The sequence below is a fragment of the Panthera pardus genome, unplaced genomic scaffold, assembly GCF_024362965.1.
Source record: "Panthera pardus isolate Hobbes unplaced genomic scaffold, ASM2436296v1 HiC_scaffold_1, whole genome shotgun sequence".
In the NCBI taxonomy this organism is placed as follows: domain Eukaryota; kingdom Metazoa; phylum Chordata; class Mammalia; order Carnivora; family Felidae; genus Panthera; species Panthera pardus.
Window position 1 is genome coordinate 38717096 of NW_026526654.1, and position 144179 is coordinate 38861274.

A 144179-nucleotide genomic window follows, 5' to 3' on the forward strand; every position below is an offset into this window, starting at 1 on the left:
GTGCCCCAAAACCAGACACTTAAATCAATGGAACAGAATATACAACCCAGAAATGGACCCACAAATGTATGGCAACTAATCTTTGACAAAGCAGGAAAGAATATCCAATTCAAAAGAGACAATCTCTTCAGCAAATGGTGTTGGGAAAACTGGACAGCGAACCTGGACCACTTTCTTACACCATACACAAAAATAAACTCAAAATGGATGAAAGGCCTAAATGTAAGACAGGAAGCCATCAAAATCCTCGAGGAGAAAGCAGGCAAAAACCTCTTTGACCTCTGCTGCAGCAACTTCTTACTCAGCATGTCTCCAGTGGCAAGGGAAATAAAAAACAAAAGTGAACTATTGGGACTTCATCAAGATAAAAAGTTTCTGCACGGCAAATGAAACAATCAGCAAAACTAAAAGGCAACCAATGGAATGGGAAAAGATATTTTTGCAAATGACATATCAGATAAAGGGTTAATACCCAAAATCTATAAAGAACTTATCAAACTCAACACCCAAAAAACAAATAATCCAGTGAAGAAATGGGCAGAAGACATGAATAGACACTTCTCCAAAGAAGACATCCAGATGGCTAACAGACACATGAAAAGATAGTCAACATCACTCATCATCAGGAAAATACAAATCAAAACCACAATGAGATACCACCTCACACCTGTCACAGTGGCTGACATTAACAACTCAGGCAACAACAGATGTTGGCGAGGATGCAGAGAAAGAGGATCTCTTTTGCATTGTTTGTGGGAATGCAAACTGGTGCAGCCACTCTGGAAAACAGAATGGAGGTTCCTCAAAAAATTAAAAATAGAACTACCCTACAACCCAGAAATTGCACTACTAGGTATTTATCCAAGGGATATAGGTGTGCTGTTTTGAAGGGGCACATGCACCCCAATGTTTATAGTAGCACTATCTACAATAGCCAAAGTATGGAAAGAGCCCAAATGTCCATCAACAGATGAATGGATAAAGAAGATATGGAATATATATACAATGGAGTATTACTCAGCAATCAAAAAGAATGAAATCTTGCCATTTGCAACAACACGGATGGAACTAGAGGATATTATTCTAAGAGATATGGACAAAACATAAGAGACTCTTAAATACAGAGAACAAATTGAGGGTTGCTGGAGGGATTGTGGGTTGGGGGATGGACTAAATGGCTAAGGGGCATTAAGGAAGACACTTGTTGGGATGAACACTGGGTGTTATACATAGGGGATGACTCACTGTGATCTACTCCTGAAATCATTGTTGTACTATATGCTAACTAACTTGGATGTAAATTTAAAAATAAAAATTAATTAAAAAAATTAATGTGCCTCAGTTTATCTTTTAATAATATGAATGGCTATTTTATGGAAGAAGAATTTCATGGCTCTGATATAAATGAGAAAAACAATTCAACCTTATTGGTCATTTTTATTTTATTTTTTATTTTTATTTTTTTAATGCTTATTTATTTTTGAGAGAGAGAAAGACAGAATGTGAGCGGGGGGGGGGGGGGGGGGGGTGGGGAAGAGAGAGCAGGAGACACAGAATCCAAAGCAGGCTCCAGCTCTGAGCTGTCAGCACAGAACCCGATGCGGGGCTCGAACTCATGAACTATGAGATCATGACCTGAACTAAAGTTGGATGCCTAACCAACTGAGCCACCCAGGCGCCCTTTATTGGTCATTTAAATTTTTTTTTTTAACGTTTATTTATTTTTGAGACAGAGAGAGACAGAGCATGAATGGGGGAGGGTCAGAGAGAGAGGGAGACACAGAATCCGAAACAGGCTCCAGGCTCTGAGCGGTCAGCACAGAGCCCGACGCTGGGCTTGAACTCACGGACTGCGAGATCATGACCTGAGCTGAAGTCGGACGTTTAACGGACTGAGTCACCCAGGCGCCCCTATTGGTCATTTTTAAAATGCAAATTCAAATAACAAGAAGATACTGTTTTCAAATATCTAAATAGCAAAAGCATTTTTAAAATGTTAATTATCTTGGTAAGGGGACAAGAAAACATACATTTACTAGTGCAGTTTTCTGGAATTAATTTGTCAGGTTTACAGAGCCTTATTCTCTTGCTCAAGTAACAAGTAATTCTGATAATCCATCCAAAAGAAATGGTCAAAAATGTGGTCAAGGATTTATATAAAAATGCACTCATTATAATACTATCTATCATAGCAAAAACTGGCTAAGAATGAGAAAATGGCTAATTAAATTATGGTAGATGCATATTGGAATGCTTGTCATTATTTAAAAGTATAATCATAGTTGTACATCTTTTGACAAAGAAGGCAGTCATATATATTGTTTAATAAAAGTAAATATAGAGAAACAAAAATAAAATATAATTTTAACCATATATTCACTTAGAAAAATGATTGCTGGGGCGCCTGGGTGGCTCAGTTGGTTAAGCGTCCAACTTCAGCTCAGGTCATGATCTCACGGTCCGTGAGTTCGAGCCCCGCGTGGGGCTCTGGGCTGATGGCTCAGAGCCTGGAGCCTGCTTCCGATTCTGTGTCTCCCTCTCTCTCTGCCCCTCCCCCGTTCATGCTCTGTCTCTCTCTGTCTCAAAAATAAAATAGGGGCGCCTGGGTGGCGCAGTCGGTTAAGCGTCCGACTTCAGCCAGGTCACGATCTCGCGGTCTGTGAGTTCGAGCCCCGCGTCAGGCTCTGGGCTGATGGCTCGGAGCCTGGAGCCTGTTTCCGATTCTGTGTCTCCCTCTCTCTCTGCCCCTCCCCCGTTCATGCTCTGTCTCTCTCTGTCCCAAAAATAAAATAAAAAATAAATAAATAAATAAATAAAAAATAAATAAAATAAACGTTAAAAAAAAAAATTAAGAAAAAAAAAAAAGAAAAATGATTGCTAAGCGTTACCCCCAAATATTAATAGTTCTTATCTCTTGCTCAGTAAATTATACTTTAGGATGTGGGTTCAGCTCCTGTAAAAGGGCCCCAAACTGAGCATAAGCAGATTTTGCTGATATGGCTTTGCACTTCAGGGACCCTGACTCTTTCCATCTTGTTTGTCTAATATCCCTACTACTGTTCACATCTCCTTGATGTGAATGGAGAGTGTTGCCTTCATTCACATCCAGAAGGGCCCAGCCCTGCATTCACACTCCAGGTAGCTAGAAGGATGGAAGAGGAATCACAATGGCTACATTCTTCCTCTTTAAAGATTGAACTCCAAAACTTGGTATACCATATCCACTTATATCCAATAGGCCAGAGCTTAATCACATGGCTACATTTAAGTGTAAATGAGGCTGAAAAATGAAGCCAAAAATTGGGTGATTTTATGAAAAATTCTGAAAATTCTATTACTGTGTAGAAAGGAATAACAGAATATAAAGAGGCAATTTCTGCCCCAATCTACCCCTTTGGCCATGCAAAGACCCATGTGCTCTTTTCTTCACATACATAGAACACATTCACCCACTTCTCAAAAAAGACAATCCGAACATTTCATCTAGTTATTAAATGAATTTAAAGTTGAGGAATTCTGGGAGATGTGTAGTCCTCTCCTTCAGATCAAGATGTGGTTCCTCTTGGTCTGACAGCCTACAAAATAAAAGACAAGCTATTTGCCCCCTCCACCAACACACATAATATATAATGACTAGATACAATCAGGGCAATTGCATTAAAAATTTTCACTCAGGGACACCTAGTTGGCTCAGTCAGTTAAGCATCCAACTCTTGATTTCAGTTCCGATCGTGATCTCATGGTTGTGAGATTGTGCCACATGACTGGCTCTGTGCTAACAGAGTCACTTGCACATGTGTGCGCTCTCTCTCTCGCTCTCAAATTAAGTAAATAAACACTTAAAAATCCCATTGATACAATTGCTCTAAGAAAATAAAATCCTTACATATAAACTTAATAAAATATGTACACAATCCATATGCTGAAAATTAAAAAAATCAAAGTAGACTTAGAGACAGACCATGTTCATGGATTGAAAGACTCTATATAATAAATACGTCAATTCTCCCCCAAATTGACCTGTAAGTTTAGCATTCCTATCAAAATCCCAGCAAGAAGTTTTTGTCTATGTTGTGGACATAGACAAACTTATTCTAAAATTTACAAATTTAATTTACATGGAAAAGCATAAGTGTTCAAATAGCTCATACGTTCTTGAAAAATAATAAAATGGGAGGAATCACTCTACCCAATATTCTGGCTAAGATATAGCCATATAATCAAGAGTATACAGTATTGGCAGAATAGACATAGAGATCAAAGAACAGAATAAGTAACTTAGAAATAAATCCACACAAATATCCACAACTGATTTTTGACAAAAACACAAAAGCAATCCAATGGAAGAACAATAGTCTTTTAACAAATGGTGCTAGAGCAATTGGACATCCATAGACACAGAAGAAAGAAAAGAAAAGAAAGGAAAAGAAAAGAAAAGAAAAGAAGAGAAAAGAAAAGAAAAAAGGAGAGAAAGGGAAAAAGGGAGAAAGAGAGGAAAGGAGTAGGGAGAAAGGGAGGGAGGGAGGAAGGGAAGAAGAAAGAAAAGAACCTCAACCTAAATCTAATATCTTCTGCAAAAATTAACTCAAAATGAATCAGCAATTTAAATGTATAATATAAAACTATAAAACCTTAGAAAAAAACATATGATAAGGTCTTCAGGATCTAGGGCCAGGCAAAATTTTAAATTTACCACTAAGCCATGATCCCTACCAGGAAAAGTTGATGCTACATCTCTTCAAAATTAAATTTTGCTCTGTGAAAAGCCCTGTTAAGAGGCTGAAAAGACAAGCTACAAATTGAGATAAAATATCTGCAAAACATAAATCCAAAAAGAACCCATATCTAGAATATATAAGGAACTCTCAAAACTCAACAGTAAAAAAAACAAACAACCCAATGAAAAAATGGGCAAAAAACATGAACAAACATTTCACTGAAGAGAATATATATGAGAAATAAATACATGAAAAGAAGTTCAACATCATTAGCTACTAAAGAAGGGCAAATTAAAACAACAACAAGGTATCACTGCACACCTATCAGAATGTCTAAAATAAAAAATAATGACAACATCAAATGCTTTAAGACAATGTGAAGAAACTAGATAATTCACACATTGTTAGTGGGAATATGATATGACCACTTTGAAAAATGGTTTGGCATTTTTTTATAAAACTAAACTTGCGGGATGCCTAAGTGGCTCAGTTGGTTAAACGTCTTGACTTTGGCTCAGGTCATGATCCCACGGTTTGTGAGTTTGAGCCCCACATCGGGCTTTGCGCTGACAGCTTGGAGGCTGGAGCCTGCTTCAGGTTCTGTGTCTCCCTCTCTCTCTGTTCTTCCTCTGCTCGCACTCTGTCTCTCTCTCAAAAATAATAAATAAACATTTAAAAACAAAACAAAACTAAACTTGCAATACAACTACCCATACAACCTGGCAATTACACTCTTGGGCATTTATCCCAGAGAAATGAAAACTTATGCTTCACACAAAACCTATGCACAAATATTTATAGCAGCTTTATTTATAATAGCTGAAAACTGGAATCAGCTCAGATGTCTAACAAATGGTGAATGATTAAATCAATTGTGGTGCATCCACACCATGGAATACTACTCAGCAACAAAAAGGAACAGATCACTTACTCATAACTTGCAACAACTTGACTGAATCTCCAGAGCACTATGAGGAGTGAATGAAGACAAACCCAAGAAGTTACATACTGTATGATTTCACCTATATAACATCCTTAAAATGACAATAGAAATGAAGAGCAGATTAGAAATTTGCCAAAGGTTAGGGATGGTATTTTTAATATTTATGGCAACTTTGTAATAGTCAAAACTTGAAAACAACTCAAATGTCTATCAACAGGAGAAAAGACAAACAAATTGAGATGTGTCCGTATGAACAGAATATCACTCCACAATTAAAAAAAAATTACTTGATACAACATAGATGGTCCTCAAAAACATTAAGTGAAAAAAGTTAGAAATGTTTTCATATGAAATGAAAACCAGATTCCATTTACAGGAAATCCAAATAGAGATGTAAATAATCTATAGAAGACCTCAGAGTGAGCATGGGGTCGAGGGAGAGGAAATAGAAAGGGGCATGTGGGAACTTTCCAGAATGATTGGAATTACCTGTATCTTTTTGAGGCAGTGATTACATAGGTCTATATATTATTGTCACAACTCATTGAACTGTACACAGAATTTGTGCTTACTTTATCATGTCAATTATAAACCCATTTTTTAAAATGTAGGCGATGATGGGGTTTGATTGAGAGTGATCTCTATATGACTTCCCCCGATATTCCCATGGTCTATCTAGGGTTGCTGCCTCCCCAGGCCTCCAACTGCATTTCAGACAAGTCTCACAGCTCTTGGCTTATTTATTTACTCACTAAATGTTTCTTGAATCCCTACCATGTGCCTGGCACTATTGTAGGGATGCTCTTCCCTCCCCTACCACTTCAAGATTGGTGGAATTTGGAGACAGAACCAGCTCAGGAACACTGTCCTGGCTGTCCTGACCCACACCATCCTCCCAGGCCCAGAAGGAAAGACAGCAGACATCAAAAGAGCAGAAACAGGGGGCAGACGAGGGACAAGTTGCCACATTTCCTTTTTGTTGAGACTAGTGATGAATGAGACACATGCCATTACATGTACTACTACCATTGCATAGGCAATGGCTGACACACCCACTACCCCTGTGGATGCTTAAAAACATAATAGAGATTTTGCACAGGACTCCGGGGTTGAAGAAGCTCAAAGATGCCAGCTGCTGAGACAGACAGGAGGAAGTTTTCAAAAGCCTCTTTGCCTCTTCTGCTCTCTTCCTTTTGTTTCCCTTTCAGTGTTCTCTTTTGATTTTTCTTCCTTTCCAAAACAAGTTTGCTCCAGCCTCTCATTTCCCGACTTGCATTTAAAATATTTTAAATATGACTAAATAACATCATATTTAAAGTTGTAAATGTCCTTTCCTCTAAAAGCACTGATATATGAACACATCTTCCTAATAGGTAAAACCATATGGGTAGGGTCCTAACGTGAAAAGACAGCATAAAATACAAATTAAAAAAAAAATAAGAAAGACAAATCAAGGAAAGCATAGATGAGAACTGGGGACCTTCTGTCAAAGTTTAACATGAGAAGCTAAAAAGGGTAAAATTATTAATATCATTGCAAATAATAAGTCATGGACTGGAGCTGTAGCAAGAATGATACATTCTCACAGCATAGAATAATTCTAAATTTTAAAAACAAAGGTAATATTTAACAACAATAAAAAAGGTGCAAACGAAAAATATGTGCCTAATATTATCAGTGATTTCAAAAGGTAGATGTGAAATCAGATATAATTAAAGTTTCTGGGAATGTAACATGCCATGACGTTATTATAAGCAGTAGTTTCTTAATACTTGGCTTATTCACAAATTTGGGAGGTAAGCATTCCCACAGATTGTGGCACAGGGTTGTAATGACTTGCTTTGATGTTTACACAGCAACTGAATTGTGAATAGGACCTAGGCTTTTCAGCTCTTGGTGTAGTGGCCTGGCTCCAGACCAAAGAAACATACCTATAAGAGATACCTCTACATTTAAGAGTTCTCTAAATGATTTCATGAATCACCTCTAGCTAACAGCAGCTTAAATATCACTTCCCATTGTATCAAACCAGCAGCTCTTCTAAGCAATATATGCTTAGTCTTGTTGCTTACTTCTCATTTGACTCCAAGGAGATCATTTAATATTGAATTTTTAAAATAATTTTGTGTTGTTAGGATCCGTGCCATGAATTCAGAAAGGATAAATCAGCATATTATTTTTTAAAGAAAAGATCAGAAGCTTATGTTTTAATATGTAAAATACAATAAAGCCATTCTCAGATCATAATATCAGTATTGATTTATGGATTAGTTGTTGTAGATAATCATCCAAAGAGCTCAGAGACCCCCAAATCATTCTGTAGAAGGCAAACTGTCGGTTTCTTTAGAATCCACTCGTTCGTGCCCAGCAGGAGACCATGCCCTAAATAGGGACAGAAAGCTTGCCTTAATAAACTCAATATTTCATAGAAGCCAAAGATGAGATTATTTCATTTAGCAGGAAACCAGCGTTACAAGAATATAGAAAAGTAAAGTAGCACAGCCTGCAATGTTGAGGGTGGCACCGCTCATCTTACTAAACAGAATTCTGGACCATGTCACACAGGTCAGCCTGAAACAACAGTGGCATAATTTTGAAACTGATACACCGCAGAAGATGCTACTGCATGGGGAGTCTTACCCAGGTTAATTTCATCTGTCCCTATGGGTTCTTATCTTTCTCTCTTATCTGCAAATGCAATAAGGATTGACAGAAGTTGATTTACTAGCATTTGTGAGTAATCTGTATAATACCAATCAAGTAAATAAATCCACCAAAGTTGCTGATTTGGGTAATTTAGGAAGAGAGATAGGAGCTGTAATATCAGGGTATCACGAGTATAGATGTGAATTCAACGCTACTCCATTTTGCCTGAAGAGTAAATAATCTATTCCTTATGATTATTAAGAAATAACCTATTTTTAAGTGACATTCTGCTTTAAAAGCCCACGTTTTGTAAAATTGCAATATGAATTTAAAAATACGGGCACATAGGAATAGCCAGAAACAGAAAGTGTTTTTTCACATCTATAATTTCAGGAAAATGGACATACTTCAGTCTTTGTTAGTAAATTAGCATCAAGATTCTGCAAGGCAGAAGATAGTAGTAGAAAAACAATACTGCCAGGCAGAGGAGGGCAATGGTAACACATACAAGACGCTTTATAAAAACTCTCTCTAGGGGCGCCTGGGTGGCTCAGTCAGTTAGGCAACGGATGACCTATTCTTGATTTCGACTCAGGTCATGATCCCAGGGTCATGGGATCAAGCCCTACGTTAAAAAACAAAACAAAACAAAACACACACAAAAACCAAAAACCGTCTCCCAGAAGTCTTCCTGGATCAACTCTAACTTATGTTAATTTTTCTAGCATTCTCTCAACATTGATATATTTGTCTATAAAAGCTGTGGTTATAGCAAAATGTTTAAATCTATGCTTTATTTCTTTCTGATGGAAAAGGCAAGATTTTGACATAAGAGACATCAGAGCTTGAACCCTGGTTTCCCTATCATAAGCTGTGTGATACTGAATGACTGACTTTTCTGAGGTTCAGTTTTCCCATCTGTAAACAAGGATAATAATGCCTGTCTCAAGGCTCGTTGTATGGCTTATTTGTGATAACATGAAAATACTCTAGAGGTTGGTAGAAAATGAATACTCCATAAATGATAGTTCCCTCCTGTTTCCCCTCAGGGTAGGGATCAAGGTTTCCGTAACTTCTCTGATTCCTCTGCAACGTAAAGAATTCTATATATAATGGACACTCAGTAATTGCCCAATGATGACATCAAACCATCGCAGCAACACTGTGAATATGCAGGTTCTAATCAGCACTATCTCCATGTAAACTGGATTTCTTCAACATGAGAATAACTATAGACCTACAAAAAGAATTAATGATCAAATTAAAGATCAATAGATATTTACGTTAAAGTAAATCTTAATGGTTCTAGAGAAAAATCTTTGAACTGGTTATATAAGATCAAGAGCTTCTCCTCCTCTTTTATCTAAGTTAAATAATGCCCCAATATACAAGCACACAAGTAGACTAACAATAGAATTCAATATTGATTTGTGTGTTCAGAACACACAAAAAAACCAAATCTTATGGAGAGCTTTATGATATTAATAGTTTGCCTAATCACATCATTTGGAATACAACACTTTCTCTATTTTAAAATGAATATAAAAAAAATCAATATCCTCTCCCTGCACTATCTGCATGTTGCCACCACATGACACGCTCATAATTTTCTAAGAGTAATTTCAAATCAAAATTGCATCAAAGCGCCACCTACATTGGCTTCATTCGGACCTGCCGTGAGATTGTTGTTCCAGTATGGACTACATTTGCATACATTAAAATACAGCAGAAAAAGTAGCCACTGTGCATGCTAAATAGTTGTTTTTCCAAAACTTAAACATCTCAGGTGGCTCTCTTGTATTCCCCAAGCCCCTAAGGGCATTTTTCTACATTAAAAATTGCCTGCATCCAAGCAATTATTTGCAAGAACTCGAATCAACAATACTTTTGCTTATTTGTCATATCGTCTCTATTTTTCTATGTCTATTTTCAAGCTGCAGGCCCGCCATGAAAGCTGAATCTTTAGGAGTTCGTATTCTCCTGCTGTTTCCCTCTCACCTCAAGTCAGCCTCCCCTGTTGCAAGGGGCATGTGCTAATGATCCAAGTCACAAGTGAGTATATGAAAGAAAAAATGAAAAGGCTATAATCACTTGAATGAAATGAACAAGGGAGGTTTTCGGTCGACAGTTTACAAGGCTTTGAGTAGTAGTAGCCCATTACCATTTGCACCACCTTTTCTGCTCCTTACCTATGCCAGCCTCCTACCTGCAGCCTGCTTGATCCAGGACCATAAGCTTACAGATGCTGCTAGCATGAGATGTCACCAAAACCCACGTGTGGCAATTGTTATTCATTAAATACACAGTTCTATTTTAAACCACCCTTCTGACCTTCTGACTGCAGGCCGGTGTTTGCCTGAAGGAAGGTAGGTCATTGAGAGTCAATGCAAATGAAGGCAGTTCCCCGGCAGGGGAAAAAATTAACTTAGGCAACTTTGTGGGCATAGGTCTTTCTCAAAGCAACACCAATGGTGCTGTTTATGATGTAGCCCCATCACCCGGGTGCTGAGCCAAGGCCTCCAGACTGATTACTGAGAGTGAAGATTCTCCCAGTAGACTGCTCACATGGTGCCTTTCACTGACTCTGGGCTGCCATCATTGTAAATGAAAGTAACGAGGGTTGCAGTGAGAGACACAGGCTATACTGAACAATATGGAATTTCATCACTAGTCCCTCACCCATCTGGAGTAACATTCACTAGAAACTGTCAAAAACAAATCACTACCCCTAACTACCCTACCTGATGAGCACTTGAAAGTCATGGAAAATACAGAGTTGAATGTTTGCGTCTCTGGGAAACCTGGGTCTTAAGTTCCATAAAGAATATAACCTCCTTTTTCTAGTCTCTGTGGCTTCCACCTAAATAGACTGCTCTTGCTCCCAAACTCCAACTTGAAATCGGAGATTGAAAAAAAGGAGGGTCCTTCTGGAGGAAGGCAGACCACCGCTTGGATGTTGACCACTGGTTCTCAAAGTTGACTGCACACTTGGAATCACGTGGAGCGTTTTCAAAAATGCTGAGGCCTTGGGTTCCACCTTTAGATATCTGATTTACTTGGTATGAGCTGTTAGGACAAAGTCTTACTAGTTGATTCCGGTGTACAGAAACGTTCAAACACCACTGCCCTGGACCCGTGGTTCTCAAAATGTAAGGTGCATGTGAATCACCTGAGGGTCCTGTTAAAATGCAGATTTGAGTCATTGGGTCTTGGTAGGGGTCTGAAATTCCACTTTTCTGACAAGTTCCCAAATGTTGCCAGTGCTCTTGATCTGTAGACCAAGCTTTCAGTAGCAAGGCTTTACAACAAATTAGTAATGCAGGCAATGAGATAATAAGTCCCCTTTATCGATAACCAGAATCCTTACTTTTAATCACAGTCGTAACCAGTTTCAGCAAATGTATAATGGTGTATGCAAATAACATATATTTACATTTGCATGTAGTTGAAAAAGATACTGAATTATAATTGCCAGCCTCTAAATCTAGCACTGGAGTATCATCTGACGCCACATATGATTCTGTTCGACATCCAACCTAACATACAAAAATATTTTTACATCAAGCAGATGTTTTACGTTATAGGTCTACCGCACCAAAACTTTAGGCTGAATCTAAAAAAATGCTACTGTCACATATTCAAAGGTATTAGTTAGGTGGCAGCTTATCTATCATAGTGTCTTTTGGATTCATCCTATTGTGCTTACATCTATGACAAGTTCAATAAAATTACCAAACCCATTTTATTTTTAATCCTCATTACTTTATCCCCACATTACAAGATTACAAGCAGGTTTTTTAATGACGTCTGCCTATGGGACTCTAATAGCCTCTCCTACCTTAATACTAAAATATATCTAGGATATTTTACATCTATTAAAATGTATTAAGTAATTTTTAAAACATAAAAATTCACACCACTACTAAGATCTAAAAGTGGCAGTTTATCTTAGTAATTGGGGAGATTTTTCTGCTAACTAAAAGGTCAAAGGAGTTGGATTGAGAACAGTAGGTAGAGGGCTATCATGTTTCACCTGAATAATGATAGCTTACTATTCGCTATGCATTTGTTTTAAACCTTATATATCTGCTTATCTACATATCAATAGATACAGATACAGATAGATAAACACACGAAACTCTGAAAGGAATCCTACAAGATAGATACCTTTATTTTCCCCCATATATCTGAAAAGACTGAGATACAGAGAAGTTCAGTAACTTACACAAGATCAAAGAGTTAAAAGTATTGGAGCCAGAATTCAAATCCAGATTTTCAGGATCCAGATCTTTGCCTTTACCCATTCTATTATAATGCAAACCCCTTTGTCTGAAAGAAGATTGGAAGATACCCCAATCACTCTTCCACCCTTCACCCCTTGCTCAGTAAAGCAGATTCGGTAATTTCCAGAATGCCGAGAGGTTATCTCTCTAGATACAAGGGATGCTTTTGGAGATGATCAAACGCCTTACCTGCTTCTCCACCTCCAGTTTTTCTAATTCCCTTACAAAACTTCAGTTCCAAGTGGACAGGAATCAGAGAGCGTTCAGTTGGCCACAGGATTCCTAAAAATAGTGGAACCAGCAGGTCTAGATAGACTGGGAATGGGCAGAGGAGTGTCCCTTGTCCCTGAGAAGCAGAAGACAGGAATGGTTGCTCTGAGGGACTCCTAATCCAAGAGAAGAGAATAAAAAGAGGAGTATTTGTTCCTCAGGAGTTCTGGCAAATGATGGAAATAGTAGAAGCATCTGATAACCGAGGGGCTTCGTTTTCTCTGGAGCCTCTGCTGAAAGTAGAGCTTTCAGCAGCTAAAGTCTGGATTGATTTTTTATGGTCTGGATATACTGTGGAAGAGTGCAAAATTACCACAGAGAGATGCCAAGTTAATGGCTGCTGCCAGAAAGAATTCTAAGACATGCTTAGGAAGCTAAACCGATGGTTCAAAGCCCCATCCTGGTATGCAGGTGCTGAGAATGTCAGAGTCAAAGATCCATAGTATCCCACGGAAATCAGGAATCAGTCATTGCTGGGAATAACTCTTTGTAACCTAGATAGAGAAAGCATCCTCACTGTTAAAAGTTTATTTTAAGAGCTAGCGATAAAGATCATTCTAAATGGTAAAACACTAGACCCCCGATAATTAGAGACAAAAACGAGAGATGCTCACTATCACTGCTATCTTAACCAGTGTTCTGGAAATCTTAGCCAGTGCAAAAAGACAAGAATAAGAAACAACGTGTGCATACGTATTATAAAAGTAAGGAATGGGAAAGAGAAAATTGTCCTTTTTTGAAGATAAGATGACCAGAAAGAATCTTTATAAATCAATAGAATAGCTATTAAACCTATTAAAGTATTTCAGTGAATTAATATATTTCAATATATAATAATTTAAACCTCTGTAGACTGCAAACTACAATAAAATGACAAACTGGGGGAAACACAGAAAAAGTATTACAAGCCTTATTGCATGGAAAGCTTTTACAAACAACATAAACAAGAGCATGTCGATAGCATAGGCAAAGTCAACAAACATAAACAGTTCAATTGAGTACTTAAGAATCTCCTAAAAAGAGGGGCGCCTGGTGGCTCAGTCGATTAAGCAGCTGACTTCAGCTCAGGTCAAGATCTCAACATTCATGAGTTCAAGCCCTGTGTCAGGCTCTGGAGCTTGCTTTAGATTCTGTGTCTCCCTCTTTCTCTGCCCGCCCCCCCCCCCACGCCTTCGCTCTCTCTCTCTCTCTCTCTTTCTCAAAAATAAATAAACACTTAAAAAATTTAAAAAAAATCTCCTAAAAAGAAATTAAAATCTAAATTTTAAGATGGAAGACAGCAATACCAATTTGATAAAAGTATTTTAAAAGATAATAACATTTGCCAAAACCCATAGAACATACAACACTAAGAATAAACCCTAATGTAATGGAATTAGGGTGATAATGTGTGTCAGTATACAGTCATCCAGTTTAACAGCTGTACCACTATGGTGCAGTCTGTTGATGGGGAGGAAATTGTGCATGTGTGAGGACAAGAGGTACTATATGATGAAACTCTGCTTTCTGTTCAGTTTTGGTGTGAATCCAAAACTGCTCTAAAAACAGTTTATTAATTTCGAAAAAGAGAGAATGACCAAAACACTCTTGTACACGGCTATTTAAAAGTAATGTGGGGGGCACCTGGGTGGCTCAGACGGTGAAGTGTGCAACTCTTGATTTTGGTTCAGGTCATGATCTCGCAGTTTGTGAGACTGAGCCCCTGTATCAGGCTCTGCACTGACAGCGGGCGCCTGCCTGGGATTCTCTCTCTCCTTCTCTCTCTCTGCCCCTCCCCTCCACTCGCTTTCATTCTCTCTCTCAAAATAAATAAATAAACATTAAAAAAAATAAAAGTAATTTAGGGGCGCTTGGGTGGCTCAGTCAGTTGAGCGACCGACTCTTGATTTCAGCTCAGGTCATGATCTTGCTGTTTGTGGGATTGAGCCCACATCTGGTTCTGTGTTGACAGCTTGGAGCCTGCTTGGGATTCTGTCTCTCCCCGTCTCTCTCCCCCACCCCTACTCTCTCTGTTTCTCAAAATAAATAAATAAACATTTAAAAAAATTATTTAAAAAAATTTGGCATTAAGAATGTTAAAGATATTGACACACAAAGAGTCTATAATTTTGCTTCTAGAAATGAATTTAATTTATTAAGAATTAGCAAAGATTTATACATGCAGACGTTTGGTCCTACTTCATAAGGATAACAACACAAGCAGAACAGAACCTAAGTGTCAATAAGGATTCCAAATTAAAGGAAGCACACAGTCGCTGAGGCAAAAGCAGGCCTGGAGCATTTAACAATTATAAATGCTAAAGATAAAATGTCACATAAACAAAGGAAGATGTACATAGTATACTTACACGGTTTTACTGTTAACTCTGTAAAAATACAAATACATAAGTGCTTCTTCAAAGCTATATGGAAGCTTGATAATACATTAGCAATATTATCTGTGGGTGGTGAAATTTTGGGTAATTTTTATTTACTTTTTTCTTTTTCTATTTGCTGAATGTTCTTCAACAAGCATATCTTATATATAGAATTTAAATAAAATAAATATTATTTAAGAAAATAATTACTCAAGGCTAGCTCAATACTCAAAAACCAATCAGTATAATTACAGTCTTTTAAAAAAGCACCTATGGGGGTGCCTGCCTGGCTCAGTCAAACATCCAACTCTTGATTTGGCTCAGGTCAAGACCTCACAGTTCGTGAGTTCAAGCCCCACATCGGGCTCTGCGTTGACAGCATGGAGCCTGCTTGGGATTCTCTCTCACCCTCTCTCTGTGCCCCTGCCCTGTTTGTGCTCTCGCTCTCTCTCTCTCTCTCTCTCAATAACTAAACATTAAAAAATAACTATGTGCTAGTATCAATTCATGCAGAAAATGTATCTGCAGAAATTCAGGATCTCTTCATGATAAAAACTCTCAGCAAACTATGTATAAAAGGGAACTTCCTCATCTTGATAGGAGACATTTACAAAAAAACAAAGAAGCAAAACAAACAAACAAACAAACAAACAAAAACTGCAACAAACATCACATTCAGGGTGAAAGACTGAATACTTTCCCCTCAATTCAGGAGGAAGGCAACTTAAGATTTCTACCGTATTTGTTAACAAGAGGTAGTCTCATACCTCGCTCCTCCACCTGTGGTCCAGGGACCACTAGCATGGGCAGCAGCCGGGAGCATGGTAGGAGTGCAGAGTTTCAGGCCATGTCTGAGACCTCTGTGCCCGAGCCTGCCGTTTCACAAGGTCTCGGTGCATATGCACACCACAGGTGGAGAGCCCTTGCTTTGGAACTAGACAGCCTTGAGTTTCAGTCTCATCTCCCCTGCTATGTGGTTGTGGGCAAGTCAGTAGCCTTTCAAGGGTCTCTGATTCCTCATCTACAAAATATAAAAAATGATGCCTCCTTTGCCAAGTGCTCATAAACATAAAGACAAGGGACTTGGTAAAACCATGCTCCAAAATGTGCTAATGCTAAGAACTATTCTTCCAAGAAGCCTGAGACATATCTGCCCTTTTCTTTATAATAATCATAGCTTGCTAGTGAGTAACAAAGTAAGTGCAAAGGCGTAAAGGTACAGAGAGAAAGAGAACATTCCCAAAAAATTATAGAGGAAAAGCGAAAGCAAGACCTCAGGTCTCCCGCGTGCCAGACAATCACATACCCCGTTTCACTCTGCTGGGCCCTTATCACAAAGCTCGTATTCCTTCCCACCCTGAAACCGTTTCCTGAATTGCTGAGTTCTACATTCCCGGACACACTATCACAGCCATAGGTCACATTAGTCTATGCGTATGTAGACACAGTATTGCTGTCATTCCTAAAGGCCAAAGTGAGACCTAGGTAGGACATCTCCCTCCTCGATCTACTTTATTTGTCTTTACAAACTTTAAAAAGGAGATTCTTTATTTCAGTCTCATAGATAGCTATTGGTTTGCAAATTGCTCCCCCTCTGGGCCCCCCTATACAGAGGGCAAGGAGAGACTGAAAAATGAGGCAGACCATTCTAGACTGGTAGGTGGTCGTTTACATGAGCAAGCGAACTTACCTTTGGGGCTTGTCTTGGGCGGCTGCAAGATGACTAGATCTCCACACCCTCCTGCCAGAATCTTAAAAGTTTACATAGAGGCCTGAATGGGTCAGTCCCATTCAGAATGGGGTCATGTCACGTAAACAGTTCAGAAAGTCTCAACAACACCTTACTCTCTCGAGGCTGTCCTCAAAACAGCTCCTGGTGTGGAAACAGTGGGCGGGACATATATTCTAAGGATGGGGAGGAGGTGAGGAGCCTCCGATTGCCCCCTGTCCACCTCCAGGTCAACCTGTGGTCATGTCCTCTCGGTGACCTCCTCCAACAATAGCTCTGAAAAGAAATGTACAAATATTTCATCACAATGAAAAAGGCAAAGTGGCAAATGGGAAAGACCTGTCCTAGAACTCATTTCAGCTGTAAATAGAAATGAGAGGATCAAAAAAAAAAATGAATACCATCGTTCATATTGATCAACAGCTAAGAATTAATGAGGCTAAGGAGTTGGAACAGGACTTCTTACTCTTAATTCCAGTATTTCAGGAACCTTGCAGTCATCATGTGCTCTGTATATCTGATTTATGACCTTTCTGCTGCTATTTTAGCCAATGTCCCTTTTTTGTCCTTAATGAGGACATAGGATATTTGGTCACCAGTCATCTCTGCACAAAGTACTCACGTCCTTATTCAATAATACCTCACCTTTGTCCTCCACAGCTTTGCTAAATTTTTATCTCATGAATAAGCCATTTATCCTGTTGCCTTTCACTCAAATAAAACACTAAATGCATCCCTTTCTCTTTGTATTTGCCTTAAATCCCTTTCATCCTTTGTCGAGACTTTGCTCTGGGGTTTCTGAAAATGGTGTTTCTAGAAAGAGCCATAGAGCTCTCAGCTGCCACTCTGATCTCTTGTCGCTCTTCACAACATTGGGGGATGGCCCCCTGTAGGGCCTCCTACCAGATGCTGAGCACTGCCAACAGGTGCCAGGACCCTCACCACCGCTCAGTGCTCAGTGCTGCCCCACACCTATCCCCAACCCATGCCCTTCAGACACTATCTATAGTGACAGGGCACCACAGTGAGTTTTTATAGAACTGCATTTATTTCCATGGAAACAGTTGCTCTGTGTACTGAGATTACGTCTTTCTTACTTCCATTTTTTCAAATATTTTGTCTTTTTGTTGGAATAGTGTAATAACTTCTCCCCCACCTCCCTGCCACTAAACGGTCTTACTTTGCAAAACTAAAATGCTGACAATTCTCAGTCAGTTTCTTTATCTTTGTTACTATTTCCTTTTCACCGCTCTGTGAAATCTCAGCATCTAAGTGTAGCAGTTAAGAGCACACACCTTGACCTCGGTGGCCAGAGGTGGACAGGGTAAGATTCCCTACTCTGCTGTCAACTGAGGAAGTAACAAGAGACAGGTTGTCAAACCTCTCTAAGCTTTTGGTATATTCATATCACAGTGGAGATGACAGAACCTACTTTGTCAAAAAAGAAATAAATAAGATAATATATGCCAAGTGCATCACATAGTACTTGGCACAGAGTAATGAATCAATAAATAGTAATTCTGATTACTATTATACTTCCTTGAGAGTTATTTGGCCAAACATTTAAGACAAGCTGCCATCTGTTGTCAAGGTCCCACTTTGTTTTCAGGAGAGGAAGGCCAGCATCCGGTCAATTTCAAGATTTCATCTTTAATTGCAGGTCAGTCCTACAAGACAGGCTTTTCAGATTGAAGGAGGGCCAGTACATTCGTCATGTTTTTAATTTTCTATATTTTCTGATTCTTCGGCATTTTGGGGGCCCTGTGGACCAGGGGAGGGACTGTTCCTCCACGGGCGGCTAATTCCTAGAGCCCGCAAAACAATTTGCCTGGGAGTTTGCTTTCCATAGGCAAAACAAAACCCATTACCCCAATCGCCTCCTTAAACAAACTCTCAAATGCCATGCCAGTATTTCCCCTATCCTGTATCACCTCAGGGCCAGGTATCAGGCAATTAGAAACCACCCATTTAATCCAGAGCTCACTGAAATTATTCAAACTATTCAGTCCTAAACTGTTTACCCTGCCCTACCTCACCTTTCTTGCAGAAACTCAGTAAAGGCTGGTGGCCATGTTTCCCCATTGTCCCTTGTGCCTCCTGACCTACCTGGTATGGATTACTTCCCATAGGGCCTTCCCATATGGCCCTATGGCCCATGCCTATTTCTAGGGACCTATGAGTTAGTTCCTTGATGGCGGTTGCCTCCTGATCTGTTGGCATCACCATCACCTGATTAAAACGAATCTAGGGTACATTTTTTTTTTAATTTTTTTAACGTTTTTTATTTTTATTTTTGAGACAGAGAGAGACAGAGAGAGACAGAGCGTGAACAGGGGAGGGGCAGAGAGAGAGGGAGACACAGAATCCGAAACAGGCTCCAGGCTCTGGGCTGTCAGCACAGACAGAGCCCTACGCGGGGCTCGAACTCACCGACCGCGAGATCATGACCTGAGCCGAAGTCGGACGCTCAACCGACTGAGCCACCCAGGCGCCCCTCTAGGGTACATTTTAATGCAGTCAGCAAATCAAATCTGTCCCAGATGGCTTTTTTTTTTTTTTTTTGGCTGAATACCCCCTTAAGTTTCCATAAACCAAATGTCATCATCAGAGAACAAATGTATTCCTTAACGATAAACCCCTCCCCACTTCCACTCCAAATCTACTTGGTACCAGACACGAATGTCCAGAATTACTAGAGAATTGATTGGGCTTCCCAAAGATAACTTCCAGGGTTGAATATCATCTACCTGGAGAGTTGGGCGAAGTTTACACCCACTTTTGAACTGCTGCGAGAGGGTATCCACTCCAGAGAATTTTTGAAACCCTGGCCTCAATTATCTTACAATTATCCCTTTATTTTCCTGCAGTTAGTCAATAACAATGCAGAACAAACAGCATACAAAGAGTTAAGAGGAAGCCTGGCCAGTGCTTTAAATATAGGCCACAACGGAGCAAAAAATCATGTTTTGTTTTGTTTTGTTTCTGGGAGGAAACTCTTTTCTTATTAATTTATTTTGTGTGTTTTGGTGATGTTCAAGGTTCCTTTCAGTTTTTAAGTTATATGATTTGATGTCTATTACCATCATTTTATTTTCTCACTACTTATCATAGTTTGGTGAATTACCATTAGGAGGTATGAACTTACAGATGGCACTCAGCAAAATATGTGTATTTGTTATGGACAAGAAATAACTTTGTGAAGTTCAAAAACTTAGGGCTTCGTTTCTTCTATATCATTGGCTCCCCTAGAAGAGGTCTTCCTGACCAAAATAAAATTTCGTTGCAACCACCTAAGAAATTGTTTACCCTCCAGAGTCTCCCCAATGTCCTACAGCCATCGAGGATGGTAAAATGGAGAACAGAACTCTAGTCACTCTGAATTCTTCTCTTTCTTGATTCATTCTGGACATTGACCAGAATAACCTGCTAGGAGACCCCAATAAAAAGACTGCCTTTACAAACACCTTGCCTTTCCCTTCATTTATAATTGAGGTTGCACTTGTCAATAAAGCTTTCCAAAGGCCATTCACCACAATACTCTCAGACAAGTATTTACATTCTTTCCTCCTCCCCTAGCAAAAGCAAGACGACTTTTGTTACCTTAAAAAATGAATAGGAGTGGAAGCAGACCTTAGCTTTTCGATCCTGCTATGGTTTTAAAAGATACCTGCTCTAACAGAAATACATCGTGGACAATGAGAACTTGTCCCATTTTTTTCCTCCTACTGTAGCTCTTGTGATGTGGTCTAAAAGAATTTCTAAATTGGGGTTCTGAAGTCCTTTTGCTCCTGGCTTCCCCTGCTGTGGCTATTCTGTTGAGCGTTTCATGTTTTTGTTTGTTTGTTTGTTTGTTTGTTTGTTTGTAACAAAATGAGAAATTCCTGGACTTGGGCTCCGTCCCGTCCCCCCCCCCCCCGCCCCCCGCACATCCATTGTTCTTGGATTCCTGAGCTGATGTTGGCATTTTATGAAAATGATCCTTTGTGGACTTACGTTTTAGAAGGTAGTGTGAGGCAACTACACTAGCAAACGCGTTCCTGGTCCTCATCTTGGTGGTCACCATCACTGTTTCCCACCGCGTGCACAATCGCCAAATACCGAAAGTAGCTCTTTTCCATACTTGCAATATTTACTTTATTTTTCCTCAGAACTTATGCAAATAAAGATTAATTGCACCCAGACTACGTAGATCATTTTTTAATTAGCAGAGTTCACTGTGCTTAGAGAATATGATGATTAAAGAGGACAGCAAAATGGCCAATCCGTCATAAAATTTATAAGTTCCTCACCCCCAAAATTTCAACTTCAGATGCCTTTATTCATTGGAACAATTCAGCCTTGCAGTAAAAGACAAGAAGGCAACTAATGTGAGCTAAAGCCCCCATATTTGCATTAGCATCAGTCAATGGAAGAAAACAACATAACCTATTTTTAATTACATTCAAGGTGTTCATCCTATTAATCTGAAAATTAAACACGTGAAAATGAATTCCACAGATGAAATATTACTTTCTAGCGTATTCGAAAAGGAAATAAAATCACTCTGGATATAAAGCAACGTGCGATGGGTGAACCTTCTTACAAACTTGCATGGTGGTTTCCCGGGAAACCAAAACTCTGCAGATGTACAAACTAAAATGCAGATGTGTGCATTTGAAAGAACTATATCCAGCTTTCATTCCTAATGAAGCCAATTCATTTTCAGAGTTATACATAGAATACCATGTCCCTCTTAATTGGAATGAAAATCTGATCTCCTAACCGTGAAGGTTGATGTTATTCGGAAATTAACATTTATTCAATCAAATTTGATTTTTAAACCCAAATAATATATGATCTTCATAGACTGGCAACTAGTGAACCACTAGGTAACCTTGTTCTCTGGTATCTCACCAGGGGCCCTGCTGAATCATCGCCTTACAGGTTGTGCGCCAACTCTGGAACAGACACAAATGTATATTTCCTTTCCAAATGCCCCGCTTCTGCCAGGAAACTAACAGATGCACCAACAAATGTTGCAAGTCTGCCTATTAAACATGAAGCTCATTGAATTTCTATTGCATTTCTCCAGCACAAGTGCATTTGGAGCAAAGAAAGAAATTAAAATGAAGTCAGGTGTCATTCAAGAAAATTACAGTCCCACGGAGGATAGTTTTGAGTTGCAGCTTTGAGTTGCCATGCTGTGCCTTTCACAGCTGCCTACAGTTCTTGTCATTAATAATCAGTAAATAAGATCTGCAGGTGGGCCTGGAAGGCACCCCGAGCCAAGAAGATGGCAGTTAGGGCTTCTGTCTCTAAGATGGGTGGCCAGGCTCATTTGCACAACCCAGCTTATGTTTCCACACAAAAGTGCAACCCTACTTAGCATAGCTTCAGGGAAGCTGCCACAATATAGGGAATGCTAATTACTGTAACCAACTGGCAACGATGCATCCAAAATTAAATGGCCTGTGACTGAGCAGATGAACAATTTTTATGGCCCAAAGATCAGGGAACAGGGATAGTTTGTTAAATTAACTGACAGCCTCTTTGGTCTAAGTAGGTGAGTTGAAGTCATTTGAAAGCCATGTTTGCGTGCAGTTACATACCAGAGTCTCTCCTGCGTAAGTACAGTTCCCCCTGCAGTTTTATGTGGGAGTATGGCTACATTTAGTACATAAAATTCAAAAAGTTCCCCAGTTCAGTTCATAAATGACCAGGAGAAGCTATTCTGAATCCCTGTGGGATTGATTTTTCACACACAAAGATTCGATCTTTTAATATTCACCTGAAACTAATTCAAATAGTTGCGTAGAGAGTTTTTTAGTAAACCTACAGAACCCTGCATGAACAAAAGCTTTTAACTCCTAATTTCCAACATTGATCACACTTAGAAACCAAGCCATTTCACTAGCATATCACAAGTTGCTACTATTGTAAGTTCATTCCCATCTGTGAATGCAAATCTAAAAGTCTTCCTGAAAGACAAATAATACAGAGTTGAGAGCATAGCGTCTAAAATTTCCAAAGCATTGCTTTTAGCAAACATTTTTCATATCACAATATGAAAGCCAGAATTTCTCAGCTTCTGCACTATATTGGCATTCTGAACTGGATAATTCCTGGGGTTGGGGAAGGGTGTGGGGTGGGGGGGGTGGGACAAGAGACTGTACTGTGCATTGTAAGATGTTTATCAGCATCCCCACCCTCTACCGACTAGATGCCAGTAGCAACACTAACCACCCCCACATTGTGACAATCAAAAATATCTTCAGATGCTGACAAATAAACTCTGGAGAATAAAATCACCCTCCCCCCAGTGGAGAATTCCGGGCCAACAGTTCAACAAACATTTATGGCATGTCTATGATATTATACCAGACTGTGTATGAGGGGTGGGAGATGGGTAACAGGTTGAGAAATAACCTGTGTCAAAACATGACACAGTTAGGACCTGGAGGGGTGGAGTTTAACCAGGGAGACCGCCACATGAACAGAATATTTCCACAGTATATGATAGGGTGAAAATAGAAGTGTGGAGAGGTTGCTCTGGAAACATAGCAGAAAAGCAACGTAACTCTTAAGGGTTCAGATCAGATTTCCTAGAGAAGACTCTGAGCTGAGGCCTGAAGAACATTATAAAGTTGGCCAAATAAAGATAAAGCATTCCAGAGGGCACTCACTTTCTGAACAAAGACACAGAGGTGTGAAACAGTAGGGTATATGCAAGGTACTATATCCAATTCTAAGCAGTTCTATTCATTGATATTACAGTTTTAAAAGCACATAGGAAGGAAGAAAGGAAGGAAGGAAGGAAAGAAAACAGAAAGAAAGAAAAAGAATGCTGAGAGGTAAGAGTAGGGTAGATCATGTTTTTTGGTGTCATAAAAAGGTCCATTCTAATTATCAATTCAACAAATATGAATTCACTGTCAACTATGAATTTAAAGATATACACAAGATTCCTTGCCACCTAGATGCTCACCATCTGGTGAGATAGGAGAAGTACAGGTATGATTCAGATATGTTCTAAATGGCAGATTAGAACATAGCTCTCTGTGTGTGTGTGTGTGTGTGTGTGTGTGTGTGTGTGTGTGTCACTCTAGCCTCTAGAATCTAATCTTTGTATTGAATTTCACCAGGAAACATTAGAATTGCTAGATTTCTATGACAGCCTTATGGAGGAACATGAAGAAGCTGAAGACGTATAGCCTACAAGAAACTTAAATTTGGTTGGAAAGATAAAACTCATGAAAAGATAATAAATCATACAAATCATGAAAAATGATACAGATACAGATCTGTACAGAGATAGAGATTCTTATAATAGCAGAGGAGGCAGAAATAATGATCGACTTCCATGGTCAAGCAAAAACTTGAGAAAGGTGTGGGATTTATTCTGATCTTAAAATATGAGTTGTATTAAAAGAGCAGAGAGGGGAAAAACATTTCAGACGTTGGGGAAAATACGGCAAGTGCACTGAAACAGATCCTGTGCCTGGCACTATAAGAACGGTGAGAAGACTTAATCTGGGCAAGGCAATGACCTCCTGTCAGAAGGAAGAGTTGAAAGTATATAGCAGCAAGATGTGGAGGATGGGGGGGGTGGGAGGGGTGGGGGGGTGGGGGGTGGCTAGGGCGGGACTACAGTCAGGTGGTACTTGGCATTTAAGTCTATCCTTGGAAATGGATAGAATGTTGATAAGCGTTAAGAGAAAATACATACACAGTCATGAGGAAGTGGGAAAGTACAGTGTATATCCAATATGTGGAAAGCTCTATTATTGGCTTTGGATGGTCTCACATCGTGGATAAATGGGATGTCATACTTGTCGGAAGCTTTTTGTATTTCATGATAAACACCATTTCTTTTTTAGCATTACAAGAAGGTTTGTATTTTGTTAGGAAAGAAAATAAAAAGCCATTCTTTGACATGTATTACACCTCTGCAACCAAATGCCAAACCTCTAGGAAATGACTTCTGCCATTCTCCACTCCTTTTGGCTTCAATAAAATGACATCCACTTTTCTCAGCCCCACAGAATAGGCAGTAAATAATGCCTCCCAACCACAGATGCCTCTGCCCCACACCCCTTAGGGACTCTGTTGCCTGCAGCCAATAGACTTAGGTGCATTCCTGCCTAGAGCAGGTAATAATCCAGTCCTGCTAGTTAGCATCCTGCAACTTAACCCCTTCTGCTCCAGGGGTCGGTGTGGGATTCTCATCCTGCTTTCCTACACCTTCTCTAGAAGTACACAATTTTGATTATAAAAAGCATGAAATTGGTTATAAAGTCTGCCTTCCTGTGATCCTTTTGCCCCAGCACAAAGGCCAGCATTCACATTGTATAACTGATCAAACACACAAGAAAAGCCATTTCTTCCTAATTTCTAAAGTGTGGATGTACAGAAGAATCACAGGCAGACCCGCAGACTAGATGTTCTGATTCAGTAAGTACGGGGTTGGAAACAATTATCTGTTCTGGTATAGGAACACATTTTTAGAAACAGTTTTTAGAGGATCATGAAATACAGTTTTTAAAGGATATTCCAGATATTTTTCTGGAAATTAAGACTAGCTGTTCTTAGCCTTGACTTTCTATCCCTCTAAATAAATAAATAAATAAATAAATAAATAAATAAATTTATTAACAAGAAGCAACTTTGCCTCTGAAGGGTTTGGAGAATGACTCAAATATCAGGAGAAGTCAATACTTTGAAGTCACTTGAAGTGGCCTTCAAGGAAATCTACCACCCTAAGTCACAAGGCTCAGACTCAAATCTTCCCTTCCTACATAAGTCACATTTTGCACCAGATCCAAATGTCCAAAAAGACAATTGTCAAGGAATCTGCTTTTAATGAATATAAGGGAAACTCCCTCAAAATCCTTTGGAATGGGTTGAGTGCCATTCTTGGGCAAACTGAAGATCTGATGAGAGTTCCTACAAAACCTTCACCTTCCATGGTCCTCTTTCACTCAATTCCTGTACTCTTTGCCACAAAAACTATGGAATCACAAACATATAAGGGGGAATGCCTGAACTAAACTCAGGTGCAACTTGACCCAGCATGGCCCTGTTCAAACATCAGCCACGGTGAGCCAACAGAATCCGCCTTGTTTTTGGATTGGAAAGAATCAGAGAGATGGAGGAAGGAGAAAGCAAAAACTTCATCAAAATTAAAAAGCTTCTGCTCTTAAAAGATACTGTTAAGAAAATAAAAAGAGAAGCCAAAAACTGGGAAAAAATATTTGCAAAGTATAGGTCTGATCACAGACTTGTATCTAAAATATATGAGGAATCTTTAGAACTAAAAAGGAGGCAAGAATCCAATTTTTAAAACGGGCAAAAGATTTGAGCAGACACCTCATCGAAGAAGGTATATGATGGCAAGTAAGCACATGAGAAGATCCTTTAGGGAAATGCGAATTAACACAATGATAGATACCACTATACGCCTATTAGAATGACTAACCCTTTAAAGCCTAAGCAACCATACCAACCGTTGGAAAGGATGTGGACCAACTGGAATTTCCATACACTGCTGGTAGGAATGTAAAATGATGAATCAGCCCGACAACATCCTGGCAATTTCGTAAACATAAACACACTAACACATTAAAGTCTGTCAGTTTCAGGAGGCTTGCTGTGTAGACAACAATGACATATAAGACCTAAGAAACTCAAAATGGAGGTTCCTGGTCTCCTTTTGAAGCAAGAAAGATAATCTACTGGCATTTTTCCTCCCTGGGCAAGTGAAATACAGTAAGTCAACCAGCAGAAAGAGGCCTCCTAATGTGTGTCTCAGGTTTGGCCTGGAAGGTCTGATGCCCAGTGCTTCATGTTGCAGGTTTCGTGTCACTTCTCCTGGTGCTGAGCACGCCTGTCGCTGGCAGTAGCTTGCCAGCAGGGGCTGTTGGCTGCAGCTGTTTCCCAGCTGTTCCTAGCAGAGCTGCATTGCTTCAGGCTGAGCTTCTGAGTCTTGTCCAGCCACCTGGTCTAATCTTGTCCATCCATCCTCTATAAATCTAGTGATGACTGTTTAAGTTTTGATGCTATTGGGAATACCATAAAGCCTCACATTCCCCTTAAGAGTCAAATTCCTGTCTCGGGGCCTCAACTTGCCCTAGGATTAGGTCATGCAGCCCCAGAGGCATCTCTGGCCCCTGACTCTACTTCCTTGGTTGATTCCAGAGCTTTCTGAACCCTCGGATTCACTCTGGGGGGCCCTTCTGTTTATTCATTTTGCTCTTCAAAGGGCGTATGTCTTTTTATTCCTAAAACGACCACAGTCCTGATGAGAATGAATGCTAGAAGGATGAATGCTCATCCTCATCCACCAAGACCTCTCCCTAGCAGATCTGGCCATTCTTCGAAGCCCAGACCAAGTTATCCCTGCTCTAGGAAATCCTTCAGTATTCCAGTCTATATAGATCCACCTCTCTTATTCCTGGCACCATGGAGCATGCATAACACTCTGCCTTTTTTTCCATAATCCAATCCATTTTATACACTGTTGATGGTTTGGATTTCCTGAAGCACAACTCTGATCATACACTCCCTTGCTCAAAATGTCCTTTGGCTCCTAAGAGCTTACAAAGCAAAGTCCAATTCCTGGGGACCTTCACCAGTGGCCTCAAGCCCGTCTCACCGGCCCTTCTACTGCTACCCTTACACAGCTTATGCTCCGGCTAAACTGAATTCTGAGTTGTTTCTTAATCCTTTCCTATTTCCATAACTTACCTTAGGCTATCACTTAGAATACCCCCCCCCCCACACACACACTCCATATGTTCATATATGACAAGCTTAAATGGTGTTTTTCTATGTAATCTTTTTTTATGCCCACTTAAAATAATTTATCCCACCAACCAATTCCCATTGCCACATATTTTAATCTTCCTTAAGACTCTTACCATTTTATTCCTTTTTAGAAGTTTTTATGTATAACTGTTTCCCCTACTGCTGAACTACAAGTGCTACAAAGTAGAGTCCGTATTCCATTTATCTTTGTTCACAGTATCTTGAATATACTAAAAGATTAATAATTCTTTCCAAGACAAGCTCAGTTTTACCTTCCAAATAGAGACAGAGCTGGGCCAGAATTTGTGAGAAGACAGGATTTTTTTAAGCTTATTCATTTATTTTGAGAGAGACAGAGAGAGACAGAGAGAGAGAGAGCAGGGGAGGGGCAGACAGAGGAAGAGAGAGAGAATCCCAAGCAGGCTCTGCACTGAGAGCATGGAGCCTCATGTGGGGCTTGAACTCACAAACCATGAGATCATGACCTGAGCTGAAATCAAGAGTTGGACGCTTAACTGACTGAGCCACCCAGGCACCCCCAAGAAGAGAGGAATTTGTATCTTTGTCCCAATGTTTGTCCCTTCTGTGTCCAGGGCAAGCCACTTCACCTCAGTTTTCACAAATGTAAAACTGAAATAATAGCATCTTTCCAATTTTTCTAATTATTAATCCAAAGCTTAATAATAAACTTTCAAACTACATAATCCTACAGAAGGTTTACATTCCTCAAAGTCAGCATCTACAAATGTTTCTGGAGTACATATATTTTTATAGACTGTATCCAAAGGTTTTAGGCACAAAGAATCATTACAAAAATAGAGTAACTCAGTGATACCTCATCTAGTACCCATACAGTCAGAGAAGCTTGGGAACTTGCCCCAAAGACACATCGTGAGGATGTCTGACTCTCAGTCTTAGGCTGTTCCCATTGAGCATGCACAGTAGACACTCAGAAACCCTCGCTGAGTGAAATAGATTATGTGACATTTTGGCTTAGAGTTCAAAAGGCACTCTAGCTTGAGGTTCCCAAGTTCTCAAAACCTTTTTGGAGGCTACAGCAAATGTAGACTCTAAGAAGGTGGGAACTCTGTGTCTATTTTACTCTTTGCTAGGCCCAAACCTAGACTGGTGCCTGGCAGATAGTATGTGTTCCATATGCACTTGCTAAATGAACGAATGAACCACAGTTTTCTCAAAAGTAAAACAGTAACAATCTCACAGGGTTGTACTGTGAATTAAATGAGCAGAAGCACTTAAAGCTCTTACGACTGACTGAAATCCAGTAAGTGGAGTCCAGTAAGCAGCTGGCCATTATTACTATCCTGAAAACAAACCTCTTATCATTCCTTCAAATTGGAGCTAGTTTAGAGGAGAGGGCTCCAAAAGGATGGGTTCCCTGACTTGAACACCCTACCTTGGTTATTATGGTCTGCAGACTTAGAATTAGAAAGCACATTCTGCCAAATGTTGATTGTTCTGAGACGTGTCTTTGGTATTATCACCAAAGATCAAACTTGGAACTAAAGAGATAAACAGAGCTACAGAGCACAAGCTAGAGAACAGAATAGTAAACCAGACAGTGACCAGGGCTCACTGATGCCATATACTAACATTATATCTTGATTTTTTTGTAAACCAAAAAAAAAAACCCACCTTTTTCCTGCCAAATGCCTCAAGAAGGTAATGTAGAAGAAAACATATATATAAGACAGTAATAGTGCATCTAGGTTATATTCTTTTCATATTAGTGGCATGTTTTATCAAATGCCACATTTACACTCACAGCTAAAGATCAGTTATGAAATCAAATGTGCATGTTAATGTACTTTTTTCACAAAATTTACACACAGCAAATTAAAACATAGTTAATTAGCTATCAGGTCAAAGGAGGGTAACAATGTATAGCACAGAAGGATAACCAATATTCAAATAATATAATAAAACATAATTAACACTAATATGGACCTTGACATAATTTAATAATACAGCCTTGAGGATCCCAGAGGCATGGCAAGATCCTTCAGAGTCACAGAATCATCATTAAGAATTCCAATTATATTTGTGTAGTATTGATACCGGTTATCTGAGATCTCTGGTCGTTTGAATTCTGCATAACAGATATTTGCTTTATAGTTGCATATGAAGGCAGTATGTGGAGAGGAAGTATGTCGATACACATACGGCAGGAACACAGTGTGTATACATTTCCTTCCTGCCTTGCTTTCCTTTTCCAAAATATTACCTCCATTTGTTCTCTAAAAAGCACAGCATACTCTATTTTCACCAGTTTACAAAAGGGCTTGGGGCACCTGGGTGGCTCAGTTGGTTAAAGGCCCAACTCCTGATTTCAGCTCAGGAGATGAGACTGAGCCGCATGTTGTGCTCTGCGCTGAGCGTGAAGCCTGCTTGGGATTCTCTCTCTCCCCCTCTCTCTCTGCCCAGTATGCTCTCTCTCTCTCTCTCTCTCTCTCTCTCTCTCTCAAAATAAATAAACATTAAAAATGTAGTAAAAAAATAATGAAAAGGGCTTTAGTCAGTAATTGAATTTTTGATCCCATTTAGCACATGTTTTGACTCCTACAGACTTATACTTTTATTTAACGTTTATTTGTTTTTGAGAGAGAGAGAGAGAGAGAGAGAGCGCATGCAGGGGAGGGGCAGAGATAGCGGGAATGAAGGATCCCAAGCGGGCCCTGCACTGACAGCAGAGAGCCCAATGCAGAGCTTGAACTCAGGAACCATGAGATCATGACCTGAGCTGGTTGGACACCTACCCGACTGAGCCACCCAGGCGTCCTCCAGATTTATACTTTCATACTCATGAAAATTTATTTTTAGGTGAGCTTGGCTAGCTCAGTCGGTGGAGCATGTGAGTCTTAATCTCAGGGTTGTGAGTTCGAGCCCCACTTTGGATGTAGAGATTGCCTAAAAATGAAATCTTTGAAGTAAATAAAAATTTATTTTTACGTAATGATGTTATATCCCTTGTAGATCCACCCAAATAATGACTAACATAACAAAGTAATGACAGAGTTATTCAAGCATCATTGAATACAAATTTTATTTTCAACTGTATCCTGTTTTCATTCAACAAGACTGCATCTTCTGGTAACTACCTGTCCATTGTCCATCTATTGCATTGGTTTCTTATATTTATATAAACATTTTAAAACTGAGTTCTCTTATTTCCTCAATCTTTTAGCTATAGAATTTAAATCAAGAGACAAGAGCCCTTCATGGAAAAGTTTGCATATTGAAGTATCCCAAGATATATTCTTCTTTTCCAAATAAATCCTGCAAAGCCAGTCACAACAAAAAAACCTGACTTTAACCAGCTTTTCCTACAACCTAGTCATTTATGACAAATACAAACCTAACAGTTTAGAACGTGCTAATTCTTCTGGACAGTGAATATCCATTTAAAGATCCCAACACTGAATCTTAAACAAACTTCTCAAGTTCAGTAATTGCCTCCATCCCACCTCCCACCTTGCTGTCCAAGTAGAAATTCCGGAATATTCCTGATTTCCTTCCCCTACTGCATAGCCAAAGTCGTGCATGCATCCTGGTAACAGAAGGCTCTCTGTCACCCAGCCATTTCCTCTGCACACACAGTTCCCACTGTTCTGAGGGCCCGTGCTGTCTCCTCTGGCTACTGGACATTCCAACTATCCTTTCCCAGGAATGCAAAAGCTTACCTGATCCCTACCCTGAAAGAGACTTTCTCCTCAGGGTCTCCACGGCACTGTGCAAGATGTCACACCTGCCCCCAGAATAAGTGCTCTATAAGTGGTAGCTGTTATGGCTATATTATCTTACTATATTTTGATTGAGTTTTAAAGGTACTTTTAGTACCAGAGTGATTAAGCTCCTTGAAGGCAGACACCATGTCTCTCTCAGTTCAATATCCTTCAGGCCTAACACATATTTTCCAGAACATAGCGCATCCTTGACAAATTATTGTTGAATAAACAGCCATTGGAATACAAGTCAGAAAATCTATTTATGGCATTTAATACCTATGCGGTTTCGTTACCTCTCTGAACCTCAATTTTCTAACTATACAACAGGAAGAATGGCAAGCTATTTACCAGTATGTCCACCAGAAGGATCTGCAGGACTGAACCACCATTCTCACTGAGTTACCTTTAGCCGCTCTGCTAGGGTTATGTGTCTGAGAAATAAATTGCAATAAAAGACCCTTTCCTTTCGCTTCTCCGCAGTTTTTGTAAAGTCACAGCAACGAGGTTTAGACTATTCCTTGAAACCATATAACGTGTAACTTTATGCTTCGGTGAAGGAGTAAGAAGAACAGGCAACGGGGGCAAAGAAGCCTCTTTTGGAAGAGAACTAGATTCTTTTGCCCCAAGTCTTACCTTTATCAGCTGACTCAAAATTTGACTTTTAACATCATCTCAAAAAGAATATAGGGGCGGGGCGCCTGGGTGGCGCAGTCGGTTGAGCGTCCGACTTCAGCCAGGTCACGATCTCGCGGTCCGTGAGTTCGAGCCCCGCGTCAGGCTCTGGGCTGATGGCTCGGAGCCTGGAGCCTGTTTCCGATTCTGTGTCTCCCTCTCTCTCTGCCCCTCCCCCGTTCATGCTCTGTCTCTCTCTGTCCCAAAAATAAATAAAAAAACGTTGAAAAAAAAAAATTTAAAAAAAAAAAAAAAGAATATAGGGGCGCCTGGGTGGCTCAGTCGGTTAAACATTGACTTCGGCTCAGGTCATGATCTCACAGTTTGTGACTTTGAGCCCCGTGTCGGGCTCTGTGCTGTCAGCTCAGAGCCTGGAGCCTGCTTCGGATTCTGTGTCTCCTCCTCTCTGTGCCCTTCCCCCACTCGCACCCTCTCTCTGTCTCTCTCTCAAAAATAAATAAAACATTTTAAAAAATTTAAAAAAAAAGAATATAAATACTCTATCATAGAGGCACACTGATGATATTAAAAGGAGACATCCAACACTTGGCCCAAATATATACATTAAGATACTAGTTCTCAAACATTTTAATACTTGCCTCGGTAAGAAATCTACTTTACATCACCACCCAGAACAAATAATACTTTTACCATTACCACATGCAATGTAACGTGTATTTATGTTCCATTGTGTGCAACTGGAAGGTTCTTAAAGTGTTGGTTGCAATCAGGACAGATGGAGGTGAAGGAGAAGGCCTGGGGAAAGTGGAGAAAGTCGGGATAAATGAGGAGACTGCATCAGCTAGAAGGGGACAGTCACAAATCCCACATAAAAATTTTCAGTTACTTCACCTTGGCTGGAGGGACAGGGGGTGAAGGAGTTTTTTCCACTTTGGTTGCCCTGTTCTTCACCCACTAATTGATTTCATGGCCCGCCAATGGGGATGTGACCCATGGATGGGAAACAAACAGAAACAAACCCAAACTTGTACAAGACAGTACTACCTGTAGTGCCAGGAGTTCATAGGCTATGATAAATCCTATAATTATTTTGGTCAATGTGAAAGTAATTACACTGCCTTGTATTTTGGGCTAAAGGAATGAATCTGTTAAATGTAAATATTCAGCATACACCACACAATTTGTGACACTCGGCATTTTTTCAGTTTTTAATATACCGAAGAATCTAAAAATAAATAAAACACAAAAATTAAAGTGGCCCAGCCTCTTGACCTCTGAATGGTCCTTCTTATTCCCAACGACTTTAAACAAAGAAATGAGGTCACACTCTGCCAGTTATGCTCGCACATTTGTCATACCTGCTAGAGGAAGGTAGACAGTCTCCGAGGCCCGCAGGAGCAGAGGTTGGCTGCAGCTAATTAGTAATAATGGCATATTTATGAACAAATGGGTCACCAAAGGAGGAAAGTGGGGGAGACAACGAGGCACATAGACCCACTGGCAGCATATGTGTGTATACACACACACACACACACACACACACACACGCACGCACACACACACTCACTTCTCTCATTTTCTTTAAAGGTAGGCAAGTTGGGGGCAGACTGGGTTCTCTGGGAAGAAGACTCTGAAACAGCTGAATGTGCAAAAGGTTTGTTAGGAAGTGCCCTTGTGGTCGACACCTGTGGACAAGAAGCAAAGGAAGTAGGATTGGGCAAAGGAAGGATCCAGGCTGGGGTGCGGGCCCACCCACACCTGACAGATTTCACAGGGGGCTCTAGAGCTGAATGACCCAACAGAGCTGTCCTTCATTGGCCGGACCTTTACATCCCTACCTCCCTCGGCTGCCAGATGTGGGCCAGCCTAGGAAGGATATGACGTTGGTAGAGATGGTTCTCTGCAGCTGAGGCAGACCCTGAAGGACTGAGAACTGAAGGACGTTTGCTGACAATACCCTCAACTGCTGCAGCACCAAGATTCCCCTAAAGGGAGAACAGAGTGCTTTATGTCTGTGTCTGTCACACAGGTTGTCCCAAGGAAAAGCTAACCTGTGCCATGTGTACAGACACAGACACCACACACCGAGTCTCACACAGCGTGCCCAACGTTGTATAGGTGAGGATGGGCTAGGATGTGTAGCTGTTAAGAAAGAAACGCTCCAGAATCGTGGTGGCTTATAACAACAGACTTCCCAGCTCATGTTTCAAGTCTACTGGACTTGGCCTGAGGCTGTGCCCTCTGTTGTCTTCCCTGTGACCCAGGCATAGGGAACGACTGCCAGTACCCAGAGCGAGGGGGAGAGGAGTGAGGAAGGAAGCACGGGCTCTTAGAGCTTCGGGTTGAAAGAGATCTATGTCGCTTCTGCTCAAATTTCATTGGCCCAACTCTGGTGGAACTCTACAATCTAATCCTCACCCAGGAAGTGGAGCGGAAGCCGATTTTGGTGAACGGTTATACGATTTATCACAGTTACCTCCATCTCAGGGAACACTCGAGGAAGACTGAGAACGATGCCACACCACAAATCGCCGTTTCAGTTCGTGAAGTACAGAAATGGTTTGTGTTATCATTAAAAGTCTGTATCTGCAGAAAGAGAGGTAGAAGATTGGTGTGAGGCTCTTCAGGACAGCGGCCACGAGAGCTGTGGCTTTCAACACATTTCTATGAACTTGAATTGAATTTTGGTTTTCCTTTGAATTTAGTTCATTGTAAAGATAACCTGGGTGGCACATCTACTAAAATATGTGGCATAATGATGCATGCTTTGAAGGAATTTTCTTTAAGTGTTAAATCTTTTATAATTATAAAACTAATATTTTTCATAGATTAGAAAAAGCACAAGAAAAAATTATGAGAGTCTAAATAAGTATAAATAGGAAAACATATAAATCAATATAAGTAAGAAAAAAAAGTGACTTCGCCAGCTCAGGTTGCCCTAACAAAATACCACAGATGGGGTGGCTGAAGTGGCGGACATTTATTTTCTCACAGTTCAGAGACTGACAGTCCCAGATCAGAATGCCACAGGTGGTCGGGTTCTGAGGAGAGTTCTCCTCCTGGCTTGCAGACGGCCTTGGTCTTCATGTGTCCCTAAGTGGGGGAGGGGAGTGGAGAGAAAGAGAGAAATGAAAATTCAGAAAGAAATAAAAATAGGGAGATGGGAAAGAGAGAGAGAGAGAGAAAGAGAAGGAGAGATCTTTCTCTTCTTACAAGGCCACAGTCCAATGAGATTATGGTCCCATCTTCATGATCTCTGTTAGCCTTAATTACCTACTGAAGACCCTATTTCCAGATACAGTCACATTGAGAGTGTAGGCTTCATGATATAAATTCTGGGGAGACACAATTCAGCCCTTAGCAAAATACAAATAAATCATGTTCCTCAAAGTTATTGTAACAGGAAAGACTAGGTTATGATATAGTAACACAACTTAGTCACTTATAATAATAAACGTTCAGTTTTCTTTCAGGCTATTTGCCGATCAAGAGTCAAAGCTCGTTCCATGTTGCTTTCTGTATATGTTCCATCTTACATGCTAGATGGTCACCACGGCAGAGGGAAAGACAGCTCTCAGCAACCTCAAACAGACAATGAAATGCTCCAGCCAAGAAGTAACCACATTACCTCTACTTGTATCTTATTTGCTAAACTAGACCCAGGCTCCCACCACAGACAGGAGGGCAAGGCCTAGCAGACCAACCATGTGCCCTGAAGGTAGGGAGTTGGACATCATTTTAAATAGTGTTCACAGATACTGTTACAAGTTGAGTTGTGCACCCCCCCATTCATATTTTGAAGTCTTAAGCCCATTATGTCAGAATGTGACCTTCTTTGGAAAGAAGGTCATCACAGATATAACTAATTAAGCAAGATGAGGTGGTAATGAAGTAGGGCGGGCCCTTAATCCATGCTGCCAACCTTATAAAAAGGGGAAATTAGAACGCAGACATGCACACAGGGAGAAAGCCACATAAATATGAAGGTAGGCATCTTCGTGATGCTTCTACAAGCAAGGAACACCAAAGAATGCCAGAAAACCGCCAGAAGCTGGGGGCCAGGCATGGAACAGATCCGTCTTCATCGCCCTCGGAAGGCAGCAAGCCTGTGACACCTTGATCTCAGACTTCCAGCCAGTCTTTCAGCTTTTTAGCTTTAGCATTTGTCATTGTGCTTGAGCCATAGTAGGTGTTCAATAGGGGCTTGGAGAATACATTCATGAGGTACAAAATTGGTTGATATAGATTAGAAGTGATACAGAATTTGAAAGGCAAGAGGGTTATGAGGAGGCTCGGGCATGCAAGAAAAGCCTCATGAAAGAGACAAAAGTTGAGACTTGTCCTAGTGAGTGGTGTGGGGAGAAAAAGAAGTAAAAATCACAGATCAGAGAGGTGAAGATGGTGATATGGGGAAATAGAGCCATATCTTAAATAACACTTGTAATAAATGACTCAGCTGCTAAAACAATGACGGGGAGTGTTGAGTGTGTAAAGGAGGTGTTGATGCTTTACCTAAAGCAACTTGGCAAGGCTGCAGCCAGCCGCTGATGACTCCATGGCCAAGTGTAGGATGCCCTTGTAAGAGAGGTGTCCTCAGATGGAGTGCCATTATTTACAGGGCTTAAGTAAATAACATGAAAACAAGGGCCTGGCTTTAAGTTCTTACGGGAGGATCTTACCTTGGAAGTTCTGCTAACCCCTAAACAAAGGGCAAAAAGAAAAACAAGTGCTCTGCGGGCAATTTAAAGACAAAAGCAGTCAGGATCTCAGAACTGTGTTCCCGATTCTGCTACTGTGGCAAATCCCACTGCTTTTCCGTCTTCTGGTTCCTGTTAAAATCTGTTACAATATTCCCAGAGATAACATTTCCTTTATTTATTCTCTAGCATTCAACAAACATTTGTGAAGTACCACTTAGCCTTAGGTGGAACTAAAATATTCTTTTAAAAATTACCTAATTTAAAACAATCATCCAATTTGCAACATTTTAAAATATTTAAAACTATAACTTGCTGTGTCACAATGCCAGAGGCTAACTGACAATAAGCACATCTAGAAGAGAAATTACTGTAGAAATAGGCATTTTTATGGTAGAATAGAAGAGCTGGGCTCAGTGGTTCCATTTATAAAATGGCTCATTAATAGCACAGTGGCTGGCATGTCATTGGTAGTCAGTGAAGTGGTTGTTGAATGAATAAAAGTAGGCAGGCATTCACAGCTGTATACCCAACTTTTAGACCAGTGCCTGGCATATAAAAAAAAAATTAGGGGCGCCTGGGTGGCTCAGTCGGTTAAGCATCCGACTTTGGCTCAGGTCATGATCTCACAGCTTGTGGATTTGGGCCCCACATTGGAGTCTGTGCTGACGGCTCTGAGCCTGGAGCCTGCTTCTGATTCTGTTGTCTCCCTCTCTCTCTGACCCTCCCCCGCTCACACACACACACACACACACACACACTCTCTCTCTCTCTCTCTCAAAATTAAATAAACATTTTTAAAAAGCCATTTAAGATTTTTAAATATTGATGGAACAACAGATAACTAATTTTATTTATTTATTTATTTTTTTATTCATTCATTCATTTATTTATTCCTTTCGCAATCACTTATATTGTGATTTACATACAAACTTGATATGCAAATTAAGCATTAAAACCTCAACTGCTACTCAATAGGCAAAGATTTGGCTCCAAGCCAATGCTTGGAGCAACTTCCCAGTAGAATGAAAGCTCCCTGAGGCAGAACATTGCCTGAATTCGTTGTTCCTTAATGTTTTTAATAGAAGTACATTAAATGAATGCAGGCTAACTTTTAGTAGTCTTTCTTTAAAAAAACAAAAACAAAAACAAAAAACCTTGCAAGAAAAACCCAAGTTCTTTTGCTATAGTAGTAACAAGCATCTTTCATGCCACTATCTTAAGACATTTTAGTTCAGAATTTGCAGCCTGTGAGAAGGCAGTACCATTCTTGACGTCCATGCGGCTGGGCCAGCACCTATGCTTAAATTAATCCAACTTTTATGAGTTTCCTCAGTGTTAACCACAATCCAAGTGGGGGAGTATAAATTTAAAACAAACAACAACAAAAAAGATTGTCTTTCAGGAATGAAAAATAAATATAATCTGAAATCAATATTTATGAAGTTGTGATTAATTGACTGATGACCAAATGATTACAAAATGTCTGTCTGAAACATCTACTCAAATTTATTAGCTTTGACCAAAAAAAAATTAAAAAACAATCTGAACTGGGTCAATGAAAGAATAATGCATGCCTAATCAATTTTTAATAGCACTTAAGATTTTATATTTTTTTAAACTTGCTTTTAAATAATTTATCATAAAAATGAATCTGATTTAAACAAGGGGTAAAAGGTGTTCCATAGCTATTTGATGGTTTTCTTAGCAAAGAAATTCAATTATAACTGACTTTTTATTACTGAACTACTTTATTAATAATAATACATCTTGCACTTACACTAAGGCATGGGGCCAACAATCTCAGAGAATCCAAGTGAGATCTAGGATTTAGTTCCAAATCTACCATTTCCTGGTGGTTTATCTCTCTAGGTCTCAATATCTTCATCTCTGAAAGGAGAACCTGCTAAAAAAAAAAACAAACCCTAGATTCTTTCTAGTTGTAAAAATTTATAATTCTAAGAATTTAGGGGGCTTTAGCCCATCTCAGATGTTATATCTGATAGAATTCCTTGGGTCACAGGACTCTCCATAAGGCTACTAGGAAGTCCAGAAAGAGATTAAGCCAATTTACAATAAGCAAAGATTACAATGTACAATTGTACATTTTGTACAATTTACAAAGATTACAATGAGCCAAGTAATCTTTGTTTTTCTATTAGAGAAATAGCGTTAATTTAACAAAATTGGCCAAATAACATCTATTTAGAACATGATTTGTCAACAAAAGGAAATGCTGTTCATAGAGCAGAAGGAAAGGATAGTTCCTAGCCTTAAACTATTTGCATTATCAAAAGCAAAGCCTGGGAATTGGCATGCAATCAGTTTGGGCCTAGAGGGAGTCATAATCAACCTGTATTGCTAACAGTATTATTTAGATATGTATGTGTGTGTACCTATCCACCAAACATTAGTTAAAAAAAAAAAAGCAGGTATGTTATGGTATGATCCTATTTGTGGTTATACACATATACATGACTTAAAATGTTTGGATATGTTCTAGAATTTAACAGTGATTACCACACAGGATAGAAAAGTGAGGCGTTAGTACTGAAGAAATTTGGCTTATTATTTTATTTTATTATTATTTCAATGTTTATTTTTGAGAGAGAGAGAGTGAGCAGGGGAGGGGCAGAGAGAGAAAGAGAGAGAGAGAGAGAGAGAGAGAGAGAGAGAGACAGAGGATCTGAAGCGGGCTCTGCGCTGTCAGTACAGATCCCAATGTGGGGCTTGCACTCAGAAACCATGAAATCATGACCTGAGCTGAAGTCAGATGCTTAACTGAGCCACCCAGGGCACCACTGCTTATTATTTTATATATTTAAAAATGGCTTACTTTTCTTAAGATGAGCCTTATTATTTTTATAATTAGCAAAAAGCTAATTTTTTAAATTATAATTTAATTTTAAATTTTAAATTAAATGTATAATTAGCAAAAACCAAATTTTTAAAAAGTCTTCCATTTTGAAGTGAAAAACAAGTAAAGGCAATTTTTACAGCACCCTGTGTCTGTAGCGAAAGAAAATATTACCTTTTGTGGAACAGTCACCGAGTACCAGATACTAGATATCATACACAATCTCTGACCTCAAGAAACAGTCTATTGTGGGGGCAAACACATAACCAAATATAATACAGCGTGATCAACACAGAAATAACTATGTGGACAAAGCACTAAGCACCAAGAAGCCATGACAATGATAGCGAATGTGGAAAGAGATGTTGGGAAGAGTCTAGGTTTTGACATTTTACCTAAAAGGTAGGGTATGGTTTTTTAAACTCAGCTTTGTGACTGAGTATTAACACCAATCATTGAGGTGATTAACAAGAAATGAATTTGCCCCAATAACTAAAAAAACAACCACAAAAAAATGTCTTCAACATGTCTCCCTGCTGCAGTTTCTAGGGATGGATGTGAAAGGCAAAACATTCTCAGTCCTACATCCCACTCAAAGGGTGGGAATGAGAGGTCCTAACATACCATCTTAGCTATCAGTGAGGTGAGAACAGGAAGAACACAGCAGGCTGGGGACAAGGTGAAACTTGAATGACAGTGGGTATCCACCTGGAGCTGTCTCATTCTGAAGCCTAACATCTACACTCTTGGCCAGGAATGATGCATTAGGAAAACATGTGAATTCCAGACTCCATAAAAATATGACTTCAAAAAGCCAAAAAATAGCCAAACCAAGTGACTTTATGCCAGGCATTTTGAAAAAGTGGCCAATAACCAGGCAGTTTTCCCTAGTTCTCCAATTCCAAATGCATGATGGCCTCCAATTCCCAGGAAATGAAGTTATTGAGATGTTTCAAAGAATTTTCACTGTCACTTGTGAGCAGATTTTGAACTGGACTTAGGTTTCTTCAGGCTGGTCCAGTCTCATTGTTGTGTTTCTTTGAGACATGATAGTAAACATACATTGACCTCTTTTAATGCGCGCGCGCGCACACACACACACACACACACACACACACACACACACTTTACCAAGAAGGAAGCTAAGAAGCAGAAAGGTCAAATAAATTATCTGAAGCCAGTAGAGCCAGAAAGTTGTTGGGACAGTGATTTCTACCGTCCCATACAGATCCAGAAACCCTTTCCTTTGACCACCTGCTGCTTCTAATTATACTGTCTCTGTGTCGTTTTCCCAAAGATGGGTAGAAGTAGTTCCATTGGTTTTGTTTTTAATCTCTCTACTCACAATTGTATGTTTGCATAAATTAATCACATTGACCCTCACTTAAAGTAAGTTGCAATTAAATTCCAAATCCGTTACATTCAAGATTCATGAAGGAACTTTTAGAGTTTTTTCTTCTTCACTAGTAGGAAATGCTAACTTAGAACCTCACACATTCTCCTTCCGAGTCCTACAGCCCAATGTTACCTAGCTTATCCAAACCACGCACCTGAAATGAAGGCTTCACAGGCTTGTTCAAGTGCTTTCCAGAGGATGGACGGCTGGCACTGTTTGCAGCTTTCTCACTTGGACGTGTAAATCAGAGTTCGTGGCCCTGACCCTTTAGTCTCCGTTGGAAACCACAGAAAGGCCAATGAAAAGCAAGCCTTCAGGGAAACCTGCGATTAAATGTATCCAAATCGTCTCAGAAAGAGATCAAGAGACAATCACTATTTCTTGTTTTTAAGGAACATCGCACCATTTCAGAATGGAAAAAGATCTGAGAGCGGCAGAAAGGTTTTTTTTTTTTTTTTTGAAAATTAAAATGTATACATAACATTTTATCTCTTCCTGTTTTGACTGCGCCCTGCGTTTGCAGACTGTGTGGGGTTTTTTAGGCAGAAAACTCCCACCCACCCTCCGGGAAAGAGTAAGGCATTTAAAATCGCTTTCCCCATCTTCCTCTCTGCTCTGCACTGCTACTCTTTCATTTAAACTTTCAAGATCCTCCATCGATGCCCATAGTAAACCGCCTTCCTCCTCATTCTCAAGAATCTTGCAGCTTCCGAACCCGGGGCTTTTTTTTTTTTTTTTTTTTTTTGAATGAAAGGAAGAAAGGGAGGAAAGGAAGGAAGCTCCGGAGGGAGGGAGGGAGGAAGGAAGGAAAGGAAAAGCCGTGGCGGCCGCACGTTTCAAAAGCGCGTTTTCGTTTCCTCTCCCGGCGGGCTGTGGCCCTGCCAGGCTGCCGTAGCCGGCCTCGCGCGGCCCCAGTCGCGGCTAGGAGCCGCCGTCGGCGGGACTTCCGTGTTGGCGGGATTCTGAACGCTGCCATGGCTCAGACCGTGCAGAACGTTACATTGTCGCTCACTCTGCCCATCACGTGCCACATTTGCTTGGGGAAGGTAATGGGTGATTCTGGGCACTTCTCGAAACAGGGTCGGGTATGAAGTCGCCCGCCGGAGCCGAGGGCGGTCTCCGTGTGTGGCGGGGACGGGGAGATGGGTGCAGACGCTTACCCGCGTTCTCCTCAGGCGCTGGGAGGCCGCGTCCTGGGGGACGAAGGGAACGCGTCGTGGTTGCTGGGTTCATCCTCTGCGCCTTTTGGAGGGGGATGACAGCGGCCTGGGGTCTGAAGGAAGGGCGGCCAGGCGGCTCTGTTAGCTCCGCCGGCCTCACCCGGCCGGCCGACTCCGACGTCGAAGGAGGCCTCGTCAGTAAGGAATCGCAACAGTATTTTACGCCCCTTTGCCACCTGTGTGGCGTGTATGAAGCCCGTTAAAGCACGTTTCCAGGGAGTCTTGCCCAAAATTCCTTCGTCCCCTACACAAGTGGAATGTTCTTGTCCTTGGGCCTGCCCGCTGTGTTAATTGGAGAGTCTTTTCCATTTCCAACATCCTTTCCTTTGCTTAACCCTGCCTTTAGAATGTCCTTTGCTCTGGGTTCAGAATTTGAAAGGTAAATAGTACCCACCCCTGAGTGGTATTTAGAATGAGAGGCATGGTCTTTTGGAACCATTCAGCGATGAGATGGAATCCCCGCTCTTTGTGTTGCAAGAGGTGTCTAACGTGTTTGTGAAGCTAGATAAAGTAGTTCTGAATTAGAAACAGAATTTTGAAGAGTCTGATGCATTCGTCTCTTCTTTCATTTCCGTTTGTGCCTCCCACTTGGTTTTTAAAAGAGCGTTTCTTTAACGCATAGATCAAGAAAGAAGATCCTGTGTATGAGCAGTCAGACTTTTTTCCCACCCCGAATTGTTTTTACATTTGTGATGTGTCTGTTTACCCTCGAGTGCAGACTGAAACTACAGCCTCCTGCGTGGAATTGAGACCTAGAAACTTCATAGAGCAAACATTGGAGTGCCAGCCAGTATGATCATCTGCCTTAGGTGTTTGGGGTTCTGTGTGAATTTACTGAGTTCAAGCAGTAGTAGGAAGTCAGGCTTGGAAGCAACTGGTAACTCTTGGTATCAGTCAGAATGAAATGCCAAGGAAATAGCAAATGTGCTGTGAGCGCATACAGGGGATGGCTTGATCAATTCTGACTGGAGAGATCAAGGATGGTGGCGTAGAGGGTGGTATTTGAGCTGGTATTTGCTGCCACTGCCTACATACAGAGCTGGGAGGAGGGGGAGATGATGTTTATATTTGCTAGTCTACATTTGGTCTCTGACATGAAGTTGCCACAAGTACGGGTTAAGTTCTGAGTGCATTTACTCTCAACAGTAGCATTAAAAGCTGATAAAAATATCTTGGGAAATAATTTTCCTTTGGTCTTAGTTGTACACATTATATCTAGTTTCCATTAGTTAACAGGCTCTTTTGCAGTTGTGTTGACAATGTGTTCTGCCTGGTTGATTTTCCATACCTGTGCTTTTTGTGTTTAACAAAAAAGGATACCTAGTAGAATACAGTGATTTGCAGTTTACAGAATGCTCTTGTATGCATTTAATTACTTCATTTACTCATTTCACCAGTGCTGTGAAATAGATAGGGCTGGTTGCCCCATTTTTTTTTTTTGACATAAAAAAGCTAAGGCTTAGAGTCTCTGGCTTGAACCTCTGTTATCATTTGTGTCTTCAGTAAATTCTTCCTAAAAACTCACGTGAGCTCATCTGTGATAGCAGACACTCTTGTAGTGTGCCTCCTCCCCTCCATCCCTTTCTCTCTTTTTTTCCTGTATTGCTTAGCTGTGTTCTAAAATGAAATCTAATAAAAGATTAATGGTTTGTAAACAGGCATCTTCTTCTGTCTACTGTGGAAGCATAAATGTATTGAAGGCCTGAGTTCTGTGTTCAGACTATGAGTTTTAGCTTCTTCCATTTACTAGTTCTGTGACCTTACACAAGTTACTTAACCTGTCTCAGAACAGTTTCCTTATCTGTGAGATGGGAATGGTAATAGAAGCAACACTCTTTCTTGCATTCTGGGCACAATTAAATGAAGTAATTAAATTGTAGTGTTTAGCATAAGGTCTGGGGCATAATAATATTCAATAAATATTAAACTTTAGTGTGGGCACTGAGACAGGCCCTCAAATGAGGAAACCAGCCTTTCTAGTAACTGTTCTTCCCAGTTGCTTCCTGAGGAAGTGCACTCATTCTGTGAAGATTTGCTTTCCCAATGGAGTGGGACCTGTTTGTTCTACAAATTGCCGCAGTACATCCAGGTTTTAACTGGTTCCGTATAACTGCTGCCTTTTGTACAGTTAAAGGAAATCTGATCTGTTTGGGCCACTTAACCCTCACCACATAACGGTAATTGTGGAGTACGGGAGATAGCATAACCTGGGGTAGTACCATGTTTCCAATGCCGCGTCCACCTCCCTGACACACGCCTCTGGCCACCTCTGAGATCTGCGGTAAGGTCCTTTTTGACTAGCCCTCTCTCAGATAACCATTCTTTTGCTGCCCTCATTATTTGTCCAAAAATCTCACCATTAGCAAGATTCTTTTCTTTTGATTGTTCAACAGAATTAGGAGCCATTATCCCTGAGAAGTCACTGTTAAAAAAATAAAAAAAAAAAAGAAAAAAAAGTGCATATTACCTTAAAGGAAGAGTTGGGGGTGGGAGAGACCTTAAATCCGAATAGATAATATAGATGCTGACAGGGATGGGGAAGAATAGAGACATAAGAGTAGTGGAGATAGCCTAAGTATGCACACTGTCAATACTTTGTCTTTTGGATACAAATGTACTTAAAATTGGACAGTTTAGACATTTTGCATTTTCTGCCTTTCTCTGCCTTAGCCTTAAAGGCGGATTCTTTCTGCTTAATAATGTTTAGCAACCTTGCCAATATCTCAAGAGCTCTATGTGTTTGAAGAAGTTAGATACACATCCTGTGGGATGAGTTATGTGTAATATATTTTTTTGCCTATTCCTCCTTAATTTTTTCTTTTTGCCTAGAACTAGTGGGCCAGCAAGCAGAAATACAGGTTCAGGATATCAGTTAAGTGACATTTAGGTCCTGGTACCAGATTGCTACAGACCAGTTTATCTCTAGATAATTCCAGTCATTTTTCTCATCAATTAGGATTCCAGCTGCAAAATCAAATTATTGTTGCATGTTTTTGACTAAGTCTGCATTTTTCCGTGAGTAACATGTCTCCCAATGTAGACTATAGTTAGTTTAATGAAAGGTGAAGGAGGTTCTGAAGTGAAGTGACAAGCAACTAGACTTCTGGTGCTCTTCAACGTTAGTGTATCATATTCAGTTATTCATCACTTGAGTATAAGTCCAGTTTGAGACTTCAATATAAAAAAACTAGAGTATTTTGAAATTTAGAAAGGAGTTGAAATTGAGGTTCGAATATGTGGAATGGAATTGTGTTGGAATGAATGGACATAATAGCAAATTTTTAAATACAGACTATTTTTCATTTGGAAGGGAATCAAGCTTTGTGTAGCTCTACAGTATTAAGATTTGTACTTATGTAAGGGCAAGCCCTGTGGCTGAAATAATCCAAAACGAAATCAGCTTCCTTAGGATATGGGGTATCTGTCTCTTGCAGTGTCCAAAGTAGGGTGGACTGTTTCAAGCTAGGAATACTATAGGAAGAATCCCTTCTTTGAGGGAGGCCTTGCATTCCACCCATATTGTTGATTAAAAATGTTGACAAGGTAAGGCTAGGTAAGAAGCCTTATGCAACTAAACTAATTAATCAGTGTTCATCAGGGGCTGTTGATTGGCCAGCATGTTATCGACCTCAGTACATTGAGCCCACGTTTGATTCCTGATTGACTCTTCAGTTCCCAAGAGTGGATTGTACATAATTGTCACAAGTAATTTACTTTGACAAAAGCCATATGGACTACATTTTTTTCCTTTCCAAATTAAGTTTGAAGAATGCAGACACTTTCAAAAAATACAGTATTATGTTTTTATGTACTTAGGACATAATTTAAAAATTACTAAAAAAAAAGTATTGATGTATCCTAATAATTTTAAGATTGGTATGTAAGAGCTGACATATTTACTAAAGAAATATGATCCTTGAAAGCATTCTAGGTAGTGATGAAGGTGGGGGAGGCAAGATATATTATTTCTTCTTTTACCTAGAAAGAAATGGAGACCTAAACCAATAGGTATTAAGCAGCTTAGTTCTCAGGATCACATAGTTTTATTAAAGTTCTAGGATCTAAGTTTTGGCCCAGAGCCAAAGATTTCTTGAAACATAGCAAGAACAATCCAGAAATTTCATTTTGAAAAATTTCCAAAATCCCCAAATTGAGGCAGAGGAGTTATTATTACCCATCATTTTTATACCTCAGCCTTCTTTTTCAGTCTTTCTAGGTCTTCCCTAGTGAAACCCATAAAATTCTGACATAGGTGCAAGAAAGAATATTATTTGAAGAAAAATGAACTCGAGTCTCTAGCAAAGATGATAAAAGGCACAGGAACCGACTTGAAGTGTAATTGCCAGGCCAGTTAAGTTGCTTTTCCTTCCCATCACTTCTCTCAGTGGCCTTTTTCTACAGCCCCTATTGACCCCAAAGTCTTGATCCAAATTTCTTGCTTCTTTCAGGCATGTGCTCTCTATTTCTTACTCCCAGATTATTGTTCACTAACTCTGTACTAAGGAAGAAAAAACTATTTCTTAGTTGAAAGAGCACTCAATTTGCAGTTGGATCACATTGAATGATGGTTAAATACTGGTTCTGCCACTTATAACCTGTGTTATTTTTTCCTTGAGACTCAGTTTCCACAGCTGATAATGAATTAGATACTACCAACCCCATTAGGTTGTTAGGGAAATATGTGAATAGTTTACACCAGTGGTTCTGAAAGGGTTGGGAGTGGATTTCATCCTGCAGGGACATTTGGCAGTGCCTAGAGACGCCTCTGATTGTCTCCAGGGGTGTGCTACTTGCGTCTACTGGGTAGAGCCCAGGGATGTTGCTAGCTAAACATCCTACAATATAGGACAGATCCCTATATCAAAAAGTTCTTCAGTCCAGGGGCCCCTGGGTAGCTCAGTTGGTTGAGCGTCAGACTCTTGGTTTTGGCTTGGGTCATGATCTCATGGTTTGGCTTGTGGGTTTGAGCCCCTGGTCCGGCTGACAGTGTGGTGCCTGCTTGGCCTTCTCTCCCTCTCTCTCTGCCCCTCCCGCACTTGCATGCACACTCTCAAAATAAATAAACTTAAAAAAAAAAAAAAAGTTCTTCAGTCCAGAATGTCAGTAGTGCTGAATTTGGGAAACCTTGTCCTAAACCAGTGTATAATAACTCCTAGTAGGTGAGTCCAGGATGATATGGATATTAATGAATAACCCATTTTGACATGACTTCTCTCAGGTACATCTATTTTTTAAGAAAGGAGCTTTGGTGGTAGAGTGGTCTCTTAAAATTGAAACATCTTCAAATAAAAGAAATGACAACTGTGTAGTAGAATTGCAGATTTAGGGTTAATCTTTTCTGCATCTAGGATTGCCCTCTCAGGCCCATTTCAGTGATAAGAGCCCACTTTTCTTTTTTTTTTTTTTTTTAATTTTTTTAATGTTTATTTTAGAGAGAGAGAGACAGACAGAGTGCAAGTAGGGGAGAAGCAGAGAGACGGAGACACAAAATCTGAAGCAGGCTCCATGCTCTGAGCTGTCAGCACAGAGCCCGACGTGGGGCTCGAACTCACAAGCAGTGAGATCATGACCTGAGCTGAAGTCAGATGCTCAACCGACTGAGCCACCCGGGTGCCCCAAAGAGCCCACTTTTCATACCTTGCTTTCTCTTCCATTCCTCCTCCTCCTCACCACCCTCAGGGTGCATTCCTAGACTATCATTTCAACATCTTTACTCTAGATGAGTTTGGAATTGTACATGTCACTTGCCATTGTTGTCTTACATTTTTATTTCATAAGAATACTGTTTTACTGCCACAGATCTCATTTGAGAGTAAATTGGATGGAAAGTTTAATAATATAGGCAAATTATGACTATTTCTTTATCTCAGAAAGATTTTATTGAAGAAAATTATATGCATATTTTGATACTGTATATACCAGGATCTTGGTAGAGGAAGATGGGTGGACAGGAATTGTGGGAGGGCTAGATGCTTTGTAGTTTGTTCTTATAGGTTACAGTCAAATAAATAACAAGTAATTTGTTTTAGTAGTTCTTTCTTATTTATAGGTTTCTATTCTCCTAAGGTAAATTTAAACCATTGTTTATAAATAATCATCTGATAAGTACTTGGTCCAAAGAAGTGAATTAGTCAACGTTCCAAAACTCCAACCCAATGAGAGTGACAATACCAGGTATCAAACAGTGAAAATTATTCTCCTGTGGGTGGCATTGCCAGTGGCTCTTAGCAGACAGAGTCAAGTCGTCTGCCTGTGGTTGTTCTATATAATTTGGTGTATTAAATGGAAAGTTAAACTTTTGCTGTTTCACAGTTTGGCAGTGGCCATTGACCTTTTGCTTCTTGAGACACTTAAAGGAATGTTATCTCAGCCTTTCATTTTAATACATAAAAATTCACTTTTATTAATCTTAGAGTGTGCCAGGCATTATAGCAAGTGCTATAGGTGGATACAAAGATGAGCATGCTCCTCTCCTGCCCCCAAGGAGCATGAAATCTAACAGGGAGAACAGAATGTAAACAATTTTCTAAGTAAAGCACAATGCAGATAGAAGTGAACATTAAATCAATGCATAAGGAGTACCCTTAGGAAAATCAGACAAAGACCCGGTTAATTCTAAAAAGGATTAATGAAGGCCTTGCAGAAGAGGTAGCAGTTGATCTTCATCTTAAAAGCTGGAAGGGAGTCTGTTTTCATTGGGGAAGCTGGAGGCCAGCAGGATATATCAAGCTAAGAAATGAGAGCACAATAAACAGGGAGCCTCCAATGTGCCTATTAATTTGGTGAACATCAAGTAGATCTGTGTGCTTGAAGTGCAGGTTATATCAAGTATTGAAATAGAAGATCAGTATCGAAATAACGAAATGGCTACTTAAGAACCAGATTATGTTGTTCTTTGAATGCTATATTTAAAACTGTGAACAGGGAAAAATCATTGCTGTTTTGCAGGCGAGCAGTGAAAGCTACTGATCCTTATTTTAGAAAGGTAGCTCTGGCATCAGTATGAAAGGTGGACAGAACTGAATATTTGGAAGCCAGGAAGGTTGTGAGGAGGTAGGTCATTGCAGTAGATCCAAGGGTAAAGGAATGAGAACCTGAACTCATTGAGGTGAAGATGGAAAAGAAGGGATACATGATAGGTAAAAATAAAACAAAAAACACTTGGAGGTAGATTTGCCATATTTTGACATTCTGGGATGGACTTTTTTCACATTATAACTGAAAAAAAATTTTTTTTAATGTTTATTTTGAGGGAGAGAGAGAGAGTGCGAGCGGGGAGGGCAGAGAGGGAGACACAGAATCCGAAGCAGGCTCCAGGCTCTGAGCTGTCAGCACACAACTTGACGCGGGGCTCGAACCCACAAACCATGAGATTATGACCTGAGCCGAAGTCGGACACTTAACCAACTGAGCCACCCAGGCGCCCCTTCACATCATAACTTTTTGAAACCTGACTGTATCTTACAAGTGATGGCATATTACAGTTGTATTTTCCATTCTGTTTTCTTAGTGGCACATAAAATATTGGTGCATCTTAAAGTCTCTGGCTTCTTAGACTTGATACATGATACCGGAATTTGGTGAAAGATTGGATGGTGAGGATAAGTGAGTCAGAGATAGCTCTGAGTGCTTTAGCCCAAGTAATGAGGCAGTACTGCCATGAACTTAGATGAGGAATGCAGCAGGAGGAGCAAATGTGTGGAGGAGGCCAAGTTCGGTTTTGAACATGCTGTGGTTGAGGCAGCTACAAGATCCTTCCATGGTGTTAGCTCCTAAGCATACGGAAATAGTAATGTTATTACCTTTTCTTTTCTTTTCTTTTCTTTTCTTTTTTCTTTCTTTCTCTCTTTTTTTTAGGATTGTTTTGTGGTATTCTCTGTATTTACATCTTTACATTTCTAAATCTTAATGCCTGAATGAAAAGTATACTGAGTTAAACCACTGTTTTCAGAGGCAGAAGCTCATTGTCACTAAAGGGCTTGCCCAAGATCAAACAGCTCAAATGGCAGAGCTGGAGTTGGCCCCAGGTTTATCTCTCAAAGCCTAAGCTCTGCCACTTACTGAGGTCCAGTTACAGAGGGTTCTCAGGAGTTGTCATAGGAAAGATGTTAACATCATGTGATACATGAGATTAAGAGAGGAAATAGAACTATGCCAGATAAGATGGCCCAGGAAAAAACATTAGAGAAAGCAGCTCTACCACCTCCGGTATTTTGATTAGAAGCAACTTACCCTCTGATCCTCTTTTCATTTTGACTCCTCTCCAGCATTACTTCAGCCTTATCAAGACCAGTTCATTGGCTCTATCTATGAACATCGCTTTTTCACCGTCATCATTACCATTCATACACTCATGTCCCTTGTTAGCCGTGGACATTTATGGTCATCATTCCTTTGTCTCGCTCTTTCTCCTTGGCAAAAATCCAACTCTGAGTAAACTGTACTACTCATTTGCTTTCTGCCTGAAACTGAACAGGTAAAAATTGGTAAGAAAAATACACATCTATGTTCAATTGGTCTTAGTTTATAGTCAAAACCACAGATCTCAAATAGGAACTCAACAATGTTTGGCAATCCTGCCAAAATTACTAGTAAGTTTACTTTTTCACTTTTCAAAATAACTGCTTTTATCCTGTTTTCTCAAGTTGATATCCCTACCCAACTTCTCACTCTCAATTGGTAACCTCACCTCGTATTTGATGATGAAATATAGGCATTTGGAATAGTTAGATATGAGTTCTCTCATTTCCATCAGCAGATCTTCCAACCTTTGCATTTGTTCTCACACTCTCAGCCTTCCCTTTTGTTACAATGAAAGACAGATCCTCAATCCCATAAAAGCCAAACCTCTCCTTTGTGCTTTGGATTTCATTACCTCTTGACTTCTTAGGGACTTTGCTGCCTATGGCTCTGATCCCTGCTTTTCTTCCTTCATCATTAATATTCCCTCCTTACCATAACATTCCCATTGGCATTTCTTATCATGGTCTTATTTTTATGCTCACTCCTTTACAGCAAAACATGAAAGAATTGTCTATATTCTGTCATCACTTCACCTTCTCTGTCTCTCAGACTTCAATCAAATTTCTACCCCTATCATTCACTGAAACAGTGCTTGTCAGTAACACATCACAATGACTTCCATGTAATTAAATCCCATAGTCATTTCTCTGTCCATATCAAGCTCATTTTCTTCTTATTTGACATGCTTGGCTACTGTCTTCCTCTTGAAAAACTTTTCTTGGCTTCTGTAAGACTAGTTCCCTTTGCTGTTGCTCCTTTTTTTTCCTTCCTCTGCTTCCTGGAATGCCTTGTCTCCAGCTACTCTGCCCATGGAAGGGATCTCCTCCAGTCCTGTAGCTTTAATTTTTTATGCCAGTGATTCTCAGACTCTGCCTTGTCCATTTAAAAGTCACCCTGGCATCACAGATTTAATATAGCCAAAACAGAGTTCTTGATTTCCACCACTTATAAGACTCCTCTTCCTCCACTTTTCTCACCTTAGTTAATGATAGCACCAACCATTGTGATGTCCAAAACCTTTTTTTAGATTGGGGAGGTATTTAACCTTAGTTGTGGGAGCAGTTACAGAGAAAATACTGATTGCTTTTATGGAGTGCCTGGGTGGCGCAGTCGGTTGAGCATTTGACTCTTGATTTGGGCCTAGGTTATGATCCCAGGATTGTGGGATGGAGCCCCGCATCAGGCTGCGCACTGAGTGTGGCGTCTGCTTAAAATTCTCTTTCCCTTTCTCCCCACCCCCCCTCTTTTTCTCTCTCTCTCTCTCTGTCCCCCTCCCTCCCTGTACCCCTCTCCCCTGCTCATGTTCTATCTCTACAATAAAAAAAAAAAAAAATACTGATGGCCTTTAAATGAGCTTCTAATGAGGGAAGCCTGTAGTGAGTAGGAGACCATCTTGAATCTCCTTAAATGTGCAGTTTTATGTTTTGACCATTGGCTTCATCCATTTTAGATGAGTTCATGACTTAAAAAAAAAACATTAAATCGTTGCTTTAAAAGCCCAAGAAGATAAGTTTTCTTTCATTAGCTGAGTTTCTTAATTTAGGGGTATATGTACTTCTAGGAGTATTGCAGGAATGTGGTGTGTGTGTAGGTGTGTGTGTGTTGCAGGAAGCTACAGGATAGATAAGGCAATATCTTTTTGGTATGTAGTTTGAGAAATTTTTTCTTCTTAAAACATTTCATGACTTAAAGATGAAATTAAAACACCCAAAAATATATAATGGTCTGGACTCGGACGCATCACTTGACTTTTTAGGAAAAAACAGAACCTGCAAAGGAAGTTCCAACTTGTCTGCCTCTTGAGACTCTGACCAAGAATACGTCCTAGATAAACATTCACTCCTTGCTCTGTAGGTAGGCTCACTTTAGAAGAAGAGTTTGAGAAGCTGTCCTTTATGGTCTCATTCATTCACTCAGATCAGTCCTGTCTAATCATTTGAACTGAATGAATTAGAATTGGTTTCTCTAAAAGGAAGTCTAAATGCATGCTGAATTTATCTTCTCTTATTTAGTTTTCATATGTTAGTGTTCATAATCAAGGGAGCATCTAAACGTTTGGAAAGCCAGACAAAGACCAGAGAGTGAGTGAGTCCTTCCTTCCTTCCTTCCTTCCTTCCTTCCTTCCTTCCTTCCTTCCTTCCTTCCCTCCTTCCTTCCCTGAGCTGGGGAGGGGCAGGGAGAAAAGGAAAGAGAGAATCCCAAGTAGGCTTCATGCTGTCAGCGCAAAGCCCGATGGGGGGCTTGAATTCAAGAATCGTGAGATCGTGGCCTGAGCCGAAACCAAGAGTCTGACACTTAGCCAGCTGAGCCACCCAGGCACCCCAACCAGAGAGTTCTTCACAGTGAGACTGAAAAATGATTACCTGCCTATCTTGAACTGCCGTACACCTGTGATTTCTTTGAGGGCGGAGACCCCTTTCAAATGAAGGAATACTCATAGTGTCTTTCTGAGGCAGATATAGGACAGCACAAGCGTTTCCTCTGCAGAAAGTGTTTTGTGGTGGTTCTGTCTCTTCCTTATCTCTCTACTTCCTCTGCTTTCTCTTGATCTTCTGGTCTCTAGTGCAGGACTCTCAAATGGTATTTTTATGATTAGAACAGGAAAATATTGAAAATGCTGTAAAGTGTTTTGAGTCCCACAGTAACATTTCTTTGTAAATCAAGTGAAAGCCTAAGCATTTCGGTGTTATTTTGGTTTCTGTTTTAAAATTTTTGCTGGTTGAAGAATATTAAGTCTTTATTCCCTCTGGTAAGTTCCCTACCTAATTAATGTTAAATACTGTCTTAATAGCAGTTACTTAATCTAACACATTTTTTTGAGTACCTACTGTGTATTAGGCTGCCTTCTAGGCATCAGGGATTTAGGCATGAATGAGACGAAGGAAGTTCTTGCTCTCATGCAGCTTCCTTTCTAATGGAAGAGATAGACAATAAATACGTAAACAAACTAGTATCAGGTAGAAAACTGAAGTAATTTCTCTCTTCTATATTCTGTCTTATAAAACAACTCACACAGTCAAAACACATAGTTAATCCTGACTGAGCCACCTAATTGCTTCACACTTTGGTTACCTCATTTGTGATGTATATTTCCTGTGTTTACATCACAGGATTATTTAAAACAAAACAAAAACAGAGAAAGTGCATGTGAAAGCCCTTTGTAAAATATAAGACGACATAAATGTAAAGTATTAGTATTTGTGCTTGTTTAAATGGAGTCAGAGATTTGTGTGTTTAGTGTATGTCCGTATTTCCATCAGCACTGTTTGCTGTTTAAATTATAAACCAATGTTTTTTATAAATCCTAGATAATTTCCTTTTAAAACACCTACTCTACTGTATTCTAGAGAAGCAATTTTTTTGCTCTAAACTAAACCTATTGGGATTCTAGTTATGACTGTTGCCCTGTGCTAAAAGTAATGTTTTTGTTTTCAAAGGTACGCCAGCCTGTCATATGCATCAACAACCATGTATTTTGTTCAATTTGTATCGATTTGTGGTTGAAGAATAATAGCCAGTGTCCAGCTTGCAGAGTCCCCATCACTCCTGAAAATCCTTGCAAAGAGATTATCGGTAAGGGCCTATTTTATAAACATATAGAAACAGATTTGAAACAATCTCTAAATAGTGTATATTTGGAGGAAGACAAAAATAGACAGTTTTCACTGATGTCATTTTGCCATTATCGAAGTACTAGTAGGACTTGGAACTAAGAAATCTGAAGAAGAATCAGAGATTGTTCCAAGGTTAATTTCTTGGGTACCTGGGTAAAATCTGGTAGAGGAGTATTTTTCTGCTGTGAATTTTGTTGATGAAAATAATTTGAATGTATTTCCCCAGCTTCTCTTCACGTCCCTCTCCTGCCTTTATTCATTCTTATATAAGTGATACTTCATAAATTCTCTCAAGTAAAATAGTTCAGGCATCCTTGTATTTGGATAGAATGTCCTGAAAAACAACATCTGTAAAATGCCTTTGCTATCATGATACTAAGAAGTACAAAGAAAATAACCATAGCATAAGTAAAGAGCTCTCAGGAAGAATTCATTTTGAGTGTACTTGTATTGAGTTATGCGCATACAGTTAATGCTGTTATTCATAATCCATTGTAACTGGGTTATTAGATTCAGTAAAAAGACACATTAATCTTTTTATTTGTGTTACCAGTAACTAGGTATGTTTGAATACATTGGTTATAATAATATTTATATCCTATATGATTATATATGATGTATATAGGTAAACATTTGATAATTGTATGAAATTTAAATTGGTAATATGGATAATATATTACATAATTTTTGGTTAAATATAACCATTGGCTTTATATTATTTAACATTTGTCTTGTATTCAAATTTTGCAGTAGTACAAATGTGACAACAAAATATAGCCTTTGCTTTCATTGAATTTACTATAATAAGATACACAGGTAAGTAAACACACATGATAATTTTATTGAAGGTATTTCTTGTGGCATTATTTGATATTTATCTTTTCTCAAGATCAAGATAGAGAAAAGGCCTAAGTCGCAGCCCCAAGTATGAAGAAATTAAGCTGGAGAACCATATAAAACAATAAGAAAAAAGTTTATCTTTGTTTTCATACCGTTTAAATCACAAAGAAAGTTACTTTTTTTTTTTTTTTTTTTGTCCTGTAGGAGGGACAAGTGAAAGTGAACCTATGCTAAGCCATACAGTCAGGAAGCACCTTCGGAAAACTAGACTTGAGTTACTCCACAAAGAATATGAGGTAAATAATACTTACAATTTAAAATGAGGACAGCATTGAATTCAAGGTAAAACTGAGCTATCTCAGTCTCTGGACTTCTTAGAGTAAACATCCAATGAAATCTTATTTTATCTTATTATTTTTTAATGTTTATTTCTGAGAGAGAGAGAGACAGAGCACGAGCAGGGGAGGGGCAGAGAGAGAGGAAGACACAGAATCTGAAGCAGGCTCTAGGCTCCGAGCTGTCAGCACAGAGCCCAACGTGGACTAGAACCCACAAACTGTGAGATTATGACCTGAGCTGAAGTCAGACACTTAACTAACTGAGCCACCCAGGTGCCCGAAATCTTGTTTTAGATGCTAATTTAAATATATCTTATTTGAGGGGCGCCTGACTGCCTCAGTCAGTAAGGCATGCGACTCTTGATCTCAGGGTTGTAAGTTCAAGCCCCATGTTGGGTAGGGAGCCTACCAAAAAAAAATACCTTATTTGATGAACTTTTTTTCTTTTTTCCTTTTCTATTTCAAATAGAAGACAGCAACAAATACAAGCATTTCTTTTTTCCTTTCTTTAATTTCAAATTTGTCAACAGACATCATTTTATAAGTATTTGCTCCCTCAAGAAGTTGGGAAACAAAGGAAACTCACTTGTTAAAGTCAGTCTTCCAGCCCCCACAAGGCATTATGAATTCTCTGGTAAACAGTGACTATAACCTTCATTCCATTTGGTTTGTCTATTAACTCACTGATAATTTATGCTCATTAGTTTTGGTAAAGTAAATATACTTATGTCAGCTACCAGCAAAGAGATTTTGGTGTGAAATATGCTATTTTCTATTTTTTTTTTTTTTTTTTTTTTTGCATGTTAACCAGTGATTTTTTTTAAATAAAAATTGCATGTATTTAAGGGGCACAACATGATGTTTTGATATACATATCCATTGTGAATGATTGCATTAGTCAAGTTAATAAACATAGCCATCTCATCATGTGCTTTTTTATTTTTGTGCTGTGAACATCTGAAATATGCCCTGCTAGCAAATTTCTAGTATTCAGTACTACAATATTCTGATATTCAGCCTACAGTATTAACTGTAGTTCTCATGCTGTACATTAGATCTCTAGACTTACTCATCCTACAACTTTGTATATATTGACCCATCTTGTTTTTCCCACCTCCCCATGTGCCCTACCTCCCTACCCTAGATAACCACTGTTTAACTGTCTGCTTGTATGTATTCAGCATTTTTAGATACCACATATAAGTAGGATCATGCGGTAGTTTTATTTCTTATGAAGGTGATTTGACATGGGAATGGAAATTTTCCAAATTAGTTTCATGCTTATGGCATTTATATGTTCTTGAATAGTAACCATTAAGCCCAGTTGTTATTTTATGTTGACTAAGGAGGGGATATTATTAATCTCTTATTTTGACACAAAATATTTTTTTTTAATTATTATTTTTTTTAATGTTTATTAAAAAAATTTTTTTTTAACATTTATTTATTTTTGAGAGACAAAGCACGAGCAGGAGAGGGGCAGAGAGAGAGAGGGAGACACAGAATCTGAAGCAGGCTCTAGGCTCTGCGCTGTCAGCACAGAGCCCGATGCAGGGCTCAAACCCGTGAATCGTGAGATCATGAGCTGAGCCGAAGTTGGATGCTTAACCGACTGAGCCACCCAGGCGCCCCTTGACACAAAATATTTTGAAGTATATGCATGGAAACTGCTTCAGTTGCCTCAAAAACTTTTGAAATAAAGTGGGACATAAATAAATGATTGTATAAATGTTGATTCATATATGTTTTCCTATTCTTATTTGTTTATTCATTAATATATTAATTCCAACAAATAAAGTGATTTTCTTATAATGCAATAGTACTATCTATATTAATTCTAAAATGTATTCTTAAATACTTAATATTTATCATACTTAGGTCCTAATCAGATTAATCCTTTAAGAGTTCTGGCTTATTGAGCTACTTGCCAGTTTATTTTCTAACAACAGAATTTCTAACAGTCTTAGTTTAAGATGAAATATCTATTATAGATTAATAAATGGTATCACAAAAAAGAGTTCTAGATCAAATGTTTAGTAACTGGGTTTAAGATAATAAGCAGTTCCAGATGGGGAAAACTAATACTTGAAATAGTCATAGTGGTAATGGAAGAACCAGAATGTAGAAAAGTTAAAAGTATAACTAAAAATGACACAAATTATTCTGAAATGGAAAGTGGAAGGAAATGGGTTCCTTGTTGAATTCATGTGACTTGTCATTCTGGATATCTTCAATAAAATCAAAGATTTGACATTTTTATTTTTTTAACCACAAACTATCACTGAATTAAAGCAGTGGAAATGCCAGTTTTATTTTGAGAATTTCAACTGTACGTGACTTTCTGCCTACAGAACTATTCTGATGCGTAACTAATCTGTGTATCTACAGAATTTTGAGTATAAAATTTAAAAACACATTGATCTCCGTTTAGCATACATATGTGTTCAGTATCTGTGTCTATCTAATGGATATGCACTTCTTTATCAGGATGAAATAGATTGTCTGCAGAAAGAGGTAGAAGACCTTAAGAGTAAAAATCTCAGCTTGGAGTCACAAATCAAGACTATTCTGGATCCTTTAACCTTGATGCAAAGCAGCCAAACTGAAGACAAACATCCAATTGCAGACAATCCAAGTAAAATTGACCCAGAAACTGTAGCAGAGTGGAAGAAAAAACTTAGAACAGCGAACGAAATCTATGAAAAAGTGAAAGATGATGTGGATAAGTTAAAGGAAGTAAGTTGTGGTTTTTAAAAATTCTATTACAGTTGTTTTTAAAATTCTGTATTATGAGTACCTTCAAAAGTATAAATAGCCATATTATCTTGACTCATTAGAAGATTGTGGGAGAAGGACAAAAATCTCTGGATGAGCATTTATAAGCAATAGGAAAACTCTTTCCTCCTTAAATGTCATTAGCTGCCAAGAAATATCAGGCGGTTCCATTTGTGACTATAATTGGAGACACTCTAGTGCTTCTATATGAGTTTGCATCTTCTTGTAGACAAGTGACATCAGTTTAAAGGATGTGTTTCTATTTCCCCTCTTCGTGGTTTGGCTTAATTTTTCTTAAGCTTATGTCAGTGACTGGCCTGTATGCATAAAAACAAACATGTATCCATTTCCCTACCTATAAAAAGAAAAGTTTGGATTATATATTTTCTAGTACTACCATCCTCTTATTTTTAAGATTGTTAGTAGTTAGGCTTAATGACTAATTCCAAGGAAGCTGTGAGCACCTGCTTTAGAATACTCCGTGCAGAGGAGTATTAAAGCTTATGATGTGGGTTCATTTTTCTTCAATTATTCTTCCGTTCATCCAATGAGATAAAAGCACAGGTGAAAAAAGCAAACCTCTAGGAAAGGAGATGAGATCCATGCCATTAGTACAAGAGGTTATAATTGAGTGCTGTAGAGTTTTGTTGGCCAAAGGGACCAGCCTTTGACTTTGATTTCAAGTATATCCACAGTGGAGTTTTGTTGGTCTGAATTGAGATGGTTTTGTGGTATCCATGTCTACAACCACCCATTTAACCTATCTGCATTCCCTTAAAATATTGTTACTGTGCCGAATTACTGAATCCTGCCTCCTTGAAATCATTAATGAGCTCCATATGATATTTTTAAAAAGTACCATCACCTACTACCCTCAGATCCTCAGCGAAGTTAAGTAGCATTGAAGTCTGCAACTTAGTGTAAATACTAAACCATCTTCACATACCCACGTATAAAATAAATGTTGTTTGGGCTCAACAAAGGCCAAAATGAGAGAAAGAAGGGAACTTAGTGCTTTTAGAGAAAAAATAAACTACAGATACAATGGTACTGAGTTTGTTACAAATTTAGGGAAAGTGTGTAGTTTCTTTAGATATTGAAGGCCAACATTAGCCTGTTGGTTTGTGTAAGAAGAGGATATGAAAAGGAAAGACAGCTGGAAAGTTATAGTATTTATCAATCTACCATGTCCCTTTTAACTTCCCTTTATCTTCTTGAGCCATAATTAGGTTCTACATGGTCTCCTTTATAGTTGTTAAGTTTCATTTAAATTTTCATTTCAATAAATGCTTCTTTGAAGATGAAGATCTATATGAAAACATTACTCATAAGAGTGGTGTAGGGAGTCTATATGAAAAAAAGAGTTCCATAAAACACAGTTTTTCTTTGTTCTTTTAAAGGTCACATGTTAAATTCAATACCCAAAGCACATTGAAACCTCAGAATTATTTGGGATATTTAATAAGCTCATTTTGGATGCCTCGTGGTGGTATTAGAGAGTATGAGGCAATAAACTGGGACACAAATGAATTAAAACACATGGAAGCAAAATTTGGATGTGAAGTACAAAATAAAAACATACTATAAATCAAATATAGGAGTAAACTTTGTATGTGAAACACAAAATAATAACATACTATAAATCAAATATAGGAGTACAGAAGATTCAGTCTACTTAGAATGAGTGACATGGACTTGTTTTCTGATGTTTCCAGGACTAAGTGAGTTTTGAAACCATTATGAGGCCAGTATCATTACCCAGTCAGTGTTGCAAATTTATGTAAAATAGTTAGCCAAAGTCCTCATTACTCTTCTGGTGCAACAAATAGGCATAACTTTGCCCTTTGTAATCTTCACTCACCTGAACCTCCTGAACTTGAAAATACCTCTGATAGTTGAAGAACCAGCCAGCCCATAATGAGAATATTAGCCACAAGACTGGGGAAAGACCTTGAAATGTAGCGATACAGATGAAGGAATGGGGGAAAGAAATCAAATGAGTTTCAGATTTAAGCTTGTCATCATCATCAAAAAGCATTCACTAGGTGCCTCCTCTTATGGTGCTATCCTTGAGAGCTTCATTCTCTGTCTGTGTTTGAGGAAGTAAATGACTTTCCTTATATCTTCAGAGGGGGCAGTAGTGTTTGTCAGTCACTTAAAGAATTAACCCTCCATGGTTCTGGTTGGTTTGTGACAGTGAAGGGAAGGAGCTGCTCAGAGTCCAGAGAGAACCTCAGTGAACCTAAGTAAAAGAGCTAGGCTTTGTACCTAGAAGAATGTTTTTTGTCCTTCTTACCTCGTCATCCTCTTGGGGCATTTGTGTGTGGATGGACAAGTAATATAGTCAGAAGTTCTAGAAATTAGCCAAAAGCATGGGTCAAATTTTTGAAATCTGGTTTAAACCTTTTTGTTGACAGTAGTTTTTATGATCCATTTACCTTAAAATGTTTTAAATATTAATGTTCTGGTCAAAGATTTTTCTCTTGCCAAGTTAGTGAGATTAGTTTCTAGGCTAGGGAGTGTTGTTATTCTTTGGAATTAAAAATGCTATAACTGAGGAATTTAAATAGCTTTGAAAAAGACTCTAAAATTGAGGCACACTAGTTTTTCGCCTGTCCAAAATCAATATTCAACTTCTAAATTTTCTAGCAATTGATGTTTTGTCAGACAAGTTTTAGGTAGTAGACAATTCAAAAAAGAAAATAATAGTGGGATTTTTTTTAATCAAGAGAAGCCATAGAATTTATTAGAAAATATTGACCCAATGGCTCAGTCGGTTAAGCGGCCGACTTCGGCTCAGGTCATGATCTCGCGGTCTGTGAGTTCGAGCCCCGCATCAGGCTCTGTGCTGACAGCGCAGAGCCTGCAGCCTGTTCTGTGTCTCCCTCTCTCTGACCCTCCCCTGTTCATGCTCTGTCTCTCCCTGTCTCAAAAATAAATAAAACTTTAAAAAAAAAAAAAAAAAAGAAAATATTGACCCAATTTTGAGAGTCCCAGAAGTTGTGAGTCAGGGCATTCGGGAAAGCCTTTAGAAGAAAGAAAGCAAGTGGTTTAATTATATTAGATTTGTTATCACTAAAAAGCTATTTTTAAAGAGCAACCAAAAATCAATCTCATAGCTCATAATTCATGAGAATTAACTCTTAGCATTAGTTTTGCAAATAATTGCATGTGGTATAGTGTTACCATGCTTAGAGTATTCAGTTATGTGAAAAAGGGAAAAAAAAAAAAAAACATATTTGCCATTAGTATAGTCCCTTAATGACTCTAAGCTAACTAACATAGCTCTGTTTATTTCCCTGGATAGGAGAATTGGAGAGTGCTTGGGGAATATGGATTAAAAATGCTTGGTTGTGTTCACAGATTCACAAGTCATTCCCAGTGGTGATTTTAAGTTTCTGAAGGCCATGTTCTAGTATTCAGTTTTCTGATATCACTCTAAAAAATACAGATGGCTCATGACATAATTTTTACAAAGCAGTTGTCTTAGCTCATGCTTAATTATTTTCAACTCTTTTTTTAAAGGCAAATAAAAAATTGAAATTGGAAAATGGTGGCCTGGTGAGGGAGAATTTACGACTGAAGGCTGAAGTTGATAACAGATCACCCCAGAAGTAAGTATTTTGCTTATAGAGCAGTGTTTCAGATTGTGTCAGTATTTTAGGTGCTATGATTGTATGTGCTTTTCATTTGACTCTTTTCAACGAAACCTGTAGGTTTGAATAGAATGTCTTGCCTCTAAAAGTCAAGTGTATGCTTATGTTATTGGTGAAATCTTTGTATCAGTTAGGGCGAATTTTGGAGAAGGGATTTCATTCTTACCTGATCAGCAAGAAGATTGTTTTATGTGACCTAAGACTGGAGAACTTTCACTTGGTTTTACATATAACTTTAATAGTACTAACAGAGAATAGGGGGATTAACATAATGCCCTTTAGATGTTCTCTGAAGCAATCTTAATAGTAGTTAACATGTGTATAATGCTTCCGGTTTGCCAGGTACAACAACCTGCGGTATCCTATTAGTGTTCTCCATTTACAGATGAGGAAACAGAGGCTTAGAGAGATGAAATTCATTTATCTAAATCTGCACAGCTATAGCTAGTAAGTGGTGGAAATAGGATTTGAACCCAGGTAGTCCAGCCCTGGAGTACATCCTCTATTACATTACACTGAGGACCATTACACTATTACATTAACCATTATAGTGAAAAGCCTATCTGAAATAGAATTTAAGGCATCATTTGTTGAATTTTAGACTATTTTAATTATAAAGTTAAGTAAATTTATTCTTTCTTTATGATGGGATAGTATTCATTCTATTCCGAGTAAGAGAGTACAAATAGCGACCTGCTTAACAGTTTGTTTAAAATTATAAGATACAATTGAGAGTTGAGAATTAAAGATGGAGAAAGGATGGAAGGTAGCACTTGAAGTTTTTCTTCTTTAGGGGGAAAAAAAAAAACACAGTAAGCAGGGAATATGGCCCTCCATCCCTCCCTGAGGAGTGGCATATCAGAACTCCACACTTTTCTGTTTTAACCACTAGACTTCATTTCTTCCCAGTGGAAAAGGCAAGGCAGACATAAGCCGGCAGTGGAAATTTATCCTACTAGAAGTTGCTGTCTGCTTATCATATGAAAAGGAGAAAACATTGCCTTTAGTCAAACCAAGTGTGGTATCAGAAAATGGTAGAAGTAAACGATGATTACTCAAAGCAGAGATAACTAACTGATAGAGAAAGAAGCATAGCTTTTACTTTTAAATAGTTCCTTCCCCTGTGCATTCCAACCTCATTTTTCTTTCACTTCAGATAATGTTCTGCTTTGACAAATTAGTGAAATAAGCTTAGGAAATGTTGCTGTTATGTGGTGGTTTGAAACTCTGCTCCTCTCATTTGTTGGCACCTCGCCTTGCCAGTCATAGTAATGCTTGTCCATTAGCTGTATTTCCCACAGCATGCTGAATGGAACTAAAGCTGTTTTGTTTGTAGCTTTTATTTCTTGAAAAGTTGCCCACCAGATTTCAGATTTAATGCCAGCCACCAGGATGTGTTTTTAAATATCCATGGCTCCAGCCTGATAAACGACGGAAGAATCTCGCCTGACGAAACCTGGCCTCTGTCTGTGCTAACAAGCAACCACACTTCTAAATCCCATATAACTTCAGGATTTGCTCTAACTTCCACTCTTTCCCTTCAGGGGAAGGGAACAGTTTCACTTAAAAAACAATTTGAACTGACCCCTATTCTAGATCAATTTGCAATGCATTGAGGTATTAAATGCATTGCATTTGATTTATAGCCTTGTTTACTCTGCATCACCAAACCCTAGTGGGATTCAGAGAGAAGCTGACCACAGCTGAAAATACCCAGATCTGGTTCACCTGAGGAGAGCTCCTATTTGTATTGAAAAAATATGAAATTTCAAGAGTTTAAAAGTAAGTGCAAACAAATAAAACCATCTGTTCCATTTTGTTCCCTTGACTAGAAGTGCTTTGACCAATTATTTTTCTTTGGTCTACTTGGTTAGGTGTCAAGGTATGCTTTTTAAACACATAGCTTTAGCTTCTGATGTATCCTTCAAGTTGCACAGACATATTCTACAAATCATGCAGAAGAGAGAGCTTTAAAATTTAGACCCTAGAGAGGAAAGAATTTAGGAAAGTGAATTTGTCAGCTTGGGTGGTCATATCAAAATACTATAGATGGGGTGGCTTAAACATTGAATATTTTCTCACAGTTTTGGAGGCTAGAAACCCCAGATCAAGGGGTTTTAATCAACCCCAGTTTTAATTTCTGGCAAGAGCTCTCTTCTTAACTTGCAGACAACCACTTTCTATGTCTTCACATATCTGAAAGAAAGAGAGTTTTGGTCTCTCTTCCTCTTCTTGTAAGGACACCAAGTCTAATAAGGTGTCCTTAGTCTGATACCTTATCAGACTAAGGCCTCATCCTTATGATCTCATTTAACCTTAATTTCCTCCTAAAGACTCTATCCCTATATATCACCACATTGAGGGTTAGGGCTTCAGTATATGAATTTATTTGACTGTGAGTAGAGAATACAGTTCAATCCATGGCAGAAAGTATTTCTTTTTAAGACACTCAAATCATGTTATTGCCCCCAAATTAGACTGACATCTGGTGTGAACAAGGGGGACTTAAACATTTACATTGGTCTCAAGTAGATAGTGCCATATAAAAGTGATGCATTTTATAATACTTTAAAGTGCTATATAGCCTTCTAAAATGAAAATCTGGATTATCGTTTATCTCCTGTGTTACTGTTTTTCTGTTCTGTCTGTTACCATCCAGTGTATCCACTCTTAAAGTGTACCTGGATATTTTTCTTTTCTCTTCTTTACTCTCCAAGCCTTTTTGAGCAGTATGGTAGATATTCTACTAAGCGTGATCTTCCAGGTTTCAATAATACCATGCTGTTACTTGTCAAAAATTCATTGCCCTAATATCTAAACTGATGGTCCAGAAAAATGTGATCTTTTTCTTTGACTTTATATAGCCACTTCCTAAATTTTTCTTATCTTCCAAAATTGTTTGGAGAATTCACCTGGGGAAAACCTTTTATTTTCCCTTTCAGCTTTCTTTAACATGGGCTTCTAAGAGAATCAGATTTGATGTTCAGAACTCCAGAGGTGGTGATGTGTCCCTTTAGTTTACAAGGCTGATAATCTGAAGAAAACTTGCTCTCCCAGCCAACCCACAAGGACTGAGTGTTTATGTACTTAACACTGTACAAGGTGCTTTAACTACACAAAATAAATACTTTTCCTGACCCCTAAATTAGGTTAGGCTCCCTTGTCGTAATTTCTCTTAAGACTTCGTACTTTCCCTTTGTAGCACATATCATAATTGCTAATAATTAATATTTTGTATAACTATTTGTTTCATGGCTTTCTTTTGTTTGAGGCAGGACTGTAGATGTGTTCGCTATTGTAGCCACTACATTTTATAGAGTTCTTACTCATATTCTGCTCCTAATACATATTTGTTGAGTCAGTAGATGAAAAACATAACTCTTAAGACTATGAGGAAACGATGAATCCAGAATGTGGTGCATTCAGGAGGAAAAACGGTTAGGTTTCTTCATTAAATCATTGGCAATGTGGGGGTGGTGCTTGGGGGACTCAGTTGGTTAAGCGTCCTACTTCGGCTTAGGTCATGGTGTCATAGTTTATGAGTTCTAGCCCTGTGTCGGTCTCTCTGCTCTCAGCATGGAGTCTGCTTCAGATCTTCTGTCCCCTGTCTCAGTGCCCCTCCCCCACTCACACGTCCTCTCTTTCTCTCTCAAAAACAAATAAACTTAAAAAAAAATCATTGGCAAAATAAGAAGGGGGGGGTCTGCCTCATATAATAATTAGATGCAGTATATGGATCTTGTTTGGATATTGATTAATAACAAGACATTTTTGAGGCAGTTGGGTAAATTTGAGTACGAACTAGATATTCAGTAATACCAAGGGGTTGCTGTTAATTTTGTTTAGGTATTGTGGTTACTTAAGAAAATGTCTGTATTTTCTTTTAGAAAAGCATACTAGGAGTGCCTTGGTGGCTCAGTCGGTTAAGCAGCCTACACTTGATCTCAGCTCAGGTCTTGAACTTAGGGGTCGTGACTTCAACCCCCATGTTGGGCTCCATGCTGGGCATGGAGCTTTCTTAAATTAAAAAAAAAAAAAGGAAGAAAAGCACACTAAAATACAGACTATAGAATATTTTAATAGCAGGAAAAAGGGATGTACAAATAAGGGGAGTGAGGCAAAATCTTGATAACTGTTGAATGTAAGTGATGAGTATGTGGGGATTGGTTATATTATTCTGTCTACTTCTGTGAATGCCTGAACATTGTTACAATAAAAAAAATAAGTAAATAAAACCAATGAAACCTGGTCCCTGCCTCTAGGAAGCTCATAATCTAATAAAGGCAAGAAACAAAAATACGTGAAATGAATAAAGACTGAACATACTAAACCAAATAGCAAAGACAGCAATATGAGTTAAAAAAATATGAGACAGCAGTGGGTGAGTCTTTATCAGAGAGACAGGACTTGAGCCAACTTTGAAGGATGGAGAGTTCCGTGAGGAGGAAGGCATTCTGAGCTAGAGGAAACAGCTTGAGCTGTTAGGAATATTAAGTAGTCCCTTTAGCTCCAGTCCCTTGTCTCCAGTAGTGGCTGCAATTACGCTCAAGAAGCATGGTGGCTTCGTTCTCAAACTTACCAGAGCAGAAGGTGTAGAGGTATGTAATTTGCACATCTTGTCATTGCGACTGTCATCACCCCCACTTAAATAGCTGGTTAGCATGACTCCACTATATCCATCACTCTCTGCTTTAAACAGAAAGGCCTGTTCTTAGTCTCCTAATTAGTGGGGAACACCAAGAGTGTCACACCTCTACGTGGTAAGAAATAACAAGAATGAGAAGAAGCTGAAGGGAAAACCTTAGTGTTACATTTCTCATGTTCCTAAATTCCTTGGCTTCAGTTACTGTCCCTAAACCATGCCCAGAAATGGAGAGTTGTCCTTGATAGAGTTAGGAGTTCCTTAGTGTTTTTTGTTTTTTTTTTTAGCTTGAAGAGATATGAAAAATTGACTTGTAGAGCATTTGAAAGTTTCATGCCCGCTCTCTGAGATCTCTCTGTTCAGTTGTGCCTTTTTTTCCCCCCTCTAGGCACACTAGGCAGAGGTTGTGCCCACTAGTATGAGGCTTTAGTGGAGCACCAGTTCTTGCCCTCAGCTCCTAACTTGCTTTAAAACTCCATAGGTCATTAATATAAAACTTGGTTATAATTGGATTAATGGCTTTCCTTTCTATAAATATGTATTCAGGAATGTTATGTGTTCTTGTCATTGTGTCTTTAGTGAGATCTATGGATTTGATAAAGTTTCCCTGCATGCAGCTCTTTTACTGCATAGCAACCCCAAGGCTTGTCATTATGGACCAATCTTCCCCCATGCCCCTGCTCCTCCTGAGGGAAGATAAAGGCTCCAGACACTCTCTGGATAGTGAGCAGTATTTCCTGTTATTAGTATAAGGAAAAAAATGCTCTGAAGAGGAAAGAATAGATTTCACAGATGATGACCTGGGCTTTCTTCCCATTTTGCTGTATTTGTGTTCCTTGAGTCATCTCATTTACACCCATGGCTTTAATAATCATCTACCTGTATGTCAGAGATTATAAAATAAAATCTAATCTTTGTTTGGCCTCAACTTTTTTCCTTAGCTGTACATTCGTATTCCCATCTGTCTATTTTGTACCTTCACCCAAGATCCTATACCTTAAATTCACCAGAAAGCATAGTGTTTAAATAAATGCTTAGTTCTGGAGACAGATTACGTGGCTTCAGATTTCCCTGTTTCCACTCTGCCCCTCCTTTCCCTACCCAATTCATTTTCACCATACTTGAAATTGTCTTTTTATAAAATATAAATCAAATTATATAAGTCTCCTACCTAAAACTGTCCAGTTTTTTCCTGAAATACAATCCGTTTCTTCACAAACTAGTCAATGTTTGCCTGTTCTGCTTCTCATTCTCATTCCCATTCCCCCAGCTCATCCTGCTCCAGCCATTTTGGCCTTTTTGTGTTTCTGAAACATGCTGGACTTTTTCTCTCTGCTTAGAATGTTCTGTTTTCAGATCTTTATATGGCTGACTCATTCTGTCATCAGATTCAGAGAGGCCTTTCCTGATCATTCATTCTAAAGAAGCATTCTGCTTTTGTACCTTCTACTTCCTTACCCTGTCTTATTGGGATACCATAGTAATACAGTCATGGCATGGTGAAGCAGGATAGCATGTGATTATGAGCACAGGCTCCAGAACCAGACTCCCTAGGATTGAACTCTGGTTTTATCTACTTACTAGCTTTGTGATTTGGGGGAAGATAGTTAACCTTTTTGTAGTTCCATTTTTTGTCTTCTGTGAAATGAGGCCAATAGTAGTACTGATCTTATAGGTTGTAGTAAGGGTTAAATGAATTAAAACTTGAAATGCCCTTGTAACAGAGCCCACAGCTAATGCTGAACCAAGGTTATAGAATTTTTGTCTTCCTAGCCCTTATCAGCCTGAATTTATCTTGTTTGTTTACTTGCTTGGTCTGTTTGTTGTCTGTCTCCTCCATTCTAAACTCTAAGCTCTGCTGCCTATTTCCTTCACTTGCAAACGCCAGCACCTAAAAGATGCCTGATAAATATTTGTTGAATAATTAAATGAATAGGTAAATAACGTTCAATAAATTACTTAATCCCTTGGAGCCATCATTTTCTTTATGTAAAATGTGGGTGATGTGTTCTTGGGAGGATTAACAGAAATAATTTTATGGCCTTGAAACAATATGTAGCACCAAGAACTAATAGAGGTATGTGTCTAGATAATTGTATCCATTATCCATTCACTCAAAAGATGGTTTATCCTCTTACTTTCTTCCTATCCTCCTTAACGGCTTTACTACTTATCTGGTAGCCTAAGATAAAAACCTCAGCCCTCTATGTTTCTCTACCCTGTCTCCTCATCCTACGCCTAATTGTTCAGTATATTCTTTCTAGCCTCTTAAATGTCTATGTAATCCATCTCCTCATCCTGCTAGTTTAGATCCACCTGATTTCTTGCTTAGCCTATTTTAAACAACATTCCAACTGATTGCTCTTCTTTCCACTCTCAACTCTCAATCATCTGCCTTTTTGTTGCTAGAATTCGAGAATATAAATTTGATCACCTCACTCCCTTGCGTAATAACCTTTGATGATTCCCCATTGTCCTCAAATTTCTTAGTAAGTATGTGAGGCTCTTTACAATATGACTTGAGCTTTGGCCTTTTTCTGTCCTCTCCAGCCTTTGTCCATGCTGAATTACTCACCGGGCCCAGATTCACCATGGTGTGACATAGCCTTGCAGCTTTGCTCATGCCTTTTCCTTTACCTTCACTGGTCCTTCCCATTAGTCTCTCCTTTTTCATTCTGCCTGGTTAATTCCTCCCCAGTTGTCACTCTGTCTCTGAAGCCCTCCATGATTTCCTAACATATTCCCATTCTTCTTATATTATTAGGGATCACATGGCGTACTGAGCAGTTCCATGACTGGCATGCTGTTAATCTACCACGTAGCTTCTTTTTTTTTTTTTTTTTTTAATGTTTATTTATTTTGGGGAGACAGATAGATAGAGTGGGAGAGGGACAGAGAAAGAGGGAGACACAGAATCTGAAGCAGACTCCAGGCTCTGAGCTGTAGGCACAGAGCCTGACGTAGGGGTAGAGCCCACAAAGTGCGGGATCATGACCTGGGCCAAAGTCAGACACTCAACCGACTGAGTCACCCAGGCGCCCCTCTACTGCTTAGCTTCTTAAAGCTAAAACATATTTTTAAAAATGCACGCATATATGTATCTGTGTAAAATACATGTATGTGAAGATGTGTGTGTGTGTGTGTGTGTGTGTGTGTGTGTGTGTGTGTGTGTATGTGTGTGTGTGTGTCCTTCTGTGGAGCCTGGCAGATGGAAGGAGTCCTTATACTGTAATATTCCATCTGCATCTTGGAGGGAACTAACCAGGGAATTAAGATTTTGAGCTTTCTTGAAGCTTAAAGTATAAAGAGTTTATAAGGATAGGAAATCCAAGATTCTTGGCATTTTCTCCAAATGAGGAGAACAGAAGGATTTCCTGAAGTTCTCCAAAGTTGTACTAGAGATTGGGAGTAAGAAAGGGGAAAGGAGGAGGCCATGTTGCTGGGCTCCTGGACAAGATTTGTTTGAGTCTCTGAACTTGAACTGAGCATATCCAACCTGTCTCCATGCTAACTCTGAGCTGAGGCTCCTTTTTGGTTCACAGTTCTGCTCTTCCTAAACTGTCTCCAGACATGCCAGTACCACTCAGATTTCTCCTGCCTTTCGGCTTCCTCAGCAACACCTCTGGCCTTATTGGCCTTGGCTATTGTCCCTTCTTGACCTATTCTGGCCTTTTTTGCTTCTCATGATTCTGCTCTGACAAACACCATGATTCCTGGTATTTGACCCTAGCCTGATCTGATGACTGATTCTGCTATGCCCTTTGGTTTTCCCGGAAGGGGAGCTTGTAGACTGTCATGGGAGCCTGATGATACCCTGGGGCCAGACTGTGACAGCCAGGTGTGCTCAGGCCCCTCAGCTGCCTGAGGGGCCCTTCTCTGGGTACTCAGCTAATTGGGGATGGACAGTTACTGCAGTTTTCTGTCAACTTGTCTTTATTGTATTGATAAGATATTTTAGGAGCCTGCAATGCATGCTAATGACTAAGCAGTAAGGTTGTCAGGAAGATTGTGAAATGCTTGAGAACAAGGAGAACGTCTTCGGCTCCTTTTGTTTTCCTTTCTCAAGGCCCTTCAGCATACTTTAGTCCTCAGTAACTGTCGTCAGAATGAATAATAATTACAAGGCGGCTGGATCACAGTTTTTTGTGTTGTTTTATTTTGTTTTAGATTGTTCCTCCTGGTGAGAGAATGATTTAACTATTTAACTGTAGTGAAAAATGTATAGATAGTTACTAGTCCAGAGATTTTTGATTATGCTTTTTTCATGTAACAATAGTTGTTCTCTTATACTATTGAAATTTTGCTGTTGTTAAGGTTATTACATTTTAAGAAAAGATATAAGTCCTTTACTCCTTTTAGAACTGTAACAAGCTAGGAAATAGCATGTCATAGGTTGTTTCCTTCCACAAAAGATTGGGATCCCCATTGATGTTCTGTAAACTTCAAGGCTGATCTTTTCCTTTGGGGCAGAAAATTGGGGCATTTCTGTGTGGAATTGAAATGAAATATATTTGCTAAATAAAATGGAATTTACTCCACAGTAAAAAGAGTAGTTTTATCCAACACAGGCAGTTAAATATATATGGGTCAGCCCTTTCTAAAGACTACAAAAGGGACTCTGTTCCTCTTCAATTTACGTATGCAGCTCAACACTAGGATTGTTTGTGTTAAGAATTTCTAGGTATCTCAGCAAGAATTTTCAGCATCACGATTTTTAACTACAAATGCATGGTTAGTTTAATAAACATGCACACACGAAACTTCCTTTAAAATTGTGTTAATAATATGAGCTGTTATTTCAAAACTCTGCTCTCTGTTTGAAAGCTTACAAAGCAGACTGTGCCTTAATCTTTAAACAGTACTTTTGGGAGGTAAAGGGAAGAAGGATGGCTGCACAGGCCTTATTTCTTTATCTGGTTCCACTTTCCATGTCACCTCTTTAAGGGGGAAATTGTGACTTCTTTATTCTTGCAAATGTTGAAGCACTTTCTATTCTGTGCTAAAACTAAGATGCAGCATAATATAGTTTGTGTTTTTTTTTTTTTAATGCCTCGATATTAGACCCTGAGACCAGTACCTATGTGATGTTTGGGCCCTAAAATTTTGCATTTAAAATTTTGCTCATTTCACATAAGTAGCATTGTTTCCTTACAGTTGAAGATGCCTGCTGATTATGCATGAGGTAGAAAGATGATCATGTATACTTTCTGTAGTTAGCACACTTAAAGATGGAGCTTTTAAATTTGTGGTTCTGGTTCAGACTTAGTCTTCATATCTCAGGTTAAAATAGCCACCCTCTTTTGGGAACCTGAGTAGCTCAGTTGGTTAAGTGTCCGACTCTTGGTTTCGCCTCAGATCATGATCTCAAGGTTCGTGAAATTGAGCCCTGCATTGGGCTCTGCGCTGTCAGCGCAGAGCCTGTTTGGGGTTCTTTGTCTCTGTCTCTCTTTTTGTCTCTCAAAATAAATAAATAAACTTAAAAAAAAAATAGCCACTGTCTTTGGGTTGGCATTTGCCAGGGTGATGTCTGTGCTATAGTTTCCTGAAAGGCCACTTTAACGAATGATCTTTGGAAGTTACAAAATATTCTTGAGCGTGTATCTAGAACATAGTCGGTGTTTGATAAATATTTATAAATTTTGTGCATACATATCTGCATGACTTCCTGTATCTTTCCGTATTTCCTCACCATGTTTTATTAGAAAATGCATGTATTAATAAATATTACAGCAATGTTCTTAACTGTACGTACAAACTGTGTGCTCAGCAAACCTAGCTTGTGTTTTACATTACTTTATAACATAAACAGGTGCTTATATTACTTAAGAAGGAATCTCATGTTCAAGCACTTCATGTGATTTCAGACATGGTATTTGGACTCAGACTTGAATTCAAATCCTATCCTTGAACAAGAGACAGTCTTTTTAAGCTTCTCATTTCTTATCTTTAAAATCAAAATAACATCATTTTTCACAAGGTTGACATAACAATTCAATTAAAAAGATTGGGGCTTCTGGGTGGCTCAGTTGGTTAAGTGCCAGACTCTTGATTTTGACTCAGGTCATGATCTCACAGTTCATGAGATCGAGCCCCACATCAGGCTCTGCACCGAGAGCAGAGAACCTGCTTGGGAGTGTCTCTCTCTCTCTCTCTCTCTCTCTCTCTCTCTCTCTCTCTCTCTCTCTCTTTCTCTCTGCCCCTCTACTTCATGTTCTCTCTACCTCTCTTTTTTTCTCAAAATAAATAAATAAACATTAAAAAAAAAGATCTTCTATAACAAGCATATAGCAATGTGCTTGATGCAAGTAAACATTTAGTAAATAGTGGCTGCTGCTATTATTTTTGTCACCATCATTGTCAGTAGTCATCAGGCTACTGTTAAATAATTACTATAATTACATTTACTCTTGGTAAATTCCATCATAAAAGTTCACTTCATTTATTTATTTATTTGATGATGGGCTGTTTCTTTCTTTCTTTATTTGATGATGGTCCAGAAAACAGAAATGTTGTCTTGAGTCTTCTGGAGGGAAGAATGCTTCCTGTTCTCTCAGTCTGCCTCATATTTTTAATGTATTTTTGTGGGACCAACTTGTGTGTCTAGGATTGGCCATAGACCATACTTTTATGATGAATAAATTCTCTAAGAATATAGCATTTTCATAACGGAGTATTTAACTTTAAAAAGAAAACTCTTGAAGAAATACTGGCAAGTCACACAGCTCAGCAGCAGATAAAAATGCATAGGCCACTTCCCAGAGCTTCCCTAGTAGTTTATTGTATTTAAAAAAATTTTTTTTAATGTTTATTTATTTTTGAGAGACAGAGACAGAGTACGAGTGGGGGAGGGACAGAGAGAGAGGGAGACTCACAATCCAAAGCAGGCTCCAGGCTCTGAGCTGTTAGCACAGAGCCCGGCACAGGGCTCGAACCACAAACCATGAAATCATGATCTGAGCTAAAGTCAGACACTTAGCTGACTGAGCCAGGCGCCCCTTCCCTAGTAGTTTAAAATTTTTTTTTTAATGTTTGTTTATTATTGAGAGAGAGACAGAGTGTGAGCACGGGAGGGGCAGAGAGAAAGGGAGACAGAATCCAGAGCAGCCTCCAGGCTCTGAGCTTGCTGTCAGCACAGAGCCTGACACGGGGCTTGAACTCCCAAACTGCGAGATCATGACCTGAGCTGAAGTCGGACATTTAACCAACTGAGCCACCCAGGCGCCCCCCACCATACCTAGTAGTTTAAAGACAGAATGCTCCCCACCGTCCTCCTGACACATACACAAGAGTTAGATAGATATGGGTGAACACAGAGATGACCCTTTGGAAGCAGATGAGACAGAGGCCCCTACCACCAAATACAGTTTTGAGCTTCTTACAGTCCTGGTCCTCTCTGCCCTCTTTCCTTGAAATATGCCCCTTTACCCACCCTGCACACGTAAGCACAAGGCAGAACACAGTACTTGGGGCTCTCCCTGTTCTTCCCACTCCTGTCAAAACTCATGTTCCTGAAGAGCTCATGTTACAAGCTACTCACTTAAGTTATGTGTAATCAAAAACAGGAGTTTGCAAATTTAAGGAATCTCTCACTGGTGAATTTTGCTTTAGAAGAAAATACTTAGGAATGGGAAAGAAATAATGGGATGTTCTTCCCTTCCAAACCCTACCTCTCCTCTGTTTAAAGTAAGATATTTTTCTAATACCTAAAACTCAGAATGAGAAGATATGCAATTGGCAGTTATATAGACAGGCAACTCTACAATAAAATTCCCCCTGTGAATGGGTTATTCTTTTTTAGGGTAAGTAAGTGGTAGTTATTTTAAAAAAATTTCGAGACTGGGGCGCCTGGGTGGCTCAGTCGGTTGAGTGTTCGACTTCAGCTCAGGTCATGATCTCACAGTTTGTGAGTTCGAGCCCCACATCGGGCTCTGTGCTGACAGCTCGGAGCCTGGAGCCTGCTTCAGATTCTGTGTCTCCTTCTGTCTCTGCCCCTCCCTCACTTGTGCTCTCTATCAAAAATAAATAAATCAAAAAAAAATTTCAAGACTCATAAGTTTACTTGGTTTTCTTACATATCAACTGTTCCTTTAGTGTAGGTGATCCTCACTTTGCACAGTTGTGTACGACCATAAAAGGCTATTCAGGTTAAAACCATGAAAAGCAATCTTAATCATCAATGAGTAAACCAAGTTGCTTTATAAACTTTGATAATTTTTGTCAAAACATTAAATCTCTTGTTATCAGTTATAAATGTATATGGAAATAAACAGTAAAACTAATTAGTGTGTTAATATTTACACAGTACAATTTAAAACATTAGAAACATTGCAAATTAAGGTATTTCTTTGTGAAAAAACCTGTGGAGAATAATCTGAATAGTGCTTGTCTTTGTATCATAACTTACGATATGAAGCCAGTATCTTTTCTGATGCCTTGACGAATTGTCATACTCCTAAGTTTGCATCAGCTCCCAACATTTTATCCTTAATGCTTTCAATGTCATGAAATATCTCCATATTGCCTTAATGTGAAGTTTTTTTTACCAGCCTGTCACTTCCTCTAGACATCTTTATTCTTTTCATCACAACTACTTCTCTTATTTATGTCAATAAGTTTGCCGCTCCCAAGTTCCTCTGGCATTGCTAGGGTCTCTCAAATAGTGACAGTTTCAACATTTCTGTGGTCAGATCTTCTACATTTACAGATGGATCCAGTTTTACTTCTAGCATTGATCACTTTACATTTCTTTGGTCCACCGTTTTTGTTGGCCAGTTCTGTCTTTTGATTATTCATCCTTGTAAAATGTATGTGGCAGCACTACATGTTTTACTGTCTGTCTGTGAACTGAATAACAGATGCAGACTGACCAATCACTTTCAGACTTTGAAAGAAGTGACCTGATTGGTCACTGATGCACATCTGTTATTTATGTAGTGTTTTGTGAACTGAAAAGCGAGTAGTGAGATTTTTATTTTATGCAGTTTCATGCAGTTAGTCACAGCTAATATAATGTGGTAAGTGTGAACCACATTGTTAAGTGACTGGGGTTACTTAACTGAACTGTGGCAACTGAAATTTACGCATATAAGAACCATGTACAGCAAGGATATCTATGCTGGAAAACTGTCACGTAGGCCAGATTATAAAAGCTGATCCAGATCCAAAGATTGCTTTCACTTTCTTTTACAGTTACTACCTCAGCGAGCAAGTAAGGGAAAGATGTGAAATCAGATACATGGGAGGCAGGTAGATTCACCTCCCTGGTGTCACCCTGTGTCCTGAAGATGTTTCTGAAGTTTAGTGGTCTCAGCAACCCACTGGGCTTGATGCATTTATCCCTTTTGTGGGGATGCCATTGAGAACTAGAGACACAAAGTTAATTGCTCAAGTTTTCACAAATAGTTAATGGCAGCATAGCACTAGAGGTTAGGTCTTTTGGTACTTTGAGCACATCTTACTACTCCTGTGTGATGGGCTATGAGAAAATGCGGACTGAGGAACTTTTCATTGTTAAAGACGCTCTACTCTATAATACCTCAGAGGTCAAACCAATAGGACTTTCATCTCTCTTACTGCTAATAGGGACAGGAACAATCTTGCACCTCTGTAGCTTTTTGGACAAGGAGCCCTAATCCAGAATGTATATATCAGTTAACATTGCAAGCTGAAAAATCCTTTAAGCTTCTCCTAGATTCTAGCAGAACATACTTCTGGTATATCAGTTGCAGCTCCCACACTGCTTTACGAGGTTTTCTCTGACATAATGAAGCCTTTGGCCATCACTGCTACTTTGAAAATCAAAGCCTTTTGGTCTCTAATGGAATGTTTATAAAAATACTCCATTTTGAAATTTGCTCAGGAAAAGGAAGTATGGTAAATGATGTTAGAATTCCCTCTGGCTTGCCTTGGCATTGATTCATTTGATGTTATGTACTCTGGAAATATCTGGAATTAGTGTGAATCAGAGTATTAAAACCCAAAGTTAAATAAGCCATTATCTTCATTGTCTTCTTTTATGGAATTATCGCATCAGATATGCAGTCCTAATTGTTATTTCTATATGACTTGATTAATTTCTCTTTGCCAAATTTAATATAGATACCTTTGTGAGCTAAAAATTCCTAATAACTATGTCAAAGTCTTATGTTTCCATTCTTTTGCTAAGGTTGAAGTGCAAGTTTTTTTTTTGTTTTTTTTTTTTGGAAGGAGCAGTATAAGATGGCAAACCTGTAGTAAAAAACAAAATAAAAAACCCACAAAACTGTACTGTGTATATGTTGTCCTCTGTTGCTTTCTTTGGTGTCAGTGAAAAAAAAAAAAAGAAAAACAGTCCAAAGTATGAAACATTCAATTTAGTAATATAACAACTTATAATACTTACATGTAATAGAGGCCCATGGACCCTTCGGCCCATCCTGTCCTGCGCTGTTGGCTCTGTCTTGCTGTGTCAGGCATTGATGCATCTTAAAGTAAGAAAATAACATTTATTCAAGAAGTATTTAATGAGGACTACTGTATACCAGGAGTTGTTCTAGGGGACTAGCAGTAAACATAAGATGGCCAAACTCCCTGCTTTCCTGGAGCTTATACTTTAATTGGAGAAAGAGAGAGACAAAAACAAATTACATTGATTGATTAATTAATTGATCAGTTCCATGGCTTTCACTGTACATTTCTGTTAGTTTGCCCACCAGTACAAGCCTCTTATTAGCATGGTAAAAAGGTCTGATCACTCAGAGTATTATAGACTTGTAAAGTATTGAAATGGAACTTTGGGGAATTGAGGGCAGTGACCTTTTAGAAAACCGCCAGCTCCATCAGTGACTTCTGCTTGCTTGTCCCTGTCATATGTGCTCCATTGCTGGCCTTTGTTGTTGGTTCTCATGGCACTTCAGCTTTCTCTCTGAAGTAACATAATACATGGTTAGGGCTGTCCTTTTGACTTCAACTCAGAACCATTTATTAACTTGATTCTTTTCAAAACATAATTTAAAAATAAACAGAGGGGCAAATGTAGCATCTTAAAGTGACATTATATTTGAAATTCCAGGCTGAAACCTAGAATAAGAAACTATAAATATTTTGGGAAATATTTCTTATTTGTCACTTGTCTTTCCTTAGGTAAGCCTCTGAGTTCCCAAGGACATCCTTTGGTAATAGCTGACTTACTATCTAGTAACATTATTCGATTTTAAATCATTTGATTTTTTTCATTTGAGTTTACCTTTATTGTAAAAATTGCACTTAAGAAAAAAATTTTTGATAAGCTAATTTTAAGTCTGTCACTTTTGCCGTTCGCATTAAAAAAACATGATACACAATTTTTCCATTTAAAAATATGTGGGTTATTTGATTATGCCACAGTGGTTACAGTCAAGAACTCACTAACATTTTTGCTGATGTCCTTAAGATCTTTGTTCACTCTTTAAAATTCTCTCACAGAAACTACAGCTCTTTCAACTATAGCATTTACAAACCAAACATTTGTCTCTAACAAAGAAAGAAAAACTACTAGCATTTATTTAACCAGATATTCATAGTAGTAAACTTTGTCTTTAAAATAGGGAGGCTTATTATTGTATTTGGTTTTGTTTTTGTTATACCTGTGGTTTTTGCTTTGTTTTTTAGAAGGGAGTGTGCTCTTTCCGGGAGTTCAGTTAGTTGCAATGAGTAGATCAATATTCAGTATCATGTCTTTTAAGGCCCTTTCTAACTCTGAGATTTTATGAATCTATATTTACCTTTGCCCCACTTTTTACTCGTAGTGACCAGCCAGAGCAGGGATTGTGTCGGAGTGAACTACAGCATGAATTGGGCTGTATGTAGGAGAAGGCGTTGGGATTGAGTGAGAGGCATACAACATGTAGTGGTTGACTCTAAAAGGTAGTTGCTGTGGATTTCCTCTCCTTTATGTTTTTTTTTTTTTTAATACCTAGTACATTTTCTTACTTGTAATACTTTTATAATTAGGGGGAAAAGGAAGAAAAAGATAAACCCATAGGTAGAAACAATTTTTAGAAGTTACCTTGTTGGGGCACCTGGGTGGCTCAGTTGGTTAAGTGTCTGACTCGATTTTGGCTCAGGTTATGATCTCACAGTTCGTGGATTCAAGCCCCCACATAGGGCTCTGTGCTAACAGCCTGGAGCCTGCTTGGGATTCTCTCTCCCTCTCTCTGGCCTTCCCTAACTTGCTCGCATGCAGATGCACTCTCTGTCGCTCACTCAAAATAAGTAAGTAAACTGAAAAGAAGAAGAAGAAGAAGAAGAAGAAGAAGAAGAAGAAGAAGAAGAAGAAGAAGAAGAAGGAGGAGGAGTAGTTGTTGTTACCTTCTCAAATACTTCCCTCCAGACAATCCGTGAATTCTTCAAGACGGATCAATATTTAAGTCATCAAAAAGATGATTAAAAGGAGGCTTTTTAAAAGAACTTCTGTGGCAAGAAATATTTTTCACGGGGTTAGAATGTAAGGCTTACGTTTATTGGCTTGTAAGAAGCAGTTTTCTTGAAAGATGGAATTTTCTTTGGTGTTTAGATGGAATTTAAGGTAGGCATTTTATATCCATTGGAGCTGGGACAGTCTTATTGATCTTTGTATCCCCCACTCTGGATAATACCATGAGCCTATACTAGGTGCTCAGAAGCGTTTTCTGAGCTGAACCCAGTACCCATTCTTAAGGGAATAATGAAAACAAGATAATGCTGAGTAAAAGAAGTGAATTTTTGATGTGTTCTTTTTCATTTATTCTCCAAAATGTTCCTTTCCAGGAAATGTAAAAATGTTTTTATGCGTAATATATTGGAACCACAGGTACTGCCTTTGTATTTCAAAGTTGGAAGAAATGAGATTGATGTCCCACACAGTTGTAAAATGCCAAAAATAAGTAGAAATGAAATGAATTAAAGCCCAGTGTTCAGAAGGCCAAGTAAAAGCTTCAGATCAAGGGTGGCTATAATTGAAAGGGTCCAAATAAGTATTTAAAACCACCCCTGCTGGGACTGCTAAGATTTCTGAATTTCAAATTGGCATTTTATGTTTGACAAGGTGACATTGTACAAGAAATGTATTGTAAAACACTGCTGTACGATAGGAAAATGATTGAATGTAAATATTTCAAGATGTGGACCACTGTTCAAATGTTATCATAAATCTTTGCCATTGTTTTAGGGGATAACCCTGCATGCATATATGAGCTGAATTGATAGAGCTAGCTCTTGGAAGGGAAGTCAGCAGTGAGTTTCTGCCTCTCTGCCATTACTAGTCTTATTTGACCACAAAAGTATCCTACGAGATCTTTGCCAGTATTATCATATGCATATTATTACAGACAGTGCAGAAACTCTTTGTTGAAGAGACTACATCTGTCTGGTATTGCTTTTGAACTGTTCCATCGACTGGTCTGAAAGGTCACTGGTATGTGAGATTAGAATGGGCTGACATAGTTTGCACCCTTAACTTTGAAAAAGAAAGAAAAAAGCTTGAACTGTAAAGTTAACTATCCTTCCATTCCTTGCAGGTTTGGAAGGTTTACAGTAGCTGCTCTTCAGTCCAAAGTAGAACAGCATGAACGTGAAACCAATCGCCTCAAGAAAGCCCTGGAACGAAGTGATAAATATATAGAGGAACTAGAATCTCAGATTGCACAGCTAAAAAATTCAAGCGAAGAGAAGGAAGCTATAAATTCCATTTGCCAGAGAGCACTTTCTACAGATGGCAAGGGGAGCCTAGGCGGTGAGGAGGATATGGCATCAAAGAATCAAGTTGATGGTGCCAGAAAGCAGCTTGGCTCATCCACCTCAAGTTCTCACCTGCCAAAGCCTTCCAGCAGTTCTGCCAGGCAGGAAAGCACCAGCAAAACAGAACCAAATTGTTCTAAGAACAAAGACCTGTATCAGAAACGGGTGGAAATAATGTTAGATGTGACAGATACAAGTATGGATACTTACTTGGAAAGAGAATGGGGTAATAAGCCAAGTGATTGTATACCCTACAAAGATGAAGAACTTTATGATCTTCCAGCTCCTTGTACTCCTCTGTCCCTTAGTTGCCTTCAGCTCAGTACTCCAGAAAATAGAGAGAGCTCTGTGGTCAAAGCAGTGGGTTCCAAAAAGCACTCAAACCATCTCAGAAAATTGGTGTTTGATGATTTTTGTGATTCTTCGAATGTTTGTACTAAAGACTCATCAGAAGATGATAGAAGTGAAAATGAAAAGAAATCAGAATGTTTTACTTCCTCAAAGACAGGGTTTTGGGATTGTTGTTCCACGAGCTATGCCCAGAGCTTGGATTTTGAAAGCTCAGAGGGAAACACAATAGCAAATTCTGTTGGAGAAATTTCTTTAAAATTAAGTGAGAAATCAGGCTCATGCATATCCAAGAGGTTGAATTCTATTCGCTGTTTTGAAATGAATCGGACAAGAACATCCAGTGAAGCATCAATGGACGCAGCTTACCTTGACAAAATATCTGAGTTGGATTCAATGATGTCGGAGTCAGACAACAGCAAGAGCCCTTGTAATAACGGTTTTAAGTCAGTAGATTTGGATGGGTTATCAAAGTCCTCTCAAGGCAGTGAATTTCTTGAGGAACCAGATAAGTTGGATGAAAGAACTAAGCCAAACCTTTCCAAAGGTTCTCTAACTACTGATCAGTTAGAAAATGGAAATGAATGGAAACCCACTTCTTTTTTTCTCCTCTCTCCATCTGACCAAGAAATGAATGAAGATTTTTCACTCCATACCAGTTCTAACCCAGGAACTAATGAAATCAAACCACCGAGCTGTTTGTTTCAGACTGAGTTTTCCCAGGGTGTTTTGTTAAGCAGTTCACACCGGCTATTTGAAGATCAGAGGTTTGGATCATCTTTGTTTAAGATGACCTCAGAGATGCATGGTCTTCATAACCACCTTCAGTCTCCTTGGTCTACTTCTTTTGTGCCTGAAAAGAGGAATAAAAATATCAATCAGTCAACGAAAAGAAAAATCCAGAGCAGTCTTTCCAATGCCAGCCCATCAAAAGCAACGAAAAGTTGACTCATTAGAAAGGTGTCATTTGTGTTTTCGTCCTGAGAGGAATATAAGTTTTTAAAGTTACTTTTTCCCTCATAAAAGTTCTGTACAATTTTGAATTGATAATCTGTAGTCAAGTGTCAAGTCAGAATGGTGAATTAGCCTGTACCCAGAATACTTTTAAAGAATTTGTCCTTTTTCATTTTCATTTGGGGATCTTTTTAATCAGAAGAGGTAGGGAGAGGGTTTCTTTTAATGAATATTGTATGTATCTGGTTTGGGTGTATTTTGTTTTCTTGAGTCTTGATTTAGCTGTTAGATACAGTGGCCTGTAAATGAGCCTCAGTTGTCTTCAGAACGTGGATTTCTTAAATAAAACTTTTCATATTGTCTACACACTGCTTATAAGACACTTGAGTTTCTTTAAAGCTTTCCTTGGGTGGAAGTTATTTTGCCTGCCCCTTTTTATTTATGTTTAGTGATGGCCCAACTTTTAGGCAAGGCCATGGTGGAAAAATAGCACTCTAAGCTTAGTCCAGTATTCATTTGCTTTTTTTTTTTTAGGTTTTATGTATGTTTGCGTTTTTAACATTGTGTTTTGTCCAGTTTTTGTGAAAACATTTTGCTAGTATGAAAGAATACATTTTGTATATGAAAATATTTGTTTTATATCGGGTAGCTTTCATTTGCTCATCTCTGTGTGTGCGTCGAAAATCAGAAATTGAGCCTACTTTGGAAAGAAGGCACAGAACGGTTGGGTTTGGAGGATCCTAAACATGGTAGCTTTATTGTTCCAGATACACAGGTGCAGAACTGCCCTTTGCCAAGTTCTTGATCCACTTTTATCCTGGTGGAGCTTTTTTTGGAGTGATCAAGTTCTTGTTTGCATGTTACTATTCTTTGTGGAAACTCTGTATGCATGGTAGCGTTCTTGCTTGCACTGTTTTCCTTAAGAAAAAAAAGTTTTAGTTGGCTAATAGAATATCTTTTATGTAGGATAAAAATTTTTTTCATGAAGAATGTTAAGGAGATGAGAATAGGTGAGCTAAGCACAATTTTTAATTTGGGCTCTGAAAAAGTATATTCTAAACATGTTTGGTATGCCTATATAGGCCTTTCAAAATGGTTTGTATGCTAATGACTTGTTTATCTAATGTGCACTGAACATTTTACATTAATACTGTACTGTTTTACATTAATACTGCATGCTTTTCTATGTGAATTGAATAAAGGATGTCATAAGCACTGTAATCCTTGATGGTGTCTCAGATATTGAATTAGCCTATAAAGACCAGTAAAACTTGTAATTTTTAATTGGTCATGATAATATAGGGGTTGACAAACTATGGAGCATGGACCAAATCTGGCCTATACCTGTTTTTTGTGGAAGGAAGTTCTGTGAACTATAAAAATGGTTTTTGCACTTTTTGATGGTCTTTGAAAATCCAAAATACTTCCTAATACAGAAAAATGATATAAAATTCAAATTTAAGTGTTTCTAAATAAAGTCTTTATTAGAACATAGCTACACTCATTTGTTTATGTAATATCTGTAACTGCTTTTGCATTGCAGTGGCAGAGTTGAATAGTTGCCGCTGAGACCGTATGGCCCACAAAGCCTAAAATATTTACTGTTTGGCCTTTTACAGAAAAATTTGCTGACCCCTGTTATAATAGATTCTAAGGATTCAATAAAACCATAAAAGTATAACAAATCAGTTTTATGATTTGAAGAATCATGCCCTCCACTTTTGGAAATAATAAGGGCCAAAAAGAAAAGCTAATGTAAAGCATCATTTTTATTTTGTCATGTATGTTTTCCAATAAGTATTTGTGTGGTATTTTTTCTTTTGATATGTTAATGGATACTCTTAGAGATATTAATAGTTTAGGTGTCTTTGACAATGTGGTAAATATATTTGAAATTTCACTAAATATAAAAACCTACAATTTTTCTCAGTAATCACAGAGTAAACTTGGGGGTAAGCCTCACTCTAATTCTGTCTGTAACTCTTCTTTACTATGAATGTGTCAGTTTTTAATTCATTAATCCAGTATAAACTGACAATGTGCCATGGCAATCCAGAATGTGTAACCTGATTTACTAATGCCTAATCAGGGTTAGTGTCTATATTGGACCAGAGTATTTCCCAGCTGCTTCAGAAACCTTGCTCCATCCTTCCTAAAACAATATTTCATATATTAAATTAAATCTGTGACTTTTTCAGTTGAAGGTAATAACCTCCAGGATTTTATTTTTTTAATGTTTATTTTTGAGAGAGAGAGGGAGAGAGAATGAGAAGAGGGGGAGGGTGGAGAGAGAGGGAGACAGAGGATCTGAAGCAGGCTTTGAGCTCTGTCAGCACAGAGCCCAATGTGGGGCTCAGACTCACAAACCACAAGATCATGACCTGAGCTGAAGTCAGAAACTTAACCAACTGGGCGACTCAGCCACCCAACTGGGCGACTCAGCCACCCCTGCCGGATTTTATTTTAATCGCATATTCTCATTTGTACTCTTTTACCATAATCTGATATATCATAATAAGTACAGTGGTTTCATATTTTCAAGTACATCTATTATATGCACACGGTAAACACAAAACAAAAACTTCTATTGAAAGCAAGTACTTTGCTAAATTTTATTTCCTAATAATCCTCTTTTCAAACTCTGTGAGTCAAGAACTCTTATCCCCACCTTACAAATAAGTGAATTGAAGATTAGTGATTACATGGCTGGAATGGGACAGAACCATGTCTTAGAGCTGGGCCTCTGACTCCAGACCTTGTGCTCTTCCTCCCCCATGCATGAGAGTTTGCATTTGTAGGCCACAGGATGAATGGAATTGAAATTTCCACGGATTCTTTTTAAAGTACTACTTTAGAAGTATTAGCATGTTTCTTTTCAAGTAGCATTTAATTCCTGCCAGTGTTCCAGGGTCTAACTCCACTACTAAGGTAGAAGCTTAAGGATGGGAGTTGTGTGCCACTTTTAAGTGTAGAAAGATTCACATTAACTCTGACATGTAGCCTCTCCCTACTGAGAGGCGATGTTAGAAAAAGATGCACTCTTCATAAGAGAAGCAGACACTAACAGTTCATGTCTATAAAGACAGCATCTTTTGATTGCTCATCTAAAATGTAATGGCTAAGGAAATGTGACATGATGCTAGATTTTGTTCTGACATGACCTTTAGTGTTCATCTTTTAATTTTCAAAATCTTAATTCTATCCATAATGACATGTCTTTTTCCTGTTTTAATGGATCAGTTGAGACTAAAACTGAAAATGGGAGACTTTAAGATTTATAGTTCCTTAAATTTCAAATGTACTTTGTATTTCTATAATCTCTTTTGTATCTACATTTGGTTCAAAACTAAAGGTACCACTGAACAAGGGAAGAACTTTGGTCTTACACCCTAAGATGTTTCAGAAACTTGTTTCTAATACTTGAATGGTTTTCAGTTATTCAAAGTGTAATACATACACTAGATTTTTTACCTGTGAATGACACTTGTAGAACATCAAACTGAGATAACAGTTTAACTTTTATGGAATGTGGCTTATTAGATTAAAAGTATTTCCCAAAGCCTCATAAGGTCTTTCATTCCTATTTGTGCGAGTCCTACAACACTGTCTTTGCCTGTGATGATGTAACCCTACCCTTTTAATAATACTTGGCAGAGAGAAAACCTTTTAAGCAATGATCTCAGAGTGCATAGTGAACATTTATTGCCTAATTCTCGGAACCCCACTCTGAGCGAGGAAACATCTATTAAGATGGAGATTTCTTTTAAGAAGAACCCTTCTGGAGCTCAAGCTAGGGTGATCTTCAGTTTTATGTGACAGATGCAGCCTAGAAATACCTTGAAGTTCCACTTCATGAAACGGTAGATTTTTAGGCTTGCTGTGTCTTATCAGGGAGCAGACCCCCCTCTAAGAAATGGTCCTTGGATCAACCAACTGTGGAGAAAGAAGTGTGTGCCTTGTGTGACACTTGTAATTTGGGGGTGTAAAGATCCAGTTCCCAAGGGCAATAATTTAGGCATGTAAATGAGACTTTCTATGAGGACAGGAGCTAGTTGTGTCCCTTTTTGATTCTAATAACGTGGTGAGTAGAAAAAGTCGGTGTTGGGGGTAGGTTGGAGCAGGGAGGAAATCAGGCATCTTACCGGAAGTGCTGTTAGCTTTGGGTCTTTAAGGATGAATAAGAGCTCGGTGCGGAAAAGAACGTCCCTTGCTCGTCCGCTATCCTTGAAGGAGCACCTGTTTAGCAGACGTCTCAGAAGAGATGCTGAAGGACCCATTCTCTGATGTCAAGGCTCCTGATTGAGAAAGGTTTCTAGATTGCTCCAGCCTGAGCTTGCAAGTTTGGCTTTGCTCCGCCTCCTCTTTCCAAGCGTCTCCTGAGGCTCTAAGCTCGCCCTCGCCGCCGGGGCCGGCGGCCTGATGGCGAGACAGTGACTCCCTGGGCGCTGGAAGGCTCAGGAGGTGGCAGGGCTGGCCCATCATCTGTCCATTAAGCCGAGGCTTTGCGCTTCGAGGGCCGGAAGGCGCGACCTCGCTTCACTCACAGGGTCATCTTTGTGCTGAAGGTGGGGAGGTGAGGTCTAGCCCGCTAGCCTCGGCTCTGAGCCCCCTTTCCTCTCTCTGATTCCAAGGAACCCAACCTTCCGGGATTTCCGCAGCCAGTGCTGCTCTTCCCCCAACCCCCGACCCCCCAGTGCCCCGGGGGGGACCCACCCGCCCAGGCCCCTCGGGCCGGAATATCCCGCGCTCTCGAGAGCGCTGTCAGCTGGTCCCGCCCAGACCCCACCCGAAGAAACGACTTGCTTTGAGGTTTCCTTTCATTTTATTACCACTCCCGAAACCTGGCGATTAAGACGCGAAACCAACAAAGAGTTTTCTTTCCACCTTAACCTTGCACACAATCCTTTAACAAATTAATTAATCCTAATGAATTAACACTTCATTTATTTAAACGCGCTACAGTCCATGAATTAAATTTTCATGCAGTGATTAAAGGCTGTTAAAATATGCATGATTTCGTTAAAATTTTATAATAAATCAGGGCAATGTGTTACATGACAAGGCAACTATTTCCCAGTCCCTCGTAAGGGGCTTTGATTTGTGCGGGCGGCGAGGAGGAGGGGCGGCTGGCGGCGGCGCCGGCGAGCGCTGGAGCCCGGCGACAGGACCCAACTCCGCACTTCTGGCGCTTGGACTCGCGGCTTCGCGCTTTCCTCGGCGGCTCCCGGCTCTCCTAGGGATCCTGCTCCAGCAGGCAGAGCTGAGCCTGCGGAGGGCGATGGGCGCCAGCCTCCGGGTCCCCGGAACCGCACTCGTGGAGGGCCGGGGGTCCTCTGCTGTCCACTTGCGCCAGCGGAGCTCCCTCCACCTGGGGCCTGCGTGCGTCCGAGTCGCAGCGGTGGGCAGGCGGCTGAGCAGAGGGAAGGCGACAGAATTTCCATCTCGTCGCATAGGGTCACTGGCGGGAGTGCCTGCTGTAGAGTTGGTTCGTTCGTTGTTGTTTTTAACCCGGGGACCTCGAACCCCTTCTCTGACCAGCGCGCTCTTCCAGTTTTGAAAGAGCCTGGGTGGGGCGGGGGCGACTTGCCTCCTCTTGGGATCTAGACCACATGGGCGCGTGGCCACGTTTAGTGATACAACATTGTTCACACGGACAGCGTAACTGGTTCTGGCAGCTAGCGGGCGGGGGAGGCCATGCCCCTGTTAGGATGGAGATGTAGTTGTCCGGCCTCACCCGCAGATCTTTCACAAGGTAGGTTGGTTTTAAGTCCACAGAGAGATTAAGATTAAGGTGGAGCTGATGGATGGATAGATAGATACAGAGAAACACAGATAATCTCCACGTGTAACGCCAAGAGTGATAGTGACCGGCAGTGAACTTTACTGGGGGCACATCATCTCGGGGTGGGGTGGTCGACATCCAGGAAAATGTTCCCAACGGAAGTTGCACTTGAATTAAACGGCCAGAAGAAAGAAAACAGTAGGTTCTCGACCGGCTCCCTCAAGAACCTTCTCCTCAGGTCCCATCTGGAATCCGGTCTGAACGCGGGGCGGGATCCTTACGGGAGATCACCGTGGGCCTCAATAACTCACCCCCTTCAGCTTTGGGGGCAAGACAAGCAGCCCAGGGTGCAGGCCGGGCGCGGGCCGGGCGCGAAAGGGAGGACAGGGCCTTCAGGAAATCTCCGAGCTCCCGCCAGCAAGGACGTGACTCTGAACTCGCTGCTGGGGCAGAGCTGGGCCCTGGAGCTGGCAGAGAGGGTAGGGCCACCGCCAAGCGCCGGCCCCGGTGGGTGCTGCGGCCTTGCGGTCTGCGTGGAGGAGGTCTGAGGACCCCGGCAGGACCCGCGAGGATCCCGGGCGCCTGCCAGCAGGAGAGACGCGACCGGCGTGCGCGAGGGAAGCGCTGAGAGGCAGCCCAGGCTTGGCCCGGGAAGGCGGCCGGGAGAGGAAGCGAAAGTACAGTCACCAGCAGCTCCTCCATTCCACCCTTCAGACAGAAAGTGTCGGCGCAAGAGGGTGCAGGGCCCACCCAAGTGCAGCTCCTCTTCGGAGAACCGACCCCCGCCCCTACTCTGGGCCTGCTCCTCCCCTGCCTGCCCCTTCACACTGCTTAAAAACAACCCAAGCGGCCTCTGCAACCAGCCAGCTTTGGGCTCTGGGGGCTTTCTCTGCGCGCAGAGTGCTGACTGCGCTGTGCAATGTGCCTAGTTTCAAAACTGGGCAAGTGCCCGCGGGAAACGTGGCTCCCCGAATCTGGCAGGTGCAGAGCTCCTGCTCCAGGCGCCAGAACCCGAGGTGGCCGTCCTGCAGGTAGCGCCAGATCTCTGGGTTCACGCTAGAACCCGGGGCCCGATCCTCTCCTCCCTATACACACACAACCTCCACGCACTTAAGTAGACATTCTTCAGGGCCAAAACCCTGTCCCTGAATCCGAACAAATAACTCGGGTCCAATCCCATAGGTGTGTGTATGCGTGCAGGTAGTGGCTGCGGAGTCCAGTGCTAATTTTCCCCGTACCCCTTTGGAAGGAGAAAGGTAGCCCCAGCGGGCAGCAGCTGTCAGGCGTTCTCTCCAGAGCTGGAGAGGTGGGTGGGTGGGTGCGTGGGTGTCCAAGGCTAGGAGAGTTCACTCCCAGCAGTGCTGGCCCTCACTCCAACCAAGGAATCTCTGCTCTCTGAGCTGGGGGGGGGGGGGGGGGGGGGGAGGAAGGAGCTGCCAAAGGAGATGTGAAGTGGGGCCTGCCAAAGGAGGAGGAGAAAATTAATTAATGAGGGAAAGAAATGTGTCTCTGATCCAGATGATAGACTCCCTATCCCTGGGGGCGGAAATTCCTTGGAAATCAATAGCTGTGCATTCATTATCCCCCTCTTGATAAAATGCAAAGCTATGAGCTAGGGGGAGGGGAGAATCTGTGGTGGTCATTAAACAAGGAGAAGGAAGGTGGGGGGAATCTTTCCAGGAATCTATGCCAAGGCTCAGACCCCATGTGGGCATCATTAGCACAGGCAGGGGCCAGCTAGTTACTGAGCTTGCCAATCCAGGAAAACAAAGCAGTAACATATTGGTGAGCCCCAGTCCACCACCCTTTTCTTTCAGCCTTGGGGTAAGTAGAGAAGGACCAAGGAACTGCCTGCAGACCTGCCACTATCCCCCATTCTCTAGCCTGGAGCTGAGGCCCGGCAGGGATGTGGCAAGATAAGTATCCCAGCATCATCTCCCAACTTGTCCCATATTTCTGTACAACGCCCTCTCGTTGTAACTGTCACACCTATACCACAAACACCTCTTCACCTAGGGCTGCCCCACTCTCCTAGACTGCCACCTCCTGGAGGGCAGATACCCATATTTTATACCTCATTTTCTCTCCAGTGTCTTGCCCTGGCCCCGACTGGTGATTACCAAGCATTTGAGGAAGGAAAGGAAAGTAGAAAGTAAATGAGGGAGAGATGAAATAATTGAACTCCAAAAAAAGAACAAGCTGCTATCCAGATTTACAGCTCTGTGTGGGGACAACACACCCCTCTGGCCCAGTCTTCATCTCCTTTTTAGGAGGAGAGGAGACCCTTCAGTGATCTTCCTCTAGCTTTCCCCCCCCCCCCCACCCCATTAACCTTGGCTTGTTGAATTCTCTGGCTTTTACTCCTGCCCCTCCATCTGCCTTCTCTTCCTTCCCAGACACACATATTATTTCATGGGGCGTTTTTACTCTGTGACAAACACCTTGCTAAGTACCATGGTGGACACAGATGTGCCCTAAATGGGCTTCCAGTCCATTGGTTGGGGGCTGGATTGGGAATTGAACCTATAGCCCTCCTATTTCTAACCCCAGGAAAAGCTGAGATAATCTGGGCAGAGGTCTGGCCCCACCCCTAGGTGTTGTCTTAAGAAAGGTGTCCAAAGAAATGTGAACTAGGAGATGGGTGGGGGGTGGGAGCGGTGAACTTCTGATCTCCGTCAGGGGGTCTCCCCGCTGGATTTCCTGGTGCCCTCCCAGGGTGGTAGTGTGAGCAGAGATGAGCTTCCGGTACTCAGGGGCTGGCCTCGCTCTCTGGAGGTCCACTCAGCCCTAACCTGCGCTGTTTGAAATCCTGTCTCCTGTGCACGCTTCAGGGTCCCTAAAGGCCAGCGTTTCCCTGGGGGGCAGACAGGATCTAGGCGCTCGCCCTCTGTGGGACCCTTCCTGCCCCTAGTGAGAGAGCTCGGGGAACCGCTGCGAGGGGTGTCAAGAAGGATTAGGTTAAGCCTGGACACCCGGGGCGGCGACTACCTTAGGACTCACTCGCTCCCTCCAGCGAAGTCCTGCTCCTCTCCATTCCCTGCAGAGATAAAGTTGCATTTAGCACTCCCCAGGGACTACGTAATGGATGGAAACGCGGCTCCTCGCACCGGCAAGTGAACATCTTTCTTACTCCCCTCTCTGGCTGCAAAGGGGGTGGAGGGTAGAAGAAAAGAATAGAAAGAAAGAAAAAACCATGGTGACGCCTGTGGGCTCTTCTTGGAATTTGAGTATTGAGTGCTAATATATGATAAATACGGACGCGTTTATTGGAAGAAAAGATCCACGCGAACTCAAATTAAGGTTTATAGAAGTAAGATCGGTTCTGCGGTAGAAATACAGACCTCTTTGATGTGAGAAGGACCAGAAAGATTATTTATCTGATCTCTGCCTCCCATAAGTAGACTCTTGCCGCTCTCCAGCTCTCTTGCCACAGATGTGATAGCATCTGGGCTGTTATTATCACCCGGGGCAAGTGCTGTATCCCTGGGGACTCGGCACCTGAACTGTGGTTCTCACGGGAGGCCCTTGATCTGCCTGCCACACAAGGGCCATATAACAGGTTGGCTAATTGATTCATTCTTCTTAGGTTTTGATTTCACAATAAGAGCATACATAAAAAATAAAGTCCGGATCAGAGCTTAGGTTTCTTTCTTTCAAGTTGGTTTGAATTAATATTTTAATCACATTTTCCTATAAACTGGCTTGATCCTATCTCCTATTGGAAAAGAGAAAACACGCGCGCGCGCACACACACACACACACACACACACACACACACACACACGGAGGGAGGGAGAGAGAGAGGCAGAGATAAGAGGCAAAGAAGCCAAAACGATGGAAGGGAAAAGAAAGTTCTCTTTTCAACATCTTATTCTTTTTTCTCTAAAGCAATTTCCTTTTCTGGAGTTTCCAGCATAAAGTGTGTGTGTGTGTGTGTGTGTGTGTGTGTGTGTGTGTGTGTGTGTGTGTACACGCTGAGGAGAGGAAAGGATCCCAACAACACCCTGTTAACTATTTTTCCTTTTGATTACTAGAAGCCTCAGATCACCCGGAGCTCGTTTGAAATGTGGGTTTGTACACGGTTAAAGGAGACAAACAATAAGAGAAATGCACAATTTCATTTCAACAGCGGTTCCCTGGTAGAACGCACACGCTCCTTGTGGCTCCTAAGTGGCTGTCACTGTCGGTGCCTGACACAGTTATATTCACAACAACAACAACAACAACAAAGTATGCGGAGGAAATTAAATTATATGGAAATCAATAGCGTCTGACTGCTTCAAACAAATGTCTGTCACCGCGATTATCCTCCAGGAACCTATTTATAAACCTTGAAAGAAACGGGTTCTTGCAGCAAAAGACAGCATCTTCTGCATTTCTGTGTTGTTATTTATACTGTATACAGAGGAATGCGCGGGCATAATTTAACATACAAATATCCAGCTGTATACATTATATAACAGCTTGTTAGACATCCCGGAGTGGAGGTGTGCCTAAGTAATGCGCATATATTCAGGGCTTGCGGTGGGGATGGGGGAGAGTTTGAGAGAGGGAAAACACCACCGGGCTTGTGAGCATCTTGTCTTTCTCCCCCTAAAAGGTGCGTACCCTCAGACAATAGCTAGCCCTTTTGATCTTTCCAGAGCCGCGGTGGGAAAGGTGAGGCGTGCAAGTGCGCATGCCCGGGTAGCTACAGGTGCATCACCTGCGTTGTCCTTGCTGGTGGTCACTATAAGAGCGGCTCCCAAGCGCCTGTCGCGGCCGGGAGAGCGCGCGCGCGCGCGCAGACGCACGGCGCCGCGGAGAGAGAGAGCGCGCGCCAGACAGACAGAGACGGCTGATGCCTGTCAGCGCTGCGGGGCCCGGAGCTCTCGCGAGAGCTCCCCGAACCGGCCGCGAGAAGTGGGGCTCAGGTGTAAGAGGAGTGCATCCCGTCGGCGCGCGGGGCTAGAGCTGTAGGAGAAGTGGGATCGCGAGGCCGGTGCGCGGCGCTCTGCACGGTCAAAGGGAGCGCCGGGCGGCAGCGGCGGCAGCAGAGGAGCAGCAGCAGCCCCCGGCGCGGCCGCCGCCTCCGCGCCGCCAGCCGCCGCGGCTGCAGCCTCCGAAGGGAGGCCGGGGGAGCCGGCGTGCGCACTTTCCGGCAGACTTTCGGAGTGTTTGTGGATTTACATGCCAAGCCATCAAGATGATGTCTATGAACAGCAAGCAGCCTCACTTTGCCATGCATCCCACCCTCCCTGAGCACAAGTACCCGTCGCTGCACTCCAGCTCTGAGGCCATCCGGCGGGCCTGCCTACCCACGCCGCCGGTAAGCGCCCCACGCCCGCGGCCCCGGCCCGCGCGCCTGCCCCCTCCCCGTCTCCGAGACACTGCATGTCGGGTGCTGGTGTGCGCACAGGTCCAGGTGCGGGGATTTGCGGGCAGGGATTTTTAGAGGAATCCCGCTGCGAGGGACGTTTTGTCCAGTGGCGCTTAATGTCGTGTTCCCGTCGCCTCTGCCTCTGTGTCGGGCGCCTGCTATCAGAGTGGGGAGCGCCGGGGCCGTGACTCTCGACTTCCCTCCACTTTCTCTGTTAATTTCACGCCTCGGAAAGGCGGTCTCTGTGCGTGTTCGGGTGCGTGACACGGGTCCCCAGCTGCGAGTTACATCTCCATTTCTTCTTCTTTTCCCCCTCCTTTTTGGTCTCCCACGCCGGTTCCCGGAATGTGTTCTTGTGTTCCCCTCTCCCCTGCATCTGTCCCCCTCCCCACACATACGTCCCTACTCATCTATCCCCCCTGTCTCGTCCCCAATGTGCCCCCCATTCCGTCTTTCCTGTTCTCCACTATCCCCACCCCCGTTATTGTTATTTTGGTTGCTTTGTGTTTGGTTTGCCCTTTGCTTGTGCTTTCCGGCTTGTGTGTGGTTTTGTTTTGCGTTTCTGCTTTTTTTGTTGTTGTTTTGTTTTTGTTTTGTGTGTGCGTGTGTGTTTTGTTTTGGTTTGGTTTGTGTCGCCTGCAGCTGCAGAGCAACCTCTTCGCCAGCCTAGACGAAACGCTGCTGGCGCGGGCAGAGGCGCTGGCGGCCGTGGACATCGCCGTGTCCCAGGGCAAGAGCCACCCATTCAAGCCAGACGCCACGTACCACACGATGAACAGCGTGCCATGCACGTCCACGTCCACCGTGCCGCTGGCGCACCACCACCACCACCACCACCACCACCAGGCGCTCGAGCCTGGCGACCTGCTGGACCATATTTCGTCGCCCTCGCTCGCGCTCATGGCCGGCGCGGGTGGTGCGGGCGCGGCGGGCGGCGGCGGCGGCGCCCACGATGGCCCGGGGGGCGGCGGCGGCCCGGGGGGCGGCGGCGGCCCAGGCGGCGGCGGCCCCGGGGGCGGCGGCGGCGGCGGTGGCCCGGGGGGGTGGCGGCGGCGGCCCGGGCGGCGGGCTGCTCGGCGGCTCGGCGCACCCGCATCCGCACATGCACGGCCTAGGCCACCTGTCGCACCCGGCGGCGGCGGCCGCCATGAACATGCCGTCGGGTCTGCCGCACCCCGGGCTGGTGGCGGCGGCGGCGCACCACGGCGCGGCGGCGGCGGCGGCGGCGGCGGCGGCCGGGCAGGTGGCGGCGGCGTCGGCGGCAGCGGCCGTGGTGGGCGCGGCGGGCCTGGCGTCCATCTGCGACTCGGACACGGACCCGCGCGAGCTCGAGGCGTTCGCCGAGCGCTTCAAGCAGAGGCGCATCAAGCTGGGCGTGACGCAGGCCGACGTGGGCTCGGCGCTGGCCAACCTCAAGATCCCGGGCGTGGGCTCGCTCAGCCAGAGCACCATCTGCAGGTTCGAGTCGCTCACGCTCTCGCACAACAACATGATCGCGCTCAAGCCCATCCTGCAGGCGTGGCTCGAGGAGGCCGAGGGCGCGCAGCGCGAGAAAATGAACAAGCCCGAGCTCTTCAACGGCGGCGAGAAGAAGCGCAAGCGGACTTCCATCGCAGCGCCGGAGAAGCGCTCCCTCGAGGCCTACTTCGCCGTACAACCCCGGCCCTCCTCCGAGAAGATCGCCGCCATCGCCGAGAAACTGGACCTCAAAAAGAACGTGGTGCGGGTGTGGTTTTGCAACCAGAGACAGAAGCAGAAGCGGATGAAATTCTCCGCCACTTACTGAGGGGGTGGGAGGTGCGGGGCGGGGCAGAGCGGGGAGCTGAAGGGGCTTTTCGGGAGCTTTCTTTGGGCCTGCTTCCCCCTAGACTTGGAGTGTCCGTTATCCTGCTTGCATTTGGGGAGTCCCTCCTCGAGCACTCTCTTCCACCCTCTCTGTGCTCCCTCTGCCCCTGATCCTCCACAGCAAAGAGGACTGGGTGCTGGGTGTGGACACCCAAGAGCCAGGTGGGGGGAAAAGAGGGACCTTTTGGGTGAGCGGGGAGTTGAGGGGAAGGAAAGCGGAGACTGGAGGAGGGGTTTTGAGGAGCAGGTTGGTTCTGGGGGTTGGGGTGGGGGGAGAGTGGGGAAGAGTAGGGAAATGGACTGTTTTTGACCAGAGACACTAGTCAAAATTTCCTGGGGACCAAGGAACTACGTACAAAAACAAACCTACCAACCACCAAAAAACAAAACAAAAAAACCTAGACAAATAAAGACAAACTAAAACAAAACAGAACAAAAGCAAAGAAAAAATGCTTTAGTAACTTAAATCTGGGGAGCCGTATTCTGCAGCTTCATTACCCCCTAAGGAAGAGAAAAAAGAGCACCACCATTATTACCACCAACCCCAACCCTACATACATGAACTGAGTTAAAAACCGAAAACCAAACGAACCAGAGGGTGAAATTCTGGGTAGCGAAGCTAGTTGTTCTGTCTCAGTGTTTACTTTTTCCCTCCAAGTGTCACTTCCACCCCATCCCTGTCCTCTTTTGATTTATTTTTCTGGCTTCCAATGAGAATCCAATAGCTGCTCTCCATTTGCTGGAAAGTGAGTGGGAGCACAGGTGAAAGGGGGAGGGTGGCTGTTCAGGGGTCCCAAGTTTTCTGGTGACCTGGCCTCTACTGTGGCCTGGTCACTGTCATGTGGGGACGGTCAGGGAGAGAGAGACACACACAGTCTTTGAGCTGACTAAAAGGCAGAATTTAGGGGCCCCGAAGTATTTTATTCTAGTGAAGTAAAACCATTTTAGCAAGGTTTTTCTCTTTTCATGTTTGCTTTTGTATCTAAGATCTGGAAAACATTATTTCAAAATAAGCTTCCTCCCCTCCCTGCCCCCCCCCATGGACCGTGCGTCCCCCTTCATTTATTTTTTAGTGTGGTTTATTTTAAACTACCTGCTGATTCCCCCTCCCCCCCATTGATTCAGTTAGACTGATGGGGTGGAAGACACTAGGAGAGATACTCTGTCCCATTTTCTCCCCAGAACAAGACCCGTCTTGCTCTTCTAGGTACCCTTTCTTTCTCTTTTAGAGAACATGAAATCGTTGAAATCCGAGAAGTTTCTGCTTTCAATTGGAGCAGGACTTGGCTGGGAGAAAAATCAACTAAATCCCAGAAGAGAGGAAGACAGGTTTAAAGCCCTCCATTTGTTTCAAAGGGGTCTGCATGTTGGGGTGGAAAGCAGAACAACTGTGTTTCATTATTATTATTATTATTATTATTACTATTATTATTATTATTCAAAAGTAATTTATTGCTGGGGATAAATGTTGGGTAGCAAGAACTTTAATTTGCACTATCAGTCTCCCAAATAGAAAATCATGTATAGTATTTCATAGTAATAATCAAGATACTTTATGAACTGGATTAAAAAAAAAAGAGAAAGACAGTTGAAGGTGGTTAGGTAAAATGCGTGCTTGGTGCACAAGATACTCTTTCGATCTCATGTGGAGATGGTTTATTACCATCCTTTAATAAGAACTAAAAAATTAAAAACCGGACAAATGAGAAAAGGAAAACTCTGCCATTTAACAAGACTGAAATCATGCATGATCTGAAAGGTGCAGAAAGAAACACAATTAGGTCTCACTCTGGTTAGGTATTATTTATTTAATTACGTTGTATATCATTGTTTGCAGCGCAAACATTCTATGCATTTGAAACTGAGCACTAAACTGGGCTAGCTTTCTGATAGACCGTTTTGTGGATAGTGTGATTTCACAGTCTACTGCCTGTTTTCACCGAAAACACAACATTCTTGTCATATTCTTGTATTTAGAGGAAGAGGGGAAAAAAAGGAAGATTACTGTAAATATTTTCTTTAATGCACACACTCACACAGTGGTTACAAACTGCCAGTGTTAATCCTGAAATGTCTCACGGATTGATCTACCTGTCCATGTTATGTCTGCTGAGCTTTCTCCTTGGTTATGTCTTTGCTCTATTACCTTTCCCCCCCTCCCCACTTCTATTAGAACCATTTCTGTGCGCCAAAATACAACAGGGGGATGTGTCCCAGTATGCTTACAAATAAAACATAACTGAAAGAAGAGCAGTTTTATGATTTGGGTGCATTTTTGTTTATACTGGGCCAAATCCTGGTAGAGCCGGTCAGAAAACAAGACTCAATTCAACCACAAATACAGGGGAGGATATTGAAAGGGGGATAAAAAGTGAGGAAGGGGTGAGAATGATGTATTTTTCTGCTGAATCAGAATTCACTTTCAGATAACTCATGTGAAAAGCGGTGCTCTGAATAAAATGAATTCTATATTAGTTGCCTGTGTTTATCAATTTTTTTTTTGAACTGCAGAAACTCTTAAACCACAGCCCTCACTTCAGAGTGCTGGGAGGTAATAAATAACCAGGTACCCCTCCCCCCCCCAATTAAATTGAGGTTCAGGGAAAGAGGCATTTGAAGGTTTGTGTATGTTATCCTAGCCTATAAACATTTCTTAAAAAGTAAATGACTTTCCTTTGGAAGTTAATAAATATTAAAAAAAAAATCATCCACTGATCTGCCCAGCCACCATGTCAAATGCTTCTGTTCGTTTGGAACATTTAGTGTGCCACCTACTGCTCCAGAAAGACCAGAGATACTTTATTTCCTGGTGACCCAAGACTAAATCAGATGCCAAATGTACAAAGTTTCTTAATAGCTGGGATTATATCTTCTGACATCATCCTAGTTTAGCCAAATCTTTTTAATTTCACCGGCAAATCTGTGAAACAAAACACTTGATGTTCAAAACAGAATAGTACCTTTAAAAAGCTGTGATTTTAAACAGTTGTTAATGTTTAAAAAAAGCACTAGAGGTATTTTTAAAAATAGATCTCTTCCATCAAAATTGATTTGTTTCTGTTGTTGACTTGAAGTGTCATCAAAGTTTTTAATAAAATGCATTTGTAAAAAAAGAAGCAAACAAACCATTATTTTATAGGAAAGTATGACCGGATTTCATTGTTGGAGAACCAGGAATGAACAAATGAAAAGATTTAACAAAGGCTGTTTTTTTTTTTTTTAAAATCTGCTCCAAACAGGAATGTTGCAGGCAAATACATTTGTATTATATAATGATGACCAATGTATGTAATAAGAACTTAAACATTTGTTTTGTATTAAGTAAAATCCTTACCAAATAAAAAGACAATATTATGTCAATAAAACATAACGAAAACACATGCTTTGCAGAGTTTCCTATTTTATGTAGTAGGAAACTGTGCAAAACAAGAAATGCTTTGCTATCTGGTGAGTGAATCTGTGTATTGCGGGAAGGAATAATAAGACTATTCTATGACACCTTTGTCAATTTATGAAGAAGCAAGCAAACGTCCTCCTTAAGCAAGTGCAAAGGCTGGTCACTCAGCGGTAGCTGTCCTTTCAAAGTTTTCTGGTTGTGAAGAAAAACTCCACTCTAAGCAGATTCTGAAACCAGACGGTGAGTGGAAATAGTAAAATGTGTGGTTCCCATACATTAAAAAAATAATCTTAAAGTAAGTTGGAGACAGTGGGGGACTTGTGCTCCGTTTATATTTCAGCTTCTCAGGAAATCCAGGCGGTAGAAGAGTAGAAAGGGCAAAAGAAAAGCAAGCATGAAATGCACCTGCCAACGTTTATGTCATCCATTCATTTTAAATTTCTTCTTTTCCCCAGCCCTAGCTCAGGGTCCTGCTCTTCTATAGTTCTAAGAAATGATGTCCTCAAGACACATCAACTAACTTCTGAATAGATTGTTTAATGCGTGTTCTGAAATTGCTCTCAACTTCGATTACACTCTCATAAATAAACCGTAGGCACCCACTGCCATGACTGTATCGATTTTTACGTTCTTGTGATATTAAGACTACTTCGGTCCCGTTACCACACGTAGCCACGCCAAGAGAAACCAGGGCGCCCTAGCCCCAGGACTCACCTGGCCAGCTCGCGCCCACTGCCCTCTGCCCTGTCGCCCGGGCCCCTCGCGTCAACCCTGCATGAAGCATCCCTGCTCCATCTTTAACAGGGATGAGCTTTCATAGTCGAGTCCTTGAAGTTGGAATTGCGAGTTCTGACTCTGGCTAAAAAGCAGTGTTCCCCACCCCATTCGAGCTGCCTTGGTGGCCAGCGGGATGATACGGGTGACGACCACATCTATTATCTGGTACGGTTCTGCTTATCGGTGTTACTCGCGCCTGGGTCTTAGCCCCACGATGAGAGAGCCACGTAGAGCTCGCCGGCGGTTTCAAAGGAGACCGCAAGCTTAATTGATTTTTTAAAAAATAGCAGCCGAATTCTAATTCTCGCGGGGAGCCTCTTTTCCACCTGCGCGATAAGCCTTGTCGCAATAATTACGTTATTTAATATTTGATCAAACCTTCGCGCCACCGCGGCTGGCGGCGCCGGGCCGGCTCACGCCCTCTGGGGCGGCAGTCGAGCGGCGCTGCCGGAGCCGGGCCGGGAACGTGCGGCGGGGGCGCGCGACCGCCCCGCTCCGGTTGCCTTGCCCTTTGAATAATTCATGGCTTGAGAGTTCTGGAAATTAATAAAATGAATGATAACAAGAAGCTAATTAAAACTTTCATAATTGTTGTCAAGTCAGCTTGATGGGAGACGGGCAGCCCTCCCTCTCCCTCGGCCCGAATCTGGAGGATCTGTAGGGCTGGGCTCCGGCGGGGAAGGGCCTCGAAACTGGAGCGGACAAGCGCTCCTTGGACTCAGGGAGTTATTTCGGCGTCCCCCTCGTGGGGCTGCTCCCTCCCCTCCAGCTGCCGCGGTCCGCAGCTCACTTGTCATCCGGGGTAGACTTCGGACTTCCGAGCGGGCGGATTGGCGGGTGCCGTTTCAAACCACAGGCAGAGCTGATTGGGTCATAATTTGCAGCGAGGAGAGACCCGCCCTCCCCCGACCCGTGTAGGGTTCTCCCTCCGCCATGGAAACACCCGCCCACCCGGGACCGTCCGCGCGGGGAATCCCAGCGCCCCAAGCGTGTGAGCCTCCAACAAGCGACCGCAGGGCGCCGGGTCTGCACCTTCCCACCGCTTGCCGGGAGACTCGCGGCCTGGAAGCTTCCAGCCACCCGAGGCCGCAGTTTCTCTCGGACGGCGGGACAGCCACTGGCGGGCAGGCCCAGGCAGGGACTTGGCCTGGCCGCAAAACGCCCCGACCCACCAGCGGTCCAAGGCCCAGTCGCCCCGCGCGCCTGCGCAGCGGTGGCAGGTGGCGCGCGGGGCGCGGACCGCGGGGAGAGCGCGGGGCGGACGCGGCGCGCACGGTGTGCGCTGGGAGCGCGCCGAGCTCGCACATGCGCGCTGCGTACTCTAGTTCCTGTCGCGAGCTGAGCTGGAGTTCCGCAGCTGGTAATTAGGCGCTCTCGGGTCCTCTCCCGCCATGTAAGTGCCTTTGAAGATGTCCCGAGAGAAAAGGGAAGGGACTAGTGTCTTACCGAGGTTAAAAATACTTTCCTCCCCACAGTTTGCCTAAGTCAACTGGACGCCTTAAAACACCAAGAAACTTCCAAAACTGGTTTACATTTAAATAATAATTGGGAGGAGTAAGACCTTAGATTTTGGTTGTTGTTGTTAAGGTGCACACCATCAAAGCCCTGTTACGGATTTGAGTTTATTAGGCAACGATTTGTACCCAGGGTGCGAGGAAGCCCGGCCACTCTGCTTCCGTCCGGGAGAATTCAGTAGAATCCTGGATCGCAAAACGGAGGTTGAAAAATCTCGGTCCAAAAGAAGCTGGCAAAGCACAAATTCGTGCGTCCAGCGTCCTGCCCCTGCAAAAAGAGCCCAGTCCCCTTCCTAGCCCCAAGCCGGAATGCCCCGGAGGTCGCTTCTCTCTGATTTACAAAGGCAAGAGGATTGGGAAACTAAGGATGCTAAGAGAGAGCTAGGACAGAGAAGTGGCAAATGGAAGGAGGGAGGAGGAAGACAGACAGACTGCCCGCATTGGTTAGGTAAAATGAATTACAAACAAAAGTTTGGTAACTCTGACTCCTGGTTTTAGTGCAGCGTAATGTACACAAACTTTTGTAGGCACGGATCAGAATTAAACAAAGTGTTGACGATTTCCAGCCGAGGAAATACACTTTCACCAGTCTCTTCCCACCCTGTACCCCCTCCGCCCCCGCCAAGTGTTGACAATAAACATTTAATGAAGGCAGGGACCTGGCTGTCTCCAGTCAGTGTCAGAATACTTTAAGCAGACCATTAGCAAGGCTTCTTCCACTTCAAACATTGCGCGCTACACTCTAACGGTATATTTAAAACAAAACAAAACAAAGTGTGAGACAAATAATATGCCTATACGGATATTTTAAGCGGTCTGCAGTAGTTCTGATACCCCCGTACCGATTAACAGAAACCAACTCATTGTAGATTACTCGTGCTTAAAAAATGTTAAATACAGTTAATGCAATATTAATCGCCCTTTGGTGATATAAAATGCAATATTTTCAGACAGCTATCGAGCTTTTCTAGAGGAAGAGCTGATGAAAAGAGTCACAGCTGAATAGTGGAGAGAAAAAGCCCGGTATTTATTGCTTTTGTTTGGCTTTTGGCTACAGAGACAGGAACCTTCTAATGGGGTAAGGACATTTATTTTATCTGCAATCTATTGCTGCGAGAGCAGGGGCGGCAGATGGGGCTGGTGCGATATTCACAGTGTAATTTAGAGCAAATCCTAATAACTAATAATGATTTATGTTAATTTTGATCATTTATGCGACTTTACGAAAGCGTTGTCATGAACGAAAGAGAAAGAAAGAGAAGCAGAATGTAACAAGGGGCTCTGAGGCTGAGATTGGACCTCAACTATCTTGCTTAAAATACGTTTTATGAGTTAGCAATGGAAATGCAGGCATTTTAAAAAGCAGGTAGGACCTATTTAACTTGGGCAGAGAGTTATCTCCCGGGGGCGTGCATTTCCTCTGAAAATGTACCTAAATGAGAGGAAATGAAACGCCTTTGAGCGAGAGTCTCTTTCTTCCCAGTTTTAAAGAAAACAGATATGTTTCGATTGTTTCATTTGCTTATGTTCAACTAAAGGAGTGTGTGTGTGTGTGTGTGTGTGTGTGTGTGTGTGTACACGCGCGCGCGCGCGTCCGTGTGTGTGTGTGTGTGTGTGTGTGTGCGCGTGCCTCCGAGAATCAAGTGTGTGCGAGACATGAGCGCGCGCGGGGGTCTTCCCTCCAAAGTGTAAACTGAGCCCCGTGTTTGAGAGCGGGCTTAGCCCCTGTGAGCAGACTATTGCGCATCGCCGCCACGCCTCATGCAAAAGTTTTATTACTAGCTGCTTAAACAAGTTGTTGTATCTTCATCTTCACTCCCATCTGATATTTGTTTGCCTAGAATCAACTTTTGAGAAGCTTTCCAGTCTCTACCTCCTCTGCTTTTCTCTTCCCCCAAGGGATCCTAGGGCTTTTAAACTTAAAAGTGCATCCCCCTCTCCTCATCCCCCTGGTAACGTGGCATGGGTTCAGAACCCCAGGGGCTGCCGACGGGACGTAGTTCTGCCCAGGAACAGGCGATTTTCGGCTGCCACGCAGTGCACTGCACAGGGTCGGAGCGATTTTGAAAGGGAGGGTGCGCCTTGCTCGTGGCAATTTACTTTTTCGGTTACCTTTTGCGCGTTTCAACGCCTCGAGGCTATAGTTTGAAAGTAAAACAGCATCAAAGCACCTCCTTATTAGCTCTGTATTTGAGAAATCAGAAGATGAAACTACCTAAAAGGTTTAATAGGGCGGAACAGCATTTATTTGCCAAGCAAACAGCCAGAGTACAGTTCAAAAGGGGTACAGTGGTTTATCAGCAGGAGGCTGGAATAAGAACGTTGGGTAAAGCGAATTTCTAGCTTCAGTTATGCCGTTAAACCGTTAAAGTGAATGAAATAAGCTTCAAGTGGGATGCCTTCTTTGATTTTGTATATCATCTCCCTCACCAGATGTATATGTGTATGTGTACACACACACACACACACACACACACACACACACACACACACACATATATATATATATATATATATATATATATATATATATATATATATACTAGAGGCTTTCCCCACCTTCAGAGTTATTGTCAAGACTTTTGTTTGTAAACTTCCAGGTTTTGTAGAGCAAGAATAGTTACCTTTCCAAGAGCTTTGATCTGCAAATGTATCTAAAATATTATCACATCTTTTAAAGTTAAAATTTTCATTATTTTCCTCCTCTTTTTCTTATTTCAAAGCTACAGATGTAAAAATGCACTTAAGTTCTTCTACGAGGGAAAAGCATCAAGCTACATGATTCAGAGAAGTTTATTTCTTAAACATTCTACTGTATTTTATTTTTGCTTTATCATCCCTATCAGTAACTGTTCTGTAATCGCATTGTTAGTATTTTTGGCATAAAGAGGACTTTAAACAAAATAAATCTTTAAACAAAATAAATCCAGGCAGACGACGCTGCCTGTTTACTGATAATACTCAGGAGCTGACGTGTGTTTGTGAGCTTGAAGCTGTATCTCCACGTGCATATCCATGTACAAACAGATGTAGGCACAATTTTACTGTTGTTGTTAAATGTAACTGAGTCTCATTTCTAAACTTTATTCTGGTTTTGTCCCAGTGTTTCAGCACTAGAAGCAATGCTTAAAATTGAAGAATGGTGCATTATTGAAACTCTCTATCAAACAGCTCTGGGGTGCAGCCTTTCTGAAAACGCCGGCTCTCGATGAGGTCTGACTGTCTGACTGCACATAAGCCCCTAATATGTTAATGGCCGTAGGGGATGCCTAAGGTACTATCTCAAGCTGCTTCGCACACCATATGTCAGGCCGTTAGCCACATGGATCTATTAATCAAAAAGAGCTGGAGAGGGAGGAGAGGGTCTTCGAAAGGGGGAGAATGAGAGCAATGGGGGAGGGGAAGAGGGGTAGAGAAAGCGTTTTAAACCCCCATCATTCCCATTTCTTTTATAAAAAATGAATAAAAATAGCTAAAGATTCAACCAATGCAAATTTTTTTCTGTCGAGTTAAAGACTGTTCATAAATCTCTGCTAGAAGAAATGAAAGAGTATCTGCCTCTATTAAAATAGAAAGGAATTTCATCTGAAAGATCTTGCTTAGGGTTCCTTTATCGCAAAACTTTTATAAGAAAGACTTGATACAAAAAAATGTTGTTTTGTTATGTAGGTTGTTTTGTAGATGAGCTTTATTAAAAGTAGAGGGGGAGGGGGAATGGGGCAAATATGTGTTTAGGGGATGGCAGGGGGTGTGGAGGGAGGCACCTGGAGCATTTGTAATGAATATGTAATTTATTAATATAGATCTATGTATACAGTAGAGTTTTCACCGTAGTTCTTCTGAGAGTAAACATAAAGTGTTTACATTTTTATCCCTTTCTTCAGGCTGGCTTTATGATCACTGAAACTTCAGAGTCTACAGGGTACAAAAAGTATTTAATTCTTTTAAGGGGAGAGGAAATGACAAAGTATTTAAAACTCCCATCTTTCTCATTTCTGCTTTGTTTAGAACTATCTCTTGTCCTTGAATGTTAAAAACAAATTTCGGTTAGATAAATAGTTTAGAAAGTTTGCACAACCTTAGAAGTAATTATGTCCTCAACGTGGAGACGGTATAGATGAGTAAGTCTGCTACAGGTGAATGAAACATTGAGTCTATAAGAAAAAAATTACATTCTTTCTTGAAATGGTGAATATATTTTTCATGTGCCATAAACTAACATGAAAGTGCTGATGTTAAAATCACAAACAGAGCAATGAAAGGAAAACATATAGACACTTAGATTTAAAAGTTGCATTGTTTTCATGTGTGATGCTACGTGGGGATACAGAAAATATAAAATCAAATATCAATTAAGGTATTGTTATTGTTTTCATTGGTAGTCAATGATGATGAACCATATGAGGACTTAATTCTGGATTATCAATTTTAAGTTTCAAGGTGTATAATTATAAAATTTAGGAAAGGATACCCTTGAAAATGATTTTTAATGTCATGATTAGTTGGCATTATTTACAGTGTTAATTTATAGTATAATGGAATGACCAAAAAGTTTATTGATTGTAGGTTTTAAAATATACATGCAAATGATTGACTACTTATATATATATATTTGAAAGCATAGATTATACATCCATATCACAAAACATCTGTCATTAATGTAGATTCATAGGACTCTATTATATTGGACTTGCAAAAAAGAGAGCAGAATGCTCTTATTTATGATTAAAAAATATATTGAAAAAGATACTTGTGAGATTGTGCTCAGTGATAAACAAAAATTATGTAAATGTCATCTATTACATTATTTATAGAATATTAATGGAATACTTTATGCTGTATATTAGATTGGACATGTTAAATATTCTTAATTTTTACAGAGGCACCTATTTGTGTTTATGTAGAAGTAAGGTTCTCAGTTACAAGGAAAGGTTAACATTGGAAGTGCCAAAACACCAGCACATTGTATTATTTGGTTTGGCTGGAAAATCATCTGTAACTCTTTTGGAAAAACAAAACCAAAAAAACCATTAAAAAATGGAGAATGGTATTGTATAGAACTGCTGTGAATCTGTAAATATGAGAGGTTCTAAAGCACTATATTTCATCCAGAAGATGATGAATACATAAAAACAAGATCATCCTGAATTTCAAGAGTAGCTGGGTAGACAGAAACACTTATTATCTTTAAATTTTGGTGCATGCACACTGGCCTTCATTTCTTTCCCTGTAGTTAAAAGGTAGCCCATATATCTGTCGCTTTGGGTTTCCAAAGACTCGTAACTTAATTCCTTCAGGCTATTCATCAGCACAGTAATTAAACTAGCAAATGGATGTAAATAAAGTGAAATTGGTTTCATGACAGATGAGGCGAAGAGGCCTCTGACATGAAACAAGGCAGGACAATAATGATTTCAACAGCATCGGGCTATGGAAGGAACCCCAGCTGGATTTATTAGATGCTGCAAGTGATTTGCTGGAAGCGGGCAAGACATGAGCACTCTTTAATTTGACAGGAATTTTGCATCCTAAGGAGCATATTGAAATATAAATCCAGAAACAAGTTCAGGCAAACTGTAAACAGATGCATTATTGGACTGAAGATAACTATTCAATATTAAAAAAGGAAGAAGAATAGAGAAGTAGTAGAAGGGCTTCAATTGCACAACTTATTACTTAATCCTGAGGAATGGCAAATAATTATGAAACATTTCTTTCTACTTATGAATTCTATTACTATTGTAGGGTTAGCAATTTTTGTATTTTCAGGTTTTTTTGGGAAAACTAATACAATAGATGATTTTAAAAACCAGCATATGAAAACATCTGTAGAAATTATGGGTATATGCATACGTGGGAGGAGAATATGGCAGACTGGGAGAGGAGCCTGGATGGGCAACTTATTTTACAGAATACAATTATTACTGCACTTAAATAAAATCTGGGATAAAGATCTGGTACCAGTTTGTTGCCTCTTAGCAGTCTGTGCCTTGATAGCCAGAAAACAAATTTCTAGCTACAGAGAAAAATTGTGTCAAGCCCTTGATCAAATGTAGCCTTAAAATCAAATGTAGATTTATCCTTGCAAAATAAGCAGTTCCATAGAATAGGGGGAACAAACTATGGCCGAAAATTGATGAATAAGAGAAAGAGAGGGTAGAAGGAATGAGTTCTTGGCTGGCTCAAGAAGACTTAAATGGAAATTAAGTCACCAATTCCACTGCAATAAGGAAGTCCCACATAGAATAAATAAAAGACATTTTCACACTAGGAGCAGATTGGCGCCTTTCTCCATGAAAAGATGAGAAATGAACTGTTTTATGCTTAAATGTAATCTCAATTATTTAAGCCCCCTTTTATGACGAGCTAAAGCCTTCATGAATAGTGCCCTTCCTTCCCACAAGATTCACGCAGGATTTTCAGCACCATGGCCAGTCCCCCTCCCCAGTCCCCGGAAAGGGGGGTCGGGGTCTGCCGCTGTGGGGAGAAACTCAGCCATTGACCCAGGAAAGGTGAAATCTAAATACTCCTGAAAGTCTACGGTCGGCTTAATTATTTAGCAGTGGATTCAGATCCGCGAGTGGGATACTAACATGGCCCAAGCCCTCAATTCTTTTAGAAAGCAGTTTAAGAGAAAGGGGGGAAAGGGTAGGAGAGTAGGTTATCAAAATTCTTAATGAAAATAAGATCTTTACAAAACAAAACTCAGCACCCACTGCATGCTCCCTCCCTCCTAATTGTGGGTGACTTTCAGGCCATGAGGGAATTTATAATGAAACTCAATTGGCTTTCTCTCTGAGCCTGTTTCTTTTGTTGTTGTTGTTGCTTTTAACAGAAAAATATGCCTAATTATTTTAAAGTTATTTTCCAATCACAAGGCACAGGCAAGTCCTTTAATTATAATACAGTCTGGAGAGGGGAAGCATATGGAGGAGAATGTCAAGAAGAGGGTGCCAGGGGCAGATCCTCAGAAATCTGTATTCATTTCTGGCTCTTATTTGTTCAGTAATCTCTACCATCATAACTAAATCTTGAAGCACTGATGTAGTTCGAGTTGTTGTTGACTTAACGTCAAAATTCAATCACTGGGGGTTTTGCATCAGCCGGGCTACTTATTTGTCTAATAAATCCGTCATTTTGTAAGAAAAATATTTGAGCAGCCGTACTTGACCTCTTGGTATCCACAAGTCACATTTATTTCTCCCAGTTTACAAATGCAAAATCGAGATGATCATCTAATGCCTGGAGGAACTGTGTTGATTTCTGATTGGATTTTAGATGGAAATGTCTATTTTAAATACCTTGTGATTAAATTGTACATATAATAGAATCCATGCATTTTAAGCTGATTCCTGCTTGGAAACTTAACAACCCGCACTGCTAGTCACACATACCGATACCAAAAAAAACCAAAACCCAAAAATGGAAACACACCCTAAACCTCACAAAATACGAAACCTTCTTTTTCCAAGCACTTAACATTCAGCCTCAGTTGTATGACTTTATTAAAACCAGAGTCTTGCTTTTTAAATCTTAAATCTTCTATGGATGGAATCCCCCTCCCCCCCCCCCCCCCCGAAATGTTCTAATTCCTGGAGGGTAGGGCTTCATCATCACCATCCCAGGGACAATGCACACAGGAGAATTAATGGCTGGCATTTCAAACTCAGGGTTGAATCTGAGTGTTGAGTCTACTGCCAAGTTGTAACTCAAGTTCAAGGAAATCCGTATTTCCATTTCTGAGTATTCGGAGTTAAGGAAAATAATGTGTTGACTGAATTAATTTTACTCTTCGATATAGCAATGTGTATGGAGATTGCTTGAAAATATTTGTTCCGCCCCACTCCTACCCCTTCTCCGTCCAGCACGTTTTAATGCAAAGATCCCTTCACAACTCAAGATTCTTTCTGAAATATTAGACTAGGGAACAACGGTCCATTGGAGTTTTTCCGTGTAGTGTTGGGGAGAATGAGACACCACCGAGAACCCCTCTGTTATGCTTGACTCAAAAGAGAAGTCTTCAGAAATCAGTCTGGAGAACTGATTTTGCCAGTTGGTGACGAGACTGGGCTGAGGCCTCAGAAACCTGGAACAACCTAACGCTTGCATTTGTCCACGTGGCGTGTCCTATGGATGCAGTCCCGCCTACTTGGCAAGGTGGCTTCGGGGTAGACTGGGTTGCACCTCGGCTAAGGGAAGAACTGGGCCTGACAACCCAGTCAAGTTTTGGACCCCCTTTGCTTTTGCTTTCTTGCCCAGGGGTGGGCGGGGGGGCGGGGAGGGAGTGGGAGGGAGGTAGGGGGATGGGGGAAGGGGGGCGTGTGTGTGTGTGTGTGTGTGTGTGTGTGTGTGTGTGTGTACTTTTCAATAACTAGGGGATGTGTAGAGAAAGTATTGCTCAAGCTTGTTTTTATCTGAAACCATCGCGGTAGTTCGACCCCACACGTTAGAGTTCAAGCCTAAGGTGGCCAGTACAGGGGAAGAGCCCCTTGGACCCTCTGCTTCCACCTTCGCTCTTCGCTGGGCTTCCCTTCCTCGGACCCCCGCGTCGGTTCCACCTGAGTTGGGTGTTCGCATGTTTTCCTCTCCTGCTCAGTTTACTCTCAGGATACCGGAGACATCAGCCTCTGTCTCGCGGTGATGAAAGGGGTGCTCTTCTCGAAAGTGTCCGAGTTCCCTTGCCGGGGCTGCCCTGGAACTCGATCCCAGCGCGCGGCTCCGGAGCCGCTCGCACGCAGGGCAGGGCTGGCGGGCGGCTTGCGGCGCTCCGGGATGGGACTGTCCTGCTGGGATGACCCTCGGAAAGGCGCTGGGCGCCGCGCCCGGGACCAGTGTCGGGGTGCGCTCGGGCATCGGCTTGTTTCCCCCTGAGAGCTGGAGGGGTCGCTAGTGAGCAGCAAGCCTCGCACTCCGCCAAGACCACCAGGGGACTTAGGGGACTTCCGGCCTCAACTTGCTATGACCGTGCACTCCTGAAGCTTAGTAGGTGCCTGTTACTGACCCGTCTTAGAGAGGAGCGCTGGGATGAGGAAACTCTACCCATAATATTCACTTCTGAGCCTTTCTCATAGACATTTCACTTCCATTTCCGACCCCCACCTCGCCCCCCAATGTGATTGCTTCATTTCCCCCTCATAGAATATTAAGGCATTTTATACACTTAGAGAAGGACACTAAAATATCCCCTTCAACTCTCGGCCCACCCTTCCGCATGAAAGCGACCATCTACCCTCCCCCAGTTGCCAGGCTTGTGGAAGGTGGATAGAGGAGGTTATGTCTCTCTGTGGTTTATGCCATGGGTTTAGCTGGATTTACAGTTTCAGTTTTAGGAGGTGAAGGAATACTTTTTTAGAATGTGACAAAACAGGTCAGACCGAATTGGCAAATTTGCTCAATATTTGTTCCTGTTACAAAAACATACTGCTGGGGGCTTTTCGAGTCATTAACCCATCCCACTCTTTTCTTACTCTTCTCCTTGTCCCATCTTCCCAGTTGGTTCTTGAGAAAAACAGGGGGAGGAGGTGCTCCTGGTTTTCCCTGGACTGCCATCTACTAGAACAGATGTCTACTAGGACTTTGTCTTCAGGTGTGGAGATTTCTGAGGGAATTTATTCCCTGAATGTGGTGACTATGAGGAGACCAGGGAAGTCTCTAGGAAGGCCCACCTCCCTGGGTTTTGTTGCTGGCTAAAGTTTGCTTGAGCCTCCTAGTGGCGTCCAGATTCTTCTCCACCCCCTGTAATACTGAAGAAAGGACTTCTGCATTTCCATTGGTTTTGGGGAGTCAGTCAATCAGAAGCTGGTATGATGTGCAAAGACTTACTAGCCAGCCAAGAAGGCAGCTGTGGTGGGCTGGATAGGCAGGGGATGGGGGAGGACAAGGGTGTTTCAAAGACATGTATACTTCTAAATGTAGAAGACCCTCAAGCTACAAATGCATTAGAAATCATTTCTTGGAGAAACCTTATTTAAATACTCAGACTTCTACTTGTAAGGTTTTGAAGTTAGCTTTCCCTGCCGTAAAGTAGTGACAAGTTTGTGAACTTTTTTTTTTAATGTGAAATTTATTGTCAAATTGGTTTCCATACAACACCCAGTATGTTTGTGAACTTTTTAACGAGAACAAAATTGGAGGAAAAAAGGAGGAAGTGCTTTGGCATTTGAAAATATTAATGTCAGCTCATGGAAATAGATGTACTACACTGTAGTTATTAACAACTTATAAAATCTTAAATCAATACAAATTAATTTAATTATGATTTGTAATTGCATTATGCATGATCAATTTGAAACACTACATTAAAGATAATTAGAGCTGAGCACCATCACTCGTCACTCCCCTAATAGCTTAATGAAAAGGAATGTCATGTACCACCTTTGGGTTAAACCTGTAAATTAGGATAAATGCTTGTTTTCCAATAAAAATGTGGTAAAATAATTGTACATTTAATAGACATTTTTATGACTCAATTGTGAATATGTAATGGATTTTTGGGGGGAATTGTATTATTATTTTTTCCATGGACCTAGTTAAGTATTTATTAGGGTTGATTGAGCTGTCAGTGTTTTTTCAGGATCAGACCTCGAGGATTTGAATGAAGACTAACTTTTATGTAAAAATATCATGCTGTCCTCGAAGCTTGTGCCAAGAGGTCACTGCAGATGGAGGTCCTAACTTAGCATAATGGGTTTAACATTTCCATGACATCATCAGGGAATCTGAAAGGAGTCGAAGGATAATCAGAGTGGTCATTCAGAAGAACAGTAAATATTTTATGAGGATATATAGAAGACAGGAAAGATGGTCAGAAAGGTGATTCTAAGCTCCTTAGAGTTCTGTGAAAGAGGCTTCTCAGTTACTTGCAGTTAAAAGAGCCACTGCATATTCTCATATTAGTGAGACACATTCCAGAATAGGACCCAAATTAGGTATTAGTTTGTATATGATTAGTTTTGTTTCATGAACTCTTCATATTTTGTCAAACCACCTGTATTTATCCTTTATATGCTGGCAAACAGGAATACACATTTATTATTCCTGAGACTGTTTTGGTTTGTCGATTTCCCAATATTGTCCAATACTGCAAGACAGCTTTCTTACTTTTAAGATGATGATTGAAATGAACAGAAGCACGTCAGAGGTGCTTGTGAATTAGATGGATTCAGGAAGCTCTATTCATTATTTGCTTTATTTTCTGCTCTTTATTAAATAATATTTGGATTCTATGTTACTACAGGTGTTTTGATGAGATCCACTTTTATCTGTTAGCAAATTTCCACCTCCAACCTCAGGCATGCAGGTATCCCCTGAGTTTCAAAAGTCCACGTTATGCTACTTTGCTTTTATGAAAGACCTACATTAGGACTTGTTTTGCTGACCAAAAGAAATCTGAAGATTTTTGTTTTATGAAAAAAGGTGAGAAGCAAACATGGCATTCAGAGTTTGTTTTGCATGTGCCCTTATAGAGGCAGCATGCATCCCAAGCAACGAGAACGGCACCCCCAATCCCCTTCCCTGGGAACCACCCTCAGCATCTCAGCATCAAGCAGCCATAGCCTTTGAGCTGTGCCTGTGAACATCTGTGCTTTATCTCAGTTTATTGTGTGTGTCCATTAACAAGACGTGGCCTAAGGTATAAGAAAAATCTAAGAGAGGTAATTTTTGGGGTCTGGGGACTCTCAAAAAATTTTCCATATAGATTAATGGTAATGGAGTCTTTCCTCTACACCAGTTTGGCTTATGAAAACTTTCATAGGAATGCTCTGCTTTCAGTGAGGGGAATGCACACACACACACACACACGTATATGTATATATATTTTGAGAGAGAAAGAGGGAAGGAGGCTGGGAGGGAAGAAACAATAAAAGAATCCATGAAATTACATAATTTACAGTTTTAAACATTTTCTCTAAATTATAATTTTTATTTCCAGCCAGATTTTACATGAATAAGATAATTTTCTTTTTGTTATTTGAAAAGTAGATGCATCTGTTTTTCGAAACATGTTTAAGTACACTTGCTCAGGTTTACTGGTTTTTGTTTTAATCTCTTTGTATTAATTGGATTAACTGCCTAACATGAACCATTAAACTGGATATTTTAGGCTCATTTTTAGACATATCAACTGGAATGAGCATTGAGTCTTTCTAAGTTTATTTGTATATTGTTACAAAAAATCTTTTGACGCTTGTGAAGTTAAGAGAACTTTTATCATTCTCTGCAGATATGCATTAGATGTTGGGAAGGGTAGATAGAATATTTTAAACTCTAAGATGTAATCTTCTCTTTCCCTGTCTTGACCCTTTAACATCTTACCCATCCTTAGAACCCCAGATGTTGTCATTCCATGAAGCCTTCCTTGATCTTTCAGCCAGGAAACCTACTTACGAATTCCTAGGCATGTTTTTCTTCTCCTTAGGTACTTACCTCACATTGCCTTCTGTTACAAAGATATGTTTGTGTTCCTGTTTTTCTACCAGAGTTAAGGCATCTCAAGAGAACAGGGTTTATCTTTCTTATCTGTATATTTGGCTGAATGTTTAACACAACATGAGTTAAGAATGCACAAAGCTCTTTCTCCTGATCATCATACTGTAATATATGTACATATGTAGATAACGTACACATTTGTAAATAATGCAATTTCTTGCTCCTCTTTCATATACAGGTAATCTGCTAACAACACAGGAATTAGGGGCGCCAGCCCCCTGCTCAGTCAAAAATCTGCATATAACTTTTGACTCAGCCAAAACAGAACTACTAATAGAGGGCTATTGACCAGAAGCCTTACTGTTAACACAAACAGATGAGTAACATATTTTGTATGTTATATGTAACATACACTGTATCCTTACAATAAAGTCAGCTAGACAAAAGAAATTGTTATGAAGAAAATCATAAGGAAGAGAAAACACATTTACAGAACAGTACTCTATTTATTGAAAAAAAAATCTGCATGTAAGTGGATCCATGCAGTTCAAACTCGTGTTGTTCAAAGGCCAAATGTAGTTGCATTTTATCCTGGTGACTTCACCTGTGGCTGGACAAATGGCAACACTGGCTTTTTCAAGCTGGGGTTATTCTGATCTTTATAATTTATCTTAAAATTATGTCCTGTCAGTTAGAATTTAGTTCCACAAAAACTCATTATAGTTTTTATTTTAAAGCAGTTTAAAAGAAGTTAGTACTTTAAATACAGTAATCGTCTATATGTCATTTGTGGAAACAAAATTTGTATAATTGCCACAGATCATTGCGTGCTTCTGAACTGTTTTCATGACCAAAAGCCCTAATCCTTTGCCTTTACCCACAGCATTTTTATCCCATCTATTATTTGTCCCATCATCTGCAGATCTTGCCTTAAAAATTTGGCATCATATGGTCCCCAGATATTAACTTGAGAATGTCTTTGCATGATTTATGCTTTCCTTCTTCTTTGCACAGTCACTGAATATTGCAATGCAATGATTTCTGCAAGTGGACCAGTCAGGAGTCAAATAAATCATTTCTTGATGCAGAGTTTAAAGCAGCAGTTAGTAAGTTTTGATTCTTGGTAATAGGGCTCAGCAAATTTTACTTTCTGACACATCTTATAACACTTCAAAGTAGGTACAGTAATTACAAATAACTCAACCGCCACACCCCTGTTGGTGCCAGGCTCTGCTCTCAGTCTCTGAGAATGCTTTTGATTGCATTGGTAATTTTTAAATGATTGATACTGTGATTTGATCAACGCATCAATTATTACGGTGTTATTTTATGGGACTCTGATGCTTATTGGTTTCCAATAGGGGAAGAAATTATTAATGCTCTTAACAAAGGGAAGGATGCTAAAAGTGGTTTTAGTAATGAAACATAAGTGAGGTTGACCATTTCTGTTTTTGAATATAAAATCCATCTTGCATTTTAAAACACTAAATAAATTTTATTTGCGATGTCTCTTTTAACTGGAGTTCCTGAATGGAAGGAATGTCTCTCATGTTCAAGTTTTTCTTTGTAAGAGACAAGAAAACATGACACTTCTAGGTCCGGCCCTTTTCACACTAAACAAACCCTAAAAGGGAAAATGTGCCAGTTTGGGGCCTGCCACATTACATTTCTTGAATTGAAGCCCCAGCAACCAAATATTTTGTCAATCACAATCCATATTTTCCTCACGTTTTGGGCTGTTTGCCAAACAAAGAGAAGGCAAAAACTCCACACTTGCACATTTCTACATTAAATGTAGAAACATTAAAAAAATTAGATTAGGAAATAGATGAATATAATGACCTTACTCTCAATCATAGGCTGCCAGCTAAGTGTTTGAGACTGAAAAATTGCACTAATGAAGCTATTTGAAGGCTTTTGTGGACAACTGCTTCCTCTTTGAAGATTAAATGAATGATGTTGATGTGATTAATCTTAGTACAGGGAGTGATGCAGCAGCTAGAAAATACCTTGGTGATTTTCATAATTAAACTGAATCAACATTTCAAAGAAATGCCAGTGTTATCACTTGTATATTAGAATTACATTCATTAGACAGAAGAAACAAATAATTTGAGCAAACAAGATTTTCCTTTTGGTGTACTGAGACTTCTGTCATGTCTCAGAGTATCTTACTATAAATCATCATTACTGTTTAATTTTGTCCTTGCCTTTTTAGCTGTTTTTGTATCTCTATGTGCCTGCGTTGTGCTGTTAATGACTCAAAGCATCTTGCTTCTCCTTTACTTATTTTCAAACCTTTGAATTTTATCTTCTCTTAGCCCCACTTTCAAGGTAGCTGTCTGCTCACTGTGAACTTAGATAATATTTAAGAAATCCAATTTCTAATAAAGTAAGACTTCTTGGAATTGCTTTGGTTACCTTGCAAAGAATTGAGGAAATCATAGCTCTGATATATCCATCTATCTTTGATGTATTTAGATCTCACAGCGCAGTATTAATCTTGATCCAGTTACTAGTTTCTCTGTTTTTTATTATCATGGAGTAATAATTCCAGCAAAGAGTCGCATTTTTTTAAGTGCTTTGTGGACAATTTAAATGAGAAAATCAGCACCATTCCCAATCAATTAAACTATGGGGAATTGCCTTGGTACAGCAACTAGAAACCATTCTACTGACTTCTTGGTGCAAGTACAAGTTAAGTTCAAGGGTTAAGGATTACTGCATCAATAGAAACACACTGTGTTACTTGTTCTATCACCACTTTAAATTATTTTAAAGGTTTCTGGGTGACTCCTGGTAACCCTGATATTTGCAGTGCTCTTCCCGCTGTTGCATGATCTTTCCTTTCCTGATTGTTTAATAGAAACAAGAAATGCTTCCTTTAATGCACTGGATAAAGGATCCCATCTTTGTCTTCAGGGACCCCAATTTGAGCTCACCCTGCAGTCTTAAGTGGAATGAGTTTGGTACCTGTCACTGAGTCACTGGTGATTGAGAATACTCAGCCCAAACTTCTTTCTCCTTCAACTTTGTAATGCAGAAAACACTGGAATGATCAGGTGCCCAACAGTTCTGGGACAAAGCTTCTGAAATAAACAACGTGCCACAATTGATCTAAGATGCTGGCACACATTCCCCGCTAGAAGACGTCCGCTAAAACACGACCTGATGGTCTGTAATCTGTTGGCATTCTCTATGTAATTGTCTGCGTGTAATTGTGTGCTTGAGGTGCCAGACAGTCACCCCATGCCTGGAAGTTGCCAGTTAACCATGACAGCAGATGAAAAACGAGACCGGCTCACCACATTTGGGACTGTAGGATGTTTAGTTGAAACAGACTTTTCAGCACTTTAAGGCTACCCAAATCAAACCTGAGTAATTATTGAACCTAAAGCACAATTTCCCCTGATATCCTGCTCCACCCTACCGCACCTCCCCCACCCCGTGTGCTTGTCAGCAGTAACCACAGCAGTTCTATGAAGCCAGGATGGACAGGAGTAAGTGGAGACTTGAAATCCTGGGGTGTGAAGAGCTCTACTAGTGGAGAGAAACCCAGGAATACTCCTTTTGTAGGGTATTTGCCCAGAGATGGAAGGCAAAACCCAGAGAGCATGGCTGGAGGAGGGAGGGCAGAGGGGGTGGCACCAGGCGTCCCCATTTGCTTGTGGAGCAGGCAGTCCAGACAGTGGGAACAGCATATAGCAACGGTGGGAGAAGCAAAAAGGGAGCAAGTGCTTTGGATAAGCATGCAGCGGCGGGGGGGAGCAATGATTATAATGGCGGGTGCAGTAAACAATCCTAAATCAGTGGGGAATGAGCAAGGACCAAGAAAGGGACAGAGAAGGGGAAGTTAAAATGACAGAAACGTGCAGAAAGGAGAGCTGCCTTGTGACTAACTGGAAAGTTGTGCATCCTTGAGAGGAAGCTCTTCCGGAGAACTCCACAAATATAAGTCACCAGACTTGTCTGCTGTCCAGTTCTAGAGAGCTGAGGGCGGAAAGAGATAATTGCTCGATAAATCATTCTTATCAAGCACACTTTCTCTTTTCTAGAACACTGTGAGAAGTTGGAAAGATTGAGAGGTTATGAAACTGTTCCCGCTTCTCCTTCCAGTAGTCTGGCCGTGTTCCTGAGCCAGCCTACTCCACCCTCTTGGCTTAACTTTTCTGGTGACCCACTGAGACCCCCTGCTTTCTTAAGCTTCACTCTTATTTTTGGCAAACTTGTCCATAGTATCCATTTTCCCCCAGAGTTGGTTTGGATGTGTTTCTCTTTCTCCTCCCTCACCTCCCTTTCTGCTTTTGGCAGGGAGGCCACAATTTCTCTTTGCCTCTCGGCTGCTTTCCCTTTAGGAGTGAGCTTTCAAAAGAAAGGCGGCATTGAGAAAATTTCCTTCTGTAAGCCTTCCTTCAGGCAGGCCTCATGGCTTTAACCCAATTCAGTTTAAATACAAGTCTGGTATATCTCTAGTGGTCAGAGAGCACAAAGATGGAATCCAGATCAAAATGCACTGTGGGTCAGTACTGAAAAATCCAGCTCCTTGGATGCCATTCTCCCATGCTACCTAAAAATAAACATGCATTCAGTATGCCAACAGTATTTTCCCCTGTTCAACTCTGTCAATTGTGAAATGATCATTTAGAGATCTCTATACCTGAACAGAAGCTTTGTTTGCATTGAATTAAAACAAAATACATTTTTGAGGTAATGTCTTTTAACCCAATTATAACTTTACCCTCTTAGGAATTTAGTTTTCACTTGAAATGTTCACTGGAAATTTCCATAATATTCTCCATCCTAATGATCTCATCTGAGTTTTCCTCATTCCCACCCGCTCTGGTCAGATCGGCTTCTCTACTCCCCCGGGGACACTCCATGCCTATCATTCATCCTCTTGCCAGAATTCTTTGCTCCTTGCCTGGCCATGGTCTGTTCATTTGCCAAGTTCTAAGTCCATTCCATTTTATCCATGAACCTCTCCAGGTCATTTATCTTCTTTTCCTGTAAATTCATGTAACACGTGACTGTTTCAAAATAGAACATGCTAAATGAGAGCATAGATTGGGGAATCAGAATGCCTGGGTTTATATCCTGGATCCACAACTGATTAGCTATATAACTTTGGGCAAGTTATATAAATTCTCCATGTTTCACCTTTCACATCAGTACAGTGGAGGTAATAACATGCAGTTGACCCTTGAACAACACAAGTTTGAGCTGCATGGGTCTACTTACATGTAGATTTTTTGAATAAATACAGTACAGTACTGTATTTTTTCTTAAGAAAATTTTCTTTCCTCTATTTTATTGTTAGAATACAGTGTATGTATGATACATATAACGTACAAAATCTGTGCTAATTGACTATTTATCTTATTGGTAAGACTTCCGGTCAACAAGTAGGCTGGTTATGGGTAGTTAATTTTGGGGGTAGCAAAAAATTATACAGCACCCCTATCCCCCACATTGTTCAAGAGTTAGCTGTATTTTACTTTATTGGGTGGTAGGAGAATTTAGGGGATTAATACAATCAAATCAGTGCAGTGCATATTTAGAATAAGTACTATGTGTTTGTCATAATTTGTGTTTTGTATTTGTGTTCAGTCATATGTTAAACAATAGAAAGCAGAGGTCATTCTTTATTCCCAAAAAATGCCAAGAGAGAACTAAGAATAAAGAGACATTTAACCACTTGCATGTGGATTGATTGTGTCAATTAAATTAAAATGTCTCTTCTAATGTGCTAAATGGCAAGAAAAATTCACCGTGAAGATTACTCCAAGAGTTAGTCAGTTAGAAGTAATATGTTACTGAATCTTATGAACATCACTAATCTCTAAGCAGAAGTTAACAGGAGACTGGGCATCTGCACAACTCATTGGTTCAGAGACTTGTAGCTCTTGTCCATGGCCCACAATGCTGCCACCAGATGAAGTGCCACCACCCACTTATCTCTGATTTTGTCTTTGGCCTTTCTTCTTATTACCAAAGAAAAGAAAGCAACTGGTAAACGAGGTCAACAGAATGTGTAAACTAGGACTGCAAAAGGGAATTGCACAGGGTGCCTGGCTGGCTCAGTTGATACAGCATGAGACTCTTGATCTCGGGTCATAAGTTGAAGCCCCATGTTGGGTGTAGAGCTTACTTTAAAAAAAAGCGAGGGTCACGGAGGGAACTGCACTAAATGGTAGCAAAAGCTCAGCTTTGATGTTTGATAGGAGCCATTTCTTTTTCTTTCACTTTTCCTTAAATGTTCAAGGATTTTGTAGCCCTTAGCTTCATAACTGAATTACAAAAATTTCATACTTTAGTTTGATATGGTATGATGTATTCTTGGTTGTCACTCTTTTCCAAAAATTTCAAATGAAAACTAAGTTCTTTTCCCCATTATAACAAAGAGGTATAAACAGCCCTTATTTTTTAACTCACTTTTTACTGTTTCCTCATCTTCCTGAATTCCATGACTCCAAACACAGGAGTAGAAATATAGTGCACATGTATAAACATATTTTTATTATTCTCACAATAGGTCACTTTGGGCATGGTGGTAATATTTTGATATTTCAATGCTACTCTTTGGTGTACTTTTCAGAAACAGGAATAATCTAACCTGAGACCACTACATGGGTTCCGTTTTATAGGAGGTCCAATCTTGTGGAGTTAGTAGCCTAGCATCAGCAAACTATCCTTCATCCGGACCACCCACAAATGGATGAGAGAATGAGTGGGAATATGATTTGATGAGCCTTGTCTATACTGAGAAGTTGCGTGGACCTTCTCCTATGTGGGGACAACTTATGTCATTTTCTCATTCTCTTCATGATAAGGGTGGATAGGATTAGAGGGTAGGGGTGATGAAGATTCTAGAAATACCAATATTTTAGTTCTAGAAGAAGTTTTAGAAACCAAGCACAGTCTAGGGAGCCGATCTGGCCTGGAGTGAGTCATAAGTGTGTCTGAGACAGAGGTTAGGAGAGCCAAGTAGTGGGGACAAGGGAGCGATAAGTTGGGGTAAAGGAAAAAGATGGAAATTTGGTAACGTAGTTATTAGAATAATTGTTTAAATAATCTATTATCTGAGCTATTAATATTATTACCTATTACAACAGTTTCCTAATATACAGAAGTAGCAAGATTACACCTAGGATCCTATGAGATTACGTAGGATTCTATTCCTATGTTTCTTAATTCTCACTGGAGAATCAAACATAATTTTGATTTTATATACACAGACATATATTTAATAGAAAAAAAATATATAATAGATAATAAATAGAATTAAGTACAAGTACAAATATTTACCTATATTATAAATCAATAAATAATTATATCTATAACATTATATATATAATGGAAAAAAAAATCCCAGTCATACCAGTGTGACTCATGCTTTTATTGGCTACATCAATTTCTTTATCTTTGCATAGATATTAGAAAGAAGAAGGGTATGTAGAAGAATTAAAATGACTTTTCTCAGGAAGTTTAATTTAACTGAACAACTGATATAAAATCAAGCCTCATTTAAGAAAACCACACTGCTATTTGGTTCTGTTGGCAATGAATTCTGTTTAAAAAAATTTCTCTTCTGTGGACCCTGTCATAGAACTCTCAAACACTACAACATTTTCAATGTAATTTCATTTAGATCCATATTTTTAATGTTAGCTTAACTGTAGTCCAGAACTAATCTCATTTCTCTTTTAGAAAGCACATATCAAGACAATTTTCTGTTGAAACAGCTTCTAGAGGTCACACAACAAATTCTGTTTCTGCTCTTTCTCTCCTTGTTCAACCTTATTCCTTGACCTAAATACACTTCTGTTGGACTCTAAGATTCAGAACATCTGTCTACAACCCTTTGCAGATTCCCTCTGGAGGCCCATTTTTGCTGTTTATTGTATATTGCTAACCACGGTAGAAGCCATGAACACGTCTGGTTTCCCTACAGGTCCCAGACTGCCTGATTGTCAGTGACAGCAATTTATGCTCTTATGACCACTCACTGCTATAGCACATTTAGATTTTATGTCATTAACCCATGGATCCAGTGGTGTTTATATAATTCGGTTGGATGAACAACAACTATCTTTGTTTTGTAATCCTTTTTTCCAAAAATGTTTTTCTCTTTAAGTTTCTCAGAGTTCCAGATACCTGAAAGTCATAATGCTTATTCTTAAGAATTAGACCAGCAGTGTTACAAGCTTAGGCAGATGTGGTGTCAAACACCAGAAAAGCGTCTTGTATGGCATTTTATATTGCCGTGAAGATGTTGAATATCAATGGAGTAGACTCTTTAACTATTTGCTCTGTAACCTTTACCCTGTTACACTAAAATAGATAGAAACATAACTGAAATAATTCACTTTTATGTGGGTGGACTATTAGCATGCCATATTATTATAATTCCCCTTAAATTATTTTAAGGAGCCAACTCTGTCTTAGGACTCCTGTATCTTGCTTCACAGACTGTTACTTTGTATGAAGATTCTCCCATTATCTGATTTCAGACCGGGAGAAAACTCTGGAGGTAGTGCAAATCCTAATACGAATGGTTGAAATAGGCATGACTTGGTTTTGTGCATGGAGGTGAAGCTCAAATTCTCTTCTTTGGAAAGACGCTGTTGTCAACTAAGATTTAATAAAAGCCAACCTGATCACAATACCACTAAAGAACAAGAATCCTCAAGAGCAAAAGCACATGTGACATGGATTTTTGAAGGTGGTCTCAAGGATTTAGTGTAAAGCACAGTGTGTCTGGAATGAAAGAGAGATCAGGAACAACTGTGTGATGCAAAAATTAAATGCTTTAATGCAAAGATCAGAGCAGGGAAAAGGTGAAAGGGGTACATTACAGTAAGTCAAGGGATAAAGAGGTAAAAGAGTAAAAATGAACTACATGAGTAGTTTTGTGAAACTAATGATGATTCTAACTGGCTTGCTGAGCTCAGAGAAAGCCAGTAATCCCTGGTGAATAAGGAAGTGGATAGCCACTAAGGTTAAGACAGAGTCTTTTATTCCATTATCTTTCTTATCTTTGTGGCACAGGACAGGCAACCTAATTCTTTTATGTGTTAGTTTGTGTAACTGTAAACTGAATCTCTATTTATTTAGGGAATCTAAGATCCAGAGAGATATTGACACTTCAAGAGCTTTGAAGCTCTTTGGAAGGGCACAATTAATTCCATATTTATTTAGAAGGGTAATCATTTCTTGTTTCAACAAAACAAAACAAAATCCAAATAACTAAAATATTTAAAAAGATTTTCAAAGATCTGGAAATAAACAACAAAGTTCAAAATTAAAAGGTGCTTGAAGGCAGAGGCTGTCTGTTTCTTTGTACAGTTGGCAGCAAGCCCAGTGCCTAGCACATCTTAGGTACTCTATTGTTTAGGGGTTTGATCAGAAACAATTTTGAAATGAATAAATTAGGTTCTTTTGGGAAAAAAAATTGGATTCGTCAAAAGCATTTTACGAGTGGAATTAGTCACACTGAGTATGTTAATTTTGTTTCTTAGGAAATAAACTCATCTGTCACTGTTTTGCATTTTCTAGAGTGATCTAAGAATGATATGCAATGCTATATAAGCCCCTTGAGTGGGGCTGGACCCTTCTAATGACTAGACTATGGCAAGAATGCTGGGATGTTATTTCTGAGGTTAGGTTATAAAGAGACTGTGGCCTCCTTTGTGGTGCTCTCTTGCACACTCCCCGGGATCACTTGCCATGTTGTGAGCAGTCCTATGGAGATGCCCATAGGGCATATGGAGGAGCTGAGGCCAAAGGGGAATGCAGATCTTCAGCCTGGCTACAATAGTTGAGAGAGAACTTAATACCTTCAGTCCCAGTTGGGGATTGTGGTGATCATATTCCAGCTGACAGCTTGACTGTAAGCTCATGAGAGACCTGGAGTCTGAGGGACCCAGCTAAACCATACCTAGATGCCTGACCCATGGAGACTATGAAAGGATAAATGTTTGTTATATTAAGAAACTGAGTATTGGAGTGATTTGTTATGCATCAAATCACTGTTAGGTAAATAGAGAAAAATGCACTGAATGCACCATTAGATAAATAGAGAAAAAAATCCTTGGGTAAAATGAAAAATAGACTTGGTTTTTTCTAACACTTTAATTGTTGTTCCAGAGGGCCCTAAAGACAGAGAGAGGGGGAAAGGAGTGGGGTGGGAGAAAGAGAGAAGGGAAGAGAGAGAGAGATCGATTCTGTTCTACTCACGCCATCAAGGACATAACGTCGTATCTCCCCTGTCTCTTAAGAGAGGAGATTGGGGAAGCAAAATTGAGTGCATGCTTGTCTCCAAACATGTCTCCCAAGATATGAAGGCTGGTTATATAGAGAACTATAAAAAATTAGTCTGTATCTTCTCTGCGGAAGAGAATAGAGGCTTATAAAACAAAAAATTGTAGTATTGTATATCAATAACAGATGGCACATGAATATTTTCAAAAGTATTTAGGAAAATGTGAAAAAATAATTTTTAAGAAGAAAATGAACCAAGGACTAAATTTACATTGTTATAAGGTTTGCTGTATATCATTTTATTTTATGTCATTTTACTATTTCATAATAATTTATTTATACTAATACATGTAGATATTTGCTAACATATGTAAACTTGTTCGATGACTGTTTTAGAAATCCATATTGCATTTCACCTGCCTATTTACCCATTTACTATATTTTGTCCTGTATCTCATCACAGTTAAGTAGCAGTGATCCACAGGTTTTGGTGACACCAGGGAGTTAGATTCTCTTAAAAATGATATTCTGTTTGTGGGTCTATACCGTCTGAGAGAGTGCTGAATTTCATTAATCTGAAACTTCTGAAACTCTTTGGGGGTAGAGAGAAGTATTTGGTTTTTTCTTTGTTCTTGCCACATATGGTAATTTTTCTGAATCCATTATTTTTATGGTATGCCATTTAAATATGAATATTTTAGAAGTTAATTGTAAAGGTCATAAATGTGATAGCTGTGAAAAGTACACTGAAGCCAGTTATATCTTTTTAATCAAAGACATAATCTGAAGAAAATATTATTTTCTTATTATTCTATGCATGATGATCCACACTTATTTATTACTATCTACAGGCACCGTTCTAATATCTGTGTGCCCTTTTTATTCATTTAATGAGGGGTTTCCAAATTCACCTGTTCCGTGAAGATTTAACAGAAGTAATCATAATCATCATCCTTTAAACTCAGAGTGCTTTATAGCTTACAAAATGTTTTTACATACATCATTCCATTAGTGCCTCCCAATGGCCCTGGTTTAGGAAGGGCATTTATTATTATTCTTATTTCATCAAGGTGGAATTTCAAGCTAAGAGAGTGTGAGTGATTCCCCAAATCACAGTGTTAGAATGTGTTGTGCTTGGGTTCCAAATCTATCTACTAACTACCAGATGTGGTTGTATTTTATCAATCCGTAACAGGTATAGCCACAACAACTTTGTAATTAATAATAGGTGTTGAAATAGCGAATGACTCATGTAAGCACACTAGCTCTTGAATGGCTCAGATTAAGTCTGAAAGAAAATATAACCACTTCAATGAAGACTCTATGTTTTATTCTACCTGCAACTATTAATGGAACTTAGTAAATGTATGTATGCAACTTCCCCTAATGGGATATATTCCTGGCGTTTATTTCTAGTTGGGTTTATGACTCAAGTTACCTCTGGTTTCAGCTCGAAGGGAAGCACCTATGGTTTCAGTTCAAAGAGTATTTAGTGTCAGAGGATTTGGCATGTTTCTTTTCCTAGATTGGGGAGTGTCCACTTAAAATTCAATCCAGGGTCACGTGGGTGGCTCAGTCAGTTGAGCGTCTGACTCTTGATTTCAGCTCAGGTCATGATCCCAGGGTCGTGGGATTGAGCCCTGTGTCAGATTCTGTGCTAAAAGTGGAGCCTGCTTGGGATTCTCTCTTTCCCTCTGCTCCTCTCTCCTCCTCATGCTCTCTCTCTCTAAACAAAAATTTAAAAAAGAATCCAATTCAGGACTGGATTGCTTGCTTTATTGGTAAATGAAGAGTCATTTTTACAAAGATGTGCTTGACACTAAGTGCTTTGAGCGACATGAGGACCAGGCCACGTCAGGCACCCGGTGGAGACTTGCTGTTTGCGCAAACTACCCTGCCTACAACCCAGCCCTGGCTATGAGACTGTTCTTTACTTTGCTACCAACGACCACTGGCCCATTGATCTTATTGCTACAGGATTCCTACTGGCTGAGCTATAAAAGAATTTCATTCTAACGTGCACATTTTAAGTATTCAGCGAATATTTGTTAAAAATAAATTAATAATTACATACTTTCATAATTGAAAACCTTCACAAACCCAGAGAAGATATAGTTTACACCTCCCTGGGGTTGGGCTTGTTACTTTCTTTATCATAATTTCCTTGGAGTTGAAGTGTCTGTTAAGTACAAGTTTGAATACTCTTCAAATACACTGGGGTTCCTGTGTCCTGATCAGTGGTAGAAAAGCACCTGTGGTGTGGTGACAGGGGCAGAAAAGGACTTCTAATGGATCTCTGGAGGAGCCATGTTTTGTGTGTGGGGTGAATTCCGGACTAGAAGTGTCTGAGTCAGCCAACATTTTTGATCGTTTACCCAGGAGGGAGTGATTGAGTGGGAAGCACCAAGGTTAATTTGTTGATTAAAATTATAATTCAGCATTTACATTTTCAAAGTACTTTGTGATTGCTAATGAGCTGTTCCTCAAAGTGGGCATGAGGGAAAGGTCAGCATCTCTGTCCCCATTGTACAAATGAGGAAACACAGTCAAGAGATATTAAGTGACTCACTCAAGGTCATACAACAAGTTCACTGCTGAGGAACCTTAATTGAACTTTAGAAACTGGCTGTCTACAGCTGGCTCAGGATATTCGGGGTGGGGCTTCTTCCCAAGGGGAGTTCGCTCATCCCCAGGCTCTGTTGTCTAAATGTGAGTTGATGTGGGTCCGTGATCTTCTAATGAAATGAGCGCAAACATCCCCGTGACTGAAGGATGTCAAAATGGCGCTGACGGCTGGAAGAACAATTCTGGGAACACACCATTCTGGCCTTCCTGACTGAGCTGAGGTTGTGCAAATTCTGCTCATGAAAATAATTTCTGGGGTCCTAGGGTCTTTGCTCTCACTTTTCAACAAATCTCACAGGAAACCTTTTCCTGCAAGTCTACTCTTTGAGATCAGTTCAGGTTCACATTAACCTTCCTTTTAGATTCTTCTTTAATTAAAACTAACAAAATCCCATAACCTTTCTTTGTTGTTACAAGGAAATGAAGCAACTGTTCCTCCCTAATCAGTGCTTACGAGACACGCTGGGCTTCAAGAACTCACAGAGTCACAGTGCTGAGGATGTTTCTTCCTCTGAGCTCCCCAAACCATGTGCAGACCTTTATTTTTGCATTTACATTGTAACAGATATTTGCTCTACACTTTCTGGAGGAAATTTTTCACATTTTTTTGTCTCTAAGATCTCTTACCATACCTATTTAATCATAGGCACTTAGTATTTCTTTTAAGTTTATTCATTTATTTTGAGAGAGAGAGAGCAAGGATGAGTGGGGGAGGGATAGAGAGAGGGAGAGAGAGAATTCCAAGCAGGCTCTGTGCTGTCAGCCCAGAGCCCGACACGGGGCTCAATCTCATGAACGGTGAGATCATGACCTGAACCGAAATCAAGACTCGGACACTTAACCAACTAAGCTACCCAGGCCATCCTCATAGGCACTTAGTATTAAATGTTTTTCCTAGAAGAATTAATTTAGGTCACCTAACCCCCTTTTCTTTGTACCAGTGGCTAAACTTTGCTTCTTTCCAGGAAGGAATAATAGGAGAGTGAGAAAGAGGAAAAAAGGAGAAAGGAAAACTGGAATTGAAATAAAGAGGGGTAGTGCCAGATGCTATTTGGAACCTTTATATACTATCTTCCATAACTCATGTGCTGTTATTAATAATTCTATTTTGTAGATGAAGGAAAGAAGAGTAGAGGGGGAGGAAATAGGTAGATGGAAACTGTACTGGCTGCCCAGGTGCATATATGCCCAACATTTGTAGTTCTAAATAATTATAATAGAACAAAATTAGCTTCACGTTGAACAACTCATCTTTCCCCAGCCAAATTATGAGACACGGCCAATGCCAATAAGAGAATCACCTGGAAATTGTGTAACTGGTGGTTTCAAGGGATTTGGTCTACAAACTCTTGATGGGTCAATATCCCATTTGCCCCCTTTCTAAGAGCATCCCAGATTTTTCAATGTCATCTTTAGTTACTAGAGTGTGGAGTGAGGAATGTCATCCCATTACTGGCCAGCACATCACCTATTTTTATTTTTCATTTATCAGAGCCCAGACCCTAGAGCCTGTGCTGGGAGCATTTAGATGTTGGTTCTTGATCTTTTCTAACGGGAAGCTTAGTCATGGTTCCACAGCAGAAGTATTTGAAGAGAAAGACCTTTGGTAATTAAGGGGTTGAACAGATGCCTTATATCAAGTGAGCCTATATATTATGAGGTAACCGTGATATAATGAGCCATGGTATAAGAATATGGGTGACAGCTGAATTCCATGTCTGTATCTTCGATTTACTAGCTAGCTGAGCAAGTTACTAATTATGCTTCAGTTTCTCCACTCGTAAAATAGGGGTGATATTATTTACATTAGAGAAGTTATGAGGACTAAAAGATAAAATATTAAAAATAACCGTCCAATGTGAGGGGAAACAAAACAAAGCAAGAAAAAGAGGATAATTCTTTAGAGAAAACTGTCAATAATAAATGTGGAATAAAGGATAAAATTAGAAAGTCACCATTTTATAGTCCTTAATATCATAATCAACTCATGTGAGTACGGTCAGTAGATGCTAAGTCATTGGGTGTTGAGGAAGGGGATATTCATGGTTTAGACTGAAACAGGACAAAATGTAAGTTTACAATGGAGAGGTCAAGTGGTCACTGCCTTTACCAAATAGTCAAGTTTGTGACTTCCAGAGGGACAAGAAGGCCTCATATGTTACTAGATAATCAAACATGAGGTATCAAGTACCACCCATGAACTATTCTGGCCAAAAATGTTTAATCTAAATCCAATTGAGTCTCTCACCTAACTTCCAGTTTAAAGAAATACAGGGGAAGGGGGTACAAGTGAAAGTGCATCTTGAAGAAGTGACCAGTTTTATCCAGAAAGTGGGATAGTCTATGTAAGACAATTGGACCTGAATGCTTAAAAAAGTTCAATATCATGGGGAAAAAAAGGCAGGCAGGGGAACTGTTCTGAATTAAAAGAGAATAAGGAACTATAACAACTCCGTGAAATATGTACAATAACAACAACGTCAATGGCAAACGAGCAATGGGATGACTTCTTTTTTTGGCAAGGACTATTAGGAAAATGTGAGTGCAACTGGATCTAGGTGATATTTATGCAACAATTTGTATTCCATAAAAATTCAATAGTAATTAAAAATTTTTAGTTATAAGATACTATTGTGGTATATTTGAGAATGTCCTTATGCATACATATACACAGAGAAAGAGAAAGCAAACATGGAAAATATTAATAATTGTTAAGTCTAAAAGGAAGGTATCTAAATGTTATTTTTCTCAAGTTATTGTGTTTGGAATTTTTCACGAGTTAGAAAAACCAAAAAGAAAAACACCCAGGAAATATATGGAAGGTACTTAATTATAAATCTATGAAGAATATAAGCTACTTTTAATGTATCAATAGTATGTATAACGTATCTATAATGAAAGTTGTCGACTAATTGGTTGACAAAGACAGGAAAAAACTTATTCCAAAAGGAAGTAAGAATCACATAGAAAAAAAAAAAACAGTTCAAAGACTGTCAAACACGTAGGAAATATATAAAAACGTTTCTTTTTGAATATAAGTTTTATTAGATTTACGAATTGGTCTGTCATCCTCCTGGTCTGAACACAAATCTAGATAATGATGTTTTAGGGTGCATTCAGGAACTTATATTAACAGTATCATGTCTATTTGTAAAGCATTCCTTAGTTTCTTAATCTGAATGCATTCACAGTTGCATAGATATCCACACCAAAGGCATCCAATCATCTGACTATATTCATACATTATTCTGGGAGGTAAATAAGCCAAGAATTTCTGCTTCAATGTATCATTGAAGAAACTTGGTCTTTGATGGTACCTGGGTTACAGATGTGGAAGTAGGACCGACTATTAATTACTCCCTGTTTAATTAGGGTGAATGTCGAACATTTCATATCAGATTTACCTGACAAAAATACGCTGGATTAGTAATCCAATCTTCTGTATTATAACTCAGATATTTTGAAATTGCTTATGCCTGCAGTTGTGAAAAAAGCAACTTGGATTTAAAAGTTATTAGCTATGGTGTCCTACCAGACCATGTTCTTACGACATCACTCCATTAAAGCTGCCATATTGCCTCTATAAGAACAAATGCAATACAGCATACATTTCTAGCACAACGCTAGATATTTTCTCCAGTGAAAATAAAGAAAAGGAGAAGTTGAAAAGATTTGTGTTGCAAATACTTAAGTGGGAATCCAGACATTTATTATTTTTTGCTACTATTTATTGAAAAATATTCAAGGGTTGGCAGTATTTCAAAAAAAAATGAATTAGATAGTTCCACCTTGGGGTTTTGCTAAATATTGATTTTACTCATCTACATTTCTTTTGTTCCTCTCCTCTCATGTCTTGCTTTCTTTTCCATTACTTTTGTGTAATGCGGGAAAAAATGTGTTGTGGCTATGTCTATGAAATCAGGTTTTCTATATTACATTTTTAAAAATAATTTTTTAATGTTTATTTTTGAGAGAGACAGAGAGAGAGAAAGGAGGGGGAGAGAATGAGTGGGGGAGGGGCAGAGAGAGAGAGAGGGAGACGTAGAATCTGAAGCAGGCTCCAGGCCCTGAGCCGTCAGCACAGAGCCCAATGTGGGGTTCGAACTCATGGACTGCGAGAGCGTAACCTGAGCCAAAGTTAGACGCGTAACTGACTGAGCCACCCAGGCGCCCCTCTGTATTAAATTGTTAAAGTGAAAAAGAAATATAAATATATTAACAATGAACAATTCAACAAATCTAAAATACATCACTATTTGCACAAATGTCTTGTTTTTTTTCTGCATCTATCGGCCAAAATAATAAATTCTGTTTTTCACTGGAAATTGCTAATTGGTTATTACTACACTTTTAAAAAACCAGAAATCTAAAGGTCAGAATTGCCCATGGCAAAAAGCTTTCAAATAATTACCATCAGAAATACCGTCTTAAAAACTGAAGGGTGACCACATTTATCAGTATCATCAGGTGTGAGTTGCCACCTCCTACGTGACTTTTCCAAATAAACTTTTAGGTGACCTGAATTAAAAAAAAATTTTTTTTAATGTTTATTTATTTTTGAGAGAGAGAGAGAGAGAGAGAAAGTTTGAGTGGGGAAGGTGCAGGGAGAGAGGGAGACACAGAATTCGAAGCAGGCTCCAGGCTCTGAGTTGTCAGCACAGAGCCCGACCCGGGGCTCGTGTTCACAGACTGGACCGTGAGATCATGACCTGAGCAGAAGTTGGATGCTCAACCGACCGAGCCACCCAGGCGCCCCTAGGTGACCTGAGTTTTTAAAGGAGATTATTAACTTGAATGGAATGCCTTAAAAAAATCTTTTGTGTATGCCCTTTCATATAAGATTTAATGTCCAGAATACATGCTAATGTTTACTTAATGATTCAAGGTTATCATTATTAACAGGATACCTTTAATGTACACAACATTTTATGGGCTCGCGATCATTTTCACACACATACCTCCTATTCTGATCTTCGCCTCAGCTTTATGGCATAGGTGGGGTGGGTAGCAATATCCCTGTTTTATAGAAGAGGAAACTGAGGCTCAGGATGGTGAAACGACTTTCCCAAGGATCTCTCATGAGTGCCAGAACAAGAAAGCAAACCGAAGTCTTCTGGCTCCAAGCCTAGTGCTCCTTCCCACGAACAGCCCTGCCTCTCTGGGCCAGTGATTACACAGTGGTGTTTTGCAAAGATAATGAAGTGGTAACATGGACCATTTTTCCTTACTCTAAAAGCCCTCAGACTCCTAAGGTTTTATGTTCTTGCATTTGCTTTTTATAGTTTTTACTGCACAGTGCCTGGCATATAATAAGCATTTAGTCATTGTTCCTGTGAATCTGTCAGCTGTCTGTTGTGGTGTGCCCGGCACCAGAGGCTTATCACCTTCTTAATATTCATTCATTCAGTCATGCAGGCGTGCATTCATTCATTCATATATACATTCGACAAATACTTATTAAGAATCTGTGTGTGCCAGGCCACCAGACTAACTGTGGAAATAAATGCTGAACCCATAAAAAGACTTAAAGTTTAGATGCTTATGTCAACATGTTGTCACTCAAATGTCAGACTTCTTGTCCCCCTCAAAGTTACTTTGAAGAATACATGAGCTGCCATAGAGCTGCCATAACAAAATGACACCTAGCCGGGTGGCTCAAACAACAGAAATGTATTTTCTCACAGTTCTAGAAGCTAGAAGTCTGATAGCAGGGTGTGGGCATGTTGGATTGTTTTGGGGGCCTCTCCTTGGCTCAAAGATGGCTGCCTTCCTGTGGCTTCTTCGCATGGTTGCTCTTTTTGCAGGCATGCCCCTGGTGTTTCTCTGTGCATCCAAGTTTCCTCTTTTATAAGGACTCCAGTCAAATTGGATTAGGTCCCGCCCATATGACATCACATTACCTTAATTACTTCTTTAAAAGGCCCTATCTCTAAACACAGTCACATTCTGTGGTATTGGGAGTCAGGGCTTTGGCATATGAATTTTAGGTGTGTGGTGGGGGCATATGAATTTTGGTACAACAGCTTATAACACTATTCTAATCACTTTCCATGGAGAGCTTATCATGTGTCAGCAATTTCTAGGTACTTGTATTAACACTAGCTCCAATCATAGCCCCTGAGGTTAGGGTGCAGTTGAAGACATGCTCAAGAAGACTAAGTAGCTCGTGTGAAAAATAGCTTCTGAGTGGCAGTGCCTGGACTGGAGCCCTTCCAGTCTGACTTGGCATTTTTGATGTTTATTTGTTGGCGTAGAAGTCTTTTCATATCGTGGTGCTTTCCCTTCTGGATAACTGAGCTTCCAGGATGCAGGACTGCCAGGTGTGAGGCTGCACAATAGCATGAGATTAGCGTACATTTACTTCAGCTGTTGATCACACTTTGTTAAAAGAAAAATTTCTGGCAGAGCCTTGTTTTTTCAATCTACAATTATTTATTGTGTGCATTCCATGTGCCCAACAAGGTATATGAACTTTTATAGGCAATGACAGCTGTAGGTTTGCTTATTTCCGGCACGAAGGATTGCTTAGTTAATTGGCCATCTGGCTTTAGTTTTCGTTGCTGTTGTTGTTGCAATGAGCATTGAAACAATCCTTTAAAATCCGTATTTTTATCCACATCCCTGTGGTCCAGGAAAAGCAAAGTGTGGAAAGGATCAATAAATGTTTGTGGAATGAATTATGATCATGTTAAGCAGATTATCCAGTTAATTTTTAGCAACATTCATAAATGTGCTTTTTTTTTTATATGACGTATTTGTGGAATTGTCTAGAACCTCAGTATGCATTATAATAGTCACTAGAAATGCGGTTTTAAAGCCAAGAGATGGAGGTTTTGTTGAAATGTGGGTGAGGAAAATAAATTTAGCTAAATTAATAAATATTATTTGAGCACATTCTGTGTACCAGGAACTATACCAGGCACCGGGGATGCAAAGATGAATATCCCCTGGCTTCACCTAGTTCAGTCCCTCCTCAGGTTTCCACCAGACCATTGCCTTCCTCTCTTGACTAGACTCTCTCTCCAGTCTCGCTCCCCTCTAAGCCAGCTGCCACCCTGCAGCACAGCAGCCTGTCCGAAATGTAAATCTTACCGCCAGAAAGCCCAGTCTTCAGCATTACAGCTAAGCCCATCAGACACTGCCTCTCTCTTCTCGTCTTCTGTCATTTTTCACCTTGACATTTATGCAGAACATTTTTCTTGTTTCTTTTACATAACACCGGCCTCATCTTCGTTATTAGATGGCACAGAATCATTCATGCATTTCTCTCAATTTTATATTACTATCAGACACAGTCCCATTTTAAAAATTATTTTGGGCTCTGTGAATAACTGTAGTATTTAACACACCTAAATATTTGATGACTAACTTTGGTTGACTTGTACCATCTCAGTTTATACCATAAATTCAGGCAATGCAGAAATATTTTAGACAAAATACTCAGCGCATGATAGGAGCAGAAATAACTGGAAATGTTTATTTTATAGTGCATAATGCAAATATAACCTAGTTAAATTACCTAAGATTTAAAGCGATCAATACATATTTTCAATTCAGGGAGAATGTTAATACATCATTTTATGTTGTTGGATAATGTGAAATCTAATACGCTTTGCCATTTCCAGGAATTCCTCCCTGGGCTCCTCCGAAGGAGCTGGGTTATTCTAGTCTGATGTGTGGACCGGAAGCAGTATCGTAGCTGGCTAGTGGCCAGCTATATTTCCTCAAACATCCTCCACTCCTCAAAAGCATTTCTCCAATGAGCTGCATAGTAAATAGACACCACTTGTCCATCAGCCTAAGAGAAGCCGTCTTCTCAAGGCACACTTTAGATTTTCCTCTCTTCCCTCTTCCTATCTTGATATTGATTTGTATGTTACTGGATTTTAATAATTAGAGGCTTAGAGATGGTTGCACTTCCCTGATAGCTAGTTAGACATTTTCTTAGTTGTTATTAGCGAATCATCTAAGTACACATCAAACCCTATAGTGAAACCTCAATAAGCGATAATGTTTAGAGAATGGTAATTGATTTGATTTGTGGATAAAACAGAAATCCCTGCCCTGTTAAAAAAAAAATCTGGTTTAGCATTGTGTTTAAAATATTTTGTATAACTTTCCTATTTATTGTTAATAAATTTATGGTATATATATATATATATATATATAACACACGCAGAGCATATACAACATATAATAGACTTGTCTATTCAGGATCTTTGTTCAGTCTAAACATAAATTCCTATGGACTGAATGAATGAATGAGCGAGATGCTGAGGTAATACAACTGACCCCGTGCTGCCCTGAGAACACAGGTTAGATGCATTTTATTTTTATTTTAAAGTTAAAGCCCTGTTATCTTTGGATTTGGTTTGCTCTTCCTAAGTCCATATCAGGGAAAAGAAATTCGGTTGACTGAGTAGTCAGTTATTTGGATTTAGATGTTAGTACCTGAAATTAGAGACTTGAATCACTTTGCCACATGTGGTATAAGCCTGGGTAAATTACTTAACCTCTCTGATCTTTTTCTTTTCTCTTTTCTTTTCTTTCTTTCTTTTTTTTTTTTAACTTCCTGTTAAGTGGGGGTAAAAATGGCACCTGTCTATAGGGTTTTTGTAAAGATTAGGTGAGGTGATGTCATTAGAGTCTTAACTGGATGCTGTCAGTACACGGCAGCCATTGTTATTATCCTGCACGATGACATGTACAATAGAGTTTGGTGGGTTTAGTTTATCCCGGTCTTGTGTCCCTCTTTGTTGAATGTTGCCTGGGACCCCGGTAAAGGCTGCAAGCCAGCTGGTGCTCCTTCTTGCCGGGCATCCCATACTCCCTTCAGGAAGTGGGCTTTGGTTGGAGAGACCAGCTTGGTTTAAACTGCTCTTGTAGCTCAGGAACTTGACACATAAGTACTCTTCCAGGTGGCAAGGGGGCATAGGTATGCAGTTACTTGCATTCCTCCCACTGTAACTTGACCTCACACTCTTATTTTGACTGAATAAAAAAATGGAGAAAAGGTTTGATAGATAATCTTCCTTATACTTCATTCTAAAGGATCCAGAAATGACTTTTTACATTCTTATTTTTTTCCCCTCCACATTAAATTTTCCAATTTTTCAGCAACCCTAGTTTTGATTTCCCACTTGTGCTGCCACTGCCTCCCTCAACTTTCCTCTCCAGCTAAAGATACTGGAATCCTAAATATCTAAGCCACTTCTACCGTAAGGGACGTTCTCTCGTACTGTCCGGAAACCGAATGCTTTCAATGAGCTTAAGTCTAAAATAGACTAAATCAAGAGTAAGGGGGGAAAAAATCAAAGAAGTTGAACAAATAACCACCATTACAAGTACCTTATTTCCTTAGGCTGTTCTTATTACACCGTAGCAGAGCTAAGATGCAGAGGACAACTGGGAGTGCTTTGTGACTTCTGGTGATCAGAGAGGCTAAGCCTTTTACTTACCTCCTATCCTTACTCTTCAATGCAACTGGGGTCAGATTCTGGCCCATTAGGGTTTTGCTTATTCCAGTTTTCTGGTGTAGGTGAGGAATGGGAGTAGAGTAAGCATAACACCTACTAAAAAAAGATTTTGGAATAAAAAAGACTGGGATGTGACTATTAACTCATTTGTATTAGTTTCCGTTTTCTCATCTATGAAGCATGGTTACAACAGCACTTGCCTCCTAGGATTGTGAGAATTAAATAGAGCAATGCCTAGACCGTCCAGTCAGTCCATTCCTTCTCCCTCTCTCCCGCCTCCCTCCCCCCTCCATCCCTCTCCACACCTCCCTCCATTTTTCCATTCCTCCCTTCCTCCCTTCAGTCCCTCCCTCCCTTCATTTTTCCATTCTTCCCTCCTTCCTAGCCTCCATCCATCCCTCTATTTATTCAGTTAATATTTCTGACAGTTTCCTTTCACCTGCCCTTGCAATTCTGTAGTTAAAATCCCAAACTCCAGCCAGAGAAATGAAGTTTTTGACCCTGGAATAAGGAGCAGCATTTTAACCAGAATCACTGCCCATCTGCCTTGCCCGACTCCTCTGACAGCTCTGGGAGGTGTTGACAAGTCTTCCAGGTTTTAGTCACAGGAACTGAAAGTTTCCTGTGTTGTCAACAATCCTCCCTCCTCCCAAACCATCATCCACAAGAGGCCAAAGGACGGAAGCGTCGCTGGACGGCACATCAGCAGGTTTTGTGATGTGGACCTGGAGGGCTGACCCTGGGGAGACAAGCATGCTCACCCTGGGTGCGCTGGGGATCCTGGGGGACAGGCTGTGCAGAAGCGTGAAGCTTTTAGGCAAATCTGGCCCCGGGCAAAAATGTGAATCTGACCGAGATTGTCTTCCACCTGCGGGCCCGAGCCTGGGATCCTGCCTCTTCCAGCAGTGTCCACTCTTCCCGCCAGCTCTCAGGAAGTGCTGTTTGTCATTCTTTGCGGGGCCCAGAAGAAACTAAAAACGCTTCCCACTCGAGGCGCTGTGCATTTTAAAATAGGCGTGAAAGCCATCCGTTAAGGGAAATTTCAGCTTGGAAACTGTCGCCAGGGTCGGGCAGCGTCCGCTCTGGACCTCCCTGGAGTCCAAGCTTCAGATATAGAGAGGAAGGCTAAGTCGTCAAGAAAGCTAAGGAAAGTAGGGTTGGCGGGATAGCAGGCTCCTGTTTCCCCCCTCTCCCCTCTTCTAGCCTGTGTGGCATGGCACAGTTTTTTTGTTTTTTAATGTTTATTTATTTTTGAGAGAGAGACAGAGAGACAGAGAGAAAGAGCAGGAGTGGAGGAAGGGCAGAGAGAGAGAGGGAGACACAGAATCCCAAGCAGGCTCCGGGCTCTGAGCTGTCAGCACGGAGCCCCACACGGGGCTTGAACCCACAGACCTGGAGATCACAACCTGAGCCGAAGTTGTGATGCTCAACCCACTGAGCCCCCCAGGGGTCCCTGGCATGGCACAATTTTTATTCTGAGCTAGAATTTACGTGGCTGTTCCCTTCCTTTGGGACGCGTTCACCAGTTTGCAAAGAGCTGCGCCCCCCTGGCCCTATAGAGCCTGGACCTGGACTGTTTTGGAAGCACGGAAGCAGCAGACCAGAGGGACCGCTGCCTGTGCTAGCTCTGAAGGCTCCTCTGTGCAAAATACTAACTGCATTGCCTTTAAATAAGTCACCCTGGGGAAGGCTGACTCTTTCGTCCTCGTCTGAAACAAATCATCTCATGAAATTCTATCAGAAGAACGTTGAACAAGATATACTAAATTCCAATGAGATCATCCAAGAACTTGCACTTCTACTCACAGACCATCCCTCCTGCATGTTAGGAAGAAGGGCAAGACTGCATTTGACTCTCTGCTTCTGATGAAAGGACACACCCCAAGAGCAATGGCTGTAGGTTTTATGTTCCTGTCACTGTGCCGGATACTGTCAATGTGTGATGGTGACTTCCCCTTAAACAAATTTGATTAAAGCAGATTATGAGTAAAAAAAAAAAGTCTGAGAAAAGACATCTTTTTTATGATAACTCACTTGTGGTTTTGAAGTGTGCTTTAAATGGTAAGATCACAGTAAGTAATTTAGCTGAAGTGTAATAATTGGGTTCCAAGTGTTAGGATTGATACATTTCATTGAAAATAGCACCCTGAGGTTTTTCCAAATTAAAGATGAAATCTAAATAAAACCTTAAATAACCCATGTGGAAATACTTTATTGTAGTTAATAACCAAGCAAAAATATGCTCATTCTGTCTGTAGACTCGTTCCAACAGATTATACCTATTGTTGCTTCCATTTGAAAGACATCTCGCTTGGTTTATGTAAAAATAATAGCATTCCTAACTATTAATAGCAAATAAGAGAGACTTTTATGGACATTCATACATCATTTATAAATGACCCTTATGAATAAAGTGTTACAATGATTTCCATTAGCATAAGTTCCACAATTATGGGCTGCATAAGAGATACATTTTTCTTTCTTGAATGCACATATAAAAAGCTGTCGTTTACTTTGTTGAAATTTTATCCATAATGCTTCATTGCATCTTTATGCTATTAAATGACTATAAGCCTAAATATATAGACCCGGATGTATCGTGTGAGTATGTAGAGATCCATGGGGTCTCATCTGGACCCAGGATGCATGTGTGTGTCTACTCCTTGAATGGTGCAGTTTAGAATGTGTTCAGGCTTCCGGGACTGGCTTGGACAAATGACTAGAAATCTAAAGCCCCTAATGGGAATCTTGGTCTTGTTTTCCCTTACCCTGGCAACTCTCAACCCAGGATTTTGGGTACTAGCTTCCCACTCTGTAAGGATGTCCAACTTTGGAGTAAATGACTTACTCCAGCTTCTGATGGAAAGGGCAAACCAAGAGACAATTAACTGTGGGTTTTATATTCCCTGTCACTATACCGGGTACCGTCAGTGTGGGATGGTGGTAACTTCCCCTTAAACAAATCTGATGAAAGCAGATTATTAGGGAAAAAAAAAGTTTATGACAACTCACCTGTGGTTTTGAAGTGTGCTTTAAGTAGTAACAACACAGTTAGTATTCTAGCGGACGAGTATTAATTGGGTTCCAAGTCTTAGGACTGATGTACTGAAAATAGTACCCCGAGGTTTTCCAAATTAAAGGTGGAATCCAAATAATACTTAAGTACTTCAACTTCAGAGCAAATAAGGTAGTATCTTCCCTGATGACCTAGTGAGAGAGGCATCTCTGTGATGGGAACGCGAAAAGGCAAAACACAAGAACCGATCGCTATTGAGCTTCTGTTTTGTGACAGGCACTGTATGCCAATTATCTCCTCACAACCATCTTATGGTGATGTACATATTGATGATGTACTTGTGAGGTGTTATGCTTTTTTCTAGATGAGAAAACCAGAGCTCAAAGAGGTGACATAAATTTCCCAAGACTACATAAACCATGGCAGAAAGGGTTTGCCCCAAACCCATGCTTGTCCCACCACATATACCCTGACCTCACTAACACGTTGCCTGAGCTTGTAGGTACCAGGGCTCTGGAGCCCTCCCTATTAACTTTCTGAAGATGTGGAACTACTCTGAACAGAGATGTTCTTTATATGAGATATTACGTTAAATCGGTCTCATGTTGCCAGGAGACAGCCTGGGCTGTGAGTTAGAAAGTTTTGGCCACGGACATTGCCAGCAAAGAAGTTACAGTGAAGCACGTCCCCCAGCTATTGATATACCACATACTCTTATCCCTTGTCGTAGCCCTGCATCTCTTTCGTGAGGCCTCTTAAAATGGGTTATATGTCCCAGCTGTGGCAGGTGTCATTATCATCAGCTGTTGCCATGGTCCCCTCACTCTACTTGCCGAGATTCCTGAGGGGAGGGCAGTGAGCCGGCTGTTGTGACCCTCCCTCATTTCTCTCAGTGACTTTCCTACGTGCCTTCCTTCATAATGGCCAGGAGCATTTGGCCAACAAAAAAGTAGCTCCTCCATTAAAAAACAAGCAAACAAACAAACAAACAAACAAAAAAACAAACAAAAAAAAAGTCGGGGAATCCTCTGCTTGGGAGTACATATAAAAATGTGGAATGAAGACAGGGAATATAGTCAATGGGATAGTAAACGGTGTCGTGTGGTGACAGATGGTAGCTGCACTTGTGATGACCTCACACAATGTATACACTTGTTGAATCACTGTGTTGTGCACCTGACAGTAATGTAACATTGTACACCGACTATACTTCAGTTAAAAAACATTAAGTAACTAGTAGAGATGTAAGAGAGCTTTAAAAAAAAAAGAGGAATGAGGGATTTTAGAAGTGGAAGGTGACAATTTGCTCCACCCTCCATGTTCGTCCAGAGGACACACGTTTATCGTGGCGAAGGGGACTCTGCCACTTACTAGAGGTGTGACTTCAGGCAAATTGTTTACCTCTCCGTCCCCAGTTCCTCCTCTGCAAGGCGGGAATAATAATCGCACCCGCCTCATAAGGTTCTGCTGGAAGTTGAATGAGATGATCTGTGGTTCAAAACAAACTCCCAATAAATGGTAGCTGCCTTTATTATTGTTATTACCACATTCAACTTAGATCACGTAGCTAGGTTGGAACACTTGTGGCGCTCATGCTAGAACCCACGCCTCCTTCCTCAGGCCAATTCTTTTTCTTCGCTGTTTCAACCTGAGACAGATCTAGACTTTTGATATCAACCTTGATACCAACTTTCAATATCAACCTATAAAACATTTATGGCTGACCAAGAAAGAGAGGCTAACAGCATTATACTACTAACTTTGGCTTTCTTGAATAATTCTGTTACTTTAGAATAGGCTGTGTTTGGGGCGCCTGGGTGGCTCAGTCGGTTAAGCGTCCGACTTCGGCTCAGGTCACGATCTCACAGTTCGTGGGTTCGAGCCCCGCGTTGGGCTCTGTGCCGACAGCTCGGAGCCTGGAGCCTGCTTCGGATTCTGTGTCTCCCTCTCTCTCTGCCCCTCCCCTGTTCACACGCTGTCTCTGTCTCAAGAATAAATAAACATTAAAAAAATTTTATAATAGGCTGTATTTGCTAGTTTACTATTGATTATCTCAGCAATCAACTCTGGGAAGTATCTGCTGCTCTTAGGTGACACCAACCATTTACCACACACACACACACACACACACACACACACACACACAAAACAGTTTTTTCCTTCTATTCTCCATTTTTATGCAACAGGTCAGCTTGATCCACCGCATAATTCTTTCAGACTTTGTCACCGCCACATTGTAACTTCTCCCTTTGAGAACATGAGCAGATAATGACCTGTTCTGGGGAAAGCCATGTGAGCAGATGAGTACTGATGTCATTTGCAGGAGGAAAGCATTGCTGACATATGCAAAATAAATCCTAATTTTACAAATAATTTATCCCTGAATATTGTTTACTTTTCTTTTTGAGATTATCAGCCTTAGCCCTAAAATTAATCCAAGGAAATTGTAGTTTTTAATGAGAATAATTTTTTTCTCTGTGAAGTTTATTGATGAATAAAGTAAGGTCGTGAACAAAGAATTGTTATTTTTTCCCATAAAATGTAGTGGCAACATACTTCTTTAATGTCTTCAAAAAACCTTTAAGACTAATGACTCCTAAAGCCAAAATACCTCTTTTGTAAAGAAACGGGAATCAGAATAACATTTTAAGGTTAACCGTGTTTGTATGCATGAGCGATTATTGTATAAGGATATTAATAATAAATTACAGAGATTTATAAATAAGTTATCTATGGTAAACTAGACCAGGACTTCTAATTTCTTCTTTTACTTTGCATACATTGAGGTAGTATTTAACTATAAGCCATTTAGCAATTAACTACAGATGTTTTCGTAATTTTATGGATCTCCTCTGGAAAAATATTAACCCCATAGCCTTTATTTTATAAGCAAAAATCCTTTAGGGATTGCTTGGTTGTTTGTTAAAAATTACTTTAGGAGTATCTGTTTACAACAAGCAGGCATATCATAATTTACTCTCAAATATTTGAACTGAGTAGTGTGAAAGCCCTTATTTTTTAAAAAATCAAGGCAAACTGCATGTAAATCACACCAGACCTTCAAACAGTTTTCAAAAACCATCAGACCCGAAAAAGACCATTTACTTCACATAATTGAAATTGAACTGCTCGCATTAACCTGGGCCCCCCTCTTTTCCTCACTTGTTCTGATCTGAACATCCCTAAGAGCCTGCCTGCCTCTAGCATATCCTGTCAAATCAGGATTTTATGAAAATGTCTTAAGAGATTGAAAACCGAATACTATAATTATTAACTCCAATGATCTGATACTTATTAGGTCTCCTCTGACTCACATTAGTCATATTGTGCAGAGGGACCAATATTTATTGTTACACTTGGATTCCTTTATGAGATAGAAGGTTGCCAATTTTGTAGTAAATTGAGTGTGTCAAAGACTTGGATGGGGGCCAACATCAAAACAGGCTCGGGAAGTGTTTTCTTCCTGCAGGTGAGAGGCAGCGAGACAAACTTGCATTGTTTCTGTCAGCTCCATGATAATTAATTTCAACCATATTATCTGAATTAAAAAGTGACATTTATTCCCTAGACTGATTTCCTGGAACCTTTCCAGTTTCCCTACCCTATTTTGGAATAGGCTTGGCTAAAATATGAACAGATCATTAAGAATTGATGCATCAATGATGCACGTATTCCTCTAAAAGATGACACCTTTAGAACATGATTTTTAGACATTAGTAGAAAAGAAAATGTATATGAGAATGGGCCATGGGTCTCCCTGGCACAGCTGGAGGGCCGTGTGATGAAAAGTAAAAAGGGAGACTATTAGCAGACCTTTTGGGCCAGCAGTATGGATCTCCATTCTTCACATAAACCCATGTTGGCTCGTTTGCTGATCGCTGTGATTGACTGTTGGGTCGTATTATCCCCTGCTGTTCCCCCTCCCTCACTTCTGGGGATATCAACAGCAGGAGTCGTCCGTCAGGGCTCCATTGATTATCTTCAAAATTTGCTCCTGCTATTGACCATAATGGGGAAAAAATCATGCCTCTGAATTATTCAGAATGAAAATATACACAGAAGAAATCGATAAGGCACCTCTGATATTAAAGACAAATTAAAACAGGCAGTAGCACGAGGCTCGAGGCAGCCACTACATACAAAGGAGAAGGCATTTTGGAGATGAAGGAAGAGTGATTTGATTTCTTAAGAAAAGATGTTAAAGCTGTCAAAGCTTTTCTAAATTAATAGCTTTATTAATGGAGGCATTAGGACTTCCTGGCCAGAGAGTTCCTTATGGCTGCTGGAATTGTACCTGGGATGACAGCTCCAAAACTTCTTCCTAATATCCCCACGGACTTTTTAATTATAGCATGCTGCACCGCCCTGGAGGGACCAAATTACTACTGAACCAAACTGAACAAAAGTTCAGCTCGAAACCAGGATACTTTTTTTTTTTTCCTTCCCCTCCCCCATGGTCTTCTGTTAAGTTTCTCAGGATCCACATAAGAGTGAAAACGTATGGTATCTGTCTCTCTCTGTATGACATTGAGGAGGGCACCTGTTGGGATGAGCACTGGGTGTAGTATGGAAACCAATTTGACAATAAATTTTGCATTAAAAAATAAATAAAATAAACATTAAAAACAAAACAAAAAACAAAAAAACAAAACCAGGATACTAACAAAGAGCGAAGGCCTGGCGCAAAGTACAGACAGAATTTGGTGGAAATTAAACAGCGAGGAAAAAAAAAAGTACCCTTCCGCTGTCTCTTACAGTTGTGAGAAACACACTTACTCTGAATCTTTGACAGAAAGAACCAGGCTCCAGGAGGCTGTTCTGAGCAGGTGGGGATGGGGGTTGGGATCTCTGGGGTAGAAACTTCGCTTAACCTGGATTTCTGAGGAGAGAGGACTCGATTCAGAGCTATTTCGATGTCGTTGAAGTGGACAACTTGCAGTTCCCTGGAAATCCGATTCCCTTGGTTCGTTCCATAGAACTTCTGACCCGCTTTCCCCTTCATGAACAGGTGTGTTTAGTCCAAATTATAAACAATAATTATTTAGCTTTTTCATTTCATCCCATCTGTGAGGCTTGTGTCTTGGTTATGTAATCTCTGCGGGAGACATTCAGTCAGTAGCCCAGGAAACTTGCGGACCCTCACATCCCCAAGGGTCAGGAACCAGCTTGAAGATCAAGGAACTTTATTAGGTAGGCAGTAACAATCCTTCTTGACCGTTGGTTGAAATGTCACTCAATTAGGAGTCTTCCCTTGGACTGCTGTGTGGAGACAGACGATTCTCCTGGGATGCTTCTCTTTTCTAACCCTACTTCTGAGGCGAAGCCTGCTAGATGGGGAAGCACGCCCTTCCTGTGAAATTAACAGGGACACTTAATATCACAGGGCAGCCACTTGGTCAACTGAAGATAGAACTTCTTCCATTTTTTTTTTTTTCCAGCTCTTCTCTTGGTTTTTCTATCCTTAAAGTCACTACTTAAACAAGCTATATATTTGAAAAGTATATAATTCAATGCATACCTCTGTGATATGTAGCATGGTCGGCTCCAACAGGGGAATGTTGGAGCAACATAATGTGACTTCTGCTTCACGGCAGCGAAGAGAATTCTGAAGGGAGGTTGTTCAACATGAGGTGTGTGAAGATTTTGGTAAGCGTTAGCAGCGGTACTAAAACTACAGACTCGGGCTGTGTCCAGGCCCCAGGAACTTTCCTTGGCATGGCCTGTCTGTCAATTGGAGTTACTGCTATCGCTACTGGTCAGAAGAGAGATGAGTAGACTATCAGCCGGTTCACCCCAGCACCCCCAGGTCCCAGGCTTTCTTCCTTATATGCATGTACTCACTTTCCAAAGTCTCAGATGCTGTCACCCATCCTCCCCCCCCCCCCCCGCCCCACTCTCTCTAGGTGACCGGCTCACTCTTTTCCCCTCTCTCCAAAACCCCAACGCTTCTGCCGCCATCCTCTCCCTCATCTGTGACCCCGCTTCTTTCCTCAGTGAGATG

The 144179-nt window shown here is 40.6% G+C and overlaps 2 protein-coding genes and 2 long non-coding RNA genes across 4 annotated transcripts; 3 read left to right on the forward strand and 1 right to left on the reverse strand.

Annotated features, from left to right (window-relative positions):
* Positions 1–32715: 32715 nt before the first annotated feature.
* LOC109264195 (uncharacterized) lies at positions 32716–41786 on the reverse strand. Its single transcript, XR_002078647.2, has 3 exons — positions 41209–41786; positions 34581–35197; positions 32716–32899 (listed from the first exon to the last, which is right to left on the reverse strand). It is a non-coding gene; the product is annotated as an uncharacterized LOC109264195 (long non-coding RNA).
* A 181-nt stretch (positions 41787–41967) lies between these two features.
* OBI1 (ORC ubiquitin ligase 1) lies at positions 41968–82919 on the forward strand. The gene is made up of 6 exons (XM_019444116.2): positions 41968–42100; positions 54235–54370; positions 55456–55547; positions 58077–58325; positions 61890–61978; positions 80177–82919. Exons 1-6 carry the CDS (start codon positions 42029–42031, stop codon positions 81690–81692), a joined length of 2154 nt encoding a protein of 717 aa, XP_019299661.1. The 5' UTR covers positions 41968–42028; the 3' UTR covers positions 81693–82919.
* A 9384-nt stretch (positions 82920–92303) lies between these two features.
* POU4F1 (POU class 4 homeobox 1) lies at positions 92304–94899 on the forward strand. The gene is given in 3 exon segments (XM_053899234.1): positions 92304–92788; positions 93482–93877; positions 93879–94899. Coding segments are annotated over 3 exon segments (1266 nt in total). The 5' UTR covers positions 92304–92665; the 3' UTR covers positions 94626–94899.
* A 5278-nt stretch (positions 94900–100177) lies between these two features.
* On the forward strand, positions 100178–113172 carry LOC109264198 (uncharacterized). The gene is made up of 3 exons (XR_002078648.2): positions 100178–100251; positions 101323–101450; positions 113040–113172. It is a non-coding gene; the product is annotated as an uncharacterized LOC109264198 (long non-coding RNA).
* Positions 113173–144179: the final 31007 nt, after the last annotated feature.

Bases quoted from the DNA above. Each gene is read 5' to 3' on its own strand.
- OBI1 (XM_019444116.2), top strand. From the start codon at position 42,029: ATGGCTCAGACCGTGCAGAACGTTACATTGTCGCTCACTCTGCCCATC. The intron at 42,101-54,234 runs GTAATGGGTGAT...TTGTTTTCAAAG, and splicing joins GCCACATTTGCTTGGGGAAG to GTACGCCAGCCTGTCATATG. The intron at 54,371-55,455 runs GTAAGGGCCTAT...TTTGTCCTGTAG, and splicing joins TCCTTGCAAAGAGATTATCG to GAGGGACAAGTGAAAGTGAA.